Genomic DNA, 144,179 nt, shown 5'->3' with positions numbered 1-144,179 from the left:
CAGCAGACAAACAGGCAAACAGGCCAGATGAAAGTTCACGAGAGCCATCCCAAGTACAAATAAAACAGTTTCCACTTCCTTGCACAGGAATGTGGCCCGTGTCATTGTCCCCGTGTCCTCGGGACATTGGTCAGGAAAAGAAATGGAGAAAGTTACATTTAGATAATACAACTACCTGTTCATATGTAAGTAGGTAGACAACAGAATTGTAGTTCTAAGGTTTGAACCTAACTCCAAGAATCTTGCAATTGCATTGTTCTCTGGAAGTGTGCACTCTTCTATTCTGTGACTTCATTTAATTTATCCATAGGAGCATCCCTTTCTAAGCTGTGCCTACAAACCATCTATGTCATCCAGCATCAAGTAATTAACACCCAGGTGATGAGCCTGCCTTTTTACAATGAAACATACCCTCTTTTTAAGTTAATCTAGAAGAAAGTCAAGATGCTCGATTAGTTTTATAAGGTCTACACACTAGTTTGCTTTCTCTAGACTTAGGTCTGCCTTCTGAAAGTCTGTTTGCTTTTTATCAGCATTTTTCAATACAGAATCATGTTTAGCAGTAAATATTTTACACAATTTATTGAGCTACTGAAGGCATAAACATCTGTAAAATTGCTGTATACTAATATAAAATGTCACCCTTGAAAGAAAAAAAATACAGATTTTTTTGTTTTTGTTATTTCATATGTTCTATTTTAATAATTACCATTAATTTCTTATTCATTCCAGTTAGGGTATGGTAACAAATCTGTTAGACACAGGAAAAACATCATGTTGTCACACTGTGTTTGTGAATTTAACCCATCTTCTTAGTGAGAGAGGATCTGGCTTTTAAAATAAATGTACCAGAGGTGTATGTAAGAATGTTTTATAACTTGAATTCATACAGTAGATATTGTTCAAGCAGGTCTCTATTCCATTCAGTAAGTGCTTAGAGACTACTTTCACAAACCTATGGATTCACACTATACTGTCTTCATAATTTTCAGTGTTTGCATCTCTTGTGTACCATAGTTTGTAGTGTCATAGGAAACAGCCATGTGACTATAATGCTCATGAGGAGGAATAAAAAAAAAAAAGCAGCAAACACAAGTATACTGACACATCTTTTATTGGTCTAATTCTCTCAGGCCACCTGTTCTGCAGCCGCGTAAAACCAAACAGCTGTGAACCCAGCGAACTCCAAGAAAGTGCATGAATCCAGCATTACAGACCAGGAGCCTGGCTGTGACCCAACTTCAGTTTCAGAAACAAAAGGGGCAAAACCAAAACAGAGTGGTGTTTGCACGACATTTTTAGTGGCCTGAAAATCTGCCGTATCACGTTGCACCGAACCTGGCGCAACTGCAAACTGCTGCTGACAGCACGTCCTGCTCCTGCCCTTCCCTCCCCACCTGCCCCCTGCCAGCGCTGTGGTACCCTCAGCTCCCTGGCAGAGAACTCAGTGCTCTGCCTACCTGGCTGTTTGGGTGGGTTTGGCTCCGGTGAGCCAGGTGATTAATCCAGCTCACCTTGCAGCCGCACAGTCATTAGGTCTGCCGGAGGGGAAAGGCAGAGGGAGCACACAGCCAGGTACAGGCAGATTGATGGGGGACATTAGCCCTTTCATTAGCATTCCCCCATTAAATGGGGCAGGTTTAACATGAAAATGGATGCTAAGAAAAAGCAACACTCCATTTGCCCAGTGTTTCAATAGTCTATATAAAGCATTAACAAATTCCCACACTCAACTAACGTCAAAATAAAACAATGTGATCACGGGTGAGAATCGTCTTTGATGAATTTTTGAGTTTTAATGTGTCAAAACCAGGACAGAATGATAGAAAAAGGTGAAGATATTTTCGGGAGTGCAACAGTATATATGAAATATTATGCATGTGTCAAAACAGAGTGATATTTTCCATGCTCTTTGGTTCAATCTCACAGCTTGGTTAATTGATTTGGATGCCGCTTTAAAAATCTTTTTTCCATTTTAAGCTAAAGACGGAACATTTGAGACTTCACAGGAGTCCCTCAGCACTGACCTCATTCACACATTTTATAAACTATCCCCTCCGATAGCGAGGACCGAAGGACATGGTCCCGTAGTCCTTAAAGGGGAGCTGAGCTTCTCATTTAAAAGAAGAGGGAGTCCTCTAGCGGAGAATTCTGAGTTCTACTCTCCATGTAGCATTTGAGGGATTTGACTTTTAACTGGTTTTATTATGCAAAAAACACCGCAGCTTATGAGCCCGTACTGAAAGTAGTCAACATTTTAAATCCTCCAAGTTCGTGCTCATTGTCAGCTTCTTTGACAAAGTTTATGGCTCTCTTCGCTCCCTCTCTTTCTTTTTTTTTTGTTTTGTTTTTTTTGGGTTTTTTTTTGGTTTTTTGTTTTGGTTTAAAGGAGATTGCAGCTATTCAGGAGTCAAAAAATATATACATACTTCACTAATCTTATTTTTCCGCTATTAAAAAAAAGTGCCATCTGATCACGAAGGGGAAGGAAGGAAGGAATCACTTGTTTTATGTGACTCTCCCAACAACATGAACGATCAAATGGAGCGTCCGCAAATTGCTGAAACACTCTTGCAAATAACAAATGTGCTTCCAGGAACAAGTATTGGTTCACAAGTAATGTACCAGTAGCAGAAAGTTAAATTAGCAATGAATATCAATCACAATGAAGCACTCGACCAGCTCTTGATGTGACACAACTTGAAGGGACACAATGTACTTTGAAAGGGCACTGATGTAATAGGATGAGACACGGTGACCTTTGTATGGTTGCCTTATTTGCTACACAGGCAGCAATCAAGCAACTATAAACAGCTCTGAGATTTCTTTCCTGACCTCCCCTGAACATTTTTCATTTAATAACGTGTCAGTGGCTTTTACATTGTCCCTTCCTGTTTGGACTGCACAGAGATGGGGGAAAGAGAGACCAAGACAGATGGCAAAAGCCTGATCCGGTGGAGGAAGGCTTGCCCTCTGTGAAAGCCCTCTGTGAGTTACAGGGTTCAGGAGACAGAACTTGTGCTCATGTCAATAAAAGGAGCTGAAGCAGTTCAGTTCATCTACTCTCTTATTTTTCTCTGACATATATCATCTCGATCTGATATTCCTGTTACCAGTCTCCTATCTACCTTGCACCTGATAGGGAATTTCCTGTGCAGGATGAAGCCTTTATTGTGCTAGCTGTATTGACAACTCTTGCAACTTTATTCCAAGCCTTGCAATTTCTGGAAGTATTCACAGAGACCAGCTTCTAAAATTTCAAAAGAATGTCAGCTTTTATTTAAGGAAAAATAAGAAAGAAAAAAAATAAGGAAGGAAAAACAAGTAGTCTCCAAATCTAGAGCATAAATGCAAAAATGCAGAAAGTATTACTCCAAGTATGCTTCCTACTTTTTAAAGCCCTATGGCACTGCTTTGAGGCTTGAGTTGTGATTTCCGAATGTCTAGAGCTGGCAGTTCTGTGCCAGTGATAATTTCTCATGTGGAGACTTTATTCTCCACCACACAGCTCTGGCCACTTCTGAGTTACAGGGCACAAAGTGAATTTGGCAGACAGCAAGATCTGTCTGTGTGCGTCAATCACACTTACTAAAATGTCTCTCCTTATTCATTACATTCAAATGCTTTGTGAGTAAACTAAGAGTGAATTGCAGCGTGGAGGATGTTCTAGTGGTTGGAGGGCACAATTTTGTTTGAAAAATGGAGCAGGAACACATAATCTTCACAGCACTCTTTTCCTCCTTGCCTCAAATGCTGCAGTACTAGGAAACATCATCTTCAACAGTATTCCCACACATTTGCTTTCTAGTATTGTATCTGTGCTATCTCCCCTTCTATTTCTTTCCAGGGTAGCTATTTGTAATTGCTCATCTGTGCAGAAAAACTGAAGATACAAAGACAAAATAAGCATAAAACAGTATTTTTCTTCTAAAGATGAAGATCATTCAATTATGTCAAAAATAAAACATTATAAATACAGTCTTCACAGGATTTTCCTTCCTCTGTATTCCTAATATTTTATATCTTTTTTTTTTAAAATTACATTCTAGCAGATGGCATCTCTGAGTGGATGTGCAGAGACACAGGCCTCTGCCTGTGTTCAGTCTCATTTGTTGTCATGAAAATTCTCCTAAGGGTTACATCCATCCAGCAAAAAAATTGAAACCTACCTTAATTTACATAAGACTTCTCAAATAAATTTTAGTTGGCAACAAAGTACACCGCCATCCCCATGGTTTCTCACTTTCCACTCATGATTTTTTTGTCTCTCAAGCATTTCCAGAAATACTATCTTTACTTTGGAAGGCCTCATCTCCCCATTCAAACTAGGAATAACAGAAATTCTTCATTGCCCAATCATTAGCTTAACACACTAAGCTTATGCCCAGCTTAATACTTCATTAGGAATGGAAGGCACACCTAACCTATGTAGGCAGAGAAGAAAAAAAAGAACCTCAAATGCATCAAATAAATTCTAGAAAATGTACCTTGAATTTTCTGAAGCTTAGTGAAGAATAACTGTGCTGTGCTTCTAGAAGACTTTGAGGGCCTTTCCCATGGATCCTCTGAAGACCTGATAACTAAAAAGAAGGTAAATTAGATTACAGTGTAAAGTGAAGCCTGCATTTGGTGCTTTGGGACTCCTGGTTACCCAGTGCCAGAGGTTTCAATAAGAGTGAATTCAGCATCATCACAGAAAGCAACAGGGGCACAGCAGAGTCATTCAGAGCCAGTAAAGCTGATTTCAGGTCTCTTTTTCAGTTTCTTAGTAAGGTTTCTGCCAGGTGAAAGATAACCACTATCCCAGCTTTGACAGCTGGTGCCCCAGGAACACAGAGGTAACCAAGCCAGAAACCACTCCCTTGCACTCTTTTAAACCACTGGATTGCTCTCACCATTATCTCCTGGAATGATGTTTTTTCTGCAAGCACTTCTAGATTGAGCCTAGAAAGGGAAAAATCAATTTTCAATATGAAGGATAAGTGGTTGTAGGACTAATCTTCAGTGGTAGACTGCTAATGATGACACCTCTGTGCCTCTCGTCATTCCTATTGCAGTCCACTCTCTCCTCAAAAAACAGGACAGGCTCCTGTTGACATGATCATCTTCACTTCAACTTTTGCAGACCCTTTAGGTACTTGAACTAGTATGCAAGAGTAAGAAAAAGTCTTTTTTATCCCAACAGATCCATAAATTCAGAAAAAAATATGTAAAGCACACAAAACTTCACACATACTAATGTATTTCTTAAAACTATGTGGTGCTTTATATCAGCACATTTGCAAAAATTATACAGTGATACAGGTTAGTTTATTAGCAATGCAGAATCCCTGAGGAACATGTATCACCTTTTTATTCAGACTGCCTCTTTGACCACCTTAAATACTGTCTTTCCTTGATGCTTGCAGCCTATAATTACATCTGTACACAAGTCATTTTTTGGTCAGTCATGTATTATTTAGTTGCTTTTAATCTTTCTTCATAAGACAGTTCTAGGTCAGTTGCTCAGAGTAAGTGCAGAAAATACTGAATGGTTTGAACTCCTGCTTCCATACTTTGTGCTGGTAGGACTTGCTTCCTGGGGTGCCCCATCCAGTCTTTCATGAGCTTCTAAAGCAGAGCTGGATTATTCCAAGCTATTATAGGTAGTATTGGGAGAAACATGGAAGATTCTCCCACATTGGGTCTTATGCTCTTGATTTGAAGCCCCTGCTGAGAAGACCTATCAAGGTTATGCTTACAGGAAATTTTCCTCTAGTTTTTAAGAGGAAGAAGTGTGAGTTTTGTGCAATGTAGACAGTCAAATCTGTTTGGGCTGAATCATCAGACCCCTGGCAATCATGCTGACCAGCTTTGTGTTCACTCTTTGCTTTTGTTAGTCTGACAGTCCATAAACATTCATATTTTTTAATTATTTTGGTTTTTTTACTGAGACCAGGAAAGGAAATGCTCTTTTTTTGGTTTGGTTTTTTTTTTTATTAATTAAATTGCATGCCAGTCTTCATATATGACAGGCTCCTGACATAGTAGAGTAGTATTATTAAAAAAATAATGCAGTTTGTCCGAGATGAAGTATATACAATGAGAAAAAATTTAATGCATCAGACAATTCTGACAGATTATCAGCTCATAATGTACATTAAGCGCTTGCAAAATGTAAAGAGAATGAGTGCCTTATGAACATTTCTCTGAAGATGCATCATCAATAGTCTGATTACTCAAATATTTTATAAAGAAACCATAATAATAATGTTCTACGATCATTTGCTGACAAATGAAGCAAACCCAAAGTTCAGTCTCTGGCAACAAACAAGGAAACATGTCCTGTCCCATCCATCCATCCATCCATTCCCTTCCTACCCCACTCAGCTGATGAAAATCAAACTCCTGCAGCAGACAAAGTGAATTTAATCACCTTCCTTTCTGTTTTCTTATTTCCCTTAGTTACAGGGATGCGGAAAACTTCTATGGTATGAGAGTGCTCTGGGTAAAATATAACTGCTGTGTATTTAAAAACACTTGAAGAAACACATAGGTAAGGAATTTGGGCTGGAAAAGTGCCACTGCAAAATGTCATCACTCTTAGAGGTTATAAAATAGAAACTACAGGAGGTGAGTTCACAAAAGAAATAATCTCAGATGACCCCTTATGCAGACAGTGTATGGGGGGGACTTTTAATCAGTCCAAAGGTGGCCCAGTATTTTTATATAAACAACTTGTTTTCATTTCCAGCTGGCTGAGTGCTCCTGCTGCTGGGCACTGAAGGAAGCTCAGCAAGGGCACAGATATTGAGAACCGTGGTAAGGTAACTTCAAATGATTTAATGTCTGTACTGTAAGAGAAGTTAATTTATCATATGAGAATGAATTCAGAAAAGAACTTCTTATTTCTGCTAATAAAATATCCTCTTGCTAGAAACCTAGTTTAGGTTTTTTATGCAGGCAGCAATTTTTATTAATCTCCACCATTTGACTGACACATATTTCAATTTTCAGATGATTTTTCTACAGTGTTGGAACAGTGTATTAGCTGAAAAATACACTCTGGAATGTGAGTGTAAAGTATGCATCCATTATGCAGCAGCATCAAGGCAGAATTAGACTGCACTTTGAGACAAGATATAGTATCTGTCGCTCCTGTGAATGAGCCTTGATTAAATTAAATTCCCTACAGGGACAAAGGTTCAAAAGTTCCTGGTTTAATAAAACATACGGCAGAAAATGTGGGAAATAGTCAAGTATGTGAAGCGTTAGCACTGCAAATGGATCTGCTTCCCAAGTATGTGTATTTTCTCTGTACACAGCTATTCCTTGTCAAAATACTTTGTTCTTAAATAACTCAGTGTTTGCACTACTCACAGAATGTGTGTGAAACATCCCACAGTGGGCATAGGTACAGCTTTGTGTACACTTTGAACAAGGAAACACACTGCAAACTAGAAACTCTGGTGTCTTTTATTTAATTAAAATATATTACAAAATATAAAACCTATATATTATTCATTTTGCTATTCAGTTCAACGCGCTATAAATGTACCCTCATTTTCAGCTTTTAGAGAGCCTTTTTATTCTCTCCTAAATCATTCATAGATAACGTCTGGAAGAAAAGCTGAACTATTTGTAGCTTGGGAAGACGATGGAAGGCAATTACCAGAGTTCAGCCTACGGTTTTCACATGAGCATTTAATAGTGTTGAGCAAATATAAAACAGTCAGTCCTAGAATATATGGAAAACATGGAGGATGACCTACTGCTCAGAGACAATACTGACAATTCTCGTGCTACAACAGTTGGATGCATAAACTGATGGAGATGACAGAGGTCTGCATTTTTAGCCATCTTACCTGAAACTGCAGCCAGTTGTAGTGCATGTTGTTGCACTTTTCCTGATTTTCCCATAATAAGGATTCAAATTGTTTGGTAATGCCTTCTGGGAAAAAGCTATTTGTTTTGATAAAAGAAATAACACTGCAACCTATTCACAGTTCTCATGGACTGCTTTTTGAACTTGTTCATATACCTGAATTTTGAGTAGAGTGGTTCAAGGGAAAAAAAAAAAAGAGTTTATTTCTCATTCTTGCCAAGAGGCAAAAAATTCCCACCCAGAACAACTACCACAAAGAAAAAAAAATCCTTCCACAGGCTTGTATTGCGATATATGACCACCTGACACATCCACTGTGTGGATGATTTTATACACCTTTTTAAGCAACATTTTCACAATTCTTTTTCCTTTCAATGAGTATAAGAGTGCAACTTCAAAGGGAAGGATAAAACCAGCAGATGCAGCTTCCACGGAAGAGCATAGCTGATTGCCACATCCACTGTGCATACTTTCAGGACACTGTCAGCACTAACAGGTCTTAGTTGTCCTGGCTTCCCAGGTGCATCTCAGGTTCATGCTGTCACCTCATCTCCGATCACGTTTTCAGCCTTGGTCCCTGTCCCATTTCTGTTGCCCCTGGATAGCCTTGGCTCATGCCCTCTCCTGTGTCTGGGGCTGCTGATAGATGCTGTAACAAGCCCCTGGCTCTGCTGACTGTGGCTGGTGAGGGCATTGCCTGTTCTGGAGTCACCCTTGGCCCCTGCTCACCCTCCCATGGGAGCAGCCCCACCGTCACTGTTCCCTGACAAACAGGACAAAAGTTTATTGAACTTGCAGTAAGATAAGTTTTGGATAACCATTTAGAAAACTTCCCAACTGTGACCTGCTTTTAAGGTCCTTTCCAGTCCTAATCTCCATGAACCTGTGAGATGGTTGCAACAGCCAATAATTGAAATCAAATTCATTGGTTATAAAGCTAAGGGGTTTTTTTTTGTTTTTCCTCCTGAGTGGCTCCATGGTATATTTGCATGGTTCTTCCACATTACAGCTGACACCTCCTTTTTAAAACTTTGTGGAATTGCTGCTCTGTGACATACCTGTAACTGATCTTACAGTAACTTTCAGGTGGATGTCAACCTTGGCACCTGTGGCAGTTCCACTAACCCGGCAGTGTCCCTTTAGCTTTCCTCACACAGAGGGACAAGTGCATCTGAAGACAATCTGCTTTTGAAACCAGTAAGTGCATCCTGAGACTCTTCTATCTGCCACTAAGGTATATTCTGACCATCTTCAGAAAAAAAGTACTAGATAAGCCCATATGGGATTCTTAAAATACCCATAACGTTCCAGAGTAACAGATTTTGCTATTTTGCAAAATACCACTGCAAGCTTTCCTGTACAATACATTTTGTATGAGGCATGAATAAATTCTCCTGATATTGAGATGCCCAGCTGGGGTGTCTCAGGCCAAGGCTTCTGTGACACAGCACCATGGCATCAACATGACGGCTGCCTCCGGACAAACATGTTAAATTAAAATAATCATGAGCACAAACTGGCAAATAAATGAGTTAGCTTTGTATTTGCAATGGAAATCAACCAGGGTACACGAGAGCTTTCACTTTGATGTTCTCACAGATTTGTATAATAGCTGTTTTGATGTTTGCCTGAGACGTGCCTCCAGATTCTTCCAGTCATGTATCAGGAAGGAGAATGCAAAGTGTAACAGCTGATTCTTTCTCTCTCCTCCTTCACTTGACTGTTAAGTCTTTCATCATGTATTAAACACAAGGAAAGTGACCCAAAAGATATATTACTTCAATTAAAGAAGTCATGTACAGGCAATATGATGGAGTAGGAGATAAGCCCTACGGGTACGGTCAGAGGAACTATTCTGGCGAGAGCCGAGTTGAATCAATATGTTATTGACACCACCCTACCACACACATCCCCTCACCTCCCCAGAGCTGCTTGTTCTCACCTTCAGCTGCTGCCTCAGCCAGAGATCCCTGCCATTGGGTTTGGGTTTCGTTTGTTTGTTTTCATTTTGAATAGGTTGGGTTATGTAGGCTCTAAATCAGTTCTGAGAAACGACCCAACTGAAAAAGTCTCTTCATAGGAAAATTATTGTTTCAAGCTGGCTCAGGCTACAGGTTAGAGATCAACCAAGCAACACTTAAATAAATAGCGCTGAGAGACCTTGTGGTGTAGGTGGAGGAAGAGGTCTGGGAGATGAAACATTGCCCTGAATCTGCTGCCTGCAGCACAGTTCATGTGACCACTGTGTGGTAAAAAGCACTAGCTAAAATACAGAAATGAGAGAGAGATTACCTTTATGGCACACTCATTAGATGTCTTGTTCTCGAATGACTGAGAGGACTCATTAAATCAGTTTTAGGGCACTGTAAAAATAAGTCAGCTTTACTGGTGGGTCAGGTCTATCAGTGTGGGGTTTTTCTGCAACCAAGAAGTTGAATCCCACTGTTGCTAAATGAAGATTTTTATGAAGTTGGTTTAGATTATGTTTATATCTCCCAGTTTAGCCTCTCCACTGTGTAGTGAAATGCTTTTATACTTGTCAAGAAAAATCCTTCTCATTTAAAAAAAAAATCTGTAAAGAACTAACCCATCTGTAATTATTAGAGTTCTATGCTCTTCATCCTATGGCCTGCTTTCCATGTTTTGTTTGATGGGGTTTTCTGTAGCATTCATAAATAATTGAAACTGTTGATGATTTTTCTTAAAGTACGACATCTATCAAAGACCTTAAGAGAATGACAAAGATAAAATAGCACAGCATAGTTTCTTATCCAGAGGAGAAATAAAAAATTCCAATTCCTGAAGATGAATGCCCACCAGGATAGATTTTTCATTATTATTACTTTCCTCTTTTGTCTGTCTTCCCTTCTGTGGTTTTTTGTTTGGTTTTTTTTGTTTCATTTTTTTTAAATGGTACTCAGGTTCGATCATTCCTGCTTATAAGCAAGGCAACACTTGGATCCTCCAACACATTTTGTGTTTTGGCATTTGTAGAAATATGAATTAAATTTTTCTTAGGAAGAATTTCTTCTTGAAAAGGGTTCTTAAACATTGGAACTGGTTGCCTAGTGGTAGAGTCACCATCCCTGGCAGTGTTCAAGAAATGACTGGATGTGGCACTTAGTGCCACTGTGTAGTTGACAGGGTCGAGATAGGTCAAAGGTTGGACTCAATGATCTTGGTAGTCTTTCCCAAACTAAACGATCCTGTGATTCTGTGTGGAAGGCCTTTGTGCTAATCTCCTTTTGCCACTAAATTGAAAGGTAGAAAGACCTGGTCTCCTAGCCTATTTTCCTGTCAAAGCAGAAAACTCACTCATGTAAGGTATGACTTTGGGCTGCATAAAAATGGGCCTGATTGTTTTCCCCAGGTGGACACTTTCTTCCCACTGGCCAGGTACACACAAGTCCATAGGCTCACTTTCCATTGCACAGTGTGAATACCCTGATATTGCCCACTAGCTTGGGTACGAGGGTTTTTTCAGAACAATGTATAAATATTCCTAGCCTGGCCTTTGAAGACAGTTTAGGTACTAAGCTGTGTTGCTTCTTTCCTTCACTATGATTATACTGAACTAGATCCTTTTTCATGACTAACCCCATGTCTGAAAATGAGGAGCTGACCTGTGTTAGTCCCAACGAGAGTTACTCTGGCTGGCAAGTTTCATCACACAATTCCAAGCACTGCCCACTAAGGAAAGAGGATGAGAGCTACAAGTGTCATACACTCATCAAACTCACTGTAGTCTTAGATTAGCTGTGAAAATTTAATCTGATCAGCAAAACAACATATAACTTGAGAAAATCACTGGCTTAGTTGGAAAAGGAAATGCTTATAAAATGGTCCCTTGCAAGGTGTTCATTTCAGACCTACACTTGGGTTTAACTTTCAAAAAATAGGATTGAATGGGGGTAGTCTCTGGTAGTTGCCACCACCACAGGAGAGAAAAGGATTGAGAGGCCATTGAAGAAGGCTGGGCATGACTGCAAGCTGTCTGTAATACTGCAAATCAGGGATAAAAACCTGAATTCAGGTAGAAAGCAGTATATGCAGGTCAATGTCAGAAAAAGGACCCAGACTTTGCATGCCAAGACTGTGGGTAAGGTGTTAGAAGAAAGGGCCCTCTTCTGGATCTAGATAGGTCTAGCATTGTGAAAGGCAACCTCTTTTTTTTTCTGGTCAGAAAGTGCTACATTGACAGACAGAATAATTGTCCCATGATCAGGCAGACAGCCTTACTCCACTGTCCCAAGAATGAGAGATTACTCAGGAGGCATGTAGGATTTTCATTTGGTTGGTTTGTTTTGTTTCCTCTGCACCAATGGCGAGATCCCTGTCGAATGCTGTGTCCAATTCTGACATGAATACCTCAGAAAAGATGCTGAAAAATCTGGAATGGCCTCAGAGGAGAGCCCTGAGAATGACGGTGCATCTGGAAATAACCAAGAAAGAAGAAAAAACTGAGCTTGCACAGAGAAAACTTTGCTCTAACTTGCATACACATAAATGAAACCAAAGGTTTGTTTTGCTTGTCCTGACTGGAAAAAAAGCAACTTACTCAAGATTTCCTATACCAAGCGAAAATTCAGTCTTTTGTAGTCCCTGATGTTACCTCAAATGGCAAATGTGGTTTTGTTAAGAAATAACTGGGGTGAGACCCAGAGGATCAAAGGCCAGGGCTACACAGTGTAAATGAGAGGCTCGGGGCACCTCATGCAGGTCACTGACCGGGTATGGGAGGACACCCCGGGCCTGCCTGTGTGCTGCAGCAATGCTGAACACGGGACAACTGTTCCTACACGTGGTGTAGGGCCACACCTGGCCACCAGTGTAGTGGGTGACTGCTCCAGCCATGAGAAAAGGGTTCAGCTCCGTCTTTGTTGCCTTGTTCCTCACCCTTCCTTGCCCAGCTACTGCCAGGGCCTGTCCCCAGCTGTTGAGCCAGGAAGAAGTAGTGTCACCATGGAGGGCTGTTTGTGATGGCAACCCCATGTCGGAGTGGCAGGGCATGTGCTGGGCCATGGCTCTCTTCTTACCTTCCCATTCAGGCTGCTGTCACCCAAAACAAGCTGATCAATGGCCGTTGATGGCCATTGATGCCAGGCTGGCTGAAAATCTGCGAATCTGATCCGACTTACGAAAAAGCCCTAAATCTGCAGAAGGAAAGTATTTCCTTCACCCCTGGAACAGGTGGATTGACTTCATGGAACTAACTACAAGCACACCTGCCTCTCGAGAGCCCCAGCGATTTCCTGAAAAACACTGCACTGGGTGACGGGAGGGTGAACGCTTCCCAAAAATCCCCATCCGTGCCCTCGATGGAATCAGCAGGGACACACCCCCCTCCCTTCTCCGCACGTGCGAGTCCCGAACTGTGCTGTCCCGGGAGCGCAGAGGTGCCAGCGCAGCCAGACACGGAACGCAGCTGCCTCCCTGCTCCGCAGCACACGGCGTCACACGGCTGCCCTGCACTGTCCCTTGGTGTGCCTTCCCAAGAGCGGCCCCTTCCCGCGCCCGGGGGAGGATCCACCACGAGGTGGCGGCGCGGGCCGGGGCCGCCCTTCCCCGCCCGGGGCTGGCGCTGTATGCCTATCCATGTCCGTGCCCGTCCCTATCCATGTCCGTGCCTGTCCGTATCCGTGTCCGTGCCCGTCCCTATCCGTGTCCGTGCCCATCCTTATCCGTGTCCGTGCCCGCCCGCCCACGGAACCGCGCGTGGGAAGGGACACCGGGCACGTCGCGCCCCAGCCCCGCGGGGAGATGCTGAGCAGCTCCGTAGCCGGGCGGGGCGTGCATTTCGAACCACAGAATCACAGAGCAGTTCGGGTTGGAAGAGACCTCTGGAGATCATCCTGTCGTCCCGGGGCAGGTGACACAGGAATAGTCCAGATGGGCTTGGAACGTCTCCAGGGAGGGAGAATTTACGACCCCCTCGGGAAGCCTGTTTCAGTGCTCTGCCACCCTCAATGTAAAGAAGTTCTTCCTCATGTTGAGGAGGAACTTCTTGTGTTTTAGTTTAAGGACATTACTCCTTGTCCTGTCACTCAGGATATTCTGTGATTCTGTGACACCACGGAGGGTGAGGCATCCCTCTGGCTGGGCACCCCTGCAGCGGGTGAAGCAGAGGGAGAAGCAGAGTTACCAGGGTTAGATTGTCCATGGAGTCATTCAGGTTGGAAAAGAGCCAAGTCCAGCCTTTGGCTGAATACCACCATGCCCACTAAACCATGAAACCATTTGTATCACTGGGGAAAGGTTGGGATCACGAACACTTTCATACTCTGCAGAAAAGAGAAGTGGACTTCTGACCTGCTGGTGAAGGGATTTGGATGGAAACTTGACTGTAAGAAATAACAAGGAAAATGGACCTTCTAGCATTTCGGTAGTCAGAGATGATGGAGCACTGTTCTGGACAGATCATTATCTTTTTTTTTTTTTCTACATATTTAAGCTATAGAAATAAAAGCCACAAAAATGCAGATGACAATTGTTGTTCCAAGTTAAGCTTTAGTCAGATGGTTACTGACCTATAATTACTTTTTTACTGACCTATAATTACTTTTTTTTAAACCATTCAAAGGATTGAAGATGTCAGATTTGGGAGGCAGTAATACTCTTACACTATGGTGCCATTAGAATACTGCCTCAGGGAGAAGCAAATGTAGAATGTAGAGAGCTAGCTTGTGTAAATTCCTCCTGTTAGTGATTTAGATGGATTAGTTCCTTTAAACAAAACTCCTCAGGCTTAAGTTTTGAATTGAGATACTGAGCAGTTCCCCTGAAGTTGTGGAAATTGAAAATTTGGTATGGAAATTTATTGAATCACGACTAGCCTATATATTCAGCCTTTTTGGAGCATTTGCTCTTTGAAATGTAAGGCGGAAAACACCTATACCTGTTTTACCTTTGGGTTTTCCCAGTGTTCCTATAAGCACAGCATGACTGGTCAGCCTGCCAAAATGCGTGAAGAAAATAGTGAAGCTGCTGCCATGAGACACAGTCCTCCTTCACTGTCACCTTAGACATCTGTTGGCTTTAGCAAAGTTCTGCTCAATACAAATGAAGGGCTGAAAGGGACAGAGATTGTAATAATTTATTTTAAATCTATTATTGATTGCAAGAAAAGCAAAGTCTCTAAAAATAAAGTTAAGCCATGGTGCTTGTCTCAAGTATTTTATTACTCAAGCTGAGATAGCAACAAAGCACTTTGAAGGTTAATTATGGACCATAAGATGGCAGCAACAGGTGAGATGCACTGATTGTGTCATCACCATAGATGCTTTACAGACTTACATTTTCTAAGATCTGTATTTAAAAGATGAAGGGAAATAATGCAAAAGCTATAAAGTGGTGAGAGAGAAAGCATGAAGAAAAACTCACCTAGCGAGCAGTTAGAAGTGACCCTTGAGTCTGTGAAATACCATTCTGCTTGTGTAGCATGGGACATTTCATAATATAAAGGAATTGAGCTCTCAGAACCAGATTACAGAAAACAGATTAAACAACTAAATTAATTCACTCTTTCTGTTAAGTAGAATGTACTCTGATTTGTAGTGATCATTAAAATTATCATATGATTTTGATGGCTTATATATGACTCCAGTCTTTTATTGCTGACCACAAATGTGAATCTGTAAGATAATTTTGAATTCAGTTCCCTATGATAACAAAGATGTGGAAAAGTCTTGTCAGATGTTAGGTGGAGCCCGACTAATTAAGAAAGTGCTTTCAAGCTCTGCTAGAAGATCAGAGATTGTTCTTGATTTGCATCTTAATAAGAAATCATTGATGGTGTAAAGAGTTCCTTTGGTTGTTAAAATATGATGTGAATATTGAAACCTTTTACAGGTAAGGACATGTTAATATGAAAGTGTCTCAGAGAGGAAGAAGTCGTTACAGTTTTCTATTAGTGTTTCCAGTTCATACTGTCTCTGCAAATCAAATCAAGAGACTTCAGCATTCTTATTAAATTTACTGGTCAGGAGCTGAGGAACATTATTAAGTGCTTGCATTTACTGCTTGAAATATGGCAAGAAGCGAAGATGTGTAAGACACAAGTGAAGAGGAATTTTAAGCCTGATGCTTTCAAGTTCACCTCTTTAGAGACTATTACATGTCATTCCTAGTCCCTCTTCGTGTTCTTGTTGTCACTTGCAGAAGAGGAGACAAATACAGCGCAGGCAGAGGGGAATAAATAATAAAAGGGATGAAACTCAAATGTAGGAGGAGGCAGAGTAATAATGCGATTTTATATAATGCTCTTTATCCTGAGTACTTCTTAAGGCCGAAGTTAACAGTAACTGTAAACTAGCAGCTGTTTCCTTCCCTAGCATAGAAATCACTAAACTGTAGCACTATTAGTTGACAGTCAGGCTGTGGCATGAACCCCACAATCTGTCACTAAGGCCCCATGCATGCATTACGTACTGCGGGTAATGTTACTAAGAGGTTACTCATACCCTTCTCTCACATGATGTAATTAATACAGAGTAAGTGACTCCAAAATTTAACAGTGGCCAGCACGTAGTAATTGTGGAATTGTCCCAGATCTCAAAGAACATATGAGTGGATGGTGTTAATAGCCTGGTTATGTAGCAGCAGGGGTTTCAACACAGATTATGATGTATATAACTTTATTCCTTAAGGGGCAACTAATTTGGCAGCGTGCACCTTGTGGGGGAAGCTGGCTTCCTGGAAGGGCTGTGGGGCTGGCCAGCTCTTATTTCAGGGAGCACGAGTCCTGTTGGATGCTGCAAGTATTCATGTCTGATCTGTAGTAGTCTGGAAGCATTTCCAGGCCTCCTGATTCACCAGGATATCTCCTGCTCTTGCTTTTTTTTAGAGTTTAGTGTTTTAGGAAAGATTTCTACCTTGTTTATACCACTACTGCATCTGTAGCCTGTAGCAAGATTTGTATCAGATGTCCCAGGCTCGCTCCTTAGAAATCTCACACATCAGAAGTTTATGTTTCAGAGGAATGGCACTTGAAAAATCATCCCCCAAAACATCACTGACCTTACTTGAGTTATGTTAAATGACCTATGTTAGAGCAGAAAAACAGCCAGCAGTAGTTGTGTGCTCAGTTTTAGCTGCAGATGATAAACTGCAATTATACTGATACACAGAAGGAATCAGAGAAGACTATTCCTAGAAAGTTTTGTGTTTCTTAAAATTTTCTTTTCTGGTTATTGATGATGTCTGCTTTGGAAGGTTGTAATTTTTTATAACATAATTTGTGTTCAATAGCACTCCTTCAGTTCTCTCACTGCCAGAGATTCTTAAAGCAAAGTTGTGCTTAAGCACAACTATGTGACAACTACACGTTCAGAGAAAGTTCAGATTTATTTGGGCTGGACAGCTGGAAAAAATTTTAGATACTCCCTGATTTGCAAATGTTTCTGAGTTCTCCTAGAGGTTTTTTTTAGAAATTAATCTGATAATTGCACAATAAACTAAATTATTATAACACCAGGAATCAATCAGAAATAATTTTAAAATATAAGGAGACTGCATATATGCAAATATCATACAAGACATTTCATAACAATCCCTTCGAAAATGTAATTTGCAACTTGAAAGACTGAATAATCTGATTTTCTTAGAAGTGCATTTCTTAGAAGTGCATTTCTTGATTTGGAGCAACTGATACCTCCTAATTTGAGGGACCTTTTCAAGTGTGGACTAATCCCCATCTCCTTTTTAAAAAGAGAGAGAGAATGTGTGGGAGTTGTCGCTGTGAAGATGCATTACCATCTCAAAAGCTACTGTTAAAAAATATTTAGAAATAATAAACTGGAGTTATCAATACTTGAACTAACTTTAATTTAGCCATTGAAGTACCAGAAGTGGCAACAGAAGAGTCTGATAGGAGTAATTGGCTCTCAGCAGGTAGGCTGGCTAGCACTCCATTCCTTGCTGCCGTGAGGGCCTTCTAATATAAACTTCTCATACTTGGCCAGCCAGCTTAAAACTACCTTGGCTATCTCTACAGGGCTGCACTAGCCATGTTGTCTTTGTGTGATAACTGCTGTGAGTTGCTGGCCTAAAATGGTTTCTGAATCCACTTTTTTCCTTTCTCCCACATTCCAAAGTAATAGTAATACATGCCCATTCATAGAACAAGACATATTTTTCTTTTAGGAGTGTAGAATTTAATTTCTGTAGTCCAAGCCTGTCTTGTATAAAAGTTCAATTCCCACAAGTAAAAGCCCCACTTTTCTTTCAGCTGACTGGAAATGACATTCAGATTTCATCCTCGAGGTCACCACTTTGAGCCTCAACATTGGAGATATCTAAAAACAGCAGAAGGATTTCTTAATGTACCAGATTAAGCAGAATGAGTTCAGTACGGTGCCAAGGTAGGTAACATGTTTTAAGACGTTTCGTTTATGTCAAATAACCCCTAATATCATAGTTAAGTAACAGTCATTCCTCAATTACTGCCATTAAGAGTGTTTACCATACTGCAGTATGCAGTGGTTTCTATTCCATATGCTTAGACAATAGGTTCAAAGACAGACATTAACATCAAAAACGTCCAGATTTTTATTGCTGTGCTGTCTGTGCTGAATAATTCTGTAGTTTCTGGTTTACATCAATGGCATCATTAAAACTGATGACAAAGAAGGGAGAAATAATAGCAGTTTATTCAAAATTATTCCTGCAATAGCTGAAATCTGTAGATTTGTCAGATAATATGTATTTCCTTGGCTCAAGGAAAGTTAACATTTTGAGAAATGGTAGATATGGAGGGGCAGGCTATAGATGTGGCTGAGAAGTGAGTTGACCCAGCTTCACTGTGCTATTAAGGTAGTGTGGTACCTATCCTGTTCCCTCGGAGCTTGTCCCTGCTGTGTTTAAATTCTTCAAACATCATTTTCCTTTTCTTTTCTGCAGGAGTGAAGAAAAAAACTGTACATATGTATATTGTATGTGTGTCTAGAACAGATTAGTAGAAACGTTAATCAAAGAACTGAGATTTTGGTGAGAAATTTCTCCTGTCTTTTGTATGGGATGACATTTATAGGCATACACTTTTGCAGAAAAGGCTTCCAAAGTACAAATCCAGTTCTTGAAGAAGTTTTTTTGTGTCATGATCCTTCCCCTAAGAAGGATGCCATAATATATTTGTAGCTTTCTCTGGATTCAGGAAAAAAATTACAGATACAGAATTGCAATTATTTACAAAGACCTGAGATAATGTTGCATGGGTTTGGGAAGGGACGAGTAGATCTCAAAGTTTTTTATATACCATCATTACTTTTAGTTTCAGCAAGGTGGAAATAAGGAGTTATGTAAGCCTTAATCATACTTATTAATTTAATTTCTCAAAGTAAGTAAATAACAAAATTGAATAACTGTTTTAGACATTCCTGTGGATGTTTGAAATGTTTGAAATGTCTTTTAAAAAATAAGATTTACTGGGAAATTCGTATTGTATTCTTTCAGCATGTTTATTGAAGTGCATAGGTCTGTATTCTGTTTGTTGCAGGTGTTAGTTTAGGTCTCTAACCTGCTCCTCAGTCTTTGATGTGGAAGGTGCTGCCTGCACTAACTATAAACCTGTGATCTATAAACCCAGTTGTGATCCTGGCGAGCAGCATCCATCAGCACAACTCCTTGGAAATACGCTGCTAAGCCTCTTCCTAGGGCTGTGTGCCAGGTGGGCTCTAGCAGGAGCCACACTTGATGTCCCTCCAAATACTGGAGGTGTAGACGTGTACGGGATCAGTGCTGTGTAACCAACAGTGGTGCAGAGGAGATTCTCCCAGAGGGGCTACCTGATGTTGTTTAACAACCTGGGTAATAATATCTTGCTGCCTCTGGGTCTTCTGAACTGGGAATCTGGATTTTTAGGTTGTTAATAATTATGCTAATTATACAAAGAAAATACTTAATGGTTAGAATCATAGCTTTCAGAGGGTTTTGATTTTTTCTTTTTTTTTTTCGTAAATTCTTAATGGCTATGGTGTTATGTTACTGAAAAAGCTCAGAGAATTTGGGCCATAAATTACTGTCGATTCACTGCTCTAAACAGGAACCTGAACTACAGGCTTGGGGCAGAGTGAGTGAAAAGCTGTCCAGTCCTCTGCCAACACCACCAGCATCATCAAGGATCTGGGCTTGTTCTCAGAGCAGAGTTCTGGCAATATCACCTGAGAATTTAACATGGTCTTTCAAATCCTTGCAGGGACCTGAGTGCAATGCAAGTGTCTCCACAGGTGCCACGAGACTGGGACAGGTGCTGGGACAAGGAGTCTCCTTGGGAAAAAAAAATCCCTCTGCCACTAAATCAGAACAATCCCAGAAAGCCTAAGTGTTGCTGTTTACCTTTGGGAACTCCAAAAACTTACCAACGTGGAAGCAGAATGCCCCACTTTAGGTGACATGCTCCAGGTTTTTCAAAGGGGAATTTTTAATCAAGGTGGAGGCATTTCTCTTTCAAACTGTACCTTGGATCTAGTTCCATTTTCAAAGGCCTCGGACTGTGCTCCACCTTAGAGATGTGTGCCTGCTGCTTGAGGTGAACCTGTGCCCCTGTGTTTTGGCAAGTCACTGATCTGCTCTCTTGATGTTTTACAGCTCCCACAGGTTATCTGGCACAGATGCAGGGAGAAATAATGGAAGTGGTACAGTCTGGAAAACTCAAAAGTGGCACGGTGCTGAACCTCAAACCCAAGGACACTTGGCTGGCAGACCATGGATCCATAACGTTTGCAGTTTCTCAGAAACAGGGCAGCACCAAGGATGCTCTTAGCAGCCAGGAGGATTCCACAGCAGACTCATATTCCTCTCACCACCTTTCCAGCCAGGAAAGCAAAACCATCGATGAGCTGCTGGTGAGGCTGCACAACATTCAGAACACAGGCTGAACCAGAGACACAGAGAGGAAACTATTTTCTAGCAGAGCAACAGGCAGTTGAGCTCAAGAACAAGCAGCCTGATGCTCAAAGTACCCTGGCTGTGGAAAACATTGTCCCACACCAGCCACCACCTGCCAGGTACAACGTGCAAAAATTCCCAGTAGTGGAGGAAAAGACAACCACAGGCTGGGAGCAAGACCAGCTCGACTGAGGGTTGAACTGGCCAATGTTAAGCCACTGGGAAGTAGATGGTGGGTTAAACCCCACAGACAACAACACTGCCTTCAGACATCACAGTGCAAAGGAAGCAGCAGCTCAAAGAAAGAGCTATGTTCGGATTCACCAGCTCAGGCAGAGGAACTCCAGACACCAGGTTGGACACAATCCCCTTTTCTCTGAGGTGTTTAGCAATGTGAGGGCAGAGGACGAGCCCACACCAAGAGAAACCAAAGGGGAACTCAGTCTAAACAAAAAACCAGGGGTCTTTCTTGGACCTGTGGGTTAAGAGCTGCCCTGCTGCAAGCACCACAGGAGAGGACAGTGCTGAAGAAAAGTATTCCTCTCTGGGATGATACTAGAAGTGACCAGAGGAAATAGATTGTGTGCAATCGACAGAGTTTTAATGTCTGGTGATTCCTTCAAGGCACTGTAGAGTTTCTTTTGCAACCAACAAATAGGCAATTGATGCCCAGATAGACCATGTCTGTGCAGAGCGCAAACCCCATGGAAGGAGTTGTTCACTCCAGGTTGCTACTCTGTGCACATGAAGTCACTTCCAAAATGGGGATCCAGGAGAGCTGCACATAGAGGCACGCTCAATATTCAATCTGTGTGCTGTTTGGAGGTGTTTGAATTGGATTGTTGTGTTGTAAACTTGAAACACCATGCCAAGAGCAGGTTCTCCACAAAGGTGTATGTCAGCTGAAACACTGCTTTGTTTTTGTGTGTTTGTGAGATTCCTGTGGACCGGTACTTGGTTGTAACCGTGGTAATTTTTAATCTACTTCTATAATAAATATTTATGAAAGCAAATTTTTCTACAAGTACATCTGTATGGGGTTAGAGGATGGTAAACACGCAAATAGTGTTTTGAAGCCTTCCTCCAGAATACGGGAAATGGTTGTAGTTCTTCCCAACTCTTTGCTCTGTTTTGTTCATAAATGGAGGGCATCACCTGTGGCCTGGTTTACGGGCAACGGTCACAGCAGCAGGAAACCTTTCTATTTTCAAAAGCATGTTTATTACATGGGGATGCTGTTGCATTTTCTTCCAGGAGGACGGCATGTAAAGAGTCCTGCCTGAGCAGGGAACTGAGGTTCTGTTGCCTAATGCTTTGCATTTGCCCTGTTCTGAAAATCCAGGCATTGGGAAACGCATAAATAGCCAGGAGACTAAAAAAACCCACAAAACAAACAAACAAACAACAACAACAACAAAAAAAAAACAAACAAAAAACCACAAAACCCCACAAACTTTTATTTGAAAAAAAAGGGAGAGTTCACTTAACAAACCTCAGTGAGATCTCTCAACTCAGTGGAGGTCGCAGCCTTTTTTATCCCCTTTGCCCGGGGTGCTGGTCTCTCCCCCACTGATTTCTCCAGTGGCTGAGATGCTCTGGGGTTACAGGCTCCCCGGCACGCCTAGTATGTGTCCCCCATTATGTGCCTGTTAAGTGGTTGTGAAGGTCACCGACGTTTTTCAATAGGGAGGCCACAGCACACTTCAAACTGGAGGACATCGCCACACGATACACTCACTGTCTGCTGCTGGTTGTCCCCCTTGTGCCTGGGCGAACTGCACCTCTCAGCGACCGACAGCTGAACAACCAGTGACTTGTGGCTTCTCACTGCTGGCTGTGACTACACCACGTATAAACCTTGCAAGAACGCCTACTTATTCCTAATAGCCCCTTCAGCGAAACGAAAGGAGAGACTTTTGCTATTAAAAATAAAAAAAAATAAAAAAAATTGTAAAGAGAAAACGCTTTAAAGTTGTGGCGTTCAGGAGGTCGAAGGATACAGGACTGTTGAATCTGCAGAGATCTGGGACTGGTGGAGTGGATTTGTGTCTGAGGAGAGGTGGATTTGGAGCTGGGCGGGCAGATTTGGGGGTGGTGAGGGCGGATTTGGGGCTTGGGGGGGTCAGCTGGAGGTGCCTTTCTCTCACATCCATGGCCAGGCTCTCCCCGAGGCGGGAGCAGGGTGGGATCAGGGCAGGAGCGGGGCCGGGGCCGGGACTCTCTGAAAACGCGGCTGCTGACACAGATTTGCACAGAACGGGGTGGGTGGGAGGAAGAACCTTTTAGCCTTCCTTGTTTTGCAGAGAAAGACAAGAGAACTCTGATGGTTACAAGTCAGTCTCCTCCTGGCAGCTCCGGTGCAGCTGCAGATTGAGTTGCTGCGGATTGAGCTCTGGGGCGCAGGAGCCAGAGGCAAGAGGCTGTATGAGCTGCTGACCCTTTGCACAACAAAAGGGCACAGCGAGGTAAATGGACTATGGGAGATGCTGCAGGAGCTCAGGACTCAGCTGGAAGAGTCCAGACTTTCTTAGACTGTAAGGGCATAAAAGCCCAGGGTTTCTTTTGTTGGGGATTCCTCCTCACTTCTGGAGGCACCCACGCCGTCGAGCCTTTTTTTTGTTGTTGCCTGATTGAATTACTTGAAGGATGCAGAGGTCTGAGACTGTGCTGTGGGAAACCTGGGGTGGAGCAGGTGAGGAAACCTGGTCTGACTGTGGGAGTGTGGAGATGCCGAGGGGCCTCGCTCCCAGCTCAGGTGGGACGAGTGTGACTGCTGGAGCAGCTCCAGGGAAGTTTCCTCAGCAGTTTGGTGGGCACTGGTGAGGCCACACCTCGAATCCCATGTCCATTTTGGGCCCCTCACTACGGTAAACACATTGAAGGCCTGGAGCATATCCAGAGAAGGACGATGAAGCTGGGGAAGGGTCTGGAGCATAAGTCCTATGAGAGAGCTGGAGACGTTTTACCTGGAGAAAAAGAGGCTCCGGGGAGAGCTCATCACTCTGTGCAACTTCTGAAAGGAGGTCGTAGCCAGGTGGGGGTCGGGCTCTTCCCAAGTAAGAAGCAATAGGACAAGAGGAAATAGCCTCAAGTTGCACCAGGAGATGTTTTGTTTGGATATTAGGAAATATTTCTTCACTGATTTTAGAAGTCTTTACCATCCTTAACGATTCTATGACAGAATCTGCAGAATTTCCTAGGTTGAAGTATGGGAAACCAGAACTACAATATAAGTTTTCATCCTGAAAACTTACTGAAGGCATGTGTTTACTCCAGACATTCTAAGCACCTAGTTTCAGTGCTGAAAACTAGATGGCTAATCTTTCACATTTCCTAATAAAGAGCTCAGTGCTCTGGACTAAAATGACTAGTGCTCCTGCAGAAGTCTTGCTCTTGTCTCTCTAGCAATATCTAGCTGATTAGATACCATTTATGGAGCATGAGTGAGGTACACCTTTCTTAAGAAACCTGGAAATAACTCCACAATTTAAAAAACCAAGGAGAATGTGTTTATAAAAAATGTCCTAAGTATTGCATTTGATATAATATTCCATGCTAAGCTGTATTTTTAAACAAAAAAAAAATAAATTTACAAAGGTAAACACTAACTGTCTCAATTTTAACACCATGGTTACTGAGGAACCTATCAATTGATGTTTTCAGTCTTCTCTCCCTTTCTGAGTTTGCAAATGCATTCATTTTGTAAGAGGGAGGGGACAGAGGCAATAATAAGAAAAGAGAGAAGATGTGTCTGCAATGTCTGACTGTTGGGAAACAAATATATCCCATTTATTTCTCTATATGCCATATTTCAACAAGGTGACTACCTTTTTTGCTGTGTCAGTGTTAATTAAAAAGTTGTTATATAGGCAAGGAAGGCCCAGCCTTGCCATTGCCATTCACTCCCAGGGGGTTTATACAGAGGGCAGGATTAGACATGGCTAATCTCACATCTTGTCCTGCCATGGCTTTGAATTATAAAGGCACCACCAGCTTCAGAGGACAATGTGCAAGACCAGTGAGTGCAACTGGCTGACTTTGAGGAACTTGAAGATATCAGCGTGTCCAGTTCCATTCTTCCTTGTTTCGTTTGTGTTGGCTTTCTCCACAGTCTTCTGTGATAACCTTGAATCTTGCCATAGTATTTCAGAAAGCTGTTTGATATGAAAATGGCTCATCTTCTTCTAATTACAATAGCTCCTTGTTCTGCTGCCAAGAAAATAGCATCATCAGCTACTTGGATGATACAGAATATTACAGAATAAAGACAACAACAGAAATACACTGTTATTTTTCCTTCCTTATATCCTGCCTTGTGACAGGAATCCCTCCCCCTGCTAAGTTCATTGGTTAACAATAAACAAAGGTGCTTTCAACAGCTGTCTCACTATAGCCTCTGTCCTCTGTGGAGTGTAATACACTAGAGCCATGATAGTGTTTAAAAACTGGCTTACTATGATAGTTTTGATGTTTTAGTAAACTTTATTTGACTTATAACCTCTCCTAAATAGAGATGATACCCTTTTCTTGCATCCACATAGAACAGGGCATTTGCAATCCAAATATTAAAGAATAGCATAAATAATTTGCAATCCCAATATTAAAGAATAGCAGAAATAATTTTCTTTAACTAAGTGTTTTATTAACATCAGCAGAGATAAATGTTCACTGCAAGAGACACAGTGTCACCACAAAGACTCCAGAAGTTGTAATTTAGCTTGGGGATTCTGGCTTGCTTGTGTCTTTCATTCCTATTAATAGATTTTGTTGCTCGATGTTTTTGGCAATTATGTAAAGGTATTTGTCAGAATTTCAAACACTGATTTATCAGAAACCTTTTTTTAAAAACCTTAAAAATGTCTCTACTTTGCCCAAGGGAAATGCCTTGAGGAAAGGATAAGGACTTCACTTTCTCTAGCTTTAGCTCACTAATTTTGGTCAACAAAATTAAGAATTTAATTTCCAAGGACTCCCTCTTTTGTCAGCAGAGAGAAAGAGGATCTTTCAGGGAATTCCTGACCTGAAGTCTAACTCAGATATTCTGTGCTACCCTTCAAGGGAGGCTTGTGAGAGGGAAGACGGCCTCAGGTACCCTTTGCTGTATGTGAGGGGCAGATGTGCATTGGTGGTCCCAGTTTTTCTGTGTTGGAGGCTGGTTGCCAGGTCTGGGGCTCTCCTGGCAGGCTGCCATACACAGATGCACAGGGAGGTGCCAGTTTTCACCTGCTGTTTTACCCTATCTCCTCCAGAGTTACTGCAGAAAAGATGAACATCTTGCCTGGCCAGTACCTGAACTGTGGGCCAGCCATCTCTTCTTAGCAATATCAGTACATCCTTTCTCTTCCCTTACAGTTTCTCTGTTATACCTGGCTTTTGTTTTTCAAGAATATTGTAGATGATGTGTCTGACATTTTGGGGCAAGGTCTTCTTGCTCACGCTTATGCCAGGCAAATTATATGACATTACATTCTGACTAATGCTTTGTTCCAGTTGTGGTTGTCAGCTGTGGGTGGAAAGGTTTGTATTCAGGAGGCACTGGCTGTGCCTTTGCACATGAAGAGTGGTCTCAGGAACATGCCCCAGTAGCCCTGACCCTCTGAGCTGCCACATGGTGTCCCCACAGCTGTCTCGGCCTGCCCATGAGGAGCCTGGTCAGCCTTGTCTGTGAGGCTGGAGCTGCTCAGGTGTAGGAGGTCATGGCTGCATCTTCACCCTTATCTGGGATTCAGATATTCAAAACTTCACAGTTTTGCATCTACCCAAAACTGAACTTGAGAAGGATCAACAACAGACTTAAAGATAACATATGCACTGAGTGAATTAGACAATTCTCTAGGTGGGCACTGACCTTCTGCATCTTTGTGTTGGACAGTCTGTGTTAAGCCCTGTAACTTGCTGTCCTCTTTTGCACTGAACCACTATATCCTCTTACTAGTATTAAACTTTTACTCAAACAGAGTGCTTGAAATTAATTGCCAGATTCTTTAGTATTTCATCCTTCACATCCAATAAAACTGCTCAGCTCTTCTACAGCAATTAAGACACAAAAAACTTCCCCAAATCTGAAACTTTGGTGGGTACAGAAGCCTGAAGGTTAGTGGCTTTTCTGACTGTCATGGCTGTGCTGCTGTGTTTGTTGTTAATCAGTGGGGTTTTTTTATTAATAGGTACTGTGAGGGTTTTTTTCTCATTTAGCCTGGCAGCCTAATGTTTAAAGTAGCTGAGAATCGGATTTTACTTATGGAACATTTCATTTATTGAAGGCTATTTGAAATTACTTGTTTAATGAATGTATTGCCACTTAGCCAATAACCTCATCCTCTTTCTGTGCAATTCTAGTTCTGCATAACAAAGAAAGGGCCATATGTATCCACGGGAAACCAAATCACTTAAGCAGAAAATAAAGTCTGTCAAAACACTACATAAATGCTGTATGTGCATCTTTTTTAACTGAGCCTAGTAAACTGAGAGATTTCCAGTGTATTCTGAATGTTTAATCTCTGGACCAAGTCAAAGAATGATTTGCTACTCCTTGAGGTAAAATACAACACAAAAGGTCAAAAAAAAAGTCCTTTTAAGGAACAGTGACTGTATGTATACTGTGATCATTTTAGAGCTCCTTGGTTCAAGTCATCTCATGAAATTAGCTTATCAGTTAAGAAATTTGCTTCATCAAGAACTTCAGAGATGGGTGAGGATGTGCTAAAGTACAGGCTGACATGAAAAGGATTTAAAGTTTACAGAGCTAATCAGAGGTGTGACTATCCAAGAGTGGGTCTTACAGAACATTTGGCTTAGCACATGCAAAAGACCTTCAGTATTCCCATTTTGTAATGAGGACTTTAAAAACCTCCTCTCGCAAGGAAGACGATGGGAGGGGAAGAAGCTTCTTACTTAGTGATTCCTTTCAGTGGGTCACTGCTCTGCAGTGGCTCTCTAAGCTGCTATGCATTTTAACATTTTCTCAAGCACAGCTGGGCTTTCTTTTTTCCCTGGCATTTTTCATTCAGATATAAATAGCTACTAGAGCAATATTACCAAGAATATCTTTAAAGAAATAACTACTGAAGCCATAAAAAAGTCTTGAACTAAGGCCTTCCACAAAGACTGCTGTCATTTTTATGCTTCTGTTCTGAGTTCACATGAGGCTGTCTAGGAACTGTAAATTTAGGGAAAGAAATAGAAAGGTGTATGATGAATACAGTGCTTGCAATATTTAGTGCAGCTTTTTCAGAGGTTCTTTTTGTTAATGCAGCATTAGTTCTGTCAAAATTGAAATGCTTTGAAAAATACCCTAAGTTGATGAAAATATATTCCAAGGAGAACTGACAAAGCACAAAAAAAAAAAAAAAAAAGTCCGGGAAAGAATGTTTTGACCATTTTTATAAATTTTTTTTAAATGTGATTTGTTTTATTTAAAATAGTTCACAGAAATTTGAACTCTGTATGAAATGTATTGCAACAACAGAACAACAGAATATGTTGGGTTGAAATGGGGAAAAAAATGAAATGGGGAAGAAATTTTCTGTGCAACAGAAAATCCAGTTCTTGACCAAGTCTGTTTAGTGATAATTTATTAAATCTGCAAATACGTTTGATTCATAGAATCATGAGTCACGATTCTGTAAATACTTTTTGATTGACGGTTTTAAAGAGAGGAAAAAAATCTTGAATGTCAACTCACAAATGCAAGTGGATTGAAATCTCCCGAGCCACCTGCTCGCTTCAGTGGTGATGGCTTGAACATTGTGTGGAAACTCCATTCCACATGTTCCCCAGGAAGGTGCCTTGGTACTGAATCTAGTACAGCAGCTGAAAGCTGGCTGAAGATATTTTCCCAACCTCTAGATATTAATGGTCTCAGACTAATTATGCAAAGGATAAGGCTCTCAATTACTCAAGTGCAGGTTGCTGTTGCGTAGGAGGAAGGAGGGGATGTTTGGAGTGATGGTGTTCGTCTTCCCAAGTCAGCCTTACATGTGATGGAACTTGGCTTTCCTGGGGATGGCTGAACACCTGCCTGCCCATGGGAAGTGGTGAATGAATACCTTGTTTTGCTCTGCTTGTGTGTGCTGCTTTTGCTTTCCTCATTAAACTGTCTTTATCTCAACCCACGGGTTTTCTCACTTTTATCCTTCTGATTCTCTCCCCCATCCCCCTGAGGGGGAGTGAACGGCTGTGCAGGACTTAGTTTCTGGATGGGGTTATAAACCATGACACCTCAGTATATTTTAAATTTGGTATTACCTTTAAAACTTAAAGATCATGTCAGATGAGCTGTTACCACATCTCATACATCACCATGATGTGCCATGAGATAGATCTCACTGGGAGCTGGCCAGTGATGGCAGAAGAAATCTGGAAAATTGTTATTACAAAGAACATCTTCATAAGTGGAAAAAGTGTTGGCGGAGACAGGAGCTTTTAGTGTGAAGAAGCAGAGCCCATTCATTAGCTCTTCTAGCTATGTGGGAAATTAAAACACAAAATAGAAAGGACTATTTGTACTGTGCAACTAATCTCTGTGCAATGAGCGTTGCACCATGTTTTAACTGTAACTACCAAATGTAACAACCATCTATCTAATGGCCAGATTATTTTTTTCCTCTGTGGATTTTGACCTATTTCCTGTAGAAGCAGATTTTTTTTTTTTTTTGTGCATCCATGCATTTCCCATCACTTTGTAAGCTGAAGAAGAAATATAGTCTGACAAATTAATTAGCTAGAATTCTCCTATGCAGGAGACCACGTAGGAGTGTGCAGACCTTAGAGGAGTATTTGTCACCAAATGAACGTGTCTGTGCTAGTTCAAAATGCCCTTCAAGCTATGTCTGAAATATTTCTCTGTTCAAATGAGTTACTCCTCGTCGTGGGTGGAATCAAGAATCTTGTCCTTCATCTTAATTTGTATACACTAGATTCATGGCAGAGTAACTTAGTCATATAAAGGAATGAAGATAACACCTCCCCTCTACACCATGCAAAGCTGTTGTAAGCCAAGGAGTTGTGTGCTAACAGACTAGTAAAAACCAGGCCTGGGATGTCTACCAAAACAATCAGGTTGCAAACTCTGCATAGTCAAGTTAAAAATCTAATTTAGGTATTTGTATGGGTTCTTAATCATACAGGTAATGTGTACAAGTTCACATTGAAGTTGTAATTAATTACGTCTCTCAACTCATCCATCTAAATGAACAATGCTTTGCTGAATGCAGCTTTGTTTTTATAAATATCCTCCCATTATGCAGCACCTGAATATTCCTGTTTTACCTTGGCTTTTGTGCGTGGGAGAGGGGCTCTGAAAACTAAATATATCCAGTACTAATTAAACTGTGTATCTAGGAAGGACAGCAGGATAATTCTTCTTTATAGTTTTATGATGAGATTTGTCTGTACGTGAAAAAACCTCAGCCATTCAACATTTTTACTTCAATTTTAGATCTATCTTCACATCTGTGAGAGTGAGCAAAAATTGGCTCCTGTATTTTACAGCCTGGTACTTATGAAAAATGAGCTTTTGTGAAATGGTGTTTTATGAATACTCAGAAAATGGGAAGAAACAATGCACAGAGAAAAGGGGAACAAAACACATTCAGAATGATAAAGACTTACGGTTTCTAAAGAAATGGAAGAGAGAAAAATGCCTATGAAATATGAATCTGAACACAAAAGCCTTGCTGAATCCTAAGAATAACTTGCAGTGAGTCTGTTAGATCATAATTTTCCTTCTCTCTTATGTCTCTTACCCTATTAATCCCCCTACATATACCACATTTGATCGTTCTTTGTGCTTAGTTTCCTTCCTCATGCCCTATATGAACTAACAAACTTACTGTGGCTCCCCTTGAAGCCCACAAAGCTGGGATGCCCATGTTTCCTGCCATGAGCAGTTTGCAGAGAGTTTCCATCACTCTAGCTACAGCAGTGGGGCACAGCCACATGGTGCAGGTTTCACTTCTACCTTGGATTCAACAGAAGGCCACCGAACCTGGAGTTGTTGTGAACGAAATGCTCTGAACTGAACGAACTAGAATTTTCCCACTGAGTTATTCTGCCTGGAAATGGGAGAAGTCCCCAGTTTACTTCACCCATCACACAAGTACCCTCTTATTCATAACACTTGTGTTTATTCCTTGAACAAAGCAGTCTGCCCACTCTTTCCACCCAGGGACGAGGGCAGAGACAGCCTTGCAAACTGTGTTGAGGTTGTTGGAGGCAGAGCCCTTCCAGCTGTCCAGTCTGTCCTGTCCCTGCTGCAGCTGGCCTGGAGGAGTGGAGCACCTGCACGTGCCTCAGCGCCAAGTCTGCTGTCTTAGCACAAACCAGCTTTTGTCAGCGCTTTAAAGAAAATTGCTGGACTTTGCATCTGAGTCATGTACACACGGCCCCAAGCCTTTTCTGCAGGGATGTTTTTCCCTGGCAAACAAGTGGTAGCAAATTGTGGAGGGCCTAGAAACAGGAGAAGGAAATAATTCATGAGTATACAAAGACTTCCAGACTTTTTTCCATGGTATTGCGGAAATCAATCCTTAGCCCCGTATAAGTAACTACAACAGAGGGCTATTAACAAACATTCTCAACCAAATGAAAAAAAAATGTGGTATGCAGGCACCAAAGATTACAAATATATATTTTGCAAAACTGCCTGTAATTATGCAAAGTAAATTTTATGCAAAAAGCGGCGCCACCTAAATGGCAACATAACATATGCACATGTTCAAAAAAGACAGTCTTTTCAAACCAACTATTGCCACAACCATGGAATAGCTTGAGTCTTCAATTACAAGTTAGTCTATCCTAGTAATATGAATTCTTTAATGTTGGGATCAGTTTTCTTGTTTATCACTAGTTAAGAGGTTCTGTTCTCCCATGTTGAAACAATCAAGTGACATTATAGGAGAAGGCAGAGCTACCTCCATGTGTGGGAACATGACAGTAGTTCTGCTGCAGCTTTCCATGTGGCGAGGTAAGAAATCCAGTGTTAGATGTCTCAGATGTTACCAAAGCAGGTTTATAGCTAGAATTTGTTCATTTCTCACATTAAACTCAGACATGAACAGTAACTTTGGTACTAGCAACAGTCCTGGTACTAATGATTTTCTCCATATTACTCTCTTTGCTGTGTGTCCTGATAAGCAGAACTGTTCTTGTGGCATTGGGCTGCAGAGCTTTGCTGCACACCCTGAGAAAACAGGGCTGTTCCAGTTGTGGCAATTTCTATCTGCTACCTGCTCTCGTGCCATGATGCATGGTCTTCACATAGCCTCCTGCAGAACTGGTTACAGCACTGTGGTTGAGAGTGAAACTGCCTCTAAGAAGAGAACACAAGTTTATATAAGTTGCAAACCCAAAGGTCCCTCACTTAGTTGGTGCAATGAGCTGGCTCTGCATTGCTTGTGTTTTGAAAGGTTCCAGAAAACTCCATGAGAGGAGTTTCAGATGTGTTGGTGCTGCTGCAGTGACAGCTGTGTCAGAAACAGAAGGTGTTGCAACTTCCTAAGCAGTAATAATAGATGGGTTGATACCATCTACTTCCTTAGTTTGTCTTTTCCTGTCTTGTCATAAGGCTGTCTGTCTGGCAGGGCTAAAAAAATGCAAGACACTTCAGTTTTGAAAGATTTGCAGTTGTAAGCAGCTGAGAAGGAAACGAGTACCACCTCTTGACAGAGGCAGACTACTACCCTGCAGTCTGAGTGACAAGCTGGGGGTCCATGCTCCTCTGCAGAGGCAGAGGAGTACAGAGTTTGAAAGGTAAGAGTCTCAGTTGGCCTTTAGTAGTTCTCCTGGTCATCTGTGAAAGTCTTAGGGATATGTATGTCAGCAGAGCCACATCATTCATGAACCTAAGTTTAAATCACTTCAAAAAGCACAGCAGGCTTGAAGAAGAAAATCTGAGTGGATCAGAAGAAGCAAAATTGATTCTGAGAAAATAGATGCCTTCATCTAGGGCCTTTCTGGATGAGTCCTCAAATCCATGACTGCTTGTGCCATATTTGACCCTACTGCCCATACAACCTGGTCTGTAAGTATGAACCCCAGAGCTAAAGTTTTCCTTCCACTGAATTCCTCTAGTGAAGATCCAAATCCATGTCATTGTGTGAATTATTATATACACCCTTTGAAACACAGAACCTTACACAAAATCATATGAGGAGCAGCTGAGGGAGCTGAGGTTGTTTTGCCTGGAAAAAAGGAGATTCAAGGGAGGCCTTATCGCTCTCTACTACCTGAAAGGAGGCTGTAGCCAGGTTGGGGGTTGGCTTCCTCTCTCAGACTACGGACAGGACAAGAGGACATAGTCCCAAAAGCTGTGCCATGGGAAGTTCAGGTTGGACATCAGGAAGAATTTCTTCATGCAAAGGGTTGTCAAGCACTGGAATGGGTTGCCCAGGGAGGTGGTGGAGTCACCATCCCTGGAAGTGTTCAAGAGATGACTGGATGTGTCAGTCAGTTCTCTGGTTTATTTGACAAGGTAGTGATCGGTCAAAGGTTGGACTCGATGATCTTGGAGGTCTTTTCCAACCTTAATGACTCTACGATTCTATGAAAGATATTTGTGTATTACTTTGATCAGTGTGCCTTTTCTGTGGTGACCAGAGTCTGCAGCAACAGAAAGCAGTTTGAATTCTTTTATCATATATCCAAAAGAAAGCAAACAAAAAACAACAAAAAAACTCCCATACCGTATAAGATGTTTTTACCTGAACTTCTCACCTTACTACAGACACACAGTTGATGGGATGGGGAATTCTTTTTCCTTTGTCCTGTTTCTCTTGCTCTGTCACCATGTGTGTGGAACTCGTATTTCCAGTACAGTATTTTCACATCTTTTTGACAGGCCATGAAGGCGTGTGTTTGCAAAGGCTCTGAGAGCAGTGGGGACACTGTGACATGGCCACCTCCCAGGCTGCATAATGCAGAGCTTCCATGCCAGTCACCTAACCTGGTGCAGAGGGCTGCTTGCCTCATACTGTGGGGTTTTCTTCCTTGCCATTCAGTACATCCTTCTACAGCTCACCTTTTGTCACCCCTTAGCCCTGTTTAGCCATGTCAGCCTTGGTTAACAAAAATAGAGCAAGCTCTCAGAATTAATAGCTTTGCCCCCGTTTTCTACATGGACAACTAAACTAAGTGTATGCGACTTCACCTCCCTGTAATGATGTTAATAAACCTTCTCTGGCTCTGGCTCTGCCTTCATGCTTAGACAATCAGTCCTCATCCTGTTCATGTGATGAATTATTTTATTGTCTCAATTTTGTCCATTTTTATAGCAAATGCTTCCCTAGATTTTTGCCTTTGGAGCTTTTCTTGTTTCATTGATTCTCTGGAATATTATGTTGATCTTGTTCTAAATTGCAAAGTAATCGCACATGTATTGTGCCTCAATGAAACACACATGATCTGCTGTTCAGAGCAGCTCTCGTAAATCAGTACTCAGTTCCTGAGAAGGCTGCTGCACCCAGGTTCCCCAAAAGCACTGCCTAATGTCACCACCTCAGTCCTGTCTCCATTTTAAGTCCCGGAGTCTCCCTCCCCAAAGTTAACCCTTGCTTTAACTGTGCAGCTCAGAGTCCCAGCTAGTGTAGAACTTCCCCCTTCCTGCATGTTAAGTTCCATGCCAACCCTAAAGAGGGTTTTCCTTGAAAACGTGTACCAAATGTGCAGTAGTGTAAGAAGCTGAATAGAGTTTTACCAGTGAACACTAAAGATCATCAATGAAAGTCCCCACCGAGAAGCAAGTGCCACTGGAGATCATTTCTCAAACAGTGTGACTAATGCAATTTATGACCCTGTCTCATCTCCTCAGGCTCCTGTTTAGCTAGTGTGTCACCCTTTAAATCTTATGTTTCACCCCAGCTGTCCATGTTTTTGCATTTAAAGGCTTTGCATGTGCTGTGACTGATACTGTAGTAGTAAAGGTCACTAAGCTGACTTTACTATTAGGTGGGTTTCATTTTTATATACCGAACGTGATGAGGAAGAGTCACAGTGAAGTCTGTTGACAAGATCAGTTTTAAATGCTGAACATATTAAATGACTCCACTTTCAGTTGGTCTTCTCAGCACAAACTGGACTGGAAGTCTCATTAGAATATATAAAGTGACAGATTTTGCAGTGCCAACTGTACTCTTGAAGCCCAATATTGTCCCTCATGTGAATACACAGAGAGAAAGTCGTATATTTATTTGGAGGTTGTCCTACAGTTGTGTCTAGAGCAGCCACTGACAACAGCCACAACCACCTCAGAACTCCTCTAAGTGGGTTAATAGCAATAAGAGGTTCTTAAAAGTGCCATTATATATTGATTAAAAACTTCCTTTTTCTTTCTTTCTCGTAGGTAACCTCCCCCGTAGTAATTATTAAAATGATAATTTTTTAATCACCCAAATGAACACTGTGCTCAGATAAAACAAGTCAAGTACGGCAGGCGAAATGGTCTGCAACTGTCAGCACTCTTCTGTACCATTTAGGTGAAGCAGGCTTGTTGCTTAAAACAATGACAAGAAAACAAAACAAATACATTCTTGTTTTCTCAGATGCCTTTTTGACTTACAAAGCCGCTATTGTTGCAGTCAGTAAATGTGGTCTTACACCATGGGTCATTGAAATAACATAGAGAATGCATTCTTTTCTGCTAAAAATATATTTTAGAAAGCATTTATTTTCTACATACACTTAAAAAATACAATATGGCCTGAGCCTGACTGTGCATATATATCAGTAATGTTTTGCATCTACTTGATTTTTTACATATAATGTCTTACAGTCAGCAATAAGATACAAACCAAACTGACACCTATTCAAAAAAATGAAGGACATGTTGTCCCATAACTGGATATAAAAGAGAGAAGACCACTAAGGGAATATAAAAAAAAGTAAAGCATGCAGTTCCTTTTGAGGAAATTTCTATACCTTCTACTCAGTGGTTTTGTGTGATCCAGACTGAGAGCTATTAAGTTTAAAAAACATACTTAAATAGGCTGAGGGCATGAAAACTGTATGCTATAAAAATCGTACAAGACCCTATTAAAATACTCTCTTGGAAGAAAAAAAAAAAAAAAGCTGTCATCAAGTCCTGCCACGGAGGCCACAGTCATTTGAGAGGGACTGCCCGATCTTCCCTTAATGTTTTAAAGGGATGAATACCAAGAAACTTGTGCTAATGCCCACCACGTTCTACAGAAACCTGCCGGTCTTCAGCTGGGTTGAGTGAAAATACAGATCTAAAAGAAAAGAAAAAAAGAAAAGCAAACTCCCACCTAAATTTTTAGACAAACAAGTTGTCATCAGTAAAGTTTCCCAGGTGCTGAGGACGCTCTTTCTGTGTGTGTGTGTGTGTGTGTGTGTGTGTGAGTGCACTTCAGCCCTGCCAGGGTTGAATGCCTGGGAACGTTCCCTAAAAGGGAAACGGTGGTATTCCCCAGTTCATCTTCCCTGAGCCCACTTGATAGCTATGCTCTGAGCATGCTGACGGGGATGAATCAACATGGCATGCAGCAGCCCTGGGTGCTTCCATTTAAAAATACAGCCCAGGAGGGAGGTGGTAATGATGTTTGTTCTCTATTTAAGCTCCTCGTATTTAGAGTACTCTCCCAGGAGATGGAAGATTTGGGTGCAGTTCCCTCCTACACTGTCAGAGGCTGGGTGTCAACATTCCCCTCATTCCAAAGGAGTGGCCAGAGAAGGAGGCTGCAGACCATGCTTCGATAAGGATATGGGGTGGTTGGACCTGAGCAAGAATCATTAAGCTTTAGTTGTGAAACATTCTAAATCCTTATCTAAAGCATCTTCCCAGCCATTCAGAAGTATCTTCCCTGTCCATAGCAGGGGTAGGATATTAGGCCTGTGCCTCTCTCAGCAATTTAGCAGGTCGTAGGTTGCTGGATGTTGCAGATCCCAGCTCGCAGCATCCCAGTCCCTTCCACACCTAGGGCTGGGAGCTTCGTTAAGTAGCTGAGGGGGTTTGATATCACCCTAAGAACTCAATACCTAAAACCTACACGAAATTATGCACTGCAGCCTCGGTCCTTTCATTTCCTACCTTTGAGTGGCAGACCATGGATGACTAGAAAGAAGGGCATAGAAAATGACATAAAAGGCATAAAAAAGCAAAAAGATGTGAATTTTGTACAAGTCCCATCAGCTTTGACTTATAGTTTTATCTGTGGATTACAGGACCCTGATGGAGAGCAACCTTGTTTGCCCACACGGACCATCAGATGGAAGGTCATTGCCTAACGAAGCAATTGTCTGTCATTATTTAATTAAGGAGGAGTCCTGCATGCACATGACTGTGCGTGTATGGGAAACTTGTCCAGGAGTTGTGGTAGGCACTATCATCATGTGGGCATTTGCTTGAACAGAAAGCAAGAAATGACTGAGAAGATGAATAGAAGACAAGAACAAGAGTTCTGCCATTTGAAAAAAAATATATGCAAAGTAAAAATGGAAAAAAATCGAATTTTCTGTAGAACTGGCTTAATTACTTTGTAATCCAAAATAACTTGTTTGAACCTTGAATACGAGTGTTGCACACTTATGATGCTAAAAGTTATGTTTGAGCTGAAATAGTTTCAAAATAAACATTAAAAGTAATCATTAGGTGAAGTCTAAACCACAGGGAATGTTAATTATTATTTTACTTAAAAGTAAATTCAGTGGAGATAGTGATTTTTGTGAAACATGCTCATTTAAGTGGGCAATGACAGAAAGAAGTATTTTGGGAAAAATTCTGTAACTTTCTACTACTTGCAAAATGTTGGGTAGCGTCTGTTGGAAGGACTAGTAGTCATTGCTGAGCTCTAAATTACTTTCAGCCACATAGGAAAAAACCTTATGGCCTCTCAGGAAAGCTGTGTGAAATAAAATGATCAATGTGCAAGTGTGGTCAAGAAAGTAAATAAGATGTGAAGATGGCTAAGGTAAAAAGGGTACTTTAACCAGGTTCTCATGAAATCCATAATTTCTGTGGAATTCAGCTGCAGTTACATGAACTCAGTAATCTAAATCTCAGAATTTTTATTTTGAACATAGCACCTGACTTTTAGAAGACATAATAATAGACATCTGCTGTCAGGAAGCAACTGGAAGGTCAGGGACCTTCAGTTTAAGATCCATAAACAAGGGAATATGAAATTGTGTTTTGTACCCCAACAAAAACTACATTCACAACATGTTAGTTTTACTTTTTGATTTTCAGAAGGCTTTCAGATGATGATACCTCTCTTTCCTGAGCTACAACTTTGGTTAGTTTTGGTTCCCTTGGGGATTAACCAGCAGGAGATTTTGCAGGTGCCAAAGCAATGTTCGAATGGTTACCAGTGACACAGAGAGTAATTGCCAAATGATGATTTAAAAGCTGTTATGCTTTACAAGCTTCTTGAGTGGCCGTGGTTTTGTGTCAGGTGGCTGAACTATTTACTGCAGAGCCAAAAGGCCCAAGTGAAAGCGCTCCAAGATGGGTTTTATAAATGTGAATCCAGGGCAGCTCTTCTCTAGGGTTAACTACAGAAACTGTGCATTTGTAGCATTTATTGCCCCTTTTAAAGCAGAGTTTTCTCACACCCAAGATAGCAGGTTACACATTTGGGAAAAAAACCCCAAGAAGTCCTGACTTGTACTTCCCCAGCTGTAACAAATGCAGCCAGAGTCTAATTAAAGCCCTAAATAAATGTTGTATTTAATTAAAGACAAAACCAAGCCCATTGAAAACGGAGGGAAATAATGAGCTACTTCTTGTTATACATGATCCTTGTATACAATAAAACATGTGCTAAAGTGTTTTGTGGTTGGCTGATGTTTTGGTTGTTCTTTGAAAAAATGGGAAGACAAGAAGCCCTGCGAGCAGGCACAGGGTTTGCCTCCAAAAGGCAGGCTGCCAGTCAGGAAGGCATGATCACTTACTGATATATGAAATAGGTGAAATGAAACTTGACTGGTACCATTGCTGAGCCTGTGTCACCCTCTCTTTTGGCCAGCACAGCTGTTCCTGCAGCCAGTCAGTGAACCATTTTGGGGAACTGATCTAGCAGAACAAAACAGCCAGTTTAAGGGGGAGGGGAGGCTGTGCTTGTATTTCAGGTGAATCACATCTCCAGCACTGCTGGTGACGAGAATGTGCAAACAGGGGGAGCCTTGCAGCTGAAGGTAGAGGTTGTGCAACATGTCACCAAATGTTTAACAATCAAACCCTGTAATATTGTTAAAAGGTGAGGAGCAACTAAGTGGAATTACCATAAACTTCCAGGGAAAAATATATATACACACGTCTTACACTATTTAAGATATTAGAGGCACATTAAGGTACATTGCCCAAGCAACAATATAAGCAACAGGAAGGGATAAAAAAAGAGAAATAAATTTCAGCTCTTGAGACCCATAAGCAAATGTGATGATGCAGCCTCTGATCACTTTGCTTTCTGTGCACTAGTACCATCAATAAAACTAGCAGGAAAATGGTTGCAGCTCTGTAAGCATGACAGCTAAACGATCACTGCAGACTGGCAACAGGAGCTCAGAAATCTAAGACTGTGGGCTTTTGTTAAGGTAGCATGTCTCAGAAACAATACAGATACTGCTCTGTAGGAGCTTAATGCAATATTACATAAGTGAAAAAAACCCAAGTTGCTTGTATGGTTCTTTCTGTGCTGTGCCAGCGCAGGTGTGACAGCTTTTGGACCTTGAGTTACTGAGTTCTCTGCTGGGTTCGCACAAAATTCACCTGGGCTCCACTCAACAGAATTTGAAAAGGAAGGGAGGGTGAAACCAAGCAATCTACTTTTCAAATTCCTTCTGAAACAACAGTTCCTTAATTTATTATAGGCACCAAGGAATACTAATACCATCAAGTCAAGAGCTCTTTCCAGACTGTGGCCCTGACAAAACCATTAGTGTTTTCCGATGCGGTACAAATTCCAGCCTTGTGCTCAGTGTACTTCATCTAGAGCTTGTGCTGCTAAAGGAACATGAAACTCTGCTCCGTCTGGTTTCCAGCAACACCATATGTACGACAGAACCCTAATTTCCATGACTGTAGTTCAGATTATGTATTTCAATAGAAAATCCCCATCTCAGGAGTGGATTGCTCAGCCTTTTTTTTTTATTTTAAAGAAAGTGAGGAAGTGGGGAGCCCTTAAACGTGATAATTTTGTTGGAGGAGGGGAATTAAATGGAAGCTGATATTTTGTCATCCTATACTAAATTGAAGAAAATTGAACAAAATGTATAATTTCTTTCCAGCACTTATCTGTCAGGGAAGCTATTAAATTAAATAGTGAAAACATTTGAAAAAATATTGCAAGACAAATGTACTTCATTTAAAAGCTGCATTGTTTATATTATTTTCAAATAATATAAATAATGAATAGCTTTGATGAAAATTATCTGCACATACCACATGTCAAAAACACAGTGTATGAGAAAAAGCATGATTATATATTGGAAGAGGACAGAGGAATTGGACCAGCACTCCTGTACAACAGTGCTACAGAAAACTTTTTTTAATCAAACCCCCAAACTACTATGGTTGTCTTTCTTACACATAGCCATAGTCTGAGCAGAGAGAATTTCTGCTCTTATCTACAGAAAAGTAATTCGCAAGCTATTTCTGATTTCATTGTATTATCTGCATAGTTTCTTGTCTTTTGCACAGTAAATTATTTGGGAACATTAATTTTAAAAATCGCCTCTCATATTGCAGCATAAAAGGCCAAACCATTAAAAGTGATACAATCTATGAGCAACAAACCTGAGAAGAGCAAATATTGATCAAATTGCAATATCTCCTGCACAGAAGCTACAGTGAAATAAGGCAGCAGTTGTAGGTTGTCACGAGCTGTGCTCGTGTTTTACTTAAAGTCCAAGATCTTGCAGTGATGTTATTACCTGATAGTCTCAGTTTTAAAAAGATTCATATTTTACTGTGGGGAAAGGAGGGAATTGAATTATAGAGGCGTAAACGCTGAGGCTCTCTGTGACAGAGGAGCAGTATCCACAATTCATTTTGTTGCATTAGGCTACCAGCTCGTGCTTTTTAGGTACTTTTTAGGTACTCAGAACCGTGCTGCTCTCCTCAGCTTTTCCTACAGACCAAGCTTCACTGGCCTTAGAAATGTAACTGGGACACAGGTACCATACACTGAGCAGGCACTCAAAACGTGGGGTGGGCTCCTCTGCTGCCCTTCACCTGCTTCTGGTCAAATGCATTTCAGCCGGCCCAGGACCTCGTGGGCTTTCCTCTGCTTGAGCTGATGCCCAAAGCAGAGTCCTTTCCTGCCCTTTCCTTGACCCTCCAGGGCAAGGTGACAGAGGGACAATCTTTTGCCCAATACCATTTTTCTGTGGTGCCAAAATTCATTGTGGGCTGCTGCAACCTGCTACCCTACCCATACTTTAGGCAGCAATAAAACAGTTAAGGACATTCCTGTTCAATTTGAACGCTGAATACCATTCCCTCACGGCTCACCCAGTCAAACCCAGCCAAACCGCAGCAGGGAGAGGGACAACCTGCAGCTTTTAAGCTGCAGCATTACTGTGTTCAGTTTTGGGCTCCTCAGTAAAAGACAGACAAGGAGCTACTGGAGAGGGTCCAGTGGAGGCCACAAAGATGATGAGGGGCCTGGAACATCTCTCTTATGAGCAGAGACTGCAGGAGCTGGGCCTGTTAAGTCTCGAGAAGACTGAGAGGGGATCTCGCTAATGCATATAAGTATCTCAAAGGTGGGTGCCAGGGGAGTGGTTCCAGACTCTTTTCAGCAGTGCCCAGAGACAGGATGAGGAGCAATGTCCATAAACTAAAAGACAAGAAGTTCTCATCAATGAGGATATCTAAAACACGAGGAAGAGCTTCTTTACACGGAGGGTGGCAGAGCCCTGGAACTGCCCAGGGAGGGCATGGAGTCTCCCCCCCGGAGACATTCCAAAACCACCTGGATGTGTTCCTGTGTCACCTGCTCCAGGTGATCCTCCCTTTCAGAGGGGTCGGACTGCTTGATCTCCAGAGGTCCCTTCCAACCCCAACAATCCTGTGATTTCCGTGATTCATTTGGTGCTGCGGTTTGTCGTCGCTACGAGCGGCGACAGCGCTGGAACCGCTCAGAAATTCCCCGCCTATCCCACGGAAAGCCGCGGGTTCCCGCAGCCGGAACGCCGCTCGGCGCTGCCCTCGGCCCCCCCCGGAGCAGGGCAAACTTGGCCCTCTCCGGGGCCGGCCCTGCGCCGGGCGAGGGGCGCGGAGCCCTGGCCGGGGGTGGAGCGGGGCGGCCGCGGGAGCTCCCGCCGGGAGCTCCCAAGATGGAGGCGGGCGGTGCGGCGGGGCGGGGACGGGGCCGGGCGGGGGCTGCGCCCGGGGCAGGTGCGCGGGGCGGCGCCGCTGCCGGGCCGGGGGTGGCGCTCGGCGCTCCGGGAGTGACAGCGGGGCCGGAGCGGGGCCGCGCTGCGCCCGCCGGGCGGTGACTCGGGCTCCCCCTCCCGCCCCGCCTCCCACCCCGCTCGCCCAGCCCGGGCCCGGCCCAGCTGCCGCCGCACGGCGCCGCCGCCGCCCGCCGAGCCCGGGGCGCCGCCGGGAGCCGCGCGGGGGCCATGACGGTGGAGCAGAACGTGCTGCAGCCCGGCGGCGCCGCCAAGGTGAGACCCCGCCGGGGCCCGGCCCTGGGGCCGCCGAGCGCCCCGCGTCGCGTCCGCGCCGCGCCCGGGCCTGGCCGCGCCCGCCCCGGCCCCGCCGCTCCCCCCGCGCCGGGGGCGCAGCCGCCCCTGCCGAGCCGCTCCCGGGCCTTCCCCGCGCCGCGGCCTCTCCCGGGCCCCGCCGCTCCAGCGGCCGCGGAGCCGCGGCGGGGGCCGCCGCCAGCGCGGCCGCGGGCTCGGCGCTGCCCGCGGGGGACACCCCGCGCTCCGCGGGGCCCGGGCGGGCCTGTTGCGCTCGCAGGGAGCCGGGCGGGGCGGCAGCGCCGGGGGCGAGCGGGACGTGTCCCGGAGCACCGCGGGGTCCCGGGCGAGCTCCCCGCGGGGAGATGCTGCTCGTGCCCGGCGTGACCCTGCAGCGCCGGCATCCGCGCCCGCCAAAGGTGAACGCTATTTCCAGCCGGTGACGCTCTCCCGCTGGAGTGAAAAAGTGCCGCGTTTAGGGACCCGTGTTAACGCGCATCGCGGAACGGGGTTAAGGGAATGACGGCGCTTACGGGTCTCTTCCTGCAGACCGGGACTTGGCGGGGAATGTTTCTCTGTCACAGGAAAAAAAAAAAAAAAAAAAAAGGATGCCTTCTAAAGCTCTTCGTCCCTTTAAGTGAACTGAACCGTGTTGAGAAATATCTGAAATTAAATTTCAGTGCTTGTTAAGCAATAATTTTTATGCTTTAAAGGTAACTTGCTGGTTAACACAACTCTACAGTTCAGTGATATGACTGCTGCCCTGTTCCCTGACTTTTATTTATTTTTTTAATAATGGCATGTGCAGCTTTTATAAGAGGATAAAGGTGTTTGTGCTTTGGTGTAGTCAGTGTGGAAGTTAAATGGCTGCAGTCGTAAGAGTGGACAGTGGGAATGTGCTGATTAAGGTGTAATTGGTTAAAGTGGTACAACTCGCATTCAAGAAGCTCGTTTGGAGGGAAAGGCGTGTCTGGCAAAGACTGCTATCGTAGTTGGAGGTAGTTAGCACTGATTTTTGGCTGCTTCAGCAGGAAGGCAAGGGCTTCACGGACAGATTTTCTTTCCTCAGTCAAGTGTTTTCAGTTGAGGTGTGCTCGCCGATTAATGTAGCAGATTTACTGCTACATGTGCTTTCTATGTTTGAAAACTTAGTTGCTGCTGTGCATCTGACAACTTTTGTGAACAAGTTTACCTTTTATAAAACCTGTTTCTGATGGTTTACTGAATGCCCCGCAATTATCTCATCCGATACTCAGTTACATAGTACCTCCTGCACGCTGAGCAGAGCTGCCTGTTTGAACCTTCTGTCAATAATCCTGAAGGAGAAATGTTAATTTTCAGCTAAATTAGAAGAAATGTGGTTTTCAGCTGAACTGCTTGTAGGTCAGTAGTTCAGGGTTACTTTAGCTTCAAATCAAGGATAAATTTAAAGGTGGTTGAAGATGGGTTGTGGGAGATGCTGGGTAACACATCCTGCAGTAAAAAATAAAGTTAGCAATAATTCTAAAGTTGTAGTCAGCATCTATGGCTAGTGGTCACTTCTCTAAGTATCTAGAGCAACTGTGTAAAATAAGTTTTTTTTCATGGCAGAGATTTTCTGTTTTAACCCTGATTCCATGCTGGAGTGAGGAAAAGGTAAATCTTGAGGGTACTTTTCAAAAAAGCATTATCTGATTCCAGAGTAAGTATCTCATTGCTTATTGAGACTAACGAGTAGCTACTTGGGTTACGATTTTTTACATCGTTCAGGTTATTTGCATGTAAGAAGAAAAATTTTGAAGGTTCAGGGAGCTGACGGATGGAGGAAAAGTGGAGAAGCTACCATACCACTAACCCACCATCTTCCCTCAAAAGAGGAAAATCCCAAGCTCCACAAATAATGAGAGTTTGTTCTGGAGACCTCAAAGTTTGTCATGATTATTTTATGTTAGCGTGAAGAAACCACATACAAATAGAAATATATTGGGTTTACAAGAGATGCCTGAGTCATCAGCATACTTTATTCAGAACTGTGGTTCCCAACATTGTTCATCAGATGTTTTCTTACTGTCATACAGGAAGTGTGTGTCAAACTTCAGCAGCACTTGGACACGTAGGTTTGTATTAATAAATGCTCTAACTACAAACAGCCTGTTTCCCACTGAAGCTATCTTTAGTTTATCGTGTAGTAAAAGCAGCTGCATCGTGTCCAGAGAAGTTTTTTCTTTCATCTCTACTGGTCATCTTGACTCCTAATTAAAACTTGTAATTTATTTCCTGAAGCAAATATTTAATCATGCTATTCTCCTTGCTCACATCTCTTGCGTGCTTCTCTGACATTGTTAGGTGTCTGGAGGTTATAGATAATGGTCATATGAGGACTAAAGCATGTGAATAAAGGTAAACGGCCTGGGAGGTTAAGAGAAAGGACTTTCTTGTTTTGTCCCACTGTATTTTTGTCCAGTCAAGTCCTTTTTTTAACAGGCAGTTTGCTGCTGAAGAACTAAGGCACGTGTGTTGCGGGACTCCCTGTACTCCAGGCAGTCCTACAGTGCTGGTGAACGCAGGCACGGATTGTCCTCCTGAAGGAAAACCTTCCCAGGCAGCCCTGGTGCTGCCAGACCCTTCACTTGGCCAGTGTCCCTTACACAGGGTTGAGCAACAGGGGCTGGGGGAAATGGTGATTTTTTTCTTTGAGTAATTGAAAGTAACCATGCAGGGAGGTCAAACATGTTTCAGTGTTGTCTCAGCTCTGATAATTATTGTGATGGCCATCTCGGAACAGCAGGTTGAAGAAGCTGGGTTTTATAGGGTGACACTTAGCTGGCCTCTCAGCAATGTGTGTTATCAAGTTCTACTGCTTCTGGAGAGGGCCCGAGTGTTGGTTGATCGATGGGTTTAAAGACTGTTTTATCTGTCCTTTGGTTTCCCACACCCACTGTTATTTCAGACCTGTGATTCAGCAGTGCATTGGCAGCGTAATCTCAGGACAGTAGAATAAAGTTAGGTGTGTCAGCTCAGCTCAATTTTTTTTACTTTTTTTTAAAGAAGCACAAACTTTTAAGGGTATTTACCACTTGAAATAATGCTTGGCTTAAAGCAAGGTCTGATACTACTTACTTCCTCTCCTGTACTCTTTTTTTGGGGTAGTAAGGAGAAAATTATGCTAGCTTATGTGTGTGCTTCTGCTCTGCTTGTCCCATGGTTTTGATGTACTTATTATTGAAGGATTTAGCTAATAATATGGCACTGACTGCTTTTCTTTCCTGAAAGCAAAAGCCACTTCATGCAGGAGATGATGCAGTTATCTGTCTCCAACAATTGGAGTAGAGATGTTGATGCAGTCCTGAATGGCAGGAAGTAATTGCAAAGCATATATACCAAGTGCTTGGTACACAAGGAAGGTATCTTGGGATATATTGTGTGCTCTTTTTCTCCATCTCAGTAGGTGGCAACCTTCTAAGGATTTAAAATCCAAGCCTTTAAAATCTCTGTGTTTTAATATTTGGGTTCAGGGTTGCCTGGTGGTGGGTGCTTGTTGGATCCCAGAGGCTGCAGGATGCTGCTCTCATCACATGGCTGGAGCTGCTCTTTCCTGTGACCAACATCTGGGTATCCTCCTGCATCTGAGAAATGTACCCTGGGTCAGGGAATGAAGATAGTTTACATATCTCTGTGTTTTGACTGTGTGTCAGATGGGTTTGAATATGGGGGGTTATACCTGCCAGTGCTGGTACCCAAAGCTTTATTACCTCTTTTGGCCAAGATGAGAAGAATAACCACACTGGTTTACTGAAAGTGTTTGCAGCAACTACTGAGTAATTAAAAATCATTTGAATTGCTCTGGAGTTATGCTTTTAAATGTATGCATCTTGTTCTGTATTTAAAAAATTTAATTACACCTTCGACACAGATTCCCCTTGGTATTTTCTGAAAGCTAGAGCAAGGTGCAAAGGTCAGTGATTCAAAGTGATTTTGAAAGCCCTTGTCGGACTGGTCTGCTGATTGCCTTCTGGTTTTGTGACTGCTTTCATGGATTTTAGTGTGAGGTGGGTGTGTGTGTGGTAAGGTTTGGTTTTTTTTGTTGTTGGATTTTTTTTTTTTTGTATCTATGCAAGCCTATTGAATTTTGGAGGGGTTTTTTTATTGGTATAATATAATATGAATCAGCATGTTTCCGAAACCTTTAATAGCAGTCTAAAACCTGTTGCATTCAGAAAACCTTTCACAGAAGTTCAGTAATGGTCCTGTGGTAGCAGGAGTTTACAACTATAGTACTATCATATAGAATTTGTCTGAAATAATGTCTTTAAATGTATTTTGGTCCATGCCTTGAAAGAAAAATACTGTTTCAGGATATGAAAATGTAAGGGTTATGTATTTTTATGGTAACCTTTTGTAATATTATTTTAAAATATCTTCAGTAATTCCTTAAAAAACCCCAACAACAATATATTTTTAGGATAACCCTATAAAGACAACTGCTAGGAGCAGCATCTACAAAAGATGACAAAACCCATCCGCTTCTATGGAAAGGTCAAAAAAATAAATTACCATGTCTCAAAATATAAAAATATTTCTCATTTTTAAAAGTGCTTTGTAAAGATAAGTGGGAGGATAATTGAACAGTTGCTTTTCTTGCACTCTTGTGCCTGAGATGATATGTTTGGTCTGGAAGTAGCATCTCTCTAATTCTGTGAATTCAGTTGATGTTCATGGACTTTTGTAACTGAAGAGTAATAAAAAGAAGAATGAAAGATAGAAATTCTATTCCATTTCTGGCTAAATCTTTTCTTGTTCCTCAAACTTGCCCGAGTGTCGACAGCCTGATTATTCAGTCCATGAGAAGCTGATCCATAATTTCAGTGGTGTGAATTGTGAGGGATGTCCTGGATGCTGGGGACTGGTGCAGTGGCTGAGTTGTTAAACTTGACTTGGAGGCTGCCTATTCAGGCTGGGCCCAGATCTTTGCAGAACCAGCTGAGAGGTGTCTGACTCTCACACATGACCTATGCCAGGAGCTGTTTGGGGAGCTGCATCAGTCACCCCCTTACAGCCACTGGCTGGCAGTGCCAGTGATGGGGGGATTATTGAGGTGCCCAGAGGTGCTTCCAGGGTTCCTTAATGTTTTACTGCCCTTTACTTTCTGTAGTGAAGGTACTGATTTGCAGTTTCCAGCTGGTCATCTGGCAAAAGCTGAGAGTCCAACACGACATTCCTGATGTTCCTTTAAAGCATAAAAAGTAAACAAAAAGCTTGAGAGCTGTGCCTTCACTTAAGCCTTTTCATGTAGGAATAAATTCCTTTAAAGGCCTGACTTTTTGGTTTTGTTTGTTTGGGGTCTTTTTTATTATGAACTTCCTGTACTTATTGTGGAATAGAGTTCTTAAAAATCTGAGGGGGGTGTGTGTGTTACTGGGACCTGGACTGAGAGAGGAAAGTCTTTTCTACTTTCTCTGGGTAGGAAAGCCACAGATGTGGGAACAGCTTTTCTGGGAAACGAAAGTATCCTGAGTGCTTTCACTTTCTAGTTCTCTTGTGATAACCAGTGTGATTATTTTAAAGTGGGGAAAGGTTGCACTGAGTCACAATGAAGGTTTGTGCTTGTGTCTGTTGCTTTTATTTTGTGTAGTTGTTTTTTGTTTGTTTGTTTGGGTTTTTTTTAGATGGCTTTGTTAAAGTTCTCCATCAAACCCCAGTGACTAAGTTACCAGTGTGATGGTCTTTAGTCACTGGCTCAACACCTGTAATTCGAGAGAATTCAGCTTCTCACCAGAGGCAGGTGCTTGCTTCTCACCAGGACTTGTGCCTTGGGGGAGCAGTGCAGCATCCTGATGCAAATCACAGGCTACAGAACTGGGTGAGTGATGCAGGGGAGGCTGTTGTGATATTGTATTTCAAAAGGATTTTATGATTTTTAGAGTAGAGTTCAACCTTTTCTTCCTGTTAGGAAATAGAGATGGCTTCTGTTAGCTGGTGATTACACTTTATCAGCTGGGGTGCTGTTAGAGGAGTCAGTATTTGCCAAGAGTAGAAAATACTTGACTGGAGTGAATGTGGGTTCAGTTTCAGTAGTTCAATGAAACTAATGTGACCTGTGTGTGACTTCTGCCAGAGAGCTGAATGTGTGACAGGTGGGGTGGAAATTCCTTCCATTTGCTTTGGGACTGTGATATGTCCAAAGTTCTGGTTAGTGGGTGGTCAAGCGTAATTAATAGGAAAACTGTGAATCGCAGTAGTAAGTTGCATGTAGAGCTATGTCAAGTTGAAAGTTTTCTATAAACTCTTTATCTTTTTTTATTATTAAAAAAGGGAGAAAATACTGTGACAAAGCTGACAGGCTGTGAGGCTGAAGTCAAGATGAGGTGGTGAGATGCTTTCCTGCAGAGCAGGATAGCAAGAGCATACCTTGCATGATGGTACAAACTCAGGCTTTCTGCCAAGTAAAATGAAGTACTTCTTCCTGTTTCCTGCATCAGGTTGGCAAATGGCATCTCTTACTGTTTTTTGTGAACACTTGTAAGTCTTTATTTGACAACACAGTGTGTTCTGAACAGCACATCGGATTTTTCCATATTACCGTACATTAATACTGTGCTGGATATATAAGCTGTATTCTACCAGCACACCTCAGCCAAACTTGCAGGTAGAATGGAGAGCAGCTGTAGTGTATGCTGTGGTTGAGTACAGTCACAATATAAAATTTTAATTTATTCCAGCATTAAAATTTGCACTCTATAATTGTATTGCCGGGTTTAAATCTCTGTCTCAATTTCTGTAGTAATTTAAAACTCACAATCAACTGAGGGCTCTACAGACCATTAGTGGGAGATTTTCATGAAACTTCTCCTTGAGTGATCCTGTCCACCTTTGTGCTCTGTTACCTCTCCACCTTCCAGAAGTGAATAAAGGGAATGTAAGTCTGTCTCTGATGCAGAGGGTTACAGCTCCCTGCCTCAATATTTGAGGCGAGTACCCTGGTCTGTGTTCTGGAATGGCTGTGGGGGTGTGTTGCCTTCTGCTGACTACCAGGCTGTGTCTTCTGGTACAGGGGTGGTTATAACATAGAGAACTACACAGTCATTTTCCTGGTGAGTGTGGTGCAGAATCTGTGGGTTTAGGCTTTAACATGAATGAAATGTTGAGCAACATTTTGAGTCAATGTTGAGATTCCCGTGAAATGCTACGAAGGAAGAACTGGATCTTAAAATGGTGCAAAGGACAGATTGACACAAAATGTCGTGAGCTGGATATTGTGGTGACTTCAGTCATCTGTGGCAGGCTTTGTAAGTTCTTGTCTTTGTAATGATGGGATTTTTTCCTCACTTATTTAATAACATCATTCATTCCAAGCATTTAAAAATCACAATGAAAATACTTAATCTATTTAGACTCCTGCAATTTAAGAACCCGCTGATTTTGTTTCAGTTAGGTTTCTTAGTTTTCATTCTTTTGTAAATGTCATTAGCTTTTCTATGCCATAAAAGATGAAATTCAGGAGTGTGTTGAAAGCCACCAGCGTGAGAGTTTCCCTGAAATCTGTTGTTACCTGATGATGGGACTTTAGCACTGTTGTGAGTGGTAGCACCACTGAGTGTCCACAGTTTTAATGTAGCTCTCTGAAGAAAGACTATTGGAGGTGGAAAAACACCAAACATGTGATGTGGAACAGCTTGAAGGCTGGAGTGCAAGCAGGTTAACTTTGAAAGCATTGCCTGCCACAGAGTTGTGTATGTAAAACAGCAGAAATACTGGTATGCAAATTCCAATAGATTTTGTTCTGAGATGCACAGCTTTGACATGATGCTTTTGTTTATAGCTAGTTTATGAATTATTTTAGCTGGTGGATTCTTGCTAAAAAAAATTATACGATGAACAGCATTTCTTTTAAAATGTTTCTGGTGTCAACTAATTGGCAACAGTCAAGCTTATCAAAGTTTAGGTGCCAAGCAAATACAGATTGTACTTAAAATATTCTTGACAAAAGCTTTTTAGCCATCAGGTGTAAGCATATTTTTAAGCTTTACAATAAGCACATGTAGACAGAATAATGTATTTAATAAAAGCTTGTCAGAGAGGCTTTAGTGTTTTCAAGGCATTATCCATAGCTATTTAAATTTAATTGACCCTTTTACCGTATAGTGGTCTAGGCAGAATTTGTGGAAATGAATTCATGTGATATAATGGCATTATATCCCTCTGTGGCTTCTTTCTACTAATTGTCATATCATCATTTCATGGGTATTGTACCCCGAAATCCAAAGGGCTCCGTTGAAAACAGGATGTTCACTTGCCCTTAGAGTCTGAGTCTGAGATGTAAAACTTTTGGATTGTGAATTGTGTAGCTGTATTTCATGCTGATTATTATTTTTGGTGAACAGTAAATGCCAGGCTTGAGTTCCCATGTGGTATTATATGTGATAGCTGTGTGACTCCAAGGAAAGTCAGATACCTGTGCTGAAATGTCTATTCTTATTATCAAACCAAAACTTAGTCTTGTGAATTTCAATAAAATTTCAATTAAAACAAAAAATAATTTCAAGAAGTTGAATTTAGCTGTGTTATTACTAGGATAAGCCAGGAAAAAAAAAGTGCCACATGGAAATAACCACTGAAAAATTTACATTCAGGTGTTTACTTTGAGAGTTCTTTGAAGTAAGAAGCTGGAAAAGGCTGGGTATGCACAGGCACATGGCATTCCTCATTTTTTGAAAAGAGGAGGAGATGGCAGGAAAAGATTCCTACTCCACTTTTGTCTTTGGTTTCATTTTATTCCTCTGAAAGTTAGTTACTTGAAAAAGAAATTTCTCCTGGGACTACAGCTGTTGGAAAAGTACTTTTTTTTTTTTTTTTGTTAACACTTTCCAAAAGTGCATGGGTAGAAAAAAAAAAACTTTATCAAAGTGCATAGGTATAAATAGCCTGGTTAGAGGACTGAATACTGTGTATTTTATCAGATCCCAGAAGTCTTATGTTGTGACTGAGAAAGCATTCCTATATTTTTCAGATTTTAACTTTTACTTTGTTTTTGATATAAAATCATGGGAAAACATACAAGAGAAAGCTTTTAAGCTTGTAAATATGATTTTTTTTTTAAGCTAAATAGCTTTATAGACAGCTTGTGGTTTCCCTTCTCAGTATTACCTATTTTCCCATTCTCAACTTATTTTCTTCAAATTCTGCTGATGCCTCTTATGTAATTTCTCATCTGTTTGAGAACCATGTTCTTTTCGTTTAGAGACTTTCCCGCTACTCTTTTCTTATGTTAGAAACTTCTAATTATTTGGTGCTAGTAACAGGAAGTTTTTTTTTAATTAGGGCATCTAAGCTTATAACTTTTTTTTTTTAATGGGGTACTAGAATTAAGTCTTCTCTGTCTGTAGTCCGTTACTTGTGTGGAAATTAAAAAATAACTAACTGCTTACTGACAACTTTTAAAAGTTCCCTCTGGTCTTGCATGTGTGTTATGGGACTTGGTCCTGAAAGCCACAAAGTGTCTCTTGTGACAACTCTGGCTGGACCACAATTGTCCCTCTACCTGAAGCTGACTGGGCTGCTTTTTTGGGTGCAGTCTGCTGGTCTACTCTGTAACCTCTGGATTTATTAATGGTAAAGACAGATTTCCCCATCATCACCAGTTCCAGCTCTTGCTAACTTGGTGTGTTGCCTTGAAGATTTTTCTGGGACTGATTTAAGGCTGACTGGTAAATGTGCTACCTCCTGCTAGTGCTTGTGTGGGGGGGTGTGTGCAGTGCACAGACTGTGCTGTGTTGTCAGAGGCCCGGGAAGGTGCCAAGGGCTTTGTGACCTTACTGAGTAGGAAAGGGTTGAAGATTTTTCTATCAGAGCTTATTATCTCTGTTGTTTGATGTGGAATGTGTTGGCATAATGCTGCTGCTAGAAAGGCAGCGCAGAATTAATTTTTTTTTAGGAAGGAAGCACGGAATTTAGATTTTTTTTTTTTGTTTCAGATTGTTTTCCAAAAATGTGAACTGTTTTTTTAGAAGAGTACTTCATACCCCTTTTACTCAAGTAGGCCTGTGAAATTTCAGCTAGGTATGTGGTGATGGCAGAAGATCACTCTTGGTGATACTGCTACAATACCACCAAGACAGGGAAGACTGAGAGGTCTAAATGATGGCAAATAGTGGTTATAAACCAAAGTTGTCATAGGATTCTCAAGACCATGTCCGAATGTATTAGAATATAACACGTTCAGCTTTCTGTGGGAGCTGAGGCAAATGTGTGTTTCAATATAAGGTAATTCAAAGTCCATTAAAAACCCCCAAAGATTCTAAACCTTGCGGGTTTTTTTTTCTTTCTCCTTGAAAGAAGCCAGCTTAGAAAATTTCATTTGCCCTCTGTGGAGCGCTAATGCTGAATTTACTATTTCCTTAATTGCGAGGTAGTAAAATTATATGCTGATCCCTGGTACAAATCTCACCACATCTTTAAATACTCTAGTCTCTGTTGTGTTTGAGGTTCATTTCAATTCTAATGCCATCTGAGTCCGTGGAGGTTGTTACCTAATGAAAGCGAGAGCTGCTCGCTGACCTTCACAGGCCGGCAGTCCGCGGTGTGGCAGTGGCCTTTCCGCAGGGACGCAGCACGTGCCAGCACCTTCCTGGTGCCTGACCCAGGAAAAGCTGTCTCGCCTGAGAAGCTGGAACTGCTGTGGGGAGCCTGACACCTTGCAGGCAACCTGTTAAACACTGCCCCGGATTTTAGGTGACTTAGTGTTATCTGTAGTCTTATTCTTCCGCAGGGTTGTGTCCTGCGTCCCTTCCTGCCCACCTCCCTCCCTGCTCCCCAAGATAAATGCCTGTGTCTCTTCACATGATTTCTGTTTAAATGATTAGCGGGGGGCAGGATAAGCTATCAAATAATTTTACTGAATGCTGCAAATAGCAGTGCATGACTTTTCTGATGGAATTTCATCTTGTAGTCTTGCACTGTGGATTAACAGTTGGAGCGAGGTGATCAGTTGAGTCAATTCACCTCTGAAAGACCTCACTGCAGTGGAGTGGAGGTGCTCCTCCTCTGTTCTTCCCAAGCTCCCTGTGTTGTCTCATCTAACTTCTTTTGACCCCAAGGAGTGGGCACCAGCAGGCTGTGGATGCCTGAGCTGCAGGAGAAGCCCAGGGTGCTGCTGAGGGTTTTGGGGATCCCTCTGGTCAGGCCAAGGTGCTTGAGGTGGCCTTGGGCTGTCGGGGTTGTTGCTTTCAAGAGACAGGAGGGCAGACGTGCCTGGGTATGTGCACGCTCTGTGATCACAGGGTCTGTTTCTTTAGGAAATCATGTTACTAATTTTTTTAATTGGACTAAACGGAAAAGCCTTTATTGAAAGGCTTTCTATTAAGTTGGGGATTTTTTCCTTCCTATTCAAAACAGACAGCTGAGCTCTTTGCCCAAATGTTTCCCTTCTATTGAATACAGTGGACTCTTTGTAATACAGACCTGTCTATAAAAAGTGCAATTTAACTTTTATTTAAGATTTCCCATGCTGTACTATTCTGAATTTTGTGTGGAAAAATCGATTGTGAAATCGTTCTGGTATCACTTACCTAGAGCACGTAGCGGAGTTGTTTGAGGTGAAGTGGGATCTTTGATCTCTGTGCCATTAACAGCTGCAGTAAATGAAATCCTTCTGGATGTGAGCACTTAAACCAGGGAGTGGTCCATGCAGGAGCAGGCCTGAGTGTGCTCATTCATTTGTGTGGAGTGTAACCATGAGGCACACCAGGAGCACCGGATTCCTCTCACTGTGGGAATTTTCAATTCATCTCCTAGTGGAGTAAGTTTTCTGCAATAGTGCCTGAGTAGGAAGAGACCTGTGGGAGGATTTTCTCCTGCTTGGTTTCTCTCACTGGATAGAAGTAGGATTAAAATAATGGCAGAGAAACAACTCATTCTCATAAGGCTGCTCCACAGCAGTTTAATCCAGAGGAAATAGGTGCAGCCTTTGTCTTGTTCTCTCCCTTGTCTCACTCCTGGCTCTCCCTAAGGCAACAGAAAATTAATGAATGCAGAGAGTGACTCTCTGTGGTTTATTGAGAGCCTGGGCTGGATTACTGGAGGTTCAGGCTGTGGTGCTGGCTCCAGGGGAGGAGTGGCTTGTGGCCAGGGCGGGTGGCATCTGGCAACACCAGCCTGGGCTGGCCAGCCTTGGCAGGAGCTACAGCCTGGGAAGAGCAGCTGACTCATCAGAAGCAGCTTGTGGTTTTACAGCCCCTTTAAATGTTATTGTTTGTAAGTATTGCAGATAATTGGTTCCCACTGGTCTGAGGACACTTGGAATTCCCAGAGTGGGTTTGTTTGCTCCTAGAGTTGTTGTCTTTGTTATAATGGCAGAGTGAGGAGAAGTTTGGGGCTAGCTTGGTGTTGTTTCCTTGAGAGATCTTCTGTATTGTGCAGAGCAGGGTGAGGCTATCATAATGGCTTTTTGGAGAAAAACAACCTCATAAATATGCTAAATATTTGAATTGGCTAGTGGAACTGTTCTCTTGAATTGAGAGATAGGCCTTAGCCTCACAGAGACATAAATGGGTGATGAAAGGACAGTGAAGAGCTTCAAAGTGAGCCAGAAGAGCTTGTGTTTGGCCTGATGGGTTAAACTGTGATTGGGATGCAAAGGAAAACATCTCAAAGCGTGGAGTTAGTCTGGCTCTTATAGCAACATGGTTTTAGACCTCAGAAAGACAAGACTGGGCACTTTTAATGGTGGCCACAGTAAAATTGTACCCTGGTCAATAGCCTTTCCTGTGAGGAGAATGCTTGTGTCTTGGTGGTGCCACCTGGGCAGACACTCTAAATTTTAAACGTTTAGGCATAGTGGTAAATGTCTATGAACAGAAGAAAAAAAAATTAAGAAGGGAAGTTTTACAACAGAAAGTGGCCAGGAGTGATTGGAAAGATGTGTATGTATCCTTCTTTAACAGGGGGCTTGGATTAGATAATCTTCAGAGCTCCCTTTCAACCCCAACCATTCTGTAATTCTGTATGTGTATATTTATAAACAAAATGTACGTGTGAGCAGAGATTGGAGCACCACTGGTATCATGGTACTGCCCAGCTGTTGTCCGTGGGAAGGCTTTTGGAGGAACCCTTCTGAATTTTATATGTAGTTTTCAGATAACGTGTGCTGGTCCTTTGAAAGGCCCCTCCTGCTGCCACCAGTAAATAATCCCCCAGCAGATTTGAGTCGGAGCTGAGATATTTTTGCTAATTACTGTCACAGTTACTGAAATATGTAAGAATCAAAAGGAATTTTTGTGAAGCAAATTTTCCCATGGTGGCTCCAGTGAATACAACCCAAGTTTAACTTGCATCTAGTTAAGCGAAACTCAAGATCTCATTGGCTTTACTGTAGTTAATTAATTTTAGAGCTGCTGTCATTACTATTGGGAAGCTGAGTAGGGTGTGAGAGATGATGGTGGTTTAAAACATACAAACCTTAAAATTCTCTGTAATTTTGTATTTCTGACGCCTTTTATGTTTTCAGTAAGTACTAAGGCTACTATCCTTTCTTGATTATCATCTTGTTGCTGTCTTTTTGGAGAAGCTATCAGTCAGAGCTAGAAATGTGGAACTAAGCAATTTTTCACTCAAGCAACACTGTTCATAAGTCAGTTCACAGACTAATTTTAATGTTTCCCTGTGAACTGACAGGTTTTCATGCTCGTTGCAAGAGTATTCCCCATGCAGGTGATGGTTTGGCTCACGTTTAACTTCTGGGTGTTATTTTGTAAATGCGTATAACTGTCTGAGGTGGGTTTGCCTTATATTTAGTGTGAGAGAATACAAACCAAACTCCTCAAGCTTCTGTTTAAAATTTCATTTCAAAAAGTTTAAATATTAGCTTGAATACAGATAAATTTGAGCATTATATGTTGAGAGTAAATGAGAATTTTTTGGCTACGTATGAGGCTCAGAATAGTGAGTGTTTTCATGAATGCATGATCTTGTGTTGTGTAGAATCCTTAATATCAAATACTGAAATTAATTGAAAAATCACTCTTTAAAGCATTTTCAGTTGAAGTTGTACAGCTTTGTTATTTCTCATGGTAAGCATAGAGATGTGGTGAGAGTATTCTGAGTGTTTTCTTAGGATGAATATAGGTTTTGTAAAGCCATGATTAAATAGAGTCCTTCACTTAATTTTTGAGGAAGGCCTGTGTGCACCTAAGTAATACATTCAAGCCTTTTCCCTGTTAAACTTTTATTTGGGTTAGGCTGTGGTTGGCTGAAAGTTCCTGCCATGCAGTGTGTCCTTTTGCCTCCTTGAAGTAAGTTTTTGCTCTCAGTCCAGTTGCACTTTGTACAAGCTGCTGCTGTAATTGGCAGGTTTTGGCAGCCTGTGCAGAGCAGTCCCAGACTGAAAATCTGCTGTCTCTCTGTGCATGTCCTTTGCTCTCCACAGGTGATTTTTGTCCGAGCCAAAGCTGAGGTGCATTTTGCATTTGTGTGTGTATAAAAATATACCTTTACCTACTTTCTTAGAGGATACAATGTCATGTAAGAGGTTTCTCTTTTCAGACCTTAAAAAAAGGAAACCCAGTTAGCAGATGCTGGGCGAGGGAACCTAGTTCCGTTGTGCTTTAGGAGGTACTGGAAAAATGAACACCCTAAAGCCACTGCAGAGATTTAACTTGGTCTTTGCACTTGCAAAACACTGCTTTAAAAAATATATGTATACATATACCTACTTTTTAATGTATATATTTTATATATGTTTATTCTGCACATACACAGAGAAAAATCTTGAGGACAGAGCTGGTAAGAGCAAGAAATGCAACAAAGCCTTCTGGAGTTGACAGAGTATTTTCCCTGTGTTTCAAGTTAATATCTTCATGGAAGGAGTTAGTTTTTATTTGCCTATTTGGAACTTGACCAACAGCTTATTTAGAAGCTGGTTAATGTATCTGTGTTGCTGGAAGCCATAATGCTCTGCAGTGTTTGTGGGCCTTTTAACTATTCCTGGGAGACATGATTAATGTGGCAGAAAATGACATTCTCAGTGGTAATTGAGGGTCTTTAATATGCTTGTCCTTTGTATGTTAAATATTTTTGTTTATTTGTTTGTAGCAGAAACTTAAAGCCTTTCTATAGAGGATTACATTCCTCTAAGCTCTGTGTTGTTCTCATTGCAGCAGCATCATACTAAGAGACTGGCTTATTAGCTACTTGTCTGCAAGTGGTACCATTAGCAGGTCCTTTGCAGCTCAGGATTGTCTTCAGTATGAAATATTTTGTGCAATGTCACTTGAGTTTTCCTCCAACAAATAACTCTTATAAATTGGAGTTGCACCAGAAAGTAAAGTGGGGTTTGTGTGGAGAGACTGCGTAAAGATGCTCTTCACAGCACTTGCATTTTCTCAGTTCTCTCTTTTTGTCTCTAATACAAGTATTCATCCCTTGAGAATCACAGAATCATAGAATGTCCTGGGTTTGGAAGGGACCTTAAAGATATCTCATTCCAGCCCCCCTGCCATGGGCAGGGACACCTTCTGGTAGATCAGGTTGCTCCAAGTCCCATCCAACCTGGCCTTAAGCACTTCCAGGGATGGGGCAGCCACAGCTTCTCTGGGCAACCTGTGACAGGGCCTCACCACCCTCATAGTGAAAATTTTTTTCTTAACGTCTAATCTAAACCTGCCCTCTTTCAGTTTGAAGCCATTCCACCTTGTCCTGTCACTCCAGGCCCTTGTAAACAGTCTCCTTCCTTCTTTCCTGCAGTCTCCCTTCAGGTACTGGAAGGCTGCAATTAGGTCACCCCAAAGCCACCTCTTCTCCAGGCTGAACAGCCCCAGTTCTCTCAGTCTTTGCTCATAGGAGAGGAGCTCCATCCCTCTAATCAACTTGGTGGCCCCAGTACATTTTCATTATGTTCTATTGAAATGTGAACTGCATAGTGAGGCCGTAGGTCCTGTTTTCTCCTGGTAATGGTTGGGCTATCTCATTCATTATTAAACATACAACTTTTTTTGTGCTTGTAAACTGAAGAGGATTGTTTTATCTTCTAAGTTTGTAAGTGCTTGTGTTGCAAATACAAGTACTTGGATGTTGATATAAATAAAGCCAAAGCTTACATGCTCTTTTTCAGAAGCTGGAGAGATGAGAAAATAGACAGATCAAAAGGTAGCTAATTTTCCCCCAAAATTTATCTGCAGTATAATTCAGAATTAGTCAATTTATGAGATTTGCCTTGTCCAAAAAAAGCATTCGTGTGATTTAGCTTTTTGCTCTGATTTTGGGAAGTTATCTGAGTTTACAGTACTGTCGTGGAACTAATTTGGGCACAGTATCTCCCTAAGCAGATAGCAGTGTAGATCCTTTTCTGCTTCACTAACACTGGCACAGCTACTGAATATGCTATTGTGTGAGGTTATAAACCAGATAATCTTAATTGGGCATTTCCTGAGAGCAAGGGAGGGATGGCTGAAAAAGGAGAGAATTGGAAATAAGGGCATGCATTCCTAGTACACAAATCTGGCTTCCATCCAGGAAAATGGGAGAATTTCCTGTTAGTTAAAATCTTCCAAGAGCTGAAAGCCTGAAGATACATACTGCATACCTCGGGGAGCCAGAGGAAGGGGAAAGGCTGGGAATAGCTCGTGCATGAAGTCCTCAGGGAACTGACTGCTGCCGTGATGTGGTGGGACTGAGGGATGTGAGCAGCTGGATCTCAGGGCAGCCATAGCATCAGTGAACCATCTCCTTTGTCTGACCAAGGATTTGGGTTACCCTGTAGCAGCTGTACCAGCACAGTCTGGTGATGTAGATCGAGTCCTGGAGGCTTTTTAGAGTTGAGTCAAATGCTATTCAAGCTACATGGAGTATGTGTGTATGTGTGTGTCCATGTATATCATAGCACTGCAGATACACCTGAAGTCTTGACTCACTAAACTGGAGGATCTCTGCTGTAGAAAAACTATGGGATCTGTCATGTACATTTAAGGGTAAGATGGCAAACAGAAGTGGCTACAGGAAAATTTGAAAGAATTGATGTAGATTCTTAGCACTAGCAGTTGTACCTGGTTCTGTTGGAATGAACTTTTTGGATCTGCATTTGAAGAGAAAAATTACTTATTAAACTGAATTAAAGTACAGTGAGTTATAATTCATTATTTGAACCTCTACTGATGCAAGGTCAAAAAAATAGGGAATCGTGAAAGAGCTGCCTTAAAAAACATGCAGCAGCTTATTTGTGTTAGAACTTATAGTTGTGATCTGAATCTTCTCTCACTGGCCTGATTTAATTAGCATACCTTAGTGTAGATACTTCAAACACTTGTAAATACTTGTCTGCTGCCTTCTTCATTTTTTTATCTTTGTTTTAGTGTAGGATGAGCTATTTTGGGTATTTTTTATAAGCTTTTGAGTGAATTAAGATCGTAATTGTTTAGAGTATCTAAGTAAATGGTTTTGGACATTTGAGGGTCTATATACTTCAGTTGTGGATAATAGTAAAATAAATTTCATATATGCCACAATAAGCTGTGTTAAAGGAATATTATTCAAAACAAATAAACTTTAACCATTTTGACTTTTGTGGAGTAGTCCAGGTGCACTAAATTAAAGTCACATCAAGAATTAAGTAATATAAGCTCTCTGAATATGGGTGCAGTTGTGTTTCATAAACTTCTTAAATGAAAAGCAAAAAGAAAACTGAATCTCATCTCCTGATGGTGAATGAGGAGAGGGTTTGATAGTTGCCTGTTCTGTCATTTGTAATGAAAAAATAGAGCTTCATGTGTGACAACATATTGTCAATATAACAGGGAAGGAGAATAATGGCAAGTTAAACATCCAGTTGCAAGAAAGGTCTGTACATAGTAAAGATGATACAGTTATGTCAAATTTGAAAGGATGAGGGGAGATGGTGAGTTTGTAGAAGAGAAGGCCACCATTCAGAAGGTGTGTGAAGGAAGTTTTAGCTGCCTTCTGCAGTTTCACAATTGTTTCTGAAGCCCTGTTAGTCTGTTAGCAGGTGTTAAGAGAATATGTTGGTTAGGTAGAAATAATTTAAATTATACTCTTTCTAGAAAGGGAAGTCTATTGTCATTCTTCAACTTCTGTGTCCTTTAAAATAAGTCCGTTAGAGATTAATATCAACTCGTCCACATTTACCTGAAAAAACAATGATGTCTAAACCAGACAAATGCCTCAAAGCTGTTAATCTTCACTTGAGATACTCAGGATAACTGTTAATTTTTCTCTTAATTTCTGTCACTTTTAACTAGGGTGCTTGTGGATTCTCCATGTTATTCACTTAATTACCAGTTAGAAATTTTGGAGCTGATTGCCTTGAACTCTTGGCCTCTAAAGAAGTGTGATTGGGTGCTTAAATCATCTCTTGATGAGAAAAGAGCATCTCTGGGCCCGGTTCTGATCTGTTAAATGTGTATGTCCTTGGTAAGGGGGCCTTGAACCACAGCTTGACACTGGAATACTGAAACGTGGATATAAACTACAGATGTCTAGGTTTATAAGTCACAGCTGTGCTCATAAATTAACAGCCAATATTTTGAACTGCTAAGAGATGGTTTGTTGGTAAACTGTTTCTTCTGTCTTTTCCCAGTGTCTATGAACAATGAATATCCCTCAGTCAGCCTTTCCAAGTGTTGTATATATTGCAGAAGATACAGAAATCTGTTATAACTTGTTGTTGTAATAATTTATAGTGAAACTATCTTCTGTTTTGTTAACCATCACATTGGTGGCAAATAAAAAAAAGAAATCCACTTTACTGCCATGCCCTTGAATTGCTCCTGCCAATTTTAATGCTGTTGTAATTATTTTTCCCAAATACTCAATTTTTTTTTTTCTTTGCTTCTTGCCAAACCCAGGGGCAGGAAAGCAACTTCATAGGGGAAACAAGTCATGGCTTTGTACAGTGCAGTGAAATGCACAGAGTAAACAAACGAGGGGGGTGAGGGTTGGGGATAGAGTGGGAGTTTGTTTTCCTGCATCACTTCACTTTTCTTGTGCCAACAGTAGGGGTTTTAAAAGGAAAAGAGGAAAAAAAAAAAGGCAAATTGGACTGTTAGCAGTGTCCCTTAGGATCATAAATGAAGGGAAGATTATATATGTAATTCATAAACATCCTGAACTATACGCCTTCTATTTCAACTTATTAGGGCATGAAGTAGTGCCTGCCAGGTTCATTTCACACAAGGGAATTCAGCATTCAGGCAGCTCTTAATTTCCTTCTCTATACAAAGCTGTGATAAGGAGAGAATAAGGGTATTTGAATATTTGATTCCAGATAATTCGTTTTAAAGATAAGTATTTTAGAAGTAGCCTCAAGACAATTATAGTTGTTATTTTAAATTGAATTTGGAGAGTAGCAGGAGAATGTTTATTTGTCCCGATAGGAAATACTCTTTTTGTCTTACAAACAAAACCCTGTACTTTACAAAAACCTTCTCTTTAATAGATGAAATTATTGTTTTGAGTTCAGGATGTGGTGGGCAAAGAATAAAAAAGAAAAACCACTTGCAAATACCACCAAGCTTTTCTCCTCTTCCCATCTGCCAAAGGAACAATTGAATTTTTTAGTATAGAACAATGGTCAGTCTCCTCTGTGTTTTCATGGTTTTAATGGTTAAGATGGTTATAATGTTTAACAGGAGTTCAAGGATTGTTCCAGCCTAGTCCTTGCTTTTTGCTTCTGTGATGTGATACCCAGAGCATGAGCAGAGTGAATCATCTCTTGGCTCTAAACAGGGGTGGGACCAGATTTTTATTTAAATAAGCAAAACAAAACCAAGCCTCAAGATTCTTATGGAGTGAATATTTTAAGAGAACCAGAACCTCTTATTCTTTTCCAATTCCAAATGTTACTTTGAACTCATTCATGGATGCTGACTGCTGATGTAATTTGGGAGAACTGGATTCAACTGGCCCAGGAAAGTGGTTAAGATGGATTTGTAAAGTTGTGCTTCAGCCTCGAGAAACTCTGTATGGACATTTTTGTAGTATTCCTCTTAGAACACCTCAGTGATCAGTAAAGATTAATTTCTTGGCTCTGTGGTTGGAATGGCTGGGAGTTCTATATGTTAAGGAAATAATGGGGTTGAGAGTAAATGGGAGTTGAAGAAATTGGTTTTGGTTGGAGTTCAGTCATCTACTCTCCCTGTTGCCTTCGAAGGCCAAGCTTTGGAGTTTTATTTGTTTTGGAGGGCCAACTGTGGCTTTATATGGGCTTATTAAACCTGTGCTGCATAAGCTCACCCATCATCTGTTTTTCTGTTTAAGAAAACACCCACTGAATCTCAAAACCAACCGACCAAAACCCTTACATTTGGGAATCGAAAGTGCCCAAGTTGCAGAAACTAAGACAAGCTTGCGTAACCAAGGTCTACCCCTTTTTAGTGCATAAACCTCATATGGAGATACTTTCAATGTTATTTTTCATGTTATTTGGCTCTTAACTTATTATGATGATCTGTTTTTGTTTTAGCACCAGCAAACCTTTTTAAATCAGCTGAGGGAGATCACTGGTATCAATGACATCCAGGTACTGCAGCAGGCACTGAAGGTAAGATGACTGTGTCTGACTTGTAGCTGAATGTATCTTAATTCTGAACTGCCTATGAAAGCCATAAATCCCACCCTTTCTTGCTCTTATCTCTTTTTCCTTCATTTCCATTCCCAGCTTGAATTTATTCCAGGGAGAGAAAAATTAGCTAATAATGATGGCTTGTTCACTTTAGAAGGAACCTTGATCTCTTTTGGTACTGACATAATAATTAGTCAGGTGACCAAAGATGAAAAGATAGAAATGTTATGACTTGCCTCTAACCTTTATCTAAAGTGTTTTGAGCTATATTGGTGCTACTACAGCTAGTCACCTCCTGAAGAATTAAGTGTTTCCTTGTCAAGGTGTAGTTATTTTCTGCCATTCACAGGCCCAGCTCAGTATGTAGAATAAAGAACTCTGCTTGAAATTACCACCCATTGCTAATTTGGTGTTGTTTCACTATTTTTTCAACCATGGTTATTTCTTTTACAGCACAGAAGAGTTCTTTTGATGCAAGTAAAGAATGACAGGTCTCTCTGTTCTGTTTTCCTATATTTATATATCTATCTAAAATTTAAAAAATGCCTGGTCTCCCTAAAGCAGAACTTTTTAGCCATTTATACGTGGTAAATGAGGATTTAGTAATTTAAATCACATATATATATAAAGAAAGAGAGAGAATTGTTGCTTCAGTGTAAGTTGTGTGAACAACTGCTCTTCAAAAGCAGTTTAAAAAGGAAATGGTAGGTTTTCAGAAGAACTCACCTGGTTCGTGTTGGTTTGTCAATGTGCTGGTTATGTTTGTTGAGAGGTTGACCTACCTTACAAGACCTTTAATTTTTGTTCTGAAATAAGTAGAACTCTAACAAAGTAAATTTTTGTATGATGTTTTATCTTTATTTTGGTTAAAACCAGTGAAATATGCAGAATATGTCAAGTTTGGAAACTTTCTTTTCTAGTCAGTATTTTCCCTGACAGTACAGTGTGTCATTGTTTTGAAGTTTCTTATGATGTCCTTTGCTTAAAGAAAAATTTAAAAAGGTCGAGGGGACTCTCACTTCTTGCTTTCTTGATGCTTAAAGGACAGCAATGGTAATCTGGAGTTGGCTGTGGCTTTCCTCACTGCGAAGAATGCCAAAGTTCCCCAGCTAGAGGAGGCAACTTACTACCAAACAGCCCTTCCTGGAAATGACAGATACATCAGTGTGGGCAGCCAGGCAGACACCAGTAGGTATTTTTTCTTTTCATAAATTTAGTTTTAAATGCAAGGAAACTAAAACCTTACCTGTGAAATGACTGTTAATCTGCTGATAATTCTTATTTATCGGTTTTTAGGTTATTATGTATTTCTTTCCTTATTTTATTATTTCCTTATTTTATTTTTTCCTTATTTATGGTACTGATCAGAGGGTTAATAACTGGGTTTTCCATATTTTTTTTCCCATATACAGAATTTATTTTGGGATCATGCAGTAAATAATTTAGGGCAAAGCTGGGTACTCTTCTGTTAAAATAAAATAGTAGAAGAGTCTATCAATGTCAGTCTTAATATGCTAAAGCTTAATATGCTTAAGAGTAGCTTCTCCCTGATAGGGATGACTTTCCAAAAGGGAGAAGTGAGAGGTTAAGTGTGAATTTTGTAAATAAGGGAGTAGGTATTTTATATGTGAAATAAACATTAAATATACCTATTTTTAAACAGTTTTGTTTAGTTGATACGGGAGGCCCCACAACCTGCATTTTTTTGAGCCTTGCAGGTCCTATTTCTTTGCTTTAGTGCACAGTTATTTTTATGGGGAGAAAAATTGTTAAATGTGTTCTGCAAATAAATATGGTAAATAACATGAAAGAAAAAGCCAAAGGATGTTTTTTAGTGGGATTGATTTCTGTAAAATCTAAGTTTCCTAATACTATAGTTACATTTCACAATTCTAAATGTGGATGTAGAATATTTTAATTCTGTACTGATCCTTTGACCATGTATTTAGTACATCTATGTAGATTTTATTAAGTACAATTATTTAGAACAGTACGATTTTTTTACATCTTTGTTTCCCTAATATTGGTCTGGCTATGGTAGCACCATCATAAAGAAGTTTAGTGAGATCTCCTTATCAATTTTACAATTGTCTTTCTGTCTCTAGAACCTTGACATTAACAGTTTTTTAACTTTTTTTTTTTTTTTTTAAATTAGAGATGAGTTTATTCTCAGCATCTCAGATCTGAAAACTGCATTGTAATCCTTGGTATTACTAGCAACCCCTGAGTATGTTATAGGTAGTTGTATTATCCCTGCACTAAGTTGTGGGGGGCAGTTTGGCGTTTTTTATATGATTTTTCTTTTTCTTTTCATTTCTTTGGAAAGAAAACCCACACAAGCCCTGTGCCATATATTTAATTTTCAATATCAGAAAATTGCCATTGAGGAAATGGAGACTATTTTCTACAAACTTACCACTGCTTCATAGTCTGTAGTACTCAAGACCTACTGTGGCAGTGGGACAGTAAGCTGGATTCTCTTGGAGTCTGTGTTTAATTAGATTTAATAGCAATCCCATTAATAGAATTGTTTAGTTTTGCTGTCACTTACTGTGCTGAGCAACCTTACTGAAGATATGAGGTGACAAGGGATATGAATCAAGCCTGCAGAGTCTACAATACCCATGACTGATGGTCAAACTGGGAAGAGTAGGTCTTGAGCTGTATATTGCAAAATGCATTTCAGGATTCTCTCTTTTCTAGAGGGCTGAAGGCAGACCCAGATTCCTTACAGTTACACACCACTACAAGTCAGTAGTCAAGAAGCTGTAACTGTTGTAGGAAAGTAGATTTTTTTTTTTCTTTTTTTTTAAACATCTTTAATGTCTGGTCAGGTCCTCACTGACAACACAGATGAGAACCCTTTGCCAGCCTTTGCCATTTTAGAGTGAAAACATATTATGAGATAAAGGCACCTTAGATAACTTTTCTTCATGTTGGAGAACTTACAGAGCAAGAAGTAAACACTTACAGCAGAACAAAAGCCTTAACCAGTGTGATCATAGAGCTCCCCCAGGCCCCTGTAGAGAGCTGATGAAAGCTTCTGGAGGAAGCTTACAGTTCTTTTATTGTAGTCTCTTAGCCTGTAATTATTTGGATTATGGATTTAAAAAATGCATACACTTAAAATGAACCAGTTTCAGGGCCGTGTTAGACAGTACTGTCATGTAAGGGAGTATCTTGAAAGAGAGCAGATGACTTGTGAGAAGAGAATGGAAGGGTGGGCATGGATGGAAAACACATCAACCATCAACACTCACTTCTGCAAAGAACACTTATTAGCAGTTCTCAGTGACTGTGCTGAGTTGCTGACAGTATCTTGTCTTTCAAATTTGACTCCCTTTATTATCCCACATAGGTATAATTACATGAATTAATTATAACTCAACCCTTACTGTTCCTTACTGCTTAAATACCTCTGTGCTTTTGGAACTTACAATGCCATGAGTCACTGAGCTTTGCTGTCCGGCCAAGGTAAAGCATCCAAACTGGGAATGAGTCACAGATAAATATCAGAGCTGTCTTTTATGCCAATCACTTACAAAGCCTGTTGAATGTATTCCTCACATAAAGGTATATCAGATGTGTTCTGCAAGCTTGACTGACTGCATTTCTTTGAAATGGTTTCTTAGTTAAGGGGTAAAATAAAAATGCTTACGTATAGCTTAGCAGCCAGCAATTAGCCTGGATTGCGTGCTGGCTCTTACAAAAGTGACAGTGGTCATAAACTGTTTGAGAATTCCATCTTGTATGGTAGGAAATATAAGAAAATCTGATTTCTCTTATTAGCAAATGCAACATTTCAACAGCTGTAAAAATATTAATGAGTTTGAATAAAATCTACTCTGCCTTTAAAGCAAAGACTGACTTGCACAATCAATGTGGCTCATGGTGCTTGCCTTTCAAAATGGCATGTGCAAGCGCCTGCAAGTGCCATTATTTCACATCAAGAGTGATGCATACTTTATCTGATCCTTTGCAAAAGTGGTTTCAATATTTTGGATTTTTTTTCCCTTCCTGCAATCTGTTAGTGAGCAGAAGGTGCTTAAGCATTAGTCTCGCAATGTAGAGATGCATTCCTTTTAATCTAAGATCATTTGAAGGTTCCATTTAGTAGAGTAAATCCTAGGCATTGCAGTTAAAGCAAATCAGCAGAAGTTTAGTAGTACTTTCCAATATTTTTACTGTATTGATTTCTCTAGGAACTTTTTTTTTTGGTGTATTTCATCTATGGCTGCACAACAGAACTGTTGCATTGCTAAGCATGTGTCTGTTTTCTTCCTGTTGGAGGAACTTAGAGAACTCAGGGTTAAAGGAAGCAGCAGAACGAAGAGAAGACATGTATTTTAGAAGTTGTATTGTCTTCAAATGAAACAGCTGTCAAGACAAATTCTCTTCTTCTCTTGTTTTGAAAACTCCCAGTTATTTTTCACTAAAACTGAATTATTAGTCTTTGTAATTGCACATTCCATAGCCAAAACAAAAGATTTCAAGCCCTTTTATAAGGTCATAGTCCAATATAACTATTAAATGCCACATACAGCAATTTTGAGGATCGTAGACTTCATTGCCTCTGGCTTTTTGTATCTTCCTGTTCTTGGAGTTTAAGCCTTTGCATGGATTTCAAAAGTCATTCTGTCAGCCCTTCGCAATGAGGTAGACTTTTGACCTAACTGCACCTAAAATCTCCCAAAGTGATGTTTATATTACATTTCTTACAAGCCATTCCATTCTAGAGACTTTGAAAAGTTTATGGAGTAGTTTGTTTTGGTGCTTACTTCCTTACTTTTAGACTCCTAATGTCTTTCCTAAATCCTTCTTGCTTCAGGTTAGGTCCTTTACTCCTTGTGCTGTCCCTGGTGGAAATTACAGTACACTTCATTCCTTTTATCTCAGATGAAGTGTTGCATGCTTGAAGATAGTGTTTTTCTCAGACCTAAACTAAACAAATTCTTTCTGAGTATTTGGATGCATTTCCTATCTCTATTGTCATTTTTTTTCCTTCTCTTCTAGACCTTCTTTGATAGTTCTGCCTTTTTTCTGAACTATGGCTCTGAAAACACTCAGCTTGGTTTTTAAGAAAAATGGGTGAATCTCTAAATATCCATGTAGTACTCTGACAAAAGTGAAACACATCATATTTTCTTCTGTGCTGTGATGTGAATTGCAGATTGAACACGAATTGGCTCTAGGTCCTAGGTCCTTCTTGGCACAAGTCCCAGTCAGTCCTCATTCTACAGCTGTACGTTCATTTTTTCTGTGATTAGAATTTGACACTGCCTTCTTCTGTCACCTTACCTAACTCAGCCATTGCTCTGTGTCTTCATGACATTTCCTTCTATTTCAGGGATTATTTTTGTCATCTCCATCCAGGTTCCTGGGAGTGTTTCTAGCTTGGTATGGCAGGGTCCCTGCTTCGAAACGTCAGGAGTCTTGTACCTTGAGGTCCTCCTTTAATCTTACAGAATCACTCGTTCCCTTGTGCAATGATTACTTATCTCTTTCCCATCCCTGTCCATGTGAGAGTCATCAGTTTAAGGTGTTATCATTGTAGGACATTGTAAATGCAGCTGAGCAGAGGAAAGTCTAAGACAGTGGTGGCAAACATTACTGCATTAGTAAAGCTGTTTGACTTGACTGAGTAGGTGCTGCAATGCTGTGTATTCTCTCCTCATCCAGTTTTAACCAAAATGGGCATATACAGCCACCTAAATTCCTTTAAATCTTCACGTAGAAGCCCAAGACCATCTTGAGTTTAACATCTCAGAATGGATAGTAGAACTTAACTCTGCTTAACTTTGCTCCTAATAAATAAAATGGGTGTAGTCTTAACTTCCTTTTAATTCTTTTTATCTTGTTGATGTGTTGAAATTGGAATCTTGCTTGGTTTTCATACTTGACACCTATCCATTGGGCTGCCCCTTCATTTTTCTCTCCCTGTTCCAATTGTTGCATCACTGTGGATGTTTATTGCCTGTCCCTGGGTCCAGTTGCTACTTCAGATCTGTCCCTCATGCTGAGTTTCCCAGACTCCTTAAAAGGAGTCTGAAGCTCCTACTCTCTGCCTCTTCCTTATATAAATAACAAGTCAATAACACAGTAATTATTTTAATAACCTAGGCAATAACCAAATAAGAACCATTTATTTAAATGATGATAGAAACTTCCTAAGTAAACAGATTAATAAGAAGTTATTTTAGAGAAGAAGGAAGAAATATTATATAGTGAGTGCATTTATTATATATACATTTGTATATTTGTCACAAATTTCAATATACAACTTAAATTGCTTTGTAGAATTACAAACAATGTCAAACTCTCTGAATCTTACGCACCAGAAGCACACATTGTTATATAATAATGCTGTAAACCAAGAATACATTTCTTAGTAAAACAGATGATTAATTATGCATGTTAATTGTAGTTGAATAAACATGAATGCACTAAGCCAGACTGTTTTGATGAGCAGTTTCTTCGTTCATAGAGAATTTCTTCATAAGCAAACTTTTTTGTTTATTTAATAGTCATGGCCTGGTTGAGAAGGTTTGCATTTTCTAAGGCTATGTGACATATGGTGAGAAGTACCTTTATGAGGATGAGACAGGGAGAATTAAAGTGTTCTGTGGCCTAAATGAGAGGAGTATTACAAAATCAGCATGTGTAAACTAAAGCCAGGTAACTATACATTTGGACAAGTGGCATTATTCTTATATCTTTATGAAATGCATCCTTCAGCCTATCACAGAAGACTCGTGTGTCTGATAAATACTTTGGGTAAAAGTCATCTTTTTTTCTTCAAACTCATACCTGGAACACAGAAATCTGTAGGTCAGATAGGAAACTCCAGTAGCTCAGTTTCATGAATGAATTCTACTACTAATTGCTGTAAAATAAACATTCCAGTGTAAGAATTTACAAAATGTGAAGGTATTTTAAAACAAAAGCAAGAAAAAAACCCCTGCATGAATTTCATGCAGTATATGTACACTTGTATAATCCATAACCATCTGACAGGAATGGAAACTATTCAGACAAGGTAATATATATATTTATTTTTGGTTTTTTAGAAAGAGGAGTTTAGTGTCAGACTGGTGCCCTTCTGTGATGACTTCTATTGAGATCTCTTCTTTATAATCTATGATTTGGGATTCAAGTCATACATGAGCTGTTTCAGCTTAATGAGTTACTGTGTCAGCTGAGATGCTGAAAAAGACCTTGAACCTACTCCAACTACAGCAAACATGAGCTAAAATACATTAGCTTAAATCTCCCAAACATTTTGATTTTACACGTGCTATGAACTAAAAGCTTGCATGGAGTAGGTTACTATGGATTAGCTGATATTAGAAATATATTTTTCCAACATAAATTATGCTGGATAAACTTTCCGTGGCATAAATCGATTGCACCACTTGCATGTGGTGGTAATATCTGGCAGCAGGTCTTCACTGTATTGTCTTTTTTTCATCCAAATCACAGGCAATGTATATGTGAAAAGAACATTTCTAAGGAGAATCCTGTATTGCCTGCTCCAAAACCCTTGCATGCCAAAACAAACCATTGTGTTCATCTGCTTTCTGAAAGCAAGCGGAAGTCAAGAATTTGAGGTTTTAATATTAAAATGATATAATCACTGGTAATGTGAATGGCAATAAACTTCTGAGCACATAGAGTGGTGGCATAGATTAATAAAGATTAGGAGCTAAGGAGGTGCAAAGAAGTTGAATATTTCAATGGAAGTCTGAGTTGGAGTTGATCTGGATAGATTTTTGTATAAAAGTGGGAGGTTTTGTTAAACACATAAGTTTCAGCTAAGTTACGAGTTCTTTTCTAGAAAATACTCCCCATATAAAAGATCTTACTTCTTAATCTGTCTTTTATTGTTGTATAAAAATTTCATCACTCTCACCTGAATAGAGACTAGCTAAAGTAATATTTCTCTGTAAGGAAGTAATGGGAGTAATCCATACTTCTCCATCAGCACGCGTGGCTGCTGGGTTGAGACTTTACTCCATCTTCAGTTGTGCCTACTATTACTACTTTCAGAAAAACAGATGTCTTCAAGGGACATGAGGTGCTGTGTGTGGCTCCTTGCAAATGTGTAGAAAACACAACGCAAACACCACATTTCAGAGCATAATAGGTAGTGTACGTGGTGAGGGGATCCTCTCATTCTGTCAACCTTTCTAGCCTTTCTCCTGCTCTCGGCTGTGGAACAGAGCCATGCTTGTATGTTACCCAGGTTGAGCTGTTATTTTAGCCCAAATTACATTGTTCTCAACATGGCAGCTCATATATTAAAACCTCTCTGGGTGAGATTTCTGGTGGTGGTTCTAACTGCTTTAGTACTTCTGAAGGAGAATTTCGGGCATCTCAGTTAAGTGTCCTTTTGTTATGCTGGAAGATCTGAGCTGACTGTAGAAGACATAAGAATAAAATTAGGAAGTGCTGCTTTTATGATCATAGTGTTTTTCCATGCTAGGTTTTGAAGATGCTGGTGTTAACAGAGAAGCTTCTTTTACAACTTCTTTTTGGTTTCAGCTTCCTGCAAGGACAGGTCATCCCATTTTGAGTTCATAAACAACGGTGGCAATGATTTTTGTATATGAAGTTCAGTGTTTTGTTTTGATCCACTGGTCACAAAAAAAGAAATCCCAGGGAAATAGGGGAAGCTGCAGTCTCTACAGCAAGTCAGCCCATCCAGGAGGAAAGTCAGAAGCTAGGCTGAGAACATCTTAGAGTTCGATTGAGTTGGCCTGTGGAAAGAGAAATGCAGACAAGCCTCTCATCCCTCTTCGTGAACAACTGGTAGTTTTGAAGCTGTATCTCTTTCTCCCAGAGTCTTTCAGCTTCTAAAGGCCAAACCTCAAGCTGGAGGCAAGTCCCTTTCATAACTCTTTGGGTAAACTTTGGCCTTGGAGGAGGGAGACTGAAATCAGCCAATGCTCTGTTTGTGTGCCTGTCTAATATTGCACTTAAAAGTCTCTTTTGCACTTCCCCTCTCTTTCTGTTTGGCTGACTTGCAAAATGAGACTTTTGCCCCTTGAAATCATGATAACCAATGACCTTGGCTTTCCTGAAGGTCTTGTGCAGTTGATGGACATCGCTGTTGGCTGTGCCTGATGGGGGGATGACTTATGCTGTTGTGTGTCGTGGAATCCCACCTTACTTGGGAGTGGGGGTGCTGTGGTTGCCCTCAGGAAACAAGGAGATTTATGCAGGACATTAGTATTTAATTCCTTAGATAATAGGAACCGGAGAAGAAGGCAGAAATAAGGTGGTTTTCATCTTCATTACCCAGTCAGTAGCCCATCCAGCATTCTGCAGGTATCCAAGTTTGGATCCTCATTTTGTCTTCAGTATTTGTTTTCTTAGTTCTCGTGTTGAGATGGGAGAATTCCAGGAGACAGGAATTGGATTTAAATATGTTCAGAAAAGGAATGCACAGACAGGATAGAAAATAATTAGGTTGAATAATGCACTCTCCCACATGTTATGAAACCATGTGAAAGTATTTGGCTCACCAGGGCACAGAAATACTTGTAGAATTTGGGGCTGTGTTGGGAAAACTTTATATGTGTTCCTTCATGAGGAGGGAAAAACAACTATGCCCAGTTACAGTATTCTTTTTAAGGAAGGTTCTCTTCTTCATGTGTTCCCTGAAACAACTGATTACAGTGGCTGAAGTAATGCATTTAAGTGTATTGCTGCAAGAGGTCTTTCACAAACCATGGATTCCTAAATTTGTCCCAGAGCTTTGTGAAACTTAAGAGTGTTAGGAGAAAGGGAGACTTCATATCTTAGCAAGAGCAGGCTGGTGAGGCTTTTATCTGGCTTGAAGGCAGAAGGGAGCTGTTAGCAGGGTTAGTGGTTGGAAGAGTGTAGGGCCAGGAGGGATGGACTGGAATGGTGCTCAACAATCCATGTGGGCTCTCTCTCCTCTACAGTAAGACTTACCTTTCATTCTGTTTCACTTTTAATTTTGAGAAAGATAGTTTTGCTTTTCAGATGTGATTGATCTCACTGGAGATGATAAAGATGATCTTCAGAGGGCAATTGCCTTGAGTTTGGAGGAATCAAACAGGGCATTCAGGGAGACTGGAATAACAGATGAGGAACAAGCCATTAGCAGGTAAACAACCAACTTATATAAAGCAGAAATTAAATTAAAGAGTTGGAGATTGGCCTGTATTGCTTTTTTTTAACTTTTAATTTAACAAAGAATAACTTGTTTACTTTCACTTGTGCTACTGATATGCCTGGCTTCAGGATGTTGCTTTAATGTATTGTATGTTCTACACTTGAAAATAGTCTATTATGTGTGGACTAGAATTTAATAGTATGTTTCATATGAATGTATATTTTTAAATATTGAGGAAGTGGATGGAGATAGAGAATATATGGTCATATTTAAATAGGACCTAAACCCAGAAGTTTCTCTTGTGTATCAGATAAAAAGCAATGAAAACAAGATTTAATTAAGAAGCTAATAAATACTTTGTCCTGTTTTTTTGCAGTGTTTATTTTACAATAACATTTACTTACCTCTGTGCTAAGGCTGAGGTTGAGGGAGGGGGTGTTAATACTATGACTTGAGTATACTAAGAGCAGCTGCTCTATTTTAGTTGATTAAGTATGTTATTAACCTATTTAACAAATAAGATTTATAAGTTTTGAGTGAAGTTAACTTCTTGATTTAAAGTTTTATAAACTTTCTCAATTTGGGTGTGATAAGTGAACGTTGGATCAGATTTTATAACGTTTTGTACAGTGTATATTTTTGGTAATTTTTATATAATTATGAAATATTTGGGACTTGAACTAAGCCTGGGTGTAGGGTTATGTGGGAGGGATGTTGGTTTTTTGTCTTTTTTCCATCTGTGATTGGCTTTGGGAGGGATGTTGAGTTTTTCATTTGTGGCTAGACTTGTTGTAGGGGAAGCAGGCAATGATTTGACCCTTGTTAGGAGGTAAAGAACTGTCTCCTTGTAAAAGGCCAGTTTAATAAAAAAATAATTTAGATGGGGCGATTAACCACAATAATTCTTTTTCTCAGTTCACTCTATCTGAAAATTCCAACTCTGAGAATATGGATATTTCATTACTTTATTTACATTACTTTACCCATAGTAATTTTCTTTTTCCATTTGAAAAATATACTAATTGTGAGAGTAAACATATCCTTCCTCCCCACCTCTGTGATAAAAGCCATCTTGTTATATAAATTTAAGATAACATATTTTAGCAGGGAAAGGTAGGGTGAGAGGGATTTATATTCTCATTAATAATTGGGAGAAGCTTCTAAGGATGGGTGTTTTTTTTCTAAGACCTCAATATTTTTGTATATATGAGTGCTGTGGAAGTTCTGTCCAGCTCTGTTTCAGAGTTCAGCTTGTGCCATTTCCTTTTTGAAGGACAGAATTGTCATAATTACAGAGTTATGATTTAGGCAGACACTCAGAAAGATGGACCTATTTCTGTATCTGGACAGTTTTCTCCCTTTTTTCTTTCCCCAAGCTTTGACTGCTTCTGCTGTGCTCACTTCTTGGGAGCCTTGAAGATTTAGGTTTTTTTCCCCTGAAGAATTTGATTTTCACTTCTCAAACTGAAAGTGTCTTTTGTGGTTTTTGGTCCTATCTGCTTAGGCCATAACTTAGTATTATGAATACTTTCCACTTAAATTACAGTGTATGTTTTTCTGACTGCAGAAAATAACAAAGTATGCCATTTTTTCTGTATGTAAAAAGGCATGTAGGCAATCTGTTCAGCTATATGCAGAGAAAATGTTGGTCTTTTGATGAAATAGAGTTGTGTATTTAAGGGCAAAATTGCACACAATAACATTTGCCAAATCAAGAGCTTGTTGCAGGCCATATCCCCCCCTTGGTACCCCATACCACATTTTCTATGCTTGCTGTAGTATTCTTTGGACCTGTTGCACAAATTCATTTCCCAAAACCATACAAGAATAATCACTCAGAGACCCAGAGTATATCATGACATAAGAAAGGGATTGGGACTTTTCTTGTGAATGGAGGCAGAGAAGAGTGAGAATCTTGGAGGTTTTGGCAGCCTTGAGATCAACTCAGTAATATGGCAAGAAGCACCCTGACTTGATGGCAAATTATGTCAGTGTTGAACAAATACAGGAAGTTCAGAATTCTTGAATTCTTGATCTGAACTGTTCAATCAGTTTCCTTAAGGACAGAACTTCAGTCTGTTTTCATAAATAAAATTTAAAAAAATTACTTTGTAGTTAACACCCTACAGAAGAATGTTGGCATTCCAATAGAAAGCACAATATCTTCGCAGGACTTCTCAAAACAAAAAGTAGAACACTGTGGTTGTAAACAAGTCAAGCTGCAGCCATTTACTTTTGATTTTCTAGATTAAAAAAGAAGCAGAAGTCAAATAGGAAGTCAATAATAAGCAAATTAAACTATGGAATTCTTTCATTTTTAAAAATGTAGGTCATGTGCAAAATTAAATAGCCTTTGGTGTGGAGGATATTTTGTTTTTCCAAAGGTATTCATAGTGGTTTGGAACCTAACTTGCACAGATTTTGTTAGGGTTTCCAAGGGAGAATTAATGGAATTTCTTGACTTGTGTAATTAATGTTGTAATGCACGTAGAATTTGGGTTCCTGAATGTAATTGCTTTGTGCTACTTAATGAGGACAGATTTGATTACTATGTAGGTAGGAGAGGAGTGCAGCTGAAATGTCCAAGTGTCCAAGCTGAACATTTTGTACATGGCACTTTTAAAGTCTTTTACTCTTCCCTCTTTAAATCTCCCATGGAAATGAGCATGATCAGTGTATTTCCTAATATGAAAAAGTTTCTCCTGTTTATAGTACTTTTTGTGGCTTGAAGGAGTCTGAGGCCAGCCAGATAGGGCTTCACTGGGGAAGCCAGGGAGATACGGCTGAAAGGAGGAATTAGCTGGCCTGTGTTGAGCCTGGGGTAGTATCCACATAAAAGTGAGAGCCCATGCTGTCAGTGCACAAGGATGGAATGTGCACAGCCTGTAGGCTTTTTTTTTTTTTTTTATTTTTAATCATGGTCACTGAAACTGCTGAGGACTCTGCACTGTGGTTTTTGTGTGTAGATCCAAGGTGAGCCTAGGAGGGTTGTAGAGTCAGGGGTATTCCTGCATGTCCAGCTGTAGGACAGTCACAGTACAAAGACCTTTCCTTGTTCTTTTAGCTGAGTAACCCAACAGAGTGGGGTTTCCTGCAGCATGTTGAGTGGGATTCCTCAGAGTGGTCTGACTGAACCGTTGTGCCGTGGACTCGCTTTGCCCGAGGGTTGTTGCTTTGTCTGGTGAGCCCCGTGCAGCTCTCCAAAGCTGCTTGGCTGTGCCCAGCTTGTTACAGAGAGAAATAAAACACTGCTTTCGAGTCGAATGCCAAGCCTGGCATTAACTAAGCCCTCGCTACAGCATTTCCCTCCAAACACGATTCCAGCGCTGGGAGGTTGGGGAGCCCTGGGTCCCGTGAGGCCGGAGAGATGCCAAACCCGGCACGTCGCTTATGGCTGCGGGCTGGCAGCTGCTGCTGTCGTCCCCAAGGGTCCCAAAGTCGGGGTTCAGCTCTGTCATCAGAATTGCTAAATCCTTGTGCTAACGCTCCAGAAGGATGCTCATTTTGTTCAGAGCTGTGTGTGATTAAGATTCCTTATCCAGGTAGCCTCCCTGTTTGAATGTAATACAGTGAACATTATAGTATAAGAGATACTCACTATGGTAAATACATTGATTTATGTAACTTCTGAGCTGATCATTAGGTTCCTATTTACTATGCATGCTACACTTTTATTTCACTTTTTACTTTTTATTTCATTGCATCACAGCTTTAATGAAAATGAATTTGACACGTAGAATGTGCAGCTATTCCATGTACTCTCTGAGGATAGATAATCTTAAAAGTAAAATTAAGGAAAAAATATCAGGAAGCTTTGAGAATCAAATGCTTTATTTGATACATGGAAACAGATTTGAGGTGGAGCTAGAGATGAGGAAATCCCTTACCTGCTAAAGAACCACAAAATCAAGGAAGAAATTTTAGTAGGTAATTAAGCTGATGAATGGTAATACTCTTGGGATCAGTGAACTGTTTCAGTTTTAGAATACTTATTTTTCTGACAATCTTGAAATATCTTGAAATACTCTTGAGGTTGGGGATGGGGGGAATAAAGTTTGTTTCCCTGAAACACAAGTAGTGTGGAGTAGGTATGGTAGTCCTGTTACATCATTCTAAATTTATTCCAGTCTGTCAATCTTCCTGTCAGTTTTAAAGTTCCCTTCAATTTATTTTAAATAAGATTTTTAGTAGTTCTACCTGCATGGGAAATTATTTTAACTATGTATGACTTTTTTTTGATTGATTACTTTGATGTCCCCATTGAGTAACTTTTACTCTCAAAGCAGATATACACTGGTCATCTAAAACTTTTAAAGAATTGTATTGGTGAGAAGAGATATAAATTTGACTGGTTTTTTTTTACATTTTGAGGTTTGCTTGTGAGATAACATTATTGTAAATGACTTTGAGAATCATCAACTATTGAAGAGTTCCATCCCTGTGCATTGTTTGAAGAGGTGTCAGAGCAGAAGGTCTTAGAGGATTATAAGCCTGTCCTTTCAGTGCTGTTAACAAAGTTATGTGTCAAAAAATAAATGTTAGAAATTGATTAATCCTTAGGAAATTACCAGTTTTAGGTTTTTCCTGAGATACATTAGTACAAAAGTGGTATTTGCACTAAACAGTCTCTCAAATTCAGAATACTTCTTTTATTCTATTTTATTTCAAAATAAGTAGCAATAAGAATTAGTATGTCCCCCAGAGCAGTTACCTGCAGTAAATTTGTATGGTGCTTTGTAGTTCTTGCTAACATACCTTTTCTTTCTTTGACAGGAACGTAGCTTGAAACAGAAATGTAGATAGGAAACTGAGAGATTACACTGTGTGTGTGTCCCTGTTTCTTTTTTTTTTTCCCCTACACTGTTCAAATATTGTCCTTAAGGAACTCCATTTACAAAGCAGACTAAACCTGCTTTTCTTTGGTGTTTACTGAGTCTAGAACTGAAGGGGTGCAATCCTTCACACTGCTCAGACTGCTTAGATGCTTGTCATGCAGCTCCTGGAATTCTGTGCCTGGCAAATGCAGCAGCTGGAGAGCAGCTCAGCCTTTTTTATGACAGTTGGACTGGATGGCTGGGGACAGTGACCACTGTGTCAGTAGTGCACATGCCAGGCAGCTCTACTTATGAGTTAGAGCCACTGTTACATGACCTGAATATATCCATGTCCATCTTTCTATTTAGAATATGCCTACCACAAATTACCCTTAAGGTGTGCTTTGTCACCACGCTAAGCATATGTGCTGATCCAGAAATATTGTGTTGAGTGAAGCTTAAGAGCTTCACACCCATCAGATCTTACTGCCATGTGAAATATGGATATTCAGCATAAATCACTTAGGAACAGTTTCCTGCAAAGAGTGTGGTCATTGAAGCATACAGTTAACTTGTTGGGTGGCATTTTGAAAAATGGGGGGGAGATGTCTTTCCATGGCTCATAAAGTAATTGCTTGCTATGTAAAGTGATTAACACAGTTGCATAAGTTGCAAAAATGGAAACTAAGAAACTGCTTTCATTTTTGAAAGTTGCCTAGCCAGCTTTGGCTTCCTGTCAGTAAAAGAAAGATTGGTGACTTTGTGCTTTGCATAGTGATAAAAGCGTTTGTAGATGAAAGCACTACACTATTAGTGCTGCCTAAAATTTGTCCATCCTGTTGGAATCTGGTTCTTAAATAATTGATGACTTGCAGACATGGCACTTGTATCTTGAGCTCTCACAGGAGATTCATGCACTCACCGATACCATTTTGCAAAAGGTAATGGAATTACTGTAACATAGATAAAAGTAAAATAGCATCTTACTTTTAAAGACATATTATTGTATATAAGTTTAAAACCAGGCTCAGCAACAATAAGTGAATGATGTTATTAACATGTCTGTGTTAGTAGTTGAAGGTATTTTAGTACATGGTAGGTTTTTTGGGGTTTGTGCTGGTTTTTACTTTTTTCTCACATTTTTCCCTCCCTTCTGTTCCCAAAGAGTTCTAGAAGCCAGTATTGCAGAAAATAAAGCAAGTTTAAAGAGGACGCATCCAGAGGTATGGAGTGACTCTCCAAACCCTTATGATCGGAAGCGGCAAGACAACTGTCCAGTAGGATTAAAGAATGTTGGCAACACGTGCTGGTTTAGTGCTGTCATTCAGGTAAGCACCCCCCTCAATTAGCTGTGTGTACCCTTCATTGTATCTGTTGTGAGGTGAGTTAGCTTATTTTATGTGAATAACTTAAAATATCTGTTTTTCCTGGGAAGTTTAGGCCACTGCATGAGATGTTTTTGAGCATTACTTATTTATTGCATCTCTTAACGTGTTCATCCATAAGTCTGATTGAAGTGTAGAAAGTACTGGTAGCATAACTAAGTGAAGCTTCAAAATGTTTCTCATTAAGAAGTTGTGGAAGACAAGGAGTTGAGTCTCTGAAGATCCTGGGCGTCTGCAGCTCATACTGACATCAGTGACAATTGTGGATGCCTAAAAACATGTGAAAATTGGATTACAGATGAGGATCCGACTTTTTATATTAAAAGGAGCGCATGCAAATGTCTGAAAGGGGGTGGCTGACAATGGAGGTAGGTGGAGGAAATGAGACACCCTCAATCATGGAGTGCTTACTAGAATGGCTGCAAGGGGATGGATAGCTGGGTAGGGTAAAAGAAGGAACAACTGATAAAGAAGGAAACCTGAAAAAGAGGGAAGAGAAGGTCTGGTACAGCTGCAGTTGTCTGGTTTGGGTTGTTTTACCTAATACAACCAATGTGTGTGTCTGTTTTTGTGTATATGTAGCTTAATTGAAAGCTAGCTTTTTTGTTTTTTAAGATAGGGTAAATAGGGAAATAAGTACAGATACTGCAACTTGTCTAGTGAAAGCTAATGTTCTTATATCAATAGTTCATGTACGTAAACTTTATGAATCTATCTTTTAGGAGATTTTCTTTTAGAAGTGATTGCTAAATCTATATATGTTTTTGTAAATAATCTGTAGATCTACTGAAAAGTACTCCAATGCACAGAAAACTGTATATGAATACAATAGGGGGAAATTTATTTTTAGTGTACAAGAAGTGAGTTTGGCATATTGTAACTTTTCGTAGTCTGACATTTTGAGAGGAAGCAAATAAAATATTTAATACCCATTTTTAACAAATTACTGTCAGGCTGATGCACTTTTAGATAAACTAATGCTGTTACTTTCATACTGATGGCTGTTGTACTTCAGGCTGAGTCCATTTAGATCAATGTTCTGCTTAGCAATTTCCACAAATGGATATGTACAGAGGAGCACAGTTTGCATGATACTGCTCTGGTAAAACACTCCTGAGCCTCCATCTAATTTCACCTTGGAGGAGTTTCTTAACCCTTTGCAATTTGTTTAGTAAAATCCCAGTGGGCCTCTCTTGTATGTACTTGTTTTCCTTGAACCTTGCCAACTTCTTGCACCCACAGGGTCCTTTGAGTAGGATTTCCATAGTTGTGCTCCTTATTGTATGAAGAACTGCCATGGTTTTGTTTGTTTTTTGAACCTGGTTCCCACTAACTTTGTCTGGTGGCCTCCATGTCTCCTAGTGGAGAGTTTAGAAGTTGATTGCTGTTACAGTTCTGTGGGCTGCTGTCCTGCTCTCTTTTAACACCTTTATTTCCAGGCTGGCTGCTGAATTGCAGCCTGTAGAGAATCTGTTCTAACCTCTCATCCAGTTTGTTGCTGTTCTCTGGATCTTTCCTGTTCTAGTAGCATTTTAGCTGGGGAACCAGGAAAGTTCTTAAGGTGTGAGTGGACTATGAATTTGAGGTGGTATGATGGACAGATAAAGGCTCTTCAGGAAAGACAAGTAGGGACAACAAGGAAAAGTGTTTCTTTCCTCGTGAAGGAGTAGCTCAAATGTGTGTGATACTTGTGTGGGACAAAGATGACAGTTTAATATAAGAGTTTGTGGATCAGGTTCAGAGGAGGGGCTGGTAAAGGTGCCACCTTGATTAGTCTATTACAGACTACCCTCCTCAGGATGAGGATGTGGACAAAGCCTTCTTTAGAGGCAAAGAAGTCTGGATTATTGTAGTTCCCCTGGGAAGCTTTAATAAGCATCCTGAGTCTTGCTGGGTCCACCATAACAGCACACAATTAAACCAGATTTCTGGAGAGTATCAGGGCCAACTTCTTGACATGAGCACCGTTGGGCTAACTAGGGGTGATGCACAGCTGAATCTGCTGTGGGAAAAGTGGAGATGTAGTAATGTGGATACTCTTGACTGCAATGACCATGAAATAGTAGAGTTCAAGATCCTGATGGGAGCAAGGAAGGAGTAGCAGACCCTGGATTTCAGGAGAGCAGACTTTGTCTTCTTCAGGAAGTTAGTATCTGGGATTCCATAGCAGGCACCTCAGAAGGGCAGATTTGCTCAGGAAGGCTGAGAGCATCCCCTGATTGCCAGAAGGGTCCATTCTGCTCTCAGGGAGCTCATGGCCAAGCCCCAGTGCAAGCAGGCTGTGTGCTGGATCTGGAAGCAGAAATGGGCTACTGAGGAGGAGATTGGAAATGCTGTCCAGGCATGCAGGGATTGGTGTTAGGAAAGTGGAAGTTATCTTAGAGTTGATGCCTCAGAGGATGTCTAGGGTAACAAGAAAAGGTTCTTGATGGTATGCTGATCATAGAAAGCCAAGCAAGGAGAACGTGGTTCTGCTGCTGAATAGAGCAGGTGAGGTACTCAGTGCCTGACTTGGCCTTAGTCTTCACCAGTGAAGTCTCCAAGACCATTGTGCGTAGTTGGGAGAACTCTGATCAAGGGTTAAGGATTTGAGTCCGAGATTACTTGAGGAAACTTCACCCGTAATAAGTCCAGGACCCACTGAGCTACATCCAATGGTGCTGAGAGAAAGTGGGGAAAAGTCTTAGGAGAGCAACTCTCTCTCTCATGTTTGAGAGGTCATGGAGAATCAAAGAGGTTTCTGATTAACTGGAGCCAGGCTTTTTACAGCAGTGCATATTGTGTGGATGAGAGGGAACACAAGTGACTGAGATAAGAAAGATTCAACCTGGATATAAGGCATGTTTTTCCATGAGGACTGACAGGCAGTGGTGGTTGCCTAGAGAGGCTGTTGCAGGGTCTGTCAAACCTTGAAGGCTTTAAGATGCCTGAAAAAAAGCCCTGAGTAGCCTGGTCTGATCTCCCAGGTGACCTCCTGTGAGGTCAGGCAGGAGGCTTGACAAGAGGCTTCCATCATTCTCTTTTGACCTGAGTTACCTTATGATTATATAGTCATGTTTTCTGTTCCATTCTGTCTTCTTAATTATTTTATTCTGCTTTTAACTGTTATTCTGCTTCATGTGTGGAACTGATACTTTCATGGAACGATCTGCCATAAATTCCAAGTTTTGAATAATGCTAGTTAGCACATCATTTTCTGTAAATTTTAGGGTTACTTTGCACCACCTACCTCACTGTACACTTATCAGTGTTGAATTTGGCTTTCTTGTTATATAGATACTCAGTCTTATACGACCTGTCTGTCAGTTCATCTTTGCCAACTCTTGTTTTTACAACATTGTATATTTCTGTACTGAGCAAACGTGGTCAAAACTTGCTCTCCTTTCTAGATCACTTCTGAATTTTGCTTACCAGTGCAGTCTTGGTGAATGTGCACTAACCTCCCCTCAGGCTGGAACAGATGCCCTCTTTTTCTTTTGGAAGGCATATAAGTTGGATTAGTATTATCTGTGTACTGTTTGACTTCTTTGAGGTTTTTGGTTTTGTTTGTGGTGGCTCTTTTTGTTTGGTTTGTTTGTTTTGGTTTCTTAATGGGAAGGATTTACTTACTTGCAGGTTACCTGTATTTAATGCTGTAGATAATGAAATGGAAAGACTTCTTTATTTGTTCTATGACTTCCCCTCCCACTGAGGTTTTTCTGTTCTTAGGCCTCTTTCCTTTCAGCATCTAGTAATCTAACTGGTGTTTGAATTTTCTGTTTTCCTAGAGATCTTTTTGTGTTTCCCTTGATCATCTCTCTTTCTTTCTTTATTCCGTCACATGCATAGCTCTTTTTGCAATAGCAGAAACATTGTCTTAGTGTTAATAAAAAGAAACATATTATTTCCATAAAGATCTCCATGGACCTAATACGACTTGGTGTTTTACTTTCCCTGTTGTGCAGTCAGATTTTACATTCCATAGTAGTCCCAAATCTCAAGATGACTGATTTTATGTGTATGTGTGTTTCTGTGAAAGACATTTATACACAGGAAACTGCAAATGTTTAAATAAATGTTTTCATGGAAACTTGAATTTTTAAGTCATGAACCACAGAGATAAGAACAGAGGCCAGAGAATGTAAAAACCTATGCTAGACCTATGATCTCATGTTATTTATACCCAGCCTGCAACTTTATACCTTGAAAACAGATTATAAAGAGCTAGTGCTTATGGTCACGAACCATACTGTGTGAAAGTATGTGGTGTCTGGAATTATGATGGTTTGATCCTAAAAGATAGTGAAATGTCTGGATTTACATCTATGGGATATAATTGAAGTAAACCATTGAAAGATTTATAACTTCAGTTGGTTGAAAAATTAGGTTATTAATATTGTCTATCAGCCAGGAAGATTTATGTTTCAAACAACCATCCCAGGAAATTTAATGCATGTTAATTTAGAACATTAGCTAATACCATATTTATTTATCCACAGGGCAGATTGATTACTTGGGTTTCATTGACTATGTAGGAGTACTTTCTTGCTTTCATTGGGAGTCTTTTGAAACCTGACACATCACATAGGTCACTAATATCTAAATGTTAAGTACTGTCAGTCACAATGATATATTGTGTAATATAACCTAAAACTAAATTGCAAAGAAAGAAAAATCTTCCTTCTATTTAAGGGGTGCTTGTTAAGGGGAAAAAAAGATTTTGACATTTTGACAGTTTCCTTATACAGTGAAGGTTGTTTTTTATAGTCACCAATTAACTGACTTAGTCAAATTCAGTCATAAATGGTTTGTTGCATTTGCTTTACGAGCATGAAATTCCTTAATAGACGTTTGCAGTGAGTGACAGCAAACCCTAACAAGATTCAAACATTGCTGGAAATACTGCTTTTTAACCTGTATTTATTTGTGCTGTAGAGTAATTTACATATGTGGAAGTCATCCTCTTCTGCAGAGGAACCGGGGAGTCTCTCTTCAGAGAGCTCCAAAACAAAGTTTTGCTTTCGACAGTTATGTTCAGTGTTACTAGAATGAACAGGAATATTTTTTCCACAGTGTAACTTCTAAAAATCTGCCCTGCTCTTGAAGACTATTGGCTTGATAATAACTTGTATTTAAAATTGAGTCCCCAAGACAATATGTCAAAACAAAACTGTATTAAAGGGTGCTTGTTTCTTCCTTACCAACCAAGAAATGAATCAAGTTCCTCAATGAGTTTTCTTCCTCCTCTCGAACTTGTAATAAACCTATGTTTTTGACAGGAGTTCACCCGTGCATGCTTTTGCTATAAAAGTTAATCTAACTAAACAGTAGAAGGGCCCAAAGGACCCCTAAATCTTAAGGTTTTAGAATATTTCTAGAAGGTTGTTTGTGTGTTGTTTGTTGTTTTTTTTTTTTTAATTTTAATTTTGATTATTGTAACTGCATATGTCTGCTCTTGAAATAGAACTTCAGATATCAAGTTCTTTAAAGAAACAAACCACAAATGTAGCTCTGTTTTTACTTTTTTTTGCAGTAGATTTTAGTGGCTCCCTTGTGAAAAGGTAACTTCACGGTTTTTCTTGGCTTTAAGAGTTTATAGTCTGAAAATGGCTTATAAATAATACATGTGAAGCAGCTCCTTTGTGTCATGCTGAGCACGAGTTAAGTGTTTGCAGGACACGGGATGTAGAAGGTGGGTAAGTCACAGGACACGGATGTGCTGTTGGAATCATGTCTTAGGCTTGCTGCCTGTACAAGTTGTCTCCCAGATGTTTTGCTTTAAGACATTGCACAATACTAACTTTCTCTTTTGGAGTCCCAAACCAGGGTTTTGGTTGTGTGTGAGAAATAATGCAGGGCTTTATTGCTCCTTGATAAAGGTGTCACAGGAAATGCCGAGTAGTTGGTTGTTTAGTGAATGTTATCCACTCAGTGTGCCAAGACAGATTTTTGATGGAAGGAAGAAAGTGTGTGGGGAATCAATGAAAATTGTACTGTTACTGTTGCTCTGTTTCCCCTCCCCCAGTCCCATGCCTAAAACACTAAGTGCAGTGTTTTCCTGGGTCTCATGACTTCCAGAGGGCCTATCTGGACTGTAGCCATTCCCTTTACCAAATGAGGTATCCCAACAGGACAGCTGGGGTTTGGCATCTCCACACTCTTTTCTCTGGGATTCTGTCAGGGTCTGGTTAGTCATCCAAAAATGAGACGTTTTTTCTTCCACAAAAGTACATAGCTTGCAGAACAAAGAATTAACAAACTAGTGTCTTACAAATCTCCATGGTTGCTCTTTGACTTTCATTTTCAGGGTCCCTACCACTGCTTCCAGCATTTTAGTCTGTTGCATTGTGTTTGGGAACAGCCTTCTTGCTTTCCTGATGTCAATATATGTGGGGTTAGGATCTCCTTCTAGTTCTGGGAAGAAGTAAGGCAGCTTGATGGGTGAGAATCAAGCAAGTATTTTCTTCCCAGCGGGTGGCTCAGCTATTGTTCTTACCATCTTTGAAGCAGCCTCCCACAAGTATCTAACTTTTACATTAGTTTATGTTTCTTATTTGTCATGATGAATGGAAAGGATTGTGATGGATGATGTGGGAATGCATTAATACCAAAAATCCTAGGATTACATAATAAAATTTGCATATATACATATATATACACACACACATACACACTGTACATGACTCCCTTGCTTCCCTGGGCATAAACAGGAAGGTTGCATATTGAAAACATCCAGTGCTCAACCTCTGGGTTTAAATGGTCATTGATGGAATATTTTCTTTCCACTGTTTTCACTGTGGAATAGCCTGGGGCAGGTGTTGGTGGGAGATACATGATATAAACTGTTCTGTAGAGTGTCATGGGCAGAGGAATAATAATGTTGGAAATCTAGTTTCTTGCTTCCTATCCCTCTGTCACTCCCTCTGTTTCCCTGTAAAGATTGACTTGTTGCTTCCAAGTTCAGTCATCCTATAATATTTACCTACAGGATATTCCTTTTACTGCTTTTTTTTCTTCTGTGGTCCTCAGTTCCCTCAGGTTGCTTGTGTGATTTTCAAACATTTACCTTATATGTAGTGATACCTAATGTTGCAGAATTTTCTGTTGTGAGGGTTTGGAAAGCTTTAGTGGATGATGGCTTTAGCTTTGGCTCATAAATAGGTGCTCATTTAAGTAAAATAAAGGATACAGGATAAGTATTTGGTTGCAGTCCCATGTGCAGTTCCTAGATGTAGAAGGGCATTGCATTATTTAGGTGTATTGTTGAAGTTTATATCACATATTTCATCTATGCAAGAAGTTAAAAATTGTAACCATGTAGGGAAATGTTGGCTGTTATTTTATGTCCTAACAGATTTGGGTTTTTTTGCTTTGACCCGTATAATAGAGGAGTGGTTGAATGGCATTTTTTAGTATGTGCCAAGACACAAGCATAAAGTGAATTCTTCTGGACACATATCATACTTAGCTGTCTTCTGAATTGCAGTAATGTTCTGAGTTAGTTGCTATAAACAAGTAAATGTTCTCTAAATGCAGGCTGGTAATACCATGGTGAGATGTTTGTTTAAAGTGTTGACTTAACCCAAGTCTGCTAGCAGTCTTAAGTTAGTTTGACTTTCTAGATCAAACAGTATGCAAGCTGTTTTCCATCTTCTTCCATGTTGCACCTCAGCCTTTTGGAAATGCAAAACACGACCGCTTAAAACTGCTTTTTATACCTTGGTTATCAACAGTTTGGAATGCTGATTGGTTGTCTGTTTATAAATAAAACTGTCCTTTTAGGGGTACTTTCCAAAGCTTTTGAGATATGGGATGGAATCTCTCTGACTTTGAAACAGCTGAATGTTTCACTGATTGCTACCACTGTACGTGTGGGGTTGTTCTGCTGAAGTTCAGCCATGAGACTGTTGTATCTGTCTGTAGGAGTTTTTGTTTCAGAGAGGCAGAGGAAAAAAAAACCCTCTTCCTATGCTTTTGCAGTGAAGTTTGAACAGGAACCTGCTCAAATCCCAGCTTCAAAGCTGCTTTCCTCACTTCCCTTCTGTCTTCCTTATATGCAGTTTTCTAAAAAATACCAGAAAGGCTTTGGACTGTGCCAAAACCTCAGTATATGTAAAGAAGCACTATCATGAATATGTTTTGGGTTGCTTCCTAATTTTCTTAATGTCTGTCATTAGTCTCTATTCTGGAAACAGGATTTACCACTTAACAGGAATAAGACACACACAAGTGGAGTAGAAGGCAGCCCTGGTGTGAGTTGTAAGGAGAAGCAGGGCAGGCAGTGAACAGCCACTTCATGGACTTTGTTGTGAGAAAAGTAAGTTCAAGAATATAAACCAAAAGGGAAAAGGTAGATTAATAAATAGAAAAAGTGGGGAAGGCCTTAAGGGGAGAGAGAAGTGATTCTACCAAATTTGAATCATAGAATGGCCTGGGTTGGAAGGGACCTTAAAGATCGTCTAGGTTGCTCCAACCAACCTGGCCTTAAACACTTCCAGGGATGGGGCAGCCACAGCTTCTCTGGGCAACCTGTGCCAGTGCCTCACAGTAAAGAACTTTTTCCTAACTTCTAATCTAAACCCACCCTCTTTCAGTTTGAAGCCATTCCCCCTGGGATATAGAGTCCAAACGACTTGAAAGTTGGAGAGAATGAGATTTAGTTGGCCACTTTTTTTCAGTATGGAGCTTTGGACACTAATATTCAATTTGAGGCGTTTCTTTGATATAGATTATTACCATGAATAAAAAGTTAACTCCAATAATGCCCAATCTACCTCACTAAAACTAGCTCTAGATACCATAAACAACTGAAATTATTTATAAAGTGAGGTGAGAACATAAATCTCATTTGTCATGTTGGCAGAGGCAAACTATTCCAAATAATATATTTTGACATAGAGCCCTATTTTTGCTTTTTATTTTTAGGACTTAATTAAGGTTACTCTCTGCTTGCTATACAGAACGAAGGTACTAGAATATGGTCTAGAATAAACGTCAAATTGGAAATGCCTAAAATGTCCCAGATGACTAAACAAGGCAGATGGGTGTTGTGATGTGTTAATGCATAGGTAAGCTTTCAAATTAAACAAGATCATGTTTTAGCTAAATGCCAGTACCTGAAGGAATTCATTTAGGAGCTCTGTAGGAATGCAGACTTCTCTTTTTCCCTGCCAAAGCGTTGCTTTGCAAGCTCTCTTAGTAATATATATTTAGTTTTTGGTTTTCTTCTTTCTGTCCTTTCTTCCTTCTGTCCTTCCAAACTTAACCTTTGTGAATTGAATGGGAAGCTGTCTGTGTTCATGGTATTATGAACTTAAGGTTTTCATGTAAACTTGTATAAAGGTGATCCCTATTAAAAATTCTCTAGTTCTTGTGCAAAATTTTTTGCCTTTTTTTTTTCTCGTTCCCAATGCTGGGAAGAAAAAAACCAAAATATTTTCATCAGTTTGAAACAGCTGTTTTTAGTGCCCTGTGCCTACAGGATGTGCAAGAATCCATCACAGAGCCTGTGTGAAGCTTTCTGCAGCAGCTTGGTAGGTCATCTTTTATCTAGACTCAGAAGTACTGTTCTCCTACTCTCTAAGTATTGTTGGTGTCAGTAAATTTACTAATTTAGGACTCTGCCAGTGGCTTTTAATGACCTGTGCTGCATGCTAAGCTTTTATGGATTTAATATGCTGACTAATTTATATCCTTGCACCGTTAATGCAGCACCACAGTTCTTGAATTAATCCTTCACTCAGGCATCGAAATTCTGCCAAGGTCCTTATGTTTCATAATCCTAGACTTGAAGGGGGGAAAAGGGATAAGCAGGGTGTTTTAGGTGAGACCAAGACAACTTATATTCAGAAATTGCATCTGGGCTCTATGTAGGTTAACACTACTCAGAAAAGTGAAGGGTTTAGTATCTTACAGTCTTGAAGCTACAACTCTGCCTGGTTCTCTCTGGCATGATAGAAAATACATCTACTTCATCACCTATAGCAGGGGACAGCCACAGTATGTCTGTTGTCATTCAGCATTGTTAATGTGAATGACCTAAACTGACATTGGATTTCTGTTGGTTTTTATTCTCACTTTTCTTTTACTGTCTTGTTCCCCTCCCCCAAACTGACATAATAGGAGGCAGGTATTCTAAAAAAATCTATTGATTTTCATGGTAATTTGAATTGATATCACTTACCTCAGCCTTAGCTTGGTGAAGTTTCCAGATGACAGCTTTTAAATGGGTGTAAATACACTTGGGGATGGGGGGGGGGGAACAAATCCACAAACCCACCTTTTATAGAGTTCTCTTTGCATGCATAAATTCTGCATGCTTTGGTAAATTGTAAACAGATCAAGGCCAGTAGATCTGAAGTATCCACCTTTTAGATCCAACCTGTTTTCTCATGCTGGGACCCCGTGACAGTGTCTGTAGCTGAAGCCAAGCAGGTGAGAGGTGAAGTGCTGCTCCATGTAAAGTGTTTGGAAGGACAAAAGATGGCTCAGCAAACTGCAAATTCTTTTGCCTTGGCTGTTTCTGAAGCACTGGGGTGGTTGGCCATGGGAGGTCTCCTTTACAACTCTTTATCACAGGAAGAACTGTAAGTTCCTCACTGAGGTACTTTGGGCACAGAAATTGGTTGGTCTCAGGCACTTGTTTACCCTTACACTGGGGAATTATCTTTTTCTTAGTGGAAGTGTCCTGAAGTTGATTTAGCTCAGTATAGAAGAGCTATGGCACTGTCCTTAGCATTAGTGCTATTGGTAGTAGATTAACTGGGATGGTTCTGCTGCATCTCCATACAACCATGCACAGAGTGAGCTGTTCTGGAGAGAAGTTTAATAACTAAATATCTTGCATAAGAAATTTGAAGTAGAACAAAGCTGAAGAAGAAAAGAGCGTATTGGACAATCCTCTTAATTACTCTCAGCAGATTGCACAAATAGGTTTGTTCAGGTTAGTAAAAAAGCACAGAGTTATGTGTTCAGTTTAGAGTTCTGGATTAAAGAAATAGAGTTTTTGGGAAAAACTTACAGATTGAATGCTGGGCAAAAATGCTAAACTCAAGTACAGTTTTCTGTACATAATTTGTGTATTTGCGTTATGACATTGGCCTGCTCAGCTGCTTGGCATTTTGATGGCACTTGGATTAGTCATGGAGAAAATTCAGCCTTTGGACATTGTATTTCAGCAGCTGGTTTATTTTGTATGTAAGACATTGCTATGTTTTGCTTGATGAAGAGCCCACCAGTGGAATGCTGTTACATCATGAGATATAACTTCAATTAGTATCAGCTTCTAGAATGACACTTCAATTAAATATTAACATTTTCTCTGCTTTAAGTAAGTAAACAAAGGACTCTGTTTTAATCTCCCTTCTCTGCAATGATAGATAAAAGGGGAACGTGTATTTGGAACAGCAAAACAAAAAAAAAGTTTGACTACTCAATTATCTGCTTTGTTTTAGCAAGTTCAGAAACTAGTTTTTGGTTGTTTTTCATTTTATTTTTTTTAAATTATTTTTAAATCTAAAAAAGTTAGGAAAGATATCTCTAGGCTTTCCATTTTGCTGGGGATGCTGTGTACTGTGGGGTGTGGAAAAAGGTTAAACTCTGTACAGGCTCTTTACAAGGAACGTCAGGAACATGGGACCTTTTCAAGAACTTATTTGTTTTCCTTCCTCCATGTTCTGAAGTATTAGGATAAATGCAGAGCCTCTTTACAGTTTGAGTTTCACTTTCTTGGCACTGAGGGATTGAAATCCCATTAAACCTGTTGTGTTTAAGTGACTTAAGTCTTTACTTGTGTGTAGGACAAGTTGCAGGATCAAAATCTATTGCTGGAGTAGGCAAGCTCTGCTTTTTCAAAATAAATAGCTAATAAGCGATGGGGTGGGGAAAGAGTTAGTTATAGATTGTAAAACCAACAGGTATGAATAGGAGGGGAGATCTTTCCCATGCTGCTCTGATGAGCATGAGCATGTTTAAAATACTTCAGACCTTTTCTGCTACCCTGTCTTCATCAAAATGCTGTTCTGTCGTAATGAAGTGAATTTTAATTAAGATGCTTTCTGTCTGTACAGAAAAGCAGTCATGCAGCTACAAAAGTGGTCAGGACTCCGGTTCTCAGCCACTGCTTTGGGCTTTTATTCTTTTGCAACCCAGAGTTGTCTCGTTCTTGTACTCTCTTGGCTCCAGGCTCTGTGTTACACTGTGGAGTTCTCTGTGGGTGTGCCTGTAGACACCTGTTTTCATGTTGTAGTGTCTGTAAAATGGGAATATTATCACTTCTTTACTGCAGAGGTGTACAACCCAATTTCCTTATTCAAATGTACATCCCTCAGGTCCTGTAATACTGGGAGGAGTGGACAGAATGCAGAAAGTACAGCTAATTGCAAGTGGAATTAAGTTGCATATACAGAGGTGTATTCTCTCTGCAGTGAGGAGGTAGATGATAGAGGGCCTACAAGATCAATTTTAGATGGCTAAACAAACTTTCATTTCCATTTTAAAGCTGATAGTTATACAATTAAATTCTTGTTGTAAAAAGTAACTTGCCTACCATTTAAAACTACTATACCATTTATGTGATTAAGTGCAAAGAATTTTTTTTATTATGCTATTTTCTTGGCAAAAATAATTGTCTTCTGATGAAAATAAGTCTAGCAAAGTTAAGTGAAATAATCTACCTTCTGAAATGAAACTTTAGCATTGCATAAGTTTAACACTTAATTTCTTTTGCTTATTTGGAAGAACTTTGTATTGTTTGTAGAAGTGCTTAAAGGTTTTCTTAATTTTTTTCTTTTCAGTCATTATTTAACCTACTGGAGTTTCGAAGACTAGTTTTGAATTTCAATCCTCCTGCAAATGCTCAAGACTTGCCCCGAAACCAAAAGGTAAAATGAGAAGCTGACTTCCCCTCGTGGCTAAGGGCATTTCTCTCTCGTACCTGAATTTTGCGTTGTTCTCTAGCTCAAATTAACATGGATTTTAGAGGTGCCAGTTAGCAGTCCTCTGAGCTTCCTGTTGTGGATCTTACATAAATGATGTCAGCCTCGTGGCAGAGTGCAGGTCAGGGTGTGGGGAGAGGCAGAGCTCTTCTCTTGTGAATGTAGCTTGTCTTAGCAAACACGTGATTCCAGTTCCCTCACCCTCATGATGTGAGATTAAGCTTTCTATTAGCTTGTCTCTTCTAGCCTCTTCATGAGGTAATTGTAAGCATAAATTTTCTCTCATGTATTCTGGTACTCTTGTAGGATTGAGGAGGGGAGGGCCTTGGCTCAGGTTTCTTCTGACTTCAGACTAGCAAGGGGGAATGGTCATGGACTGATCACAGATCAGTTTTTCCTCCTTCATGGACACCCTCTGAGGAGCGATACATGGGAACCGCTTGGTTTCCATGCTACAAATTGGAAAGGTAGAGATGGGAAAAGGAAGTGGCTGTAGGAAGTGTGAAGACATGTGGTACCATTATTTTTAACAGTGGCTTACAAGGCAGTGAATTTTTGCGTATCCAGAAATTAGAAACATAGAATGGTTTAGGTTAAAAGGAACCTTAAAGATGATTCAGTTACAGCACCTGTGCCATGGGCAGGAACACCATCCACTAGACCAGGTTGCTCAGAGCTGCATCCAGCCTGGGCCTGGCCTTGAACACTTCCAGGGATGGGGCATCCACAAGTTCTCTGGGCAACCTGTTCCAGTGCCTCACCACCCTCACCATAAATTAGACTATTGCCTGTTGCCTCTTTTTTTCAGATTTAAAAAAGGGAGTGTGTTGTCTGCCTGTTCTTAGTTGTTTGTCACTTCAGGCTTGACTGGAATGTTCAGTAGCAAAACTAAGAGCTGTAATTAGAGAAGCAAAGGAAAAGAGACAGTGTCCATTTTCTAAACTTCTGAGTATGTACCCTGAAAGGGAAGTTGAATGTTCAGTCAGAACTATGTAATTTTTCCTGTGTCTGGTTCCCTTCCTCCTCCCCCACATTCAAATCACTTCTTTTTGGGTAGGAGAGCATGTTTGCATTATGTCATGAGATGGTGTGAAAATACAACATGGTTTAGTGCTGGGAACACGGCACAAGGTGGGGATGGGGCAGTGTATTCTAGTAAGAAAGATAAGTCATGCTTTACCAAAGAGTTGTACTGGGTTTTTTTATTTATTTATTTTTAGATTGACCTTCTGCATAGTATTTAATTATTCATCCTATAATTTGTTTTAGTAATGTCTTCCAGTACTCAGAGTTCTTTACCTTCAGTTTTCAGGGTGTAAAAAGCAGTTTGCATCTAAGAGATGGTATGAAATAGCTAGTAACAAGCTGTTGTCTTGAAAAACATCTTGCCCAAGCATTGACACTTGCAGCTGAATGCCTTTAGCAATTCCAAAGTGCTATTTTTTAGAAATTCTGACCTTGACAGACAGTATTAAGCCTGTGTGAAAAGGTTTGACGCCAGGAGAGGATATGGATTTGTGCAGAATCCTTGCTTTCTGCAGGCCTGCTAGTAGGAATCTCTGGCAGTAGTTTGTGTCCTCTCCTTTGTTAACTTAAATTCCAGGATGAAAAATCATATTAATTGGTGTACTCATTTGTCTTATTTACAGCTGAAAAAGGACTGGGACAATTTAGGAAAAGAGATCACTTCACTAGTTGGAACTTTGACAAATAGAGGAAATAAGCATGCATGCCCCCAAATATGGTGCTTTTATTTCTTTAGAAGTGAAGGCAAGTAGAGGCAAATTGATTTAAAGTTGTAATATGTTACCAGTTGACAAAAGGAAAAAAGAAAAAGGCCCCGAAATTTATTTCCATCTGCTTTTTTGTTTTAAAACTGTTTCAACTTTGTTTTGTTTTAATCTGTATTCTAGTATTAATAACTTTACATGACTGACATTCTTTAGGATCAAATTCCCATCTTAATAGAGACCAAGTTTTAATAATACCAGATTTTTAATACTTTGGTTTGCATCCTGTTGTTCTTCCAGTTGGTGAGACTTACTTAACTCCGGGGTCATGACAACCTCTTGATTTAGAATTAAAGCATGTGGTTGTACTTCAGGGAATATTGCATAGAAGGGTTGTTTGTTCTTTCCCATCAATATATTGAATCCAAATGCTATGAATGATTTGGCATGTAAAGTTGTTAATCCAGAGGTCATTGGTGTAAATTTTAACTTGAAAAACAAACAAACAAACAAACAACAGCCTCACCCCGTTTGCCTCAGCTAATTGGGCTTTGTTTTTCTGGATTTGGGCATGCACTTAACATCTCCAATCTGGTTTTGTTCTTTTTATTTTGAAATTAATTTTTCTTCCTTGATACCCTTCTGTAGCACAGACATAGTTCTCTGTAGTTACTGCAGCTTCTTTGCTCTCCCAGTTCTCTTACCTCTTGCTGTCACATGAACAGACCTTTTTGCTGCACACAGTGAGACCAGCGAAATATTTGGCCTCAGTGATATCTTCAGGAAACATTTTATTATTGGAGGAAGCAGGTTATTGTGCTACAGGTTAGCACATCCTTCCGCCTGTTTTGATATTATTTTCAATATTATCACTATGTCACTGTCCTGGCAAACTGATTGGCAATGATGAATGTTTGCTATGTATTAAATATGCAAACTGCTTTAGCAGTTATTCCAACATGTATTAAGAAATTACTTGTGCAGGCAGGATAGGTGATAAAATAGAGAATGTTTTAGATTATTAACTTCCCATACAGTTTTAAGTTCAAAACTCATTTTAATCTTTTTTTCTTGGTGTTGATGTAGCTGCTGTGCTGTGATCACTTTATTAGTTCTTTTGTTTTACTGTATAGGTCCTCTGTGGAACTGTATACCTTGTCTTGGGGACTGGCTCATGTTCTTTTGAAGTTTTTAGGCTTTGTTCAGTCAGAATCTGTTTGTTGTGGTAATGCCCACATAATCTGGTCAAGGATCATGCCTAATGCATTAAATCAAGCTTTTTCAAAAAAAGCAAGGATTTTTCTAGTCTTAGAGAACTTTGATAGCCTCTATAAAGATATTTGTTCTGAGTAATTCTACTGACATGGGTAGCCAGTTGTTCAACCTAAAGCTACAAATATGCTTAAAACTCAGCCAAATTAATAGTGTAAGTTTGGCTAATGCAACAATACTGCCTATATACTTCACATTTTAAAAAAAAAGTAAGATTTAGAATATTCTGTGCTTAATAATTTATATCACGCATATGAATTATCACTGGTATTTAAGCATTTGGATAAAATATATCTGTATCTAAAATTTGAAATTCTGTTTATTTTAATAGATCACTTTATAAAACAGTAAGAAAACTACCACTTTTGTAATTTGTTTCCCTGTTTTGCTGTTATATAGTTCTTTAAATATCTAAATGGGAGACTGATTTTGTTCTTAAATTAGGATGATTTAATGCTGATTTACTAGGGTGGCACTTGAAGTCTTCAACCTTTTCTGTGAGGAGTGTTTATAATTGGCAGGTGTTTTGCAAGGTGGACTAGAAAAGCAAGTTAAACTCAGAGATTTATGTGACTAGAAGTATTTTTTTGGTATTATGCAGAACATATATTCCAATTCACTGTGCAATTTTTAAAGCTGAAGTAAAACATGCTCAACATACAAAAAGCTTTGTCCATACTGGATTGACATAGGAGTGGCTAAACAAGTCTGCTGTTTGAGCGTGTGAAATAGTTTGTCATCAAGTAATTCTAGTTTGACCAGCATCTGACATCTGTGCCGCCTTTGAATGATACTTTGTTCTAAATACAAGTGGGTATTACATGGAGTTTAATTTCATAAGTATTTGTAAACCATCTACTCAGGAGTATGAGTGATATCCAATCTCCACTTGTAGTTTAATCTGTGGTATGAAGGATTTGTGTTTTTCTTTGCTTTTCATTATACAGGCAGAAGGCATTTCTTCTCTTCTGGAAATCAGAAAAAGAATGCCATAATCCCATGAACCGTACTTTAAATAATAGGTATAATGGAGAGCAGGGTATTTCTCTTACTTCTTCAAGAGAAATAATATTTATGTACACTTTATAAATTTAGTTTTCAGTAAAAAATAAGCTTAAGAAAGTGCTGAATAGTGTGTAGGCTCACAAGAAATTCTGCTAGAGGTATAGAGGAATACTAATTTCAATAAAACCAAGGTATATTGTTGCAGTGTATTACTTAAGGCTTTGTAAGTCTTAAGAGGAACATTTCTGTCTTAAATGCAGTGTGACTTGTCCAGTTGTCAATGTAACCTCACTTCAAGACAAACAGCATCATCTAGATGTAATTGCAGGGAGCTTTTAGTTTCTGAAATGTAATTTTCTTCCCAGAGAACTACATTACTTTGTAAAACTGACAAGTAAAAGGCATGCAACACTACCTTGTAGTACTGTAAGTAAGCTTATGTATTATTATGATTATTGGCAAGTTATACACTTAGTTTATTGGGTAGCACTTCTGTAAAGTAGATTTTTGTTATCACTTTGTTAATATTTTTAATTCTTCCAATACAGGAACATAGGAATCTGCCTTTCATGCGTGAATTAAGGTACCTATTTGCACTTCTAGTTGGTTCGAAGAGAAAATATGTTGACCCATCAAGAGCAGTGGAAATCCTTAAGGATGCTTTTAAATCAAATGATTCCCAACAGGTAATTTTCGATCAAGCTTATGCATGTTTTCGTATGGTCATCTGGGGTCATCTGGCAATAGGAAGTACTTAGAGTGGACAACAAAAATTCAAAATGTCCACAGAAAAACTTCGAGCTATTAGAGTCTTTGAGCTTTTCCTCTGATATTATGTGATTTCTAGTCAACTTTATTAGGAAAATTAAAAAAATATTTCAGACAGCATTCCTTTTATTCAGTGCACTTTCTTCCTATTGTTTCAGAAATTAACTAATAGATCCACATTCTTACTTTTAGGGTTTAGTTCTAAGTCTGAGGCTTTTGAAAGAGTGTTATCTGATGTAACAGTACATCCAGGGCTGGTACAGTCCTATTATCCTGTTTGTGTAGATATTGGTTTGGAGGATCCAAATGTTCATATTCAGGATTCTTACCTAAATCATAGTATATTCTGCTTTTTTGAGAAACACTTCATTTCTTCAGATGCTTTGTTTTCCCCCATGAGGTTATGTGGCTGAGGTGTTTAATTACAACAGCACGCTGAATTTAGTGCTCGATGAAAGTAATATTAGTCACCACTTGTTAGATACCAAAGGGTTTGAACAATGGGATTCATGAGATGCCTTTGGACTAGCATGGTATGAAAGCTGAGCCCAAGTAATAAGGATCACAGGACAGTGTCACAGCTGAGGAACACCAGAGCCACTCATAAAACAAAAACCAATCATGGAATAGTCTTAGCCACAATGTGATTTTGGAACACTTGTGGAGGGGAATACTGCTTTACTGATCCTGTAAGGTGACCTTTCATTGTGTTCTGTTACATATAGTCTATGATTCTATGATATGTGAACATACACTGATCATTTTGTATGTTTTAACAGCAAGACGTCAGTGAATTCACACACAAATTATTAGATTGGCTAGAAGATGCCTTCCAAATTAAAGCTGAAGAAGAGAGGTAAGATTTTTTTTTTCTAGCTCTGCATGGTGAACATTTGGATGAGAGAAAATCAAACCAAACAACCGAAAATCCACTTCTCTGTATGGCTGAAAAAGACCTAACTCTGTAGCTCATTTTGGTTCAAGTGTGGTTTTTTCCATACATGGCAATACCTTGAATTTTTCCATCAACTCTCTGTTCACCCCCTTATTTTGTGTTAGAAATCTAGCTCAATGAAGTCTGAAGTGTATAAAGAATAGAGATGTGGTTTTTGTACTTAATCAGTTAGGCTCTTTTCATTGGAATGAAGTTTTGCTTTTTGATCCTGCAGTTTGAAATACTTCAAAACCTTGCTCCTTTTTCTCATATCAGAAGTAAATATTCATTGTTTGTATAAGTAAACATCTGTAAACCGTCTTTTGAATACATAATTTTTTCTAGAGCATTGCAGGAAATAGTTTTTACAAGGGTTTTGTACAACTAACCACTCATTAATTGAATCTGGTTTACATAGGCACTTCTGAAACTTAATTTTCAGAATATACTTATCACTGCAAGTATCCAAATCATTGTTATTGTCAGTAGAGAAAAGTACAAATATAAATTAACAGTAACTGAGTAAAATAGGCAGCATAATTTCCATAATGAATTCAGAATAATCTGTTCATAATTTTATAAAAGTTTGTAGCTTTGTATTTGATTTTTTTTTTTTTTTCGCTAACACACTTCCTGTTTTTTAGGGATGGAGAGAAACCAAAGAACCCGATGGTGGAGTTGTTTTATGGACGATTTCTAGCAGTAGGTGTACTTGAAGGTATGCATCTGGATTTACTTGGACATCTGTGGTTGTGTCTGTCCAGTGCCTGTCCACGTACACGGGTGAACGGTGCAGTTGTAGGACTTAGGTACTTTGCAGAATCACACTTGGAGAATAAAAACTCAGTCTGTGACAAATGGTTTGTCCTGGAAATATGAGGGTGAATGTAAATGCAGTGAGCTGCAGGGATCCAGAAAGACTGTTTCGATAACCTTGAGGAGCTGATTGTATGTTCTCAGTGCAGCAGAAGTTCGGGTGAGATGCTGAGGGAATATCCTTTGAAGAAATTATTGGGGCACTTTTACCACTGACTAATTGTATATAGAAGGCAAGTTACTGTATTTCATTAAACTAGTCTCTCACTCTCTCTCTTATTCATTTAGTGCCATTAAAAATGTCATTTTCTTGCATTTTCTTCTGCATGTATGAAAAACTCACCCTCCTAAAAGTTACAGTTTGCTGAAAACAAGTCAGCGGAAACCTTCTCAAAGGCAGTGTTGGGGGGAGTGCTAAGGAGGAATAAACTGTACAACAAACTTCCCTTTATCTTATCTGTATGTAATTAGTAGAACTGTGGAATTGCAGTGTTCTCTATTTCCAGGAGGCTATGAAAGCATTTTTGAGTAACTTTAATATTGGTGAATCTGCCCTCCATCCTAAATGAATGACTTGCATTTGAAAGAAGGAGCTATAGTCTTTAAAGTGGCTTCCAGGTTGTTCCTGGAACAATCTGTTGACAGATTTCAAAACCATTCCACAGATTTCTTGCTCCTAGCTACCATTCTTGCTCCTTTACATTTAACTACTTTCCTCCTTTATATTCTCATCTTAACTGAGGAGATATGTAAAAATCAAACCAATGGAAAGAAACTAGCAGGCCTAAGAAGATTTGTTACTGACTTTAGCATGAAATAAATTGAAATTCTAGTTTGAAATCACTTGCCCCCTATATTTCTCCTCATGTTTGAGCTTACCTCATTATACACTGTTACCAAATTATAATCTTGTTTTCAGGACAGAAATTGTAAGTGTTCTCTTTTGTGGTTTATTTTTGCAAAATGTGCTTATACAAAGGGCTCTTTGATATCAACAATTCTGCTGACTTTGCTGATACAACGTACAGTTGTATTATTAAACTGCTATTTGCAGGAGGAGGATTTTGATTTATATGTGTAAAACTTCTCATACATCTGTAGAGCCAAGGCATTTTCAGTTTTACCAGTAGATGCCAAAACATATTAAAAAGTGGTCTGGAGAAGAAAATACATAGATTTTCAATATTATGTTTGAGCCACTTGTAACTTTGTACATATAATTGAACTGCTCAGTAAGAAAATGTATTTTTCAGTAGACTAGATCAGCTGATCTAGGATTGTTAGTTTTTTAAAAAGGCAAATGTTTGTTTCTAAAACATTAACTGTTTCATTTTTCATGTGAAGGTAAAAAATTTGAAAACACGGAAATGTTTGGCCAGTATCCGCTACAGGTTAATGGCTTTAAAGATCTGCATGAGTGCCTCGAAGCTGCAATGATTGAAGGGGAAATTGAATCCCTTCATTCAGAAAACTCTGCCAAGTCTGGTCAGGAGGTGAGTTAAGTGCTCCTGTGGACTTCTCTAGGGATTTGTTGTAGTGCTTTTTATTTTTCATTTGGGTTCATGGTTGGTTTTTATCTGACCTGCTGCTGTGCAGGTCCTGATGTCTGGCATAATATTAATTTGGGGGGTTTGTATCTCTTTGGAGTATCCAGAATATAATGGTTTTGCATGTTTCTTAAGATAGGAAGTTCATGCTTATTAAAAGCTGGCACAATTAAGCGCTTACAGTGGTGATTTGACACAGGCTGGTTCCCACCTGTTGCTGATATTTGATCTCCATGAGAGGTCATGGCTTAGGTGTCCTGTGGTACCTGAGCACTGCTCTGACTGACTTGCTGCTCTGGGCCATGTTGTGAACAGCAGCTGTGAGCTGTGCCCTTGCCATTGCTGCACAGCATTCCTGTTGTTCCTCTGTGCCTCTGTCATGTAATTACTCAGCACCTTAGCCTTCTTCCCCTCTCCTCTTTCTACTGCCATGTCCATGTGTCCTCTTCTTTGATACCTACAGGGGGCAATTCTCCACTTTGCTTGCAGTGTTGGACAGACAATACTTGACATTACTTGCTCTGTGGGCTGCTGTTCCTCCTGTTCCAGAAGAGCTCATTAGAGCAGGAGGCTGCCAAATGCCAGAACGTGCTGGAAGCGTGGGTGAAGGGATTCAGATGGAGCCCCACTAAGCAGTAGGGTATTCAGTGTATGATATTGAGATGAGTTGATGAATGAGATTTCTTGTGCAGAAATCACAGGTTAGGAAAAGAGGTAGTTTGTGGTTGTAGAACCAGGAGGGTGTACTCTGAAACATCCCCTCTTACTGGCATTCATATGTGTGCCTGGCACTTTTCTCTGGCAGAGCTCTCTCTAATAACCTGTGGGTTATTGATATGGAAAAATGGAATCCCTGTTGCCTTTGAGGGCTAAACTTCCTCTTTACACATCTGTTCATGTTTTACCACAGTTATTTTAAAGATGTGAAGTCTTAGGAGGTTTCTTCTACTTAAGTAAAAAGGTGTAATTTCTTCCTTGATGTCAGTCTTTGGAAGTAATGTAACTTAGCTTCATTTAATCATATCAACATACACACAGGGTTTAATTATGAAGCCTAGTGACACACACTGAAATCATCCTCCAGTCTGAAGTTCTAGTTCCAACTTTGTGTTTTGCAACAAATGTTTTAGAGCATCCCTTTTACAATGATCATGCTTCCTGTAACATAACTGGAAGAAAACAAAAATTTCATAAATTCCTTGGTACAATACAAAGTTTGGTTTCCTCATTCTAGGTGAAATCTTGTATGTATCTACTACAAGAACAGGATTGTTCGTCTTCTGGACTGAAACTGTCTTGCAGTTAAAACCTGTGTGTATTCATGCATAAAAAAATGTCAGTTCTGTTATAAATGCTTGGCTAGAAATGTGAGATTTGAGTTTGTGTGGGTTTTGGTGGTTCTTTTGTTTGTTTTGTTTTTGAGGGTTTTTTAACCTGTAATGTTGAGAAATTGTGGGGAACAGAAGGATAGTTATGTACAGGGCTAGGCTGTTAAGCTTTGGGTTCTATGAAATTGTCAGGGTTTTAATCAGCTTGGCTTCTTAGCATGTGGAAATTGAAGTGCAAATCATATGACAGATTGACCATGGTGAAAAACCAAGAAACATTACTGCATTATGAGGGCTAAGTGAATTGATTAAGTTTCCCTGAAGTAATTTATAGTGATGTTGCTGCTTTTAGTAGTTACGTTTAAATATGATGCCTCAAAGATCACAGAACCAACTAGGCTGGAAAAGACCTCTGAGATTGAGTCCAAACTATGACTGGACACCACCCTGTCAACTAAACCATGGCACTAAGTGCCACATCCAGTCTTTCCTTAGACACCTCCAGGGATGGTGACTCTACCACTTCCCTAGGCAGTCCATTCATTGGAATCACTCTTTCTGTGAAGAACTTTTTCCTGATGTCCAACCTAATCCTTCCCTGGTGCAATTTAAGACTCTGTCCTCTTGTCCTGGTGCTGGTTGCCTGGGATAAGAGGCCAACCCCCACCTGACTACAACCTCCTGTCAGGGAGTTGTAGAGACTGATGAGGTCTCCCCTGAGCCTCCTCTTCTCCAGGCTGAACAACCCCAGCTCCCTCAGCTTCTCCTCATAGGACTTGTGCTCCAGTCCCTTCACCAGCCTTGTTGCTCTTCTCTGGACCTGTTCCAGCACCTCAATATCTTTCCTAAATTGAGGAGCCCAGAACTGGACACAATACTCAAGGTGCAGCCTAACCAGTGCCAAGTATAGGGGCAGAATCACTTCCCTAGTCCTGCATTGTTACAGTGCACTGGAAGGTTTGGAAGTACTAAACGAAGCTCAGTTTTCTGTAGTTTTAACAGAGACTGTCTCAGCTGAACAAGGACTTAAAGTGGCATTCCTCTGAGCTGGTATCAAAGTCTAAAGAAAATATTATTGTGATAGTCACATTTTAAAAGATCATTCTGTTTTTTCTCTTATTCCCACTGTTGCCTCTAGTGGGGTATTTAGCTACTCATTCACTATCATTATCATTATTATTTTTACTCTTATTATCACAATGCCTAAAAGCCTCAGCTATGGAGTGGGGTTGTCAGCAGGCAAGCTAATATATGAACAAGAACAAAAAAATCCCTGTCCTGAGGAACTTAAATCCTCTTTCAAGAGAAGATGGAGGTCAATGCACATACTTGGGAATTAGAAGTGTGAGGAAAATGAGAGAATGTTTGTCAGCATCATTGTTGATGAAATTAAGCACATCGGCAACTTAGTCATCATTAAGTGGTTTGGGGGCCTTGCAATGAAAGGGTTTTAGGGGGAAGGGTTGTGCTGTGTCTTTACTGACTTAAGCTTTGAAATTTACTGCTGTGTGAAGTTGTTGCAAGAGAGAAGTCATGATTGTCTGTTAAAACTGAGAAAGTGGTTATTAGAGCCTGATATAGGCAAGAAAATGGAAGGCAGCTCACTTTGTGTGTAAACAGGCAACGAACTTGGAAAATTCAGCAACATCCTGGGAATCTGTTAGTGTGACAAGGTTACCTGCATTAAGGCCAGACAAGGGGAGAAGAGAGGAAACCTTGCACTCAGATGTGGAGTGATGAGAACCTGGACACAAATTTTATCCATGAGCACAGGAGGAAAAGGCTGTCTGCGAGGTATTGTTTGAAAAGACTATTCAAGACATTTGGCTGGATAAGAGAACTTGAAGTGAGCCCTGAGTCAAATGCCACATCTGGGCTATGGCACTGATGTCAGAAATATGTGGCAATAGCGTCTGCAGCTGTCAGGGAAGCTTGAGTTGATGGTTAGATATCCAAAACTTATTAAATGGATAGACCATAGTTGTTATGTTTTATAATGGAGAGGAAAAAAAAATGCTAAACTGGAGCTGGATTTGTGTTGTAGTTGAGAAACAATGTATGTAAAGAAAGAAATGAGGACTAGGGATAGACCTCTACTGAGTACTGAAAGAAAACTTGGATAAGGTGATGATAACAGTGATTAGCAGTGATTAGAGACATGAGCAGAAATTTTAGGCTGTTAGCATAGAGGAGATTTCAAGAAAAAAATATCAGTTTTATGCTGCTGAGAGCTCTTGTCTGGCACAGCCCAGAGCATTTGATGATCCTGCTTCAGAGGAGAAACTTTGAGTGATATCAGGTGAATGAAAGGGTCAGGAAGCTGAGCCTGAGGGGACTAGCAGGAAGAGCACTTGATACAGTGTAAACAACCCTTTCAATGTTATGGGAGAGTTAAAAGAGAACAGGACAGTTGGCAAGGCAGGTAGGTTTGAGCGTGGGCTGATTTTGGTACAAGCAAGGCAAATGTGACATGAAGAATCCTTCCTGCCTCCTCTGCTTTAACACAGACAGCAATGGATGAGTTGAAAAGCTGTGATGTAGCATGGGCAACAAATGGTCTGTGTTTACAGTGAAGGGGAAAGATGGGAGCTTTGCAAAGCTTATGCCAACCCACCTTCTAAAGCCAATTTCTCCCACAGCTGTCAGTCTGCAGGTATTGTACAATTATTACTAAATTAAATGACTGCTATTGGAAGGTGCATTCATTGTGGGGTTTTCTGTTTTTCTTTTGTCTAGCACTGGTTCACAGAGCTTCCTCCTGTCTTAACTTTTGAGCTATCAAGATTTGAGTTTAATCAGGCTTTGGGGAGACCAGAGAAGATACACAACAAATTAGAATTTCCTCCAATTTTGTATCTAGACAGGTACAGTATAATATTATCAACAAAATCCCAATATGAATATAAATTAAATCTCATGAGTTTGTTAAAGTTGATGATGTATCTTATGCTCACTTAAATCACAGTAAATTTCTGTTCTAGCTATACAAGTTAGAGTTTTCATGGATTTCATCTGTTTCAGAAAGTATGCATAGATAACAATTTAAAATATACTGCTGTTTTCTGTGAAAAGCCTTCTTCCACTTCCATTTATTGCTAGGTAGCTGTGTACACAGGCAAAATACTCTGAAAAATGACACTATTTATGGGTCCATTTGGTAAAGAGGATGACACATCAGCTATTTCATGGTGTTCCAGATAGTCTGCATGGTTTGAAGACTATCCTGGGCATCAGTGCAATGCTGTTGATGTGTAGAGGTGAAATACCAGGATGGCTTTCAGTTAGCTGCTGAATGCTATTTAGGAACCTAAATAATGAAACAGGAGTATTGGTATGTGGCTGCTACATAAACCACTTCAGAATCTAATAGCAGCTTTCTAATACATGTTTGTCCTGCATGGTGTGAACAGAGCTTTCAACACCTGGGAGAAAAGCAGCTTCTGAAAGTTGTGGAAGGGAAGGTTTAATGGTTTATTTTTGTCTCTGTATTTCTGCTTTAGTGCTGAATATATTAGCACTAAGCATTAGTGATTATGGCTGGTGGGTACAGACCTCAGTTCCAGTGTTGGGTTACTATGGGCTGACCTTTCTATATTTCATGTTTTACAGGTATATGCACAAAAACAGAGAAATAACAAGAATTAAACGAGATGAAATCAAGAGACTCAAAGAGTACCTCACAGTTTTACAACAGAGATTAGAACGGTACTATAGATAACTGTGTAAATGCAAATACTATTATAGGCTACATAGAATAACTCTAAACAACTACAGACTTTGTGTAGTTATTTACTCTAGATTTCCCTTCTGTATCTCTTTTCTTTTACTCTTTTCCTCGTAAATTGTGTATAAGCATTGTAATTCTGATGCATGAAACATGCTAGGAAAGGCTCGCTTTATTTAATTGCAGTCAACCAGAAAAAAAAAAATCTCTTTTTTTTTCCTTTTTTCTTTCTTTTTTTTTCTTCTTTTTTTTTTTGGTGTATATGTGAGTCATGGCATTAATACGTTTTATGGTTAACAGATATTTAAGCTATGGTTCTGGTCCTAAACGATTCCCCTTGGTAGATGTCCTGCAGTACGCCTTGGAGTTCGCCTCCAGCAAGCCGGTGTGCACGTCTCCCGTCGATGACCTGGGTGCAAGTGCCCCTGCGAGCGGCACGGTGCCAGCCCAGACCTCACCCAGGTAAGGGTTTGCTCTGCCACTGCAAACCGGCCTCGGAGAGAGAGGCACGAAGTTTAGTTGCCTCGTTCACCAGGTGAATAAAACTAGGCGACTCCTAAGGGGTATAGCGTAAAAATCTCTGCTCTTTTCCCAGAAGTGCTTTTCAGCACAGCAGATTTAAATGGATAAACCTAAATGTTAATAATGTGAGCGGTTGTCTCATGCGCTTATAAAAATGTCTCTGGGTGGAGAATTTCCATTTTCAAACCAAACCCAATTCCACCTACAATTCCAAATAGACACAATGTCTGGGGAGGCCACTGCTTCCTAAGAGTATTGTTTAAGAATTGGGCAGTGTATATGTGCTGCTGGTGTACAATTTATCTGTTAATTTCTGCCTGGGAGTTAAGCTCCTTTTCTGCTTTGCAATTTACACTTCTCACCAAGTTTGTCAGCAACCTAACAGTCTGACTTTTTTTTAATACAGAGTAACTAAAGTATCAAGGAGAGAAAGGTTCAGTAATGTTGGTTTTCTCATTATTTAAGCTAGGAACTCAGTATTGGGGATCGGGTGCACCCTCAGTTTGCAGATGACACCAGTTTGGATGGGAGCATTGAATCTGCTGGAGCGCAGGAAGGTTCTGCAGAGGGATCAGGCTGGATCCATGGGCTGAGGACAATATGAGGTTCAGCAAGGCCAAGTGCCGGGTTCTGCACTTGGGTCACAGCAGCCCCCTGCAGTGCTACAGGCTGAGGGAAGTGTGGCTGGAAAGCTGCTGGGCAGAAAAAGCCATGGGGGTGCTGATCAGAGGCAGCTGAACAGGATCCAGTGTGTGCCCAGGTGGGCAAGAAGGCCAAAGGCATTCTGGCCTGTATAGAAATAGTGTGGCCAGCAGGACCATCCCCCTGTACTGGGCACTGGTGAGGCTGCACCTTAAATCCTGTGTTCAGTTTTGGGCCCCTCACTGCAAGTAAGACATTGAGGTGCTGGAGCGAGTCCAGAGAAGGGCAGCAGAGCTGGGGAAGGGTCTGGAGCACAAGTCTCATGAGGAGCTGCTGAGGGAGCTGGGGGTGTTTAGCCTGGACAAAAGGAGGCTTGGGGGGACCTGATTGCTCTCTACAACCACCTGAAAGGAGGTTGTAGCCAGATGGGGGTCAGGCTCTTCTCCCATGTGACAAGCGATAGGACAGAAGGAAATGGCCTCAAGTTGTACCAAGGGAGATTTAGGTTGAATATTAGGAAAAAATTTCTTCATGGAAAGGGTTGTCAAGCACTGAAACAGGCTGCCCAGGGAAGTGGTGGAATCACCATCTCTGGAGGTATTTAAAAAGCATGTTTATGTGGCACTGAGCGACATGGTTTAGTGGTGGAGGTGGCAGGTGCTGGGTTAATGGTTGGATTTGATGGTCTTAGTGGTCTTTTCCAAACTAGATGATTCTATGATAGAGTATAACTTTGGTTAGGTGGACACTAACAGTTTATAACATAGCTTTTTATATTACATTTGGAAAGTAGGGTTTTGGGTTCTAGTTAACTGTGTAGTACAAGGAAATTAAGTACATGTATCTAAAAAGACTTCAAAAAGATTTCAAATGTCCTACTGTAGAAATGATGATGGCTGATAAGAGAAGACAAACTTCTAAAAGCTACCATTGCTTGCATGAAATACAATATCAAAAGTAATGTACTTTGTTCCAACTCTTATGTAGGAAGTTTGTTCTGTAAAAATGTCAGTCTTGTGACTTTTTTTGTCAATCTGTAGAAACACCACAGCATGTTTTATGGAATGACATTTTCAGCTCTTAATGTTCTCAGAACTTTGTAAACTACTGAAGAATCCAGGTTCCTCAGGCTGTATCATGATGCTGTACACAAAGTAAAAATTCAGTGGCTTGCAAGAAAGATCTTCAGATTCCTGTTATGCAGTGTAATTATATATAGGTGGTCTCATTGATGAGAAGAGAAAGATCTGTAACAGGTTTTAATTTTTATTATTCTGCTGCTCTTGTAGATTTCTCCTAAGATGGCTGCTCTGCAGTTTGAGTTGTTTGGAACAAATTTAGATGGGTTGGTACTAAATTCCCAGTGTACCGTAAATATCAGAGGTCCCTTCATTGTTGTCATTCAGTTAACATGAGTTGTAGGTAGGTGATCAGAAAAAGAATGTCTGCTAGGCATAGGACACACGAAAAAGTTATTCAACAGAGAACTTGTGTTTGTTGGATTTTATGGTCAGTGGGCCATAAGACAAGCTGCTGTGATTTTCATCTCTGCCATTTGGCAGTAAATGTTTCAAACCACAGTGATTACGTGTATGGTGTGATTTGAAAGTGTTTTAGTAGCATTTCAAATGAAGCAAACTATGGCTTGACCGATCTAAATCTCATTCCTTTATGTTTGGTAATGGCAGTTGTTGTTTTGCTAACATGTAGTGCACCACAGAGTTTTCAGAATTTACACACTAATTTCATATTGATATTGTAGGTACCTTTCCTGGATTGCATTGTAGGAAAACGTTTCCTTTAAAATTTCTGTTTTCAGAGGCAAAGCTTATTTTTGTGCTGTGGCTTTTCGTTTGTGCACATGATGATTCAATTTTTTTATTTCATGTTTTGAATGAATGCAGCACAATAGAGCAGCAGGGGCCTTCCTCTTCAGATGTTCCAAGCACATCTCCTGTACAAAGATCAGTAATACATAAACCATTCACGCAATCACGAATTCCTCCTGATCTGCCAATGCATCCAGCACCGAGGCACATCACCGAGGAGGAGCTGTCTGTCCTGGAAGGCTGTTTGCATCGCTGGAGGACTGAAGTAGAGAATGACACTAGAGGTAATGCCACGAGCTGGAGAATGCACTTGCTGTTGGAAAACGTTTGTGCAAGAGGGGGAAATTTTTAATCCAAGAATGTTTACTGTTTGGCATGTGGGTAGATCAATAGCACCACATTGAAACATATCTGTGTTTGGCTTTTAGTGACATAAAATAAAGATGTAGTCATGTGCAATTATGCAGCCTTATGGAAGAGACGTTCTTTTTCTCTTTCAGATTTACAAGAAAGTATATCTAGAATACACCGGACAATTGAATTGATGTACTCTGACAAAACAATGGTCCAAGTAAGTACAATTTCTGCATGAGATAACTGAAAATAGATCCTTTTTGTCACTTTTTGAAAGTTCTTAGATGCTTGAAAATAGAGCTAGTATACCATGATTACATAGGGCTTCGAGATTTTGCAAACACTTTAGTTGTGCACAGTCAGATGAAAGACAGCATTACAATATTTTACAGGTGACATGCTTAAGTTTAAGCAACTTCATGATGAAAAGCCAAAATAAGTTCCATCTCTGATCCATTTTTTTTTACTTGAATGCAGATTCACGCATTAAGTTTTTTTTGCCCTGATTTGACCATATTGCTAGGTAATCTTGTGGCATTAAGGTGGCAAAGCATTAGATCCAAGAGACTATTCTTTTTGTACTTTGCTGCTTAGTGAGTGTGTTTGTGTATTGCAACTTTCATGCCAATATTTGGGAATTCAGGCTCCTGATTGTGATTTGTAGTTATTAATGCACCTCAGTGCTTTTGTTGTCGTTTTGCTATTGTTGGATTTTTAAAACACTGTTTAGATTTAGTATCAGTCACAACCTTGATTATTAGTCTAAGCTGCCCTTTAGGAAATTCTCATATTGTGTAATCTGAACAGCATTTTTAGAATGCTTTACTATGGAGTTGTGGCTCCTCTGCCATTTCTTATGTTCACATACTCATGTTCTCTTACTCTGACAGGTTTTAAGGTTAAGGATTACTTCCTCTGTTACTTTCTGTTAGTAAAAAGAACTATTTTCGTTCCAAGTAAGATCTGTTCAGCTTACAGTTTTCCTTGAGGTATGTTTTCATTTTGTACATGGCTTGTAATATTTCCTGGCAGCTGAGCTCTGATGTTAAGGATTTCGGGCAGACTTGCCCAGATGACTTTCTTTAAGCTTGCTACTTGCAGGCACTTTTCTTTTTTTTTTTCCTTAATACTTGTGTTATAACAAGAAGGTTACGTGTCATACGACAATAAAATTAAGTAATTTGGTAACACTGTATCCAAATAGTCCACCTATGTTGGCTTAGGTATTATAGGAGGAAATACCTCTGGATGGCAAAAGTAGTCAGCTATCATTACAAAAGAAAAAGGACCCATCTGAAATCACAGGCTGGAAGCAAAGGTTGTTGCCCTTATGCAGCTCAGCTGGTTTTGTCCGTGTGGGTGCTTTGGCACAATAGTAGGAAGGAGGCAGGTGCACACAATCTGCTTTTCCTTGCCTGTCTCTACCTCTGGGTGATTTGATAGCTGGGTATTGCTTTATTCTCTGGGCTAACTTTCACAGTATTGATGTTTTCCTCTGCATGATACAGTTGCAGGACTGAAAGCTTTTCACTTGTAAGTCATGTTCTAGGCACATAAAAGTAGACAAATTTTCAAGACAAATATATTATATTTGCAGGATACTTCCTAGTGCTTGTATGAACTATTTGAGAAGCTCTTCATCTTCTCCTTGTGACCTCTTTTGAGTCTAAGGAAAACTACAGTCATCTTAAAACCTTTGTCAAGTTTTCATATGAAATATGTTCCTGAAATTTTTATTTTGTCTTGTTCTCCTGAATCAGTGGTTCATCAGCTGCTTATTTAATTATTTCTCCCCTTCCATGAATTGCTGTGGGGAAATGACACAACAGTTTTTCCTGTGGGAGTTTATCTTGGATACAGCAGCTTTGACATATCTATTCTGTAGTGAGAGGTGGGTTGGTGAAGCTCCATTCCTGTTTCATGAGTACTAAGTGTAAGCTAAGAAGCTTAATGCTCTGTACTATTAATTACTGTTGATAAAATGGCTTATCACAAGAGACCTCTGTCAGCACTGAACTCACCTGTACACTGGTCACAGACCTTCGTGGGCAACCTTCCTGGAAGCTCAGTGTAGGCAACTGGTTCTCCAGAGCTGGAGGAAATGTTAGGGGCCCTCAAGCTGACCCAGTTAGCATGGTTTTAAGTAAAATGTTTTAAATTCACCTGGGATTTTTAGTCCCTGATTTCAGGGTGAGGAATTTTATTTTGTTGAAGTCTATAGAGAGCTTAACTTTTTTTTTAAATCAGGATCTGCATATATTTTTGTGCATATACATGGGCTTGCAATCATTTTAAGAAGGCTTTCACACTGGTTTAATAAAAGATGTTAAAATCCCCAGAGCATTTAGATTTAAGGACTTGCCAGGATTTCTTCTGTGTGTACTTCTTGTGTTTGGGAGATTTAGAGTGCAGTTTGGTCTCTGGAATGACAGGCTGTTTGATTCCAGCTGCTGTGCAGTCAGTCAGCTTTACAGTTCAAGGGGGTTTGCAAAACCTCCAGCCCTTGTATATAGCATGGAACAGAACAATCAGGTTAAAAGTGACTTCAAGGAGTTTCTCAAGGTGTACTTACATGTGTATTTATGGTTACTGATTATTGAGGTGCTCAAATGATATTTGCAACAAATACTTAGTACACCTTGTGTTAAATAGACTGTTTATCCTCAGTCCAGACTGCAACACCAGTAAATGGTAGTTTGGGGTTTTTCTTCTCAGCTGAGCTGTTGTCATTCAGGCACACTGTGCAGTTTTCCCTTGTGTGTTGCATGTGCTGTTTCAGCAGGTTAAAATGAGTCAATCACTAAGATGCTTTTAAAGGACTTGTAAGTAAGGAAGCACTCATTCATTCTGCTTTTCTCTATCTCCTTCAGTTTCCCAACCACTTAGATAGAACTACTTAGATAGAACAGACGTAACCTGGAATACTTTTTAAATCATTCCTAGAAACTGGTATCTTCCTTCTTTGCTGCAGGAGGAGGAGAGGACATCTTCAGGTGTTCCATGCTTTTACGTGGCAGTGCCTTTACTGATACATTTACAATACCAAAAAACAGTTGTATTCCTATTTACTGTAGTAATTTTACCTTTAGGTAACAGAAATATTCAACTCTCAGATATTCCTTTAATAAACTCTCTTAATGGCACACAGAAAGAACAGAGTTTATTACTTTGAATTTGCATGTGCCTTTCCAGACTTTTTGACAGGTTTACCAGGTCAGAGCTGGGGAGCAAATCAGACAGTCAAGGCTGACATGTTTGAGGGGTTTTTGTACAAGGATGGTAGGAATATTATGGAATTAAGAAAAGAGGGTGTCTGGCAGTAGAGACAGCTGAGTAGACATTTATGCTACTCACTAATGTTTTTAAGATCTCCTGTAACTAGTAGTGGTAAGTAACATAGTTCAAAGTCCTTACGCTTAGTGGTTTGCTAGTTTTACTTGTTTGTGTTTCCTCTGTGGTGTTTTGATTCTGTTTAACTTTATTTTTGTTATTTTTATTTAATGTAGCTATTATTGCTGGCATACGTTAGGAACTAACTGCTGGCAAAGAGAGTTTGACATTTGGGGTTTTTTTCTGTTTTCTTTATTTAAGGTTCCTTATAGGTTGCATGCTGTGCTAGTTCATGAGGGTCAAGCGAATGCAGGACACTACTGGGCGTATATTTATGACCACCACCAGAACAGATGGATGAAATACAATGACATTTCTGTGACAAAGTCAACTTGGGAAGAGTTGGAACGGGACTCCTTTGGTGGTTACAGGAATGCCAGTGCATATTGTTTAATGTATATCAATGATAAGGAACAATACTTGATACAAGGTAATGTTATCAATATGGGTTCTGCATGGTGTAGAATAGCTAAATGCATTGATCAAGTGAGCTTCTCTCACGTGGATTTCCAGATTTTTGAAATGTTTTTAATAATTATTGAAATTTTTATTTCTGCTCATAACTGTTAGATTATTTTTGTAGGTAGAACAATTGCTCTTCAACATTTAGATTAATAAAGATAATGCCAGTGTTTCAGCATTATTAAGAGATTAAAATAAACTATATGTTTGCTAATTTGTAAACATTTTAACCAAGTGATTGCATGCTCAGAATTCTTAAGGGGTTATCTCATTAGAACAGAAACATGGAAATAGACAAATGAGCATTTTACATTAAAATCCTCATGTAGCTGCCTTTTTTTTGTTTTTTTTTTTGCCTAAGCTTCAGAGCTCTGATGCACTCTACTGGAGCATGGAAACTTGAAAGCTTATGCAGTACATTGAAATGTAAATAACTTAGCCCGTACCAACCACACATTAAACCTGAGCAATACATGGATTGGGAAATATTTTTTCAGGACATGTAGTAATATGCAAATATAAGGCCTCGTATGGAAGTGTTTGAAGAGGGGACAAAGATCCCTTTAGCATGAATTTTATAATAATGGTAGCCAGGGAGCTGACTGTGAAAATGTCCACAGATGCAATAATAAGTTGGGGAAAATTTTCATACTCCTGTCTCTTCATAGGGCAGAAGGCTTGAGTGCTCATTTGTGCAGTTTTTAAAGGAGAACTGATATTAACCATGACATTCCTAGATTGCCAGACTGGTAGTGGACTTGCAGCCATGGGGTCTGTGGGCCCTGTAGGCTGCTCTGCCACTCTGGTTAAGTCTGAGGGCTGCTCACTGTGGGACAGCTGATTGATCTCCTGGGGTCTGGGATACCCCTGCAGACACCATTCTCCAAACAAAAGGGAAGGTTACTCAGTGTAGCTAGTGTTCCTATCAGCTGACTTTCCAAATCCCTGTAGGCCCACTCTCCTTCCCCTTTTCCCTTGGGAAGTTTAGTTGTGTCCATCTCTGTGTGGCTGTAATGCAATCGAGTGATGGTGGGGGTTTTGTGACTTTTTTTTCCTGAATGTTCACAATCACAGGTGCTCATGGCCCAAAAGGCTTATCTTTCAAGGTGTCAGTGATCTGATAGTGCCCAAGAATGTAAAATCCAAAGATCACAGGAGCAGTAGCCATATGTCTCAGTAGCAGAGGAGTGCCCAACAGATAGTAAAACCAATTAGAAGTAATACAGTTTGGGGGTTTTGGTGTTATACTGTAAATTTTCAGTAATTCACTTGAGGAAATCTGTTGAACATACTTTGTTTTCCCTATTCTTTGTTTTTCTGAAACTTATGTTTCATGTTACTGCAGAGGAGTTTAACAAAGAAACGGGGCAAATGCTTGTTGGAATGGACACGCTACCTTCTGATCTAAGGGATTATGTCAAGGAAGACAATAAACGTTTTGAAAAAGAACTTGAAGAGTGGGATGCAGAACTTGCTCAGAAAGCACAGCAGGAGAAGTTGTTATCTCAGATACCCAGGGCACCAGCACCCTCACCTGCTCCAGGTTAGCTGCTTCTACCTGTTTGTAAAAGGACGAGGACCAAAAGTCACTGGCTTTTGTATATATTGTTTTACAGCTTAACAACAGAAAAGAAGTTAATTTTGAATTAATCATGAATTACAGCTGTTCACTTGGCCAGAGTAACTGTACTTGAAGCTCAATCTGGGGGTTTTTTGCATTTCATTTTTTGTTTAAAGAAAAAAAAATTGTTGGTTTATTGCCTTTTCCCTCACAGTTATCTCTAGCTTTATTTTTTTTTATATAAACTCTGACCTTTTAAGACAAGTAATTATTAATTATTAACAGGTCTCACCAGTCTCTTTTGAGAATTTGTTAGTTTGTTAGTGATGTATATTCTATTCAGCATGATTGAGTACAAGACTTATGTTCTCATTTTAAATTAAGACAGAATTTAGATGCAAAGAGAAGAGTAATTTATTTGGTGTGGTGCATTGAGTAGATTTAGCAATAGCAGGGCCCACTTAAGATTTTACTATGTAAAAACAAGAGTGTTAAAATTATGGAAAAGACTCTGACCAGCAACAGTGAGTCCAATGATTTGTAGTGAGGCTGCTGTCCAGATGTTTTCATTGCTTCATTGGAGTTGTTAAGACTGAGCATGTATTTCTCATAACTATCTGTGGCTGCAAACTGAATGTAGAAAGTGCAGTGATTTAATGACATGGCTTGTTTTGTGAACTCTGCGGAGAGTTACTTCATCTTCTGTATGTTTTGAGTTCACAAACACTTAGAGACTGGTTTTTGTTCTTTTGTTAGTAATGGAAAGTACAAAATGAATGTTTTATTTGCCTGCCAAAATTTGGTTTCATCATGTAAGGAATATAAGACAATATTTGTGCTAATCAATTTATTGCCCCCAAGTGGAAGAGATTTTGAGATATCCCTTAAGGCAGATGAACATATTGTGTTTATTATTTTACAAAGTAAAAATACATCTGGCACTCAAATGGCTGTAGGTCATTCCATATATTGAGTCTGTATCCCACAGAAAGTTCAAGTAGAATCTCCTCTTTGTTCTTGGTCATCCCTGATGATCGTTTGATGAACACCCCTCACTCAAGAGTCTTAATGGGTTTATAGACAGGATGGGTCTATTGTTACTAATATAAAATCAGGGATCCATTTATAGGGAAGTGTTCAAAACTACATGAGACACAGACTGCTGTAAAGTTGAATTTGTGAATTGTGTGACCTACCCTGCATTTTCTGTGTGGTTACCTTATCTGTGAGACAGTGATCTAAATAAAAACTAATCAATTCAAAATTCATACTGATGTTAACACACAAAATTGTTATCTTATTTCTGTCACTAAGTTCAAGCAGGAGAACCAGAATATTTAGAGCAGCCATCAAGAACTGATATTTCAAAGCACTTAAAAGAAGATTCTGTACAAGCAATCAATAAAGCTTTAGCTGAACAAGAAGATAGAGGTCCAGAAGCTATAATGGATACGGTGAGGATATTTTGAAGCTTGAAATACTTCTTTTGCTTTTATTTTGCAAATGGAAATGATAAAAGCTGATTAAAGGGCATGTATCTGGAAACTTTGAACTGAAATTGGTCTTTCTTCAGGGATTGTCCAAACTGAAGTCCATTCAGAAGGTCTGTACAACAGTAATGAATGTGGGACAAAAAAGAAATACTAAATACAAGTTCTCTATGGGATTAAAGAGCTTGTCAAGAGTACAACTTATTGTTCAACTGAAAATCAGATGTTTGTGCCCATAGTCTTCTAAAAATATTAGATGGCTCCATGTATTTTTGAGGAGAAAATATTGACAGTCTGTGTAAAAGACTTGAAAAATACTGCTTTAGACATTGAGGTTTTTGTCTGTGAAATATAAGATTATAATTGAGTTCCCTTGAAAGACCTGTGGCAGTTAATGCACCTTTCAAAAATAAGGGGTTTTTCAATAATATCCTGTAGCTTTATGCAGATTCACAACTTGATGAAAATTACTTCTTGTGATTCATAGGATGCATATATTAACTTTAAATGGTGGTAAGAATTAGTGTTGGGTGATTCTGTTTTCACTTCATACAAAAAATACTAAGAGGAATGGGACATTATTTTATGGGTTATTAATGAAACTAGTATTTAACAGTTTTTTCTTCCAGCAATTATTTTTTTTGCTTCTCTATAAGCAGATGGCCACAAAACCAAGGGTCATTAAAACAATACATGCATCTGTCTTGAAACTGTATCCATAAGGATAAGACATAAGAAGTGTATAGTATAGTTTCCTTAGGCACCCCTAGTGACCACTAGAGATATGAACAGTTTAGATCTCTTCAGAATTTGAAGCAGATGGTTCAGGTATGAACCCTCATTAAACAGCAGCAGATCTAGCCATAGATATCTTTGGGGCCAGCAGGAAGTCCTCTTAAAGCCTTTGAAAATTGTTGACAACTTGTTGACCTACTGTGTTTTCCACTCCTCTCTCCCGTGGTGTCAGGAAAGCAGGGAAACACACTTTCTCTGGTAAACTGAAATCAGAGTTAACAGAGAAACTGATCTAACCCTTGATGAAAAGATGCTCTGCCACTAATGCTTTAGGCTACTGTATCTCTGATTTTTTTTTTTTTTTTTGAGTTCTCAGAACCCAGAACAGCTTGGTGGGAGCCTGTTTAATATGATTTACCTCCAGCTGAAGGGGTAGCTATGCAGTTACCAAGCCCATGATAAAATGTCTTTCATAATGCTGTCCTTTTCTAGGGTTTGTGGGCATCCATCCCAGTGGGATGTGAAAGAATCTTACAGACTTATTCCATGGATCAAGTCTTTTAGTTCAGGATAATGACACCTTGCACAGTGGTCAGCCTTAGGGCTTCACAAAGCTGTGGTTGAGGAACCACATGGGAACACCATGATAGGCTTGATGAGGCAGATGCAGGTTGTATTACTCCAGTCTTTTCCCTGCAGCAAGAGAGATGGCTCTTGAAAAATATAAAAGAAAAAAAACCAAACCATGCAAACTCTTTTATTTAGAAACGACTGTACTTCAACTGTTATAATCTAAAGCAAATTTGTAGCTAATCTGAAGATACTGCGTTAATGTTTAAAAACTGCTCTCTGTATACCCAAATTTCACTTAGTGGAATTGTGCTTTCTTCTCAGTGTATCAGCATGCTTTCTAATTATTCTGCTTCTACATACATTCAGACATGCAGCCATATATTCCATTGTTCCTCTTTGTTTCTCCATTTTTAAAAGAAGGAAAGCCAACATCAGAATTTGTAACCTACAAGATTGTAGGTTAGTCATCACATGTTCATTTTGTCTATTTTCTGCCCTTTTTTTCTGCCCTCTGATTGCACAGTTTTCCTTTGTATTTATATAGTGTTGGGTTTAAATAGATAACTGTGTATATTTCTGGAATCTTTGTTAAAAAATGAGGCTATTGTTATAGTTGCAGAAGTAGCATGGCACTCTGTGATTGCTTAGATGAGAGTCAAGATTTAAGTTCTGCAAATGTTGTAAACTGCCTGTTATTCAGTGATAGACCATAGGAGCTGAGATTGTGTCCATTGTTGTTTAAAACTCATTTTAACATAGCAAGAATTTCAGTGACTAGCAAAATCTTCCTCTGATTTAGTTTTTGATTACTCTTCCAAAAAATAAACCTTTTGAATGTAATGTACCTTTAAATATTTTTTAAAATATCTTGATTGTTAGAAGTTGGTTGGTTGGTCTTTTCCCAGAGCATCAGGAAATGTTAGCCTTTGGCTTGTTTCCGTCCTTTAGTATGAATTCAAGAGGTATTTCAGATATGAAGTATCTGGCCTGGCCCTGATCAAGACCAGGTTGGATGGGGCTCTGAGCAACCTGATTTAGTGGGTGACATCCTTGGAATTAGATAATCTTTAAGGTCCCTTCCAACCCAAACCATTCTGTGATTCTGTGATACATTCAGTAATTTTGGGGTGAAATGTATAAGAAGTGGTGGTTCACAGACTCATCCTTTGCCAACTGCCTTAGATCTGTGACAGGTGTTAGAGTTGCAATACTGGTATCCTAACCTGTAAAGATATAATTAGTGATTAAAGAATGAATGAAATATTTTTAATAATTATAACTTAACTTTAAAATGTACTGCTTAAAAATATCACTTATATTCTCAGTTTCTTAATTTTTTCAGAATTTCAGCAGTGCACATCACTGTAGTAGATCAGCCTGTCAGTTTGCGTCTCTCCGTAATTTTCTGTATTTTCTGATTATTACTATGTGTTTGGGGGAAAAAAAAATACTGATAATGGTTTTCTTCTGCAGAGCTCTGATAATGCCCCAGCTCCACCAGCTCCTAACCAGCGAGTTGTAGAGGTGGCGATTCCTGATGTAGGGACTTTTGTGATTGAGTCAGAGGAGGGGGGTTATGACGATGAGGTACATGTGATTGTGTGCACCGCTCCTCCTCGGTGCTTTCCTGTGCTGCCTGATGAGAAGTTTTGGCATGTTTGCACATAGTGACACTTAACAGATTTCTGCAAAACTAAACGCTCAGCGATTTGTAATCTTAACAATACATTAATTTGTGATGAAATATGAAAGGAAAGCACTACCTACTCTAATTGGGCACGCTTTGCATGGTACCGTTTACACTGGAGGTGTATTTGTCTTTTCAGCTGTGGAAGTTGAATGTTTGTGTTAGGCCAGGTAGCCTTCAAAATGCTGGTGATAGACTGCACACCGCTCCATTATTTAAAAAGTGACAGGACAGTGAGTGATGTTCTTAATGTTTGTGCTTCTGTGTCAGTCCAATAAAGCCAATGTTCAAGTCTGATCTCTTATTTGCCAAGGTTAAGCTTTCCAGGCTTTGGGGATTAAATTAGCTGTGGAAATAACCTGAAACTGATGTGGCTGGTGGAGCTGACTCTTGCAAAGCTTAAAAAAAAATAAAAAAAATTCCTTTTTTTACAGGTCAGGCCCAGAGTGGTGCATGTACCTGGTACTACTTGAGGAATAAACGAGAGACCAGTTGTTATCCTGAGAGATGTTATTTTTTGCTGCCCTATTTTAGCAGTAAAAAGTAACATTAAAACTGCCCTGCCTTGACACTGCCTACTCTGTGAATATTTCGGTTGGGGTTAGTGTTGGGGCAGCCCATATTTTCAGGTGTCTGAGCATGTGTTCTTGAGGGGCTCTGGGGAGCTTTAGCTTCCCTAGGCAAATGGATATTTCAGGTCATTCTGCCCTGGAATTGTGATCAATTGTAACTGGGATTGTGGGGTGGGATGTAAAATGATTTAATTGACATCATCACACTGAGTTTAGCTTCTCACAGATGTGTAGTCTCCACCTTTAAAGACATGAGGATTTGACCTTATACAGTGACCTGCTTTTTTGTTTGTTTTTTTTCCTTCTTTTTTTTTCACTGTTGTCCCCATGCCATTGTCTTTCTAGAGGAAAACTTTCTTGCCTATTTCCCTGTTCATTTTGTGTGTTCACTTTTTTTTTTTAATGTTCTTATGTGTGGGAAACTCTTGCAGGGAGTTTCAGGTTCTTCATCTTTTCTTGCTGTGGCAGTTGCTGTACCAGCTTATACCAAGGAGAGAGCGAGAGTTTTTCTTTGCTCACAGTTAACAAAGGAGAAAGGCTTTTCAGAATAACCTAAATGTCTCAAATTGTATGTAACTGATGTGAATAGCTGTGAGATACGTGTCTTACGTTTGGCTTTGTGTTCGTTAATTGTTTTGGGTTTGATGTTCAAGAATTTGTCTGCAAATGCTTCAGGAAGCAATTGCACTTGTAGCAATGAATGAGTCTGATTTTGATGTTGAAATATGCATAAAATACAGGAAGTGTGGTTTACTGTGGTTTTAGTGTAGTGTGACTGGATGATTTTTCTACCTGAAACTTTTTTTGTTTTTTAAATCCTTTGGCCATGGGTAGCACTCATTCAGTGTGCAGTTTCTGCTGGATACTAATGCTGAACGATGCATGTTCCTTTCCTGGGAAGTTTGGACCATGTAACTTTTTTGACACAGTTTTCTTCATTTTTTTTTTTTTAATAAGATTCCTTTGATGTTGTAACAGTAAAACTATATACACATGGCGTGATTTGATTTGCAGAATATGCACACCTGATCTGTATTGAAGTGTGGCATTTCAGTGTATGCATGCATTAAGTTGCCTTTTATCTTGCATGAGACAAAAAGCATATTGAATTTGGTCATTAAAATATTAATCATTCAAAACTTTTACCTTAAATCCCTTGTGGCAGGTCATGCTGACCCCGAACATGCAAGGTATTATCATGGCTATAGGTAAAGCCAGGAATGTTTATGACAGGTGTGGGCCAGAAGCAGGGTTCTTTAAGGTACAACTAACATTTTCAACTTTTTCTCCTCTGACTTTTCTTGTTAGATATGCTATTCCCTCTACCCTTTGAAGTATATTAAGTCTTTTCTAGCATCTATACGTATTTGTCTATATCAGTCATCCATTTAGATATTTCTCCCTTGAAAAATAGACAAATATTTGCCCTGTTTATTTCAGTAGCTTATATACCTTTCTGCATTTTAGCTTTCTAATAATAGTAGTGAAGAAAATGATAGTAACATGAAACCTAGATATGTAATCAATAAGAATATATTCCCCTCCCCTCCTTTTAGTAACTTGACTTTTGGGACATCAGTTTTTTCACCCAGGGAAATTAGTGTTTAATCATTTGTTGTTTATTTTAAAAAGATGTTCTTGTTTAATACTCCTTAAAAGATTTTTAAGAAATCTAAATTACTTTCTTTTGTGTAACTGCATGGATGTCAGTACTATTTATTATAATTTTTTTTATTACTGGGAATTAGACATTAGGCTTGTTGTGGTTATTGCTCTTCACAATGATGCCAGATTTAAAAATGTGTTAGTTTTCTTAAATACACAAACTTCTGAGCGCTTTTAGCTTGTAGTCTTTTCAGGGTATTAGAAAGGGAATTACTTTGACATGATGTAAAATCCTCTCAAATGTGATCTGGAGAGGAGGAAGAAGTTTCTTGCCTGTTACTGAGTAGCAGCCTGTTTTCTTCTTAACTGTTATGATGTAGCTCCACTAGAAGAAACCGTCAAAACCCCAAACGCCCCCCAACAAACAGCCAAACAAACAAAAAACCCTACCAACGCCACCAAAAGGTTCTCCAACCCCTTGGTAAGGAAATTGAAATCTCATGGGTTGGTTTGTTTGTCTGTTTGTGTGGGGGTTTGTAATGGATACTTAAAGAGGGGTTATGACCATAACATATGTTTGCAGGGTTGTCTCTGTTAACTGTACCTGCCCTCAGGGAATGGAGAGACACCTGCTATAGCCTCTGTTGAGTGAAATGGGGTTAGTATGGGATTTAGTGCTGGTTGTTTTTTGTTTTATTTTTCAAACTTACTACTGAATGAAAATATATAAGTATTTTTTTAATTTTTTTTTAAGCTCAAAAAACCACCCTCATTTGATCAAACCACTCCTTACCAGAAAGTTTTTGATTATACCTAATTATTTTTTTAATATGGAGGGTGTTTTGATAGTTTTAAAACAGAAATGTTGTTCAAAATAAAATTATATTTGGTGCTTCAGAGTTATCAAGACAGTATTCAGTTGCAATGTTTTTCAGTCTTTACCTTTGAATGCTTAAAAACTTCTTCTGCTTCACGGGGACAGAATTTGTCTTTGAGGTAAAAAATGTTTTGACATTAAATTGTTGGAAAGTAGAAAACTTTCCTTACTCATTTTCTATGGAATCATGTTTGCAATGGCTTAGAAGAGGTGGAATGTGATTAATTTCCAAGGAATGAATTAGCACGAACATATGCAGATGAACTGGTCCTACTTAGTAACAAAATTCAGGTTTTGAGATTTACCAGATGAAACCTCACGTTTCTCCATAAGCTTATTGTAAAAGCTTCTATATCTTTTAATGCTGTTATACTCTGTGTTTCTTTGTGATTGTTTTTTATGAAAGCAGTGATTTCAGAAAATTTTGGGACTTTTCTATATCTTTGTTTTAGTGTAACTCAGGTGAAACCCCTTTGATGTGGGTCAACTGCCAAGGTAGATCTCAGGCTTAAGACCTGACTAAGATTCAGATATTTCTTGATCAATGACCTCTTCCAGTCATCCTCCTTTAAAGTTTATTGACAGCCCTTGCAGAATGTTTGCTGTGATACTTTTTTCTACCGTCCCTTTTTCCTGTATTTTTTGTAAAGAAAGTGTTACTTTTTCATCGTACATAGGGTTTCTGAACCTGTATTATACCATATTATTTAAAATATGAATATAAAAATAGAGGCTTTGCATTGCATTTTTTCCTACTTCTCAGTAATTATATGAAAAATTAAAATGTCTTAATAGCAATTTCAGTTTGCTTCTGGCCTACCTCAATAAACAGGGTTTAACTGTTATCCTTGATGGCTTTCCAATAGTAGAACTTCTGATGTAAGATAACAGAAACTCTATCTGTGGCTTTTGGCATTTATAATGTTCTCCCAAACTTCCTTTTTAATGGTAATGCATATGAGTATTTAAAGATATTGATGCTGAACAATCTCTTAAGTTTTAAAATTCTCCACATGCTCTGTTTTTAAGTCTGTATGATTATTATCCTACCCACTTGTTTAGTCCTGAAACAAGATATGTACTAGTAGAGGATGGGAGCCCAAATTTCTGACAGTTACCTGCTACTGCCAGGTATTACAACATAAAGGAGTTTGAAATATTGAACAGGGTTGGCTTTTTTCTGACTACTTTGGAGCTTTATTTTGTGCAAATGTTGTATTGAAACTTTGCTGATGTGTTAGCAAACAGTCTCATCACCTCCCTGTTTTGAGAGATAAATTATGGAATGTGTTAACATTTGTCACCATTTTTCTAATTATTTTTCTTCTGTTTTTGTTCCTTCTGTATAGTTTCAGTGAATGAGATCTAATGAACAGAACAAATTATATTCATTAAAATCTAATGTGATGGCACATCTGGAAATGTAAAAACTTCTGATGACCTCTAAAGTTGACCTAAAATATTCAGTGAGGTCTCCATCCTGCCCTATAGGAGGCTAATAATACTGTTCATATTGAGTTATTATTTTCTTTATAAATCCTATAATTTGATCTTTGTTGAGAGACATTCTCATTCTCACTTAGTGTTTCCAAAATCATACATGTTCATTAAACTTCCCATAGAATTTATTTTATTCATGCATTTGCATTTTAACCATATATTAGAGGTACCTTTTGCACATTATGAGTCTTCAGGAAATTTCTTTAAGTAAAGTGTTGGAAATCTTATATGAACTTTGGATTGTAAATACTTAACTCTCTAAGGATTGGATAAATCATCTCTCAGGGAAACATAGCACAGGATTGGAACTGCTTTTGAAGTAAAGGTTTACCTGGGATTTTGACAGGCATAATTTGGAAGAAAAAAGAGCAACTTGACAATTTGTCTGGGTTTTTTTGTTTCTTTGTTTGTTTGCTTTTTTAAAAACACAGTTTGGACTTCTTAGGAGGGTGAACTATTGAACTGTTAAAAAAATATTTTACAGGCAAAATGCCATGGGATGTGAATTGTCTTGTTAGTGTTTGTGACACTGGAGTTTAAAGCCAGAAGGAATAATGTCTATTTTTTTCAAATTATGTAGGCAATTAAATTGGAATACACACGTTTGCTAAAATTAGCCCAGGAAGATCCACCACCTGAATGTGATTATCGTCTGCGTCATGCAATTGTTTACTTCATCCAAAACCAGGCACCAAAGAAGATAATTGAGAGAACATTACTGGAACAGTTTGGAGATCACAATCTGAGCTTTGATGAAAGGTAATAAGATCTGCATGTCTCATTTCCTGTGCTCACGAATGTGATCTGGTGGGTGGAGATGCCCCTTCATGTTCAGCTTGTGCTTGTATTAGAGGGAAGGCTGGTGGCTTTAGTTGGCTCTACCTCCTAGTGAATAGCTTGCAAGTTTACTTGGTAAAACATATCATCTTCTATAAAAATCTCTATAAAAAGAGTAAGCGAGAAGTTGGGTTTCTATTCATATAAAATAAGGAGAAATAGTGTTGTTCATAATTTTGCACATAGATCTCTGTACCTTCTTTCACTGTGCATTTCCTCACTGCCCTGAAAGCCAGCAGTAGACAGCAAAGCCTTACAAGCTAAGTGAGCAACTGACTTGAAAGCAAGACAATGTCTCTGTTTCATTCAAAATTCTGTCTACCTAATTACAGAAATAGACAAATTACAAGCTAGAAAACATCAGTCTGATTTCCGTGTAGTGAATAATCTTCTAAACTTCTGCGAAGTAAATGTTGAACTGTTTCAAGCCATCTGAACTTTTAAAAGAAAGACTGAGCAATGTGGCAATTTAGCAAAATAAAACAAGAAGTAATTCTTTAAATAGCACAGGCCTCCATCACACCTACGTCAAAAGTGTGCTCTCTCCTGCTGATTTATACCATGCATAATAAAAATGAGTAGCATTTTCATACTGGTTTGCATAAGGCTGTAGCTCATACTGTTTGAAGCTGCTGTCTGGTATGGATAATACCCTCTGTGAATTTCCAGTATTATTTCATGATTTCTTGTTGCTTTTTGTAAGGTGCCGTAACATAATGAAGGTTGCTCAAGCCAAACTTGAAATGATAAAGCCAGATGAAGTAAACATGGAAGAATACGAGGTCAGTATTTCTTATGCTTTAAATTAAGTTTTAAGGTGAAATAGTTACCAGTAAGCTGAATTTTGTCTTCACAAATTTCCGCTTATCTTGCACCGAGAAGTTAAAAGTGGTTATTGAAAGATCGTTTGTTTCTCCAGAGGCTGTTGTTGGTCTAAAGCTGGTTTTTCCACATCTGTAATTCCAGCGTTTGAGTCATAAATAAATGTCAGGTTGGAGTCTGTCCTTAGTTCGTTAACGTGTCTTGACGTCAGTAACAATATTTTGTAGTTTATCACTATATGAGCCAACTGGCTTCTCTAGGTAGACAGAGCTGGCAGTGAAGGAGTGAGAGTGGTCTCAGCCCAGCCTTACTCATCCTGAGAACTGGGTAGCAGGCACAGCCACATTTGTGCTTTTCCTCCAGGTGTCTCTGTGGCCATTCCCATTTTCTTGTGAGCAGCAGATTCTTCTGTTTGCTGAGACCATACATAACCAGCTTTTGCACTTAATATTTCCTCCTGTGTAAAACTTGGACAGAAAGTAAGGGCGAATCTTAGACATTAAATAATCGTGATTATATTTGCAAAATAATTCATCTCACAATTAAAGCTAAGCCTGTAGCTGGTTTTACAGCAACAGCTTCAACTCTGTGTAAGTATATTCATTAAGACCTCTTAACAGTGCACCACTTACACCTCATTGTTGTCCTGTTAGGTCCAAAGAACTTGTTTAGGAGGATTATGGGAGTAATCATTCCCTCACAAACCAAATGAAAAATATTTGTCACTTCTCATTAACGTGTCCAGGACCTACAATAGATACTCCCATATTACAGTGTGCCCTCTGTAGCCTGTGATGGGAAAGGGCCCTTAGAGTGGCACTTCTGTTTCATATTTTTTGCTGTTCAGGGATCAACATTTTACCATTTTCAGAATGACATTGCACAGAGAGAATAAACAATTCTAGACTTAGCCTTAAGAGTGGGGAGTTAGGGGTGTCTTCTGTTCCCCTGCAGATGTGCTCCTTTTCTAGCTCCTGAGGCAGATGGTGGTTTCTCCATAGATTGTGTCAGTATTAGTCCTGTATATTTAGTTGGCATTTTATGGGCCCTTTCTCAAACTCCTTCTGTTGAATCTGTAAGAAACTGTGTCCTATGGTGTGCTGTCCCCTATTTTATCTTTAATGCACAATTGAAAGTTGGCATCTAACCTACTGTAGTAAAAGTGCCTTTCTCACTTAGAGCACTTACCTGTAAAGTGGACCAGGAGTCACTTTCTATAAATGGTGAGACAGTAAGATAAATGTTCTGCTCCAGTACCAACATCTCCACAGTCTGAGTTGCATTTGGGTTTTTTGGCACTTCCCATGTAAAGTGTTCAGGCTTTTTCTATGTCATTCTTTTACTGAAATTTAAGCTTAATATTTAGCGCATGAAAAAGCTTTCTAACGCTTCCTGAGTAAATAACTAAATGTAGTGTAGGGAAGAAAAGAAAGGGATCTTATAAAATTCTAACTGTGGTTCTCCAAAGATGCTTTGTGTTCCTTTCAGATAGTAATGCATTCTGTAAGAATAATCTCATCTAGAAATGTTTCAGATACTTAAGAATTTTCTTTTTATTGAGAGAGGGTGTATTCAGGTGGACTTTTCACATATGCAAGCCTACTAAGAGTCCTTAGCACTTACTGTGAGTATTCAACACTAAAAGTGGAAGGAGGGGTGTGTGTAAAAAAAAAAAAGAAAAAGGAAAAAAGAAAAAAATTATATTTCATATGTGTGGATAAAATTCTGTTTACCCTTTCTTATATGCAGAGATGGCATCAAGACTACAGACATTTCAGGGAAACAACCATGTTTCTCATGGTGGGATTGGAGTTTTTCCAAAAAAAGAGGTAAGTGTTTGCATGGAGCTCAAATGTAGTAGAGTGATATAAAGGCAAAATGTAACATGGATAAGTAAAGCTACTTTTTAAATTCAGAAATGTTTAATGTATTATTAATTTCAGTTAAACATTTGTTCAGTCTGTTAATGTCTTCAGTCTTGCATCTGCCTCAGAGCTTCCCACATCATCTTATTCTTAATCTCCATTTCCAATCTCTTCCCAAGCCATGAGTACTTTTCAGAGCACCCTTCATGTGCTCCCTTATTGTTCCTTCTCTCCTAATCTTAAGTGGTCTGAGTATCCCTCAGCCATAAAAATCTTCTTTCTCTGGCACCACATGCACGTACATTTATCTGCTTTCATCAGCAATCACATTTAGTCAAGTCCTGTCTTACCTGCCTTTTTACTGGGTCTTCCCACTGAAACAAAGTTTTGCCTTCTGAGCCAAAACTCCACCTGTGATGGGCTCTAAAGGTCTTGAAAGCAGAACATATTTGAGAAAAACTATCATGCATAACTGTCCTAGTTGTAGCTGATTGTCCTTAGCTCCATGGTGATTCATTCTCTTCTCTTTTTGAATCAAGTCAGGAATTGTGACTGTATAAAATTGGTGACATTTATGTACTTAATGCACTAGAGCTAAAATTTATTCTGATCATGCAACAAGGATGGTGATTAGAGTATAAATGCCTCAAAATGAGAATTAATCAATTCTTATGAGAGAATCCCTCAATGAGAATGGAGAATAAATGTCTGAAACCAGAATTGTTCAGAAGTACCTCATCCTCCCATGCCCAGCCAAAGGAATGAAGTGGTTAGTTGCAGAATATCCAGTGGATGACATCTGTGGTATGAAAATTGAGCATTCACATGAGATAGGAATTTTTGATTTTGGAAACAATTCTGTAGTCAATCACTGATTTTTCATGTATAAAAAAGTAGGTAGGGTAATTTATAGTGGAAATCAAATTTAATTCTTTGTCTCTTAGTTGAGTAGTAAATTGCTTCATATTTCTCTTTCTTGTCTTGTATCTTCCCAAAAAAGAAAGGCTTTTAACAAACCAGAAAAATTGATGGGAAAAGGCAACTGCCTTGCCTTTGTGACAAGATATGTGTTTGTATAGTGGCAAACACAATGAGCCCATAGTCCTGATTTGTCTTCTGCTTGTTAGCATATAATAAATAGTACATTAATTAATAATCTAAATTGCAATATGCTACCTTGGCAGTCTTAAACAGTTTTTATGCAAAGGTTAGTCAGAAGATTGCCTGACTTACTTGAAAAATAAACACTCTGGGGATGTTGCTTCATCCCCTAACAAGGCAAAAAAGTCACAGGCATTGGTGTGGCTTACAAGAACCCTCCTTGTTACCCCTGTACTTCATGCTTGCTCTGAGCTTGTAATCAGGAATGGAAGATCTTCGAGTTCCTTGGCACTGGGACTCCAACTGTAAAATACCAGTGTTTTCACTTATTCTCCTCTTGCCATAATATATTGTGATCATGCTGTAGGGGAGGGAGCAAAGCACAGGTTTGTGCTCTGTGCTGAACAGCAGTTTTCAGGAGTTTGGTGTAGTTTCAGTACTTTCAGCCTTTTTTAGTAGTTTCGTGGTTTGGTTTAGGTAATTTCAACTTTAACCGTAACCTCGCGTTCTCACTAGGAGCTGAGTAAGTGCACAATGTACCTTTCCTTACCTGCCTTAGGAAATTTCTCTTCCTACATTTTTTTAAAATTTGAATAAAAATGAGATACCAAAGTGCTTGTTTTTAGGGTAGCTGCCTAAGCTGCTTTCATTGCCTGTCATAACTGGGTTTTTTTAAGTCAGAGAATTAACCATTTCAGGTTTCTGCTGGAAATGGTGTGCAGCAGTGTGAAGGGAGATTGTTAATCTGTACATGAAGGGGTCTCTGTCAATTACTAACTGTTAGGTTTTTGAGTCCTCTCTTACTCCTGGTCTACCAATCAGGCTTGCATTTATCTGCTGCAATTAGATTAAAGACAGAACTATCAACAATCTAAAACAGCACTTCTGCTTTTGAAGTGCTTTTGTGGCTTCTTCCATGACATTAGATTTCAGGAATTTGGAAAAACTTAAAGATTAAAAATTCACAGGTTTTTTGTTTTGGAAGTAAGGTGACAGCTTTGATTCTTATTTGCTGAGGTGCAGAATGCTATTAAGAGATTTATGACAACAGAACCTCAAACCTAATGTGACATAAATGCACAGTATGTTTTCAGGTCTACTCAAGGCCCATCCAAAGGTGGTTTTGAAGTGAGTGAAATGGTACCTGTTGGTTTCAGTGAGCTTTGGATTACATTTCATGTGCAATGATCTAACCTGATAATAAAATAATTTGGGTTTATGTGTGTAAACAACAAAACTGTGTGGTAGAAAAAAACGTTGTGAAGAGATTGGTGGGTAGGGGTGGACTAGACATAAAACAAGTGGAGTTACCTATCCTTCACTTTACCTTGAAGCAGGTGGTACCTGGATGTTGTATCTAATGCTTTTGTTTCTTCACTTCAGCTATATGGAAGCCTTGCTCTACCTTATCTATGCTTACCAGAATAACAAAGAACTCCTGTCCAAAGGCCCATACAGAGGGCATGATGAAGAGCTGATATCTCACTACAGACGAGAATGTTTGCTAGTAAGTGAAGGGTCAAGTACTATGTTTCAAAAAGTTGAGTTTACTGCATAGCTTGAATAAAATTAGTAGAAAAGCGTTGCTATCATGTACAACAAAAGCAAAACCTCCCTCCATTAACAGTTTAATACTTAGACTCCTGTACGGGGGGAAAAAAGAAAAAGTAAAATGGAAAACATTATTTCCCTTTTTTTTTTTTCAAATAATCAGTCATTTTTGATTGATTTGATTGGTTACATTTATGACTGTAAATAGTGTGCTCACTGCCACTGTGTCTGGGCTAGGTAGGAGCAATAATTGACAGCACTGGGGAGCAGGCTCACCCTGTTGCCATAGTTTTACGAGGAACCAAATATTGGAAAAGGCATCAGTGATGATGCCTTGTTTGAAGCAAGGGATTTTTATCTTGTTATGTCACCTTTAACAACAGTGAGAAAATAAAAACAGGTGATAGAACCTCAGTCTTAAAAAGAACAGTTGCAAAGTTGGAGTTGGCAGGTATGAAATGAAGTGGCTTCAGGAACAGCACAAGATCAAGTGGATTTTTAGAGTTTATATATCATTGCTGTAAATGTCAAAACACAGCTGTGGTTAATATGAATTACCAGGTAATTTTGTAGGAACAAAACAAACTGATAAGACTGATGCATGGCAGAATGTGAAATGCTGTATACTTAAAGGCTTTCCTTTTTTGTGGTGGTTTATGAAGAAACTAAACGAACATGCTGCAGCACTGTTTGAATCGGGAGATGATCAGGAAGTGAATAATGGCCTGATCATCATGAATGAGCTTATTGTCCCCTGTTTGCCATTACTACTGGTGGATGAAATGGAAGAGAAAGATATTGTTGCTGTGGAAGATATGAGAAACCGTTGGTGTTCCTATCTCGGACAAGAAATGGAACGTAAGTCATTTATTCATTAAGGTTAAAGGGCCTCATGTACCTTTTTTATTAATATGATGTTTCTGATGACTGGAATTGAACCTATATCTTTTGTGCCTTCATAATGTTTTTTGAGCTATCCTGACTTTTGAATAATCCTGTACACATTTCAATAAAAAGTTTTTCCATGTGTTGCACTGGGGTATCAGACCTCAAGGGAAACGTGCTTTTTGAATGGAAAAACATTTGTGGTGTTAGACCATCTGAAGGGGCACTTATATCAACATCTTTACTATACTAGGAATTGGTATGTCCTAGTTATTGCTGGTAGATCTGTAGAAAGTGGATTATTCCAAGTGAAACTCCTCTTCTTCCCACCCACCATTAAAAAAAAGTCAACATTGGGCAGAAAAGGGAGAATTCTACATGCAGACTTAAGTGCTTACATTTGTTTTTCTCACTTGATTTGCAGCCAACTTGCAAGAAAAGCTGACAGATTTCCTGCCAAAACTGCTAGATTGTTCTACAGAGATTAAAGGTTTCAATGACCCGCCAAAGTTACCCTCCTACTCCACACATGAACTGTGTGAAAGATACGCCCGAATCATGTTGTCACTCAGTCGAACTCCAGCCGATGGGAGATAAATTCTGCGACCTTCCTAAGCACATTGTATAAACTTTTTTAGTTCTTAAACCTTGCCTTCCTGTCACAGGGTTTGCTTGTTGCTGCTATAGTTTTTAACTTTTTTATTTTAATAACTGCAAAAGAGAAATGACTGTCCAAACTTTAGCCAGACTGCAAACGATTAAAGCTGAGAATCGCATGGCACTCAGTCGTTTCAACCAGAATTGATGCAACATGCAAGTCTGATCACTATGGCAAAACTGCTTTTTTGCCATTTATCTGTTACAGTATTACTTTGCTTTTATCTTAAGATCCTTTACTTTATCAACAGCTGTCTGGATCATTTTGTGACTGCAACTACTTTAAGTGTCCAGTGCTGTGTAAATACATGGTACTTGGTAGCTTGTAAATGAAATGAAAGAATAAAGTTTTATTTATGGCTACTTCTGTGTTTGCAAGCAGATACCTTGTATATTATTGTAAAATACGGATATTTTTAGAAGAAATACGGTATATTGATGGGTTACTCAATTTTATAGACAAGGTTCTTCAGGATTTATGGCCAGTTTAGATATACAGGTAGTCGGAGATTACTGTATGTGAATATATTGAAAAACTGTCACAGTATTATACACCATGTTTTTTTGTATATTCTTCACTGATCTGTATGATACTGCACCTGAACACTTTTCTCTGTGTGAATGGCCATGCCAAGTCTTTTCTAATAGTAGGGACTGGCTTCTGAAGCAAAACAATAATGGCACCTTCCTTCTATTCTCAGAAAAAAAAAAAATTAGAGTACAAAAATTAAAAGTATTTTCAGTAGAAATATATTACACCCTCTGAGCAAAATTTCTAGAAATTGATTAAAGTAAAGAATATAAAGGTTTTAAAAAATGGAATTTATTAAGCTTAAAGATTAATCAATTTTTAATTGGTATTTTAGTCATGTAAATGACCAAAAAGAAAACCTTAACGTTAATTCCTTACTTGAAATGGGTTGCTGTTGTTGCAACAAAATATCTCAGAAATCTTTTATCTGTCCTAATTGAGTTTCTATTGGAAGTGAAAAAAAAATCTATTGGGCTTCTTTTGTAGAAATTAAATGCTGTCTGGTTTTAATGAAGAAACTTAATTATTTTGTGGAAAAAGAGATTTAATGCGTCTGAGGTAATCCTGTTACCTGACACTATTTTGATTCCTACTCTTTATAGAGAACGTTTTGTGTTAGATCAGTAAAATATGTGAATATTTATTTGTATGTTTTTATTGGAGCGACACATCTTTTCCTTACAGGCTTTCAAGTGGTGTTTATTTGAATATCTACTAATAAAAGGCCACAGAGGAAGGGAAGGACCGCCTAGAAATGCAGTGGGCATAGATGAATGCACCTCATGTGCAAGAAATGGCAGAGTTCACCCTTAGCACATATCAGTCTTAGAAGTAGTTCACTCTGGATTACAATATACAGTGACTAGAGTGTGGCCTTCAATTCAAAATATGTTTAGGGATGTTCTCTTCTGTTTTCAGTACTGCAGTTCTTCATGCTTTTTCAAACTGTCCATTTATTTTATCAAATTCTTTTTTTCAAAAAGAATATTGAACTTTTAAAAGTGAAATACTGCTCAGGAGCCTTTTTTTTTAGGTCTGAAACTATTGATGTGCAAAATATCACTCTTCAAGGAAAGGTATGCTTATTATGAAATGGGAGAGAGGATAAATTTTAAAAGGTTTTACGTTTTGCACCTGTTCCGCTTTGATCTGAAACTCAAGAATATGCCTCCTTAGCACTGTATATTCTTAAGCAAGGTCTTGAACAGATCAGAATTCTTACTTGCCTTTTTCAGTAAGAGTAAAAAGAATTAAATGTAAAAGAGCAACTCTGTTTTGTTATTGCTAAAAGGTTTTGAGTTTGAGTGTTTGTGGAAGCTTTTAAGGAAAGCTCCCCTCTAACCCTGCAGGAACCAGTTACCCATATCTGTGTAATCCTTTGTGACAAACACGGGGGGAAAGCCACTCTTTCTAAGATAGAGTAATAAATTATTTCATTTGGGAAGAATATCTAAGAGATTTAAATCAAAAGGAAGCAAGGAAGGATGAGATTGTTCTTTTTCTTTGTTTTTTTGTTTTCAGTTTCTTCCAGTATGCAAATAATTCATTGTAGAACATAGTACTGAAGATAAATAGGTATTCCTTTGCAAAGACTTGAGTTTTTGAGTTGAATTGAGGTCTAGTCAAGCAGAAATAAACATATATGCATTTTACTATTTTACTATATTTTAAATATCTGATTTTAAATCTTCAGCTGAATCATTAGTTTATTATTTTGTCTTAAAATTCTTGTTTTTCACTGCAATAATATAGTTGATAGCTTGGATTCACATTGCCTAACACAAAACCTATAGAAGTAACTGTGAGGTAGTAAAGCATAAAGTCCATTTGCTACCTAATAATCTGACTGGGTTATGTAAGTAGATATGTCTCTTCAGTATGGAGATTGAGATTTTTATATTTTTTTTCACTTTACAGAACACAAAAAGGGAATTTAACCAAAACTCATTAATAAATCACCTGCACCATCAAGTAAAGGGTGGATTTTTTTCTTTTTTCTGGATGTTGCTTCATACTGTGGAGGACCCTTAAGGCACTGCCCTTTTTCAGTTAATTGCCTTTTCCCCACACACACAGGTCTTCTTTTTAGCCAGACTATCCTGTTGCTGCGCTTCACCTGATATTTGGTAGTATCAAGAATCCTGTTGACTCCAGCTCAAGCTGCCATAGCAGATCTGTTACTTTCAGCCTAGCCAGAAGACCATGAGCAGCAGCAGAATTAACCTGAACAAATGAAGAGGATCGATGGAGTCAGTTTGTACTTCTTAGATGTGGTGGTATTTGAGATCACACCAGACACAAAGACTTGATCTTTGTTATCAAGTTGCTTTGTGGACAGTCTGTGTTTTAGCTGCAGGGAACAGGTTTGCTCCAGAAAACCTGAAGTATGAGCAGAGTCAAAAGCATGTGCTTCATGTTCCAGCATTAAAATACCAAAATTTGATAATGTCTGCGTTAAGTATCTTTCAGATTATTTCTAGGCTGCTCCAGCGTGCCTGTGAAGATTGCAGCTCCAGAAAGGAACTCGATGTCAACAATAGCACACAGAAAACGGTCTGATACTGTCCAACAAACATAGAGGTCCCTAAAGGGAGAGACAATGGTGGTTGTTTATATTCTTCATTTTGTGTTGTTTCCTTTTCTCAAACTCCAGAATCCAAATGTCTGTGGGAGGCCTTATATAAGCACAAGGTAAAGAATGTCGATGAGAAAATGTACCACTAAGTATATAATAAGTCACCTCATCTATGCAGTATTTTTCAATGTAAATGTGTATTTTTTTAAAAAATTATATTCTGGGTTTATGCCTAGAAGGATGCAAGTAAAATGAATATCAGTCATGACAGTGAGAGGAAAGTGTTTGCATCTTTCCATTACTTGCTTCTCTAGTGGATATTAATATAGATATGAAAAAGCTCTGGCCCAAAGAGTTCTTTTAGCAAAATACAGTAGGTAGAATTCAAAAGGGCAGTGATTCTTTTAAGTGGAACAGAATTATTTTTCATGTGATTGATATCCAGTTTGTATATTGTGTTGTTCTGGTTTTTGAAGATCTTTTGAAATCCTGGGCTTGATGGATAAGTGTTAACTGGAAACATTCTTAACTCCTTAGGAATATCTTTCTTTATAGAAAAACTAACAGTATCTGTATTCCCCCAATTCAGTTCCCATCAGCAGAACATTCCTGCTTGGTTCAGCGTTTGTTTCTGCTCTGATCCATATGGGAGCAATTCCCCCAAAACTTTAGTGGGCATGTCTGTTGCTGCCGTACACACTTGTGCTCCAGCTTTGTTGTCATGCCCTTAAAATCCTGGCTGTGGAATTTTCTTCATCATGAGTTTCAGATTTTCACTGTATGTAGCAGAAAGAGGCTCACACTTCTTGGAAACAGCTTCTTGAGGCAGCACTTTGAAAGAACAGCTTGACTTGCTTTCTGGTGGTTGGGATTAACCCAAATCCCCTTCTCACAGCCTGGGAAATGTATTGTTTTCAGGATGGTCATCACTGGATGGATTCATCGTGAATGTTAGGATATGGTCATCCTTCATCACTCCATATCTTAGATGAAGTACCTCTCAAAGTTTGGGCTCCATGGTTCTGTTCACTCCCATTTTTCATTTCCCCCCTACCCTGTTGTTCCCGTTGAAGTCACTTGAAGATCCCCTTTCCAGGTTTTCTAGTATGTTTAGTTTTTGATTCACCATCAGCTGGTCTAACCACTGTACCTTCACTACCAGGTGGAGCTAGTGATACAGAACCAGGATTGCACTGCTTCCATCTGATTATCATGGGCTTGGAGCTGCCTGTGCAGGATCTGTGGGTCAAGTAACACCATCCACACTCATGCTGTCTGAGCTCAGCGTTTGAGAGTCTGAAATAGGAAAGTCGTGGATAGTTAACTATAGTTAACTAAACTGCAGGTTTTTTCTGTACCATGTCTTGGCACATTTAAAAAAAGAGAAAAAGGAAATATTTTGTTGGAGACTGACTTAACAGAGCAGTCAACTGAACTGAGCACTTCAGAAGTGTGAGGGGCATCTCATGCACTGTCTCAACACTATCCAGGTTTGTGAAGGCTGTAGAGGCTGTTTCTCATGTTCAATAATGTTTTCTTTGGTTTGCCCTGATCCTTATGCTTTGTCCTGAATTATTAAAACTGCAGTCAAACATAAAGTTGGGCAAAAAGCAGCTACGTCGTGCCGTGCTGGTTTGAATTGGTGTCTGTGCAGTCCCTACCCGTGTCTGTGTTCTGTATCTGGGTGTTTCCTATCACTGTGTGGGACTATATCTGCTTCATAATCTATTTGAAAGTTCCCTGAACCCATCTGTATTTTGTGGACATGCAGGCAATCGGGGAAGAGCAGTAATTCCTGTAGATTTTCTTCAAGAAACAAAACTTGCATTTTGTCTGACCTGAATCTGTAACTGAAACTTTCAGTTGAATTGTGGACTGAGGGCTTGGAAAAGCTATGGGAGTTTGGGGAGGGGTTGGTTTTTTTAAATTATAGATAATACGGCATCATGGGGTGGAGGGAATCACTACATAAGTATAGTAAACTTCTGTATGGATTAGAAAAAAACATTTGTTGAAGTAAGAAGTTTAAAGCAAAAAAATCGGTGTCACATAATGCAATTTGAAGAAAACCTCCTGTGTTCTTAGAGGTTGGAGTCGTTGGCTTTTGAAAGAAACCTTGGTCTCTGAAACTGAGAAATTTGTAACTTTAATAACTCACGGTAATACATTCATTTAATCTGCTTATGAAGCTCTTTTATTTGGAAAGTTTCTTTAAGTTTTGCATCTCACAAAGCGGATTTTTAAAAAAAAACAACCAAACCAACCAACCAACCAAAACCAAACCTTCCTCACAAAATCAAATAACAAAATCCCCATTCCTCCAGGGAGATAATATTGTTCTGAGAAGTCCAAGTTGAGTTTGGATGCACAAAAAAACTTCTTATCTCCTCCCTCCCGTGATCACAGTCTGTTTTGAACAAGTACATTCTGTTTTGGAATATGTACAATTTCTCTTTGCATTTCCGAAGGAAAGCTTGTCATCTCCAGTGCCTTTGAATGTGAAAATAAGACCTGTAATTGTATTTGGCACAGACACTTGTTCCACTCTCAGCTGATGGTGATTTTAGTTATGTGGTTGTTGCAAGGCGCTTGAACAAATGAGCATCCATCTGAAGTATGCCGACCTCAACATGCTTTGAGTAAAAAGATTTACACTGCTGTGTTTTAGGAATTTACTCCCCTTCGCCCAGTTTAAGATTTTTATTCAAATGCCTTGCAGTGGGTAAGTAAAACAGTACTGGTTTTATTTGCCATTGTTCTACTCCAATGAAGACAGTGACATCTCTGTGTTACCTGGACTTCCTAAGAGATTTTATGGTGCTTTGTGCTCTGTGAATTTGTTTATCTGAAATGGCAGGTGATTGGAGTTAATTACCTGTTGGTTGCCGTTGACAGAGAAGAGCCATAATGTTGTTTTCTTATTAGTAACAAAGTAAAATTAAATAATTTCTCCCTTGACACTATTCCCCACAAGATTAGGAAAGCTAAGGATCTTTTTTAAGAAAGTAGAAGTCTACAGGTAAAAGCTGGTAATAATTGCTCATAAACCCTTTGGGATCGCACCTGCATGGATAGCATGTGTGTTCTCCCGTCTTTGTTCCTGGAGTAGACACGCAGCTGAAAATACTGACTCAGAAGTATTTATGATGGATTTTTATTTGCTCTATAGTAATTTTAAGGGGATTTTGGTTTATATATGTTTGCTTTAAAGAGACTTGTTTTGTAAATGCATAATGTCAGTTTTTGGTGTTAAGCAAGAAATTTCAATGAGTTGCAGTGGCCTTTTTTTATCAGAAGTTAAGTTTTGAAACTTTGCAGTTGTTATCCTCAGTTCTTGATCCTATTACCTGGCTAATTCCCTACTGTCCCCAACCAAAACACTTTTGAAACTAAGTAGTGGGCTCAGGGCCCACTACTATAATTTTGTTGTTTGCTTGTGGGTTTTTTGTTTGTTTGTTTGTTTTTTAATGAAAAGATCATGTGTTTGGCAAAGACAGTTACAAGAGGTCTAAGGTAGCTACCAAATACAGCTAAGCTCTGGCTAAGAGAAGAGAGGCTATTAGTACAGCCAGTTTTAAACTAATCTGTCTTGTGTTATTTCTGCTATTAAGACTGAATAATTTGGTTGTAAGTGGTGTGCAAGTGGTTACAAATACTGGTTACAAGCAATCTGTAAAAGGGTGCTGTGCAAAGAATATTTACAGGGAAGTGCTGTGCAAAGAATATTTACAGGGAAGTGCTGGACAATGAGTAAATGCTGAGGACTTCTATGTACGTAGTCTAACACCTTTTTCCAGAGGGAGAGTGGAGTTGGATCTCAGCAGAGTTCAGAAAAGACGTGAGAGGTGTTATCTGCTCCAGAAATGCTCAGAGGTGTGAGCAGACAGAGATATTCCATGAAGGATTTGTGAAGAGTGAGGGAGTGAAGGCTGCCGTGTTCCCTCATCTTGTGTTTGATCAACTGCAGGCTCTTTGCCCAGAGGAGACTCAATGTTTCTCAACAGTGTAGGCAAAACTGGATTTGGCCATGAGAGATGATGGAGTGGGGCTCCCTGCAGTAGAAGAAGGAGAGGAAATGGGTGCATTCTGGACAGACACTAGGGAGACAGGCATGCCATTTTCTGGAATTGGGACTGATGACAACAGTTGGGAGAGACCCCTTGTTTTCCATAGAGTCACTGTCTGCATGCTGGTTGTTCCCCTCCTTTCCCTTGTCATCGGCAGAACTGCAACTCCAGGCTTGTGCATGGGCTGAGTCTGTCAGCCGTCTGCTTCCTCAGCTGAGTTCCTGCTTTGCCACTCCCCTGTTCAGTGTCACACCTGCAAGCTCATTTTCACTTCTTTTAAAAGTCCCTTCTGAGTCTCTCCTTCCTAGGGTACAAGCCCTGTTGGATAAGGGAAGTGATGGCCTTACCTTCTAAATAGTGAAGGGGAGTATCCTGTATTAAACGTGCACACAATTGAATCCAGCTCACTGAGTAGTCTCAGCTATGCTGTAAGTGACTGACTGACACATGGCAATGTGTGTCCTTCCTTCAGATTTTAGAGCATTTTCAGATTTCTACAGTCATTGCTTCTATTTCAGCTCACTGATGAAGAGGTCTGTGTGGGATGTTACTCCTTCCCCTGCTTTCACTAGTAATGCTTCCCCTGGAAAGGAGCTCCCAGTAACAAGAAACCTCCGTAATGATGCCACAAAAATGTCTTGGGAATAAAAAAAGCAGTGTGCCCTTGTAGGCAAGAAGGCCAGTGGTATCCTGGGGTGCATTAGGAAGAGCATTGCCAGCAGGTTGAGAGAAGCAATCCTGCCCCTCTTCTCAGCCCTGGTGAGGACCATCTGAAGTTCCATGTCTAATTCTGAGCTCCTCAGGACAAGAGAGACATGGAGCTCCTGGATTGGGTCCAGTGGAGGGCTATGAAGATGATTAAGGGACTGGAGCATATCTTATGAGGAAAGGCTGAGGGAACTGGGTCTGTTCAACCTCAAGAAGAGATGACTGAGTGGGGACCCCATCAATGTCTATCAGTGTCTGCAGGGGATGGATCCAAACTCTGCTGGGTGGTGTTGAGCAATAGAACAAGAGGTAACAGGAAGAAACTAATGCACAGTAAGTTCCACCTGAACATGAGGAAGAACTTCTTACTGTGCAGGTGTGTGCAGGTGTGTGTGGAACACGCTGCGCAGAGAGGGCTTGGAGTCTCCCTCACTGGAGATACTCCAGAACTGTCTGGATGCAATCCTGTGCCATGTGCTCTAGGATGACCCTGCTTGAGCAGTGAGGCTGGACCAGATGACCCACTGTGGTCCCCTCCAACCCTACCTAGACTGTGATTCTGTGGTAAACCAGAAATTTTGGTCTTGCACCTCGGGCAGCATTTAAAAGCCATGAGATTGGAATGGAAAAGCTCCTCTGGTGATCACTGGTCTCCATGTACCACCTGGTACAGTTAGACTCGGCCTAGGCTTTCTTTAACGCCAGCACAGTGTGTTGTCATGAAATAGTTTTCATGGTTCTACAGAGAGTAAAATTTCCCGACAGCATGTGCAGCAGGGCTGTGCAGGAGATGATTGGGTTGCGTGTCGGAAGCTACATGTTAAGTCCCTGAGTTACAAATTTCATATTAGTAGCAGGCCTCCTACACTGGAGAAACGTAAAGAGTTTAAAATGCATCAGACAGGCTGCAAATGAACATGGATGTGCTGAAAATGAAAGCTTTGCTGTCTGAAAAATCTTACATGGTGACAGCTGAACAATGAGGAATGCAGTTAACACACTTGAAGTTTCCTATTTGTTCAGTTTTGACCAAGCTCTTACCTACTGCGTTACAATATTTTAAAAGGTTATGTTTTTTATGTGGCTCATCTCCCTAAACTAAGAATCTGGAAGTTTTCTTTGGAATGGCAGCCTATATACATAATTTTTATTATTTTTTTAACTTTCCTGTTGAGTTTTTCAGCTGACTTGCACAGGAAATAATTTGCATTAATTTGGACAGCTTTTCTTTAAGTGCATAGAGCATATGTACTATTGACAATGCTTTTATATTGCAGATTTTACAGAGCCTGTGGATTTGTCTGGACTGGGTTGCTTTTATGCTTGTCGTATGTTTTATGTTTTCTGGAGAGCCTGATGCTGGAAGTGATCCCTTCAGAGTCTGTGGGAAGGGGGATAGGGTCTGCTGGGCTTCACGGAAAAGAAACATGAATGCTTCCCTCAGCAGCGGAGACAGCTGTATATCTGGGAAGGCTGTGGGGATCTCCAGGGGTAAAAAGATTCCTAAATATTTTAAGTTTCTTCAACCTGTGTAGATTTACTGAAAGCACTGAAGTCTGGCTTTGAGTGATGAGAACCGCGGGCTGTCCAGGCGGCTCGGGGGCTCCCCATCCCTGGCGGTGTTTAGCTGAGCAACCCGGTCTGGTGGGAGGTGTCCCTGTGCACGGCAGGGGGTTGGAACTGGGTGGTGTTTAAGGTCCCTTCCAGCCCCAACCATTCCGGGATGCCGGGACAAGACCGGGAGGAGGGAGCGGCGCGTCCTGCGGGGCCGCAGCGGCACCTGCCGGGCGGGGGATGCTCCCGCCGCTCCCGCCGCTCCCGCCGCTCCCGGAGGTGCGTTCCAGCTTCGCTCCTGGATGACCACCGGGGCTAAACACCTAGGGTGCGTGTAAATTAAATGCGATTATTTTATTTTTGTTTTCCCGTGGGCGGGAAGGCTCAGGAGCGGTCCCAGGGATGCTGTTTTTTCTCTCACGACACTTCATAGCTGCCTCTGACTGGAGCAAGGGAGAATAATTTTACACTTATAGCCGCGTCTTCACGTGGATCGGAACAACTCCTTTTCTTCCCCCGGGGCTGGAAATGAGGTGTAGATTTTACCAGGGAAAGCCTGAAGTGATTAGGGACTATTTTAGGGTAGGCAGCTTCTTCCGGTCGTTTACTCTAATGGCTGCAGTTAGTGTGGCCGTTCTACTAAACTGCTTTGTGAGTTTAAAACAGCCAGCGATGGGTGGTGTGGTGTTCTTAGCAACTGGTTCTTTTCCTCTGGAGTTAGTTTTGTGATTGGTACCAATGCCACGGCTTTGGCAGGATGCACCAGCTCCCAGGAAGCTTTCCTAGGAAACTAGTGGGGCTTTCTGAGACCCTGGGGTGCCTGTGAACAAGTCAAATGAGGATAGTTTGTCAGAAGGTGTTTAAAAATAATCTGGCATATTGTGAATTTAGTCTTTCTACCTTAAGGCTGTGTATAAATAGCAGATTCAGGATAGCCACACACTGGAAATTTTTAGAAGCTTTTGTTGTAGGTTATTTTATTTTGGTTTGGTTTAAGTTTCTATGGAAATAGTGATTCTACTTATTTATATATTGATTTTATATGTCTGCTAGTGATGTCTAGCAGGAAAGAGAATAGTTTATGAAATGATGAAATGAGTTTTCAGTTGGATGCCTAGAGCAGGTTAACTACTAATTAGTTACTGGGTTAGTAACTAACTGACTAGGGTTTTTTGCCTGTTTGGAAGTGTGTACATGTGAAGAAGCAACAGTGGGTATAAGATGATGTGACTTGGTTGAGGTCACAAAGGAAAAACTCCACAGAGATACGTGAATGAAGAAATAAAATTGCTGTCTATAATTTTGGGCACCATATTTTTTACTGCTACTGTTCCTAGCAAATCAGATCCTTTTGACCCCTGTGCCACGCTAGCTGCTCCAAAAATAACAAAAACAGCATGTTTGGTAGTGCTTGTCAGGATCAGAGTGTCAGCATCATGGTATTTGAATCATGACAGTGGAACACAGTGTTTGTGGGTTGAGCTTCTCTGCTGGATTTGAACTTGCTCTGAAGTTCAAACCTGAACTTGCTCAGGTCATTGTGGTGCCTACTTGAAAGCAGAGGTGCTTGGGGGCTCCAGCATCCCATTTGCTGCCTACGAAAGAACAAGGAAGAGATTTATCTTTATTGCACTCACCTAGTTTGAGATTTAGTAGGCAGACCAAAGATTGCTTTAGCTAATTAGGCTCTCTAATTGGATTTAAAAAGTTATTAACCTTTTAAATTGGCTCTCCAGAGTGGTATGTCAGCATGTTCTGAGCTAATGTGCAGCCAGCTATTGGTTCCACTTGCAGGGCTGACAAGCAGAGGGCAGGCAGGGTCGGGTCGGCCCTTGGGGAAGGGAGAGCAGGGAAAAGCTCTGTGGCCCTGCTCTGCCGTGACAGGGATGCAGGAGAGGAAGGTGGTGCAGGTTCTCAGCATGTAACACAGTCTAGGGGTGTGCCCAAGTAGCTGCTGCCTTACCTTCTGCCTCACTTCCCGCTCATGGAGCCAGCTGGGATTTTACCAGGACACTGAATGAAGAAAGAAGACTATCTAAAGAGAGTTTTTCTCATTTGACTCTGTCTTGCCTTTTTTTTTTTTTTTGCCTCTCCTGTGGCATATATTACATTTCTTCATCCAGCAGACAGTAAGGAGTTCCTCCTACATACTCCTCTGAGATGCCCATAACAGAGTACTGAGAACGACTGGCCAAATTTGAGGGGAGGGTGTGTGTGTCAAAAGCTACAAAGGAGCATAATATTATTTGCTGGACATATTGTAAGGTTTGATTAGCATTTTACAAGTTTGGGACTACGTCTGTTGGTGACTTTTTAATTCTTGATGAATTTGTGTTCAATGTTTGCTCCTCTGCACCACTCAGTCCCAAAATAGTACTATATTAACATGTCAGAGATAACCTGAGACGTTCAGATATGCCTGTGATCAAAGTCATAAAGATGGATTGAATTTGGCTCTGCTGTAACATGTCTGCAAGAGCTTTCCTGCAAGCATTTCTCCTTATGCTTTAGGACTTGTGAAATTTTCTTTTTCCCCCATAACATTGTACCGTATATGAAGTCACATGGCAAGAAAGAAGATACATATTTATTCAAAGTTGCCCTATCAAGCCGAAGCCAATGTACAGCACAAAATCTCTCTGATATTCAGTTTTCAAATAACAAGAAGTTTAAAACCCCCAGCTCTCAAGACCTGTTGCATTTCTCTTTCTTGCCATAATAATTACTTTTCCATGGCTTGTAACTTACAGCACTCTGCGAGAGCTGAAGAACTGAGGGCAGCACTGAGCCATTTGTGGTGTCAAATGTGCCATTTGATGGATTTAATTAACACAGCAGCTGCTCTGTGCTTGCTGCTCTCCTTCCTTCTCATTCCTTGGCCAAAGATGATGCTCTACCTGCTCTACTGAGCTCAGCCTGACTGTCCCAGCCGTGTCACACTGTGCGTTGCTGGCAGCACGTCACAGGGCTGTCAGCCTGGTGACGATGGACTTCTGTCACTTCCCAAAGCTCCAGGGCTGACAGCAGTCCTCAGCTGCCAGCCTGCTCCCTCAAATTCCTGGCACAGAATATAAGGAAATATGCCATGCTTCTGGTGCTGAGCTTTTCCTCTAGTTCTGCTTCCAAACGCTTTGCTGAGAAGCATCAGTAACTTTTTCGGCTGTACGTCGTACTCAGTGAAAAATATTCAGAGACAAGATTTGCCAAAAGTCAAGGATGGAGTTAATTCATGCAGTAGTACACTCGGTAATATCACTTGGTTCTTTTATCACACGGATCTTTATTCTTTTTATGTAAATTTGCTAGGTTCAGCCTGGAGTGAGAAACCTGTAGCTATGGCATGCCAGACTGAGGTACGGGTTTTTTCTTAATGGACTATCTACAGTGACGGAAGAATTAAAATAAAAAGAGGAATTTTTTTTGTATCAACTCCAAGAAAACAGTACTTTGCCTGCTCTCATATTATATTACCAGCTATACGTGTGCCTTGTTGCAGAACCAAAGTGTGCAGTAAATTGTTTTCTCTCATTATAGTCTTTGTTTTTGCAGTTGTTAAGCTCTTTATAGAATATACTGGGAGACTTCTGAGATAATCTGTTGTCCTGTGTGTTAAAACTAAAATAGTGCAGCACTATCCCCTCTTAATGTATCAAGGCTTGTAAGTCTTCTGTGCAGTTCATTCAGCAAAGTTTATGCTGTAATGGAAACGTTCAGTGGGAATATGTGGTTGTAACCTGTACAGTCTGAAATGACACACACTTGGAAAAAATCTTAATGTGATATGTTGCAGTGAAGGGTTATAAAAATATGAAAAATAGATTCCTGCCCTACCCATCCTCTGAAAGATTGATTATGCACTTCTTGGAAATGTGCTTTCAGTTCTGGAGTGCCAAATTTTGTCTGTCGTGGTTTATGAGC

The 144,179-nt window shown here is 39.8% G+C and overlaps 1 protein-coding gene across 4 annotated transcripts; it reads left to right on the top strand.

The window, feature by feature from the left end:
- Nucleotides 1-42,222: 42,222 nt before the first annotated feature.
- USP25 (ubiquitin specific peptidase 25) lies at nucleotides 42,223-131,188 on the top strand. 4 transcript variants are annotated; one of them, XM_051779590.1, is made up of 26 exons: nucleotides 42,223-42,370; nucleotides 62,832-62,909; nucleotides 63,974-64,118; nucleotides 72,939-73,062; nucleotides 79,051-79,213; nucleotides 92,044-92,130; nucleotides 96,740-96,877; nucleotides 97,739-97,815; nucleotides 98,538-98,611; nucleotides 100,054-100,202; nucleotides 104,321-104,448; nucleotides 105,194-105,289; nucleotides 105,609-105,770; nucleotides 108,377-108,585; nucleotides 108,802-108,872; nucleotides 112,247-112,475; nucleotides 113,853-114,050; nucleotides 115,383-115,522; nucleotides 118,340-118,453; nucleotides 120,291-120,386; nucleotides 123,688-123,866; nucleotides 124,648-124,726; nucleotides 126,516-126,595; nucleotides 129,116-129,239; nucleotides 129,946-130,141; nucleotides 130,593-131,188. In XM_051779590.1, exons 1-26 carry the CDS (start codon nucleotides 42,326-42,328, stop codon nucleotides 130,763-130,765), a joined length of 3,354 nt encoding a protein of 1,117 aa, XP_051635550.1. In that variant the 5' UTR covers nucleotides 42,223-42,325; the 3' UTR covers nucleotides 130,766-131,188. The 4 variants fall into 4 exon arrangements, with proteins under 4 accessions (XP_051635550.1, XP_051635551.1, XP_051635553.1 ...); XM_051779591.1 differs by lacking the exons at nucleotides 42,223-42,370; nucleotides 118,340-118,453; nucleotides 120,291-120,386; XM_051779593.1 differs by lacking the exons at nucleotides 42,223-42,370; nucleotides 62,832-62,909; nucleotides 72,939-73,062 and having other exon boundaries at nucleotides 63,982-64,118.
- The last annotated feature ends 12,991 nt before the right edge of the window (nucleotides 131,189-144,179 follow it).

The sequence above is a fragment of the Manacus candei genome, unplaced genomic scaffold (genome assembly GCF_025592945.1).
Source record: "Manacus candei isolate 608988 ecotype Guabito, Panama unplaced genomic scaffold, ASM2559294v1 h1tg000014l, whole genome shotgun sequence".
NCBI classification, from domain to species: domain Eukaryota; kingdom Metazoa; phylum Chordata; class Aves; order Passeriformes; family Pipridae; genus Manacus; species Manacus candei.
This window is presented reverse-complemented; position numbering and strand designations above follow the sequence as displayed.

Excerpts from the sequence above, each read along its gene's own strand:
- USP25 (XM_051779590.1), top strand. The coding sequence starts at position 42,326 with ATGACGGTGGAGCAGAACGTGCTGCAGCCCGGCGGCGCCGCCAAG. Across the intron at positions 105,771-108,376 it reads CCAGCCCAGACCTCACCCAG|CACAATAGAGCAGCAGGGGC; the intron begins GTAAGGGTTTGC and ends GAATGAATGCAG. Across the intron at positions 108,586-108,801 it reads AGTAGAGAATGACACTAGAG|ATTTACAAGAAAGTATATCT; the intron begins GTAATGCCACGA and ends TTTCTCTTTCAG.